We start from the raw sequence: 144,179 nt of genomic DNA on the forward strand, positions 1-144,179 counted from the left end.
CCCGGCAGGTCAGGAAAGGGGGGGGGCGAGCCAGCGCCCCCCCCCCCTCCTGAACCATACCAGGCCACATGCCATCAACATGGGGGGTGCTTTGGGGCAGGGGGGGCTCCCCCCCAAAGCACCTTGTCCCCATGTTGATGGGGACAAGGGCCTCTTCCCCACAACCCTGGCCAGTGGTTGTAGGGGTCTGTGGGCGGGGGGCTTATCAGAATCTGGAAGCCCCCTTTAACAAGGGGGCCCCCAGATCCTGGCCCCCCCCCTACGTGAATGAGTCTGCTGTACATGGTCCCGCTACTCATTCACAAAAAAAACAGTGTTGTGTAAAAAAAAACACAGTACAGGGTCTTTGACAAGTCCTTTATTAAAACAATGTCCCCCAAAGTAGATTCACCGTCAATCATGGTGTCACGCACCGGCGACCCAGAAAAAAGAAAAAAAATGAAAACCCGTTCCGCACTCGACGAGGTTTACTAGCCTTATGCGGTGAGTCGCTCGCTGACAGCTCTTAAATAGGTAAGGGGCGGGGCCAGCCGGGGACATCAAGCATGTGATCCTACCCCATGGGACATCAACAATGTCACATGGGGCGGGGTCACTCGGATGATGTCCCCGGCTGGCCACGCCCCTTACCTATTTAAGAGCTGTCAGCGAGCGACTCACCGCATAAGGCTAGTAAGCCTCGTCGAGTGTAGAACAGGTTTTCGGCTTTACTTTTTGCGCTATAAATAAAAAAAGTGCAAAAAATGTGAAAAAAAAAAGTTTCTTTGTTTCTATTATAAAATTTTTCAAACAGGTATTTTTTCTCCTTCACTGATGTGCGTTGATGAGGCAGCACTGATAGGCGGCACTGATAGGCAGCACTAAAGGGCACTGATAGGCAGTACTAATGAGGTGGCACGGATAGGCGGCACTAATATGCAGCACTGATAGGTGACACTGATGATGGGTACTGATAGACGGCACTGACTGGCATCACTGCTGGGCACTGACTGGTGGCACTGACTGGCACAAACCCTGGGCACTGATTGGTGGCACTGACTGGCAGCACTGGTGGGCTGCACTGGTGGGTGGCACTGGTGGGCAGCACTGGTGGGTGGGCACAGGTGGGTGGCACTGGTGGGCACAGGTGGGTGGGCACAGGTGGGTGGCACTTCTGGGCACAGGTAGGTGGCACTTCTGGGCACAGGTGGGTGCACTGCAGAGTGGCACAGGTGGGTGCACTGCAGAGTGGCACAGGTGGGTGCACTGCTGGGCACAGGTGGGCGGAGCTAGTGGGCGCACTGCTGGGCACAGGTGGGCGGAACTTGCGGGTGGCACTGCTGGGCACCGATCATCAGGGCACTGATCATCAGTGCCCTGATGATCGGTGCCGATCCCCGCTCTGACAACTGCCGGTTCTCGGCAGTACTTTCCTCACGATCTGACAGCGTGAGGAAAGTGCAGCCGAGAACCGGCACTTGCATTTCCCTCTGATCAGCGTGTCATTGGACACCGCTGATCACGTGGTAAAAGGCTGCTGTGATTGTCCTTTTACCACATCATGTGATCAGCTGTGTCCACAGGACACAGCGATCACGGAGATCGCCGGGTGCGCGCCCCCTGGGGCGCGCAGGAGAGCGCGTTCTGGGAGGACGTCATATGACGTCCACTCAGAACTGGCCGGCCGCAGTGCAGCCGTCATTCGGCTATCTGCGGACAGCAACTAGTTAAAAGATACAAAGTTTTCTGTAACTTCGGGAAAAGTGACTTCTAAGCTTGTGAACTATAGTGAAGAAAAAAAAAAGGCTGGCATTTGCATTTGAAAATCAGCGCCGACATACACTTTGTATTGCGAATAAAGTTATTAACAATTGTGTAAACCGAAGCATTATTTTCAATGGATTTTCATTCGTAAACCGAAAATTACGTTAACCGAGGCGTTGCTAAACCGAGGTACGCCTGTATTAGTATTGCAATCCTTTGTATTGAGATACATAGAACCAACATACATCTGAATTGGCAACATAGCACAACATTTGTGTCACATTTGAGATATCTGGCTAGTTGCACTGACCTTGCCCAGGGACCTAGGATTGATTCACACCACAGAAATACAGACAGGATTAGTGTTCAACAGCTCTGTAGATTAGTGGTTAGCACTACTGCCTCACAACGCTAGGGTTGTTGGTTTGAATCCCAACCACAGCAATTAATTTGCATGATCTCTGTGTAACTACCCTAACATACATGTGCTGGTGGCAGCATCTTTGCTTTCTGTTTAAATGATCCCTAGAATGTGAATTAGAATGAGGCCTTGTCTGTTCAAACACCTTTAAAGTAGCACCTTATGTGAATGTCAAACGATGGGATGAGATCAGGGCCTGGACTAATGATTAATTGGATAATGCTGGTTTGCACTCCACCTCCTTTTGGGAAAGTTTGTCAAACCATGAGAAGAGTGAGCAAGAAAAAGAAAAGGATTAAAAAAAAAATAAATAAATAATGGCATGGAGTCCCCCCCTTAAATCCATAACAGACCCTTATCTGAGCATGCAGATACTGCACGCCTGCAAAGATGTATTTCCTTTGTTAAATTGCCTGCTTGGTTCACACTAGATGTGAATTAAAATTGTGCTTTTTGTTGGCAATTTCACTGTGTTTTCTGTAGATTTATCAATGAGTTATTGCGTTTTCAATTGTGTTCTGCATTGCGATTTCTATTGTAGTCTATATGTGAAATCACTACAAAATGCTGAAAAAGTTAGACAAGAACTACTTTTGAAATTGTGCTGTAGCAAATCGCTTACGTTAAGACACTCACATCCACATTCAATAGATCGGATATCAGGTACAATTTCAATTCCCAAATCGCACCTGAAATCGTGCACCCTGGATGCGACTTGGCATGCGATTTGCATGGCATGCGACTTGCAAATCGTATGCCAAGTCGCACCCTATTGTCTGCTATTAGAGCAGTCACATGGGTGCGTTTCTGACACTGATTTCTAAAGTAATACATATACTACTTTTGTGACGATTTGCATAGATATCTGTGTCAAATGTCTTGCAAATCGTAAGGAAATCAGCATCTTCACTGTACGTCGCACAATTTCTAAATCTGCTTTGATGTGACCACGGTGTAAGGCTTTTTTATGTTTGATTTCCTGAGTGTTTTTCCGGTTTATGGAAAATGCCGCATACTAGCAAAAGTGAATTGACATTTTCAGTATTGCATGTGAGATGTGGTCATGTGACTGCCTTAACTCATGCAATAATCTGGTGTGAATTGTGCCCGTAGGGCCAAGAAATATTGCCAATAGGGTTCCCTTTCACATCCCTGTTCAATGTTCTGTTGTATGCTGCACAGGTACACTTCACTGTGGCTTTCTTTCTGACTCTGATTTGTGGGGCCTGTATACCAAGGGTTAACGCAGGTGGGAAGAGGATTAATCAGGTGCAAACACTTTCTCTGACCAAATGAATGACAGTGGTGGGTGTGGCCTACCTTTTATAAAGAGATGCAGTAGTGGCTGATTTTTTGCCTTATTATTTCTGCAAGTCCTTGTCTGTGGTGGTTTGGGGAGGAAGAGATATTGTGGTGAATTGCCCCAGGCCACACTCACGCTGTGTTTTGATGTGGGCTGTAAATGTTTTGCATGTTCTTCCTTCTAAGGTGTGTTTGTGTGTAATTGTACAATGATTGTGTTTATTATCTTTGCATTGTAATCCTAACACATGTCCATTGCTCTGCTCTTCCAAGTTTGCTTTATTTAGAATGAAATGCAGTTTTCAAACAAACATGGTGAGAAATGTATGAGTGGGGGATTTGGGGAGGTGGGAGGTGTTTTTATTTTGGCATGTATGTATTTTTATATTGATATTTCGATCTGCAGCTTGTTTTGTGAATAAGCCCAAGTGATTCATATTAACCGTTTGTTTCCTGCTGTAACCTGTGAAAGCACAGTTCATTATAAGTATAATCTTTTAGATTGTAAGCTCTTATGAGCAGGACTGTTCTATTTTAGCAACATCAATCCTGTTTTTTTTTTCCCACCAAGATATTGAATGTAGCTTTTTGTTGCTGTCCAAATAAATGTGGAATGTGTATTTGATCAATAAACATTTGTACTATGTATTTTTTGGGGGGATTATTTCATGTTCTAGTTGAATGTTGCACAGTGGCTAAATTGTTAGCACTTCCACCTGGCAGTACTAGTTGGTTCGAATCCCAGCCACGGCACCTCCTGCCTGGAGTTTGCATGTTCTCCCTGTGCCTGTGTTTCCTCCGGGTACTCCTGTTTCCTCCCACACTCTAAAGACATGCTGGTAGGTTAATTGGATCCTGTCAAAATTGGCTTTAGTATACAGTCATGGCCGAAATTGTTGGCACCCTTGATATTTCTCCAGGAAATCATGTATTTCTCACGAAACGTATTGCATTAACACATGTTTTGCTATACACATGTTTATTCCCTTTGTGTGTATTGGGACAAAACAAAAAAAGGGAGGAAAGAAAGCAAATTCGACATAATGTCACACAAACCTCCAAAAATGGGCTGGACAAAAGTATTGGCACCCTTTCACAACTGCGGATAAATAAGAATGTTACAAGCATGTGATGCTCCTGTAAACTCACCTGGGGCAAGTAACAGGTGTGGGCAATATAGAAATCACACCTGAAAGCAGATAAAAAGGAGAGACGTTCACTTAACCTTTGCATTGTGTGTCTGTCTGTGCCACACTAAGCATGGACAACAGAAAGAGGAGACGAGAACTGTCTGAGGACCTGAGAACCAAAATTGTGGCAAAATATCAACAATCTCAAGGTTACAAGTCCATCTCCAGAGAACTAGATTTGCCTTTGTCCACAGTGCGCAACATTATCAAGAAGTTTGCAACCCATGGCACTGTAGCTAATCTCCCTGGTCGTGGACGGATGAGGAAAATTGATGAAAGATTGCAACGCAGAATAGTCCGGATGGTGGATAAGCAGCCCCAAACATGTTCCAAAGACATTCAAGCTGTCCTGCAGGCTCAGGGAGCATCAGTGTCAGCGCGAACTATCCGTCGACATTTAAATGAAATGAAACGCTATGGCAGGAGACCCAGGAGGACCCCACTGCTGACACAGAGACATAAAAAAGCAAGACTACAGTTTGCCAAAATGTACTTGAGTAAGCCAAAAGCCTTCTGGGAAAACGTCTTGTGGACAGATGAGACCAAGATAGAGCTTTTCGGTAAAGCACATCATTCTACTGTTTACCGAAAACGGAATGAGGCCTACAAAGAACAAAACACAGTACCTACGGTAAAATATGGTGGAGGTTCAATGATGTTTTGGGGTTGTTTTGCTGCCTCTGGCACTGGGTGCCTTGACTGTGTGCAAGGCATCATGAAATCTGAGGATTACCAAAGGATTTTGGGTCGCACTGTAGGGCCCAGTGTCAGAAAGCTGGGTTTGCGTCCAAGATCCTGGGTCTTCCAGCAGGACAATGACCCCAAACATACGTCAAAAAGCACTCAGAAATGGATGGCAAAGAAGCGCTGGAGAGTTCTGAAGTGGCCAGCAATGAGCCCAGATCTAAATCCCATTGAACACCTGTGGAGAGATCTTAAAATTGCTGTTGGGAAAAGGTGTCCTTCCAATAAGAGAGACCTGGAGCTGTTTGCAAAGGAAGAGTGGTCCAAAATTCCGGGTGAGAGGTGTCAGAAGCTTATTGATGGTTATAGGAAGCGACTGATTTCAGTTATGTTTTCCAAAGGGTGTGCAACCAAATATTAAGTTAAGGGTGCCAATACTTTTGTCCAGCCCATTTTTGGGGTTTTGTGTGACATTATGTCATATTTGCTTTTCTGCCTCTGTTTTATATTTGTTCCAATACATACAAAGGGAATAAACATGTGTATAGCAAAACATGTGTTAATGCAATACCTTTTTTGTGTGAAATACTTGATTTTCAGGAAAAATATCAAGGGTGCCAACAATTTCGGCCATGACTGTATGTATGAATGTAAGTTAGGGCTCTTAGTATGCCCCTTGAGGGTTAGGGACTGATGTGAATTTACCACATCTATATGTAAAGTGCTGCGTAAATTGACAGCACTATATAAGTATCTGAAATGTACTAGCACCCCTAACACTTATTTTTGCTAGCTATATAATATGCCCAAATCTTCCTTGTTAGAGCGCACATGTGCAAGTATGTCCAAAATAACAAACCAAAAGCCCCCTATTGCACCACAAGACCATGTTATGTACCAATGAATAGGTCGTGTTCAATGTGCAGCTAGCTATTCTTTTTCTACAATCCTCTTAACAGTAATAAATTGGGCCCCCAATTTATGTTGACTTTGGGCCTTTCCTGGCAAATATATATTTGCCAATGTCATATACACAGTATAGCTGCAAGCATACATTCACCAATGCCAAATCCACAATAGAACTGCAAACATATATTTGCGAATGTCATATACACAATGGAGCCGCATGTAAAATTGCTATGGTGCACAAATAAACGCCAAGACGGCTGTTGGAGGAGGCGCTAGAGCAGCTGTCATACCGGAAATACGTCATGATGTTGGCGGAAGGATGTTTGCACACACCTGGAAGTGGAAGTGGGGAGTGTGAGTGGATGGGAGTGTAGTTAGGAGAGTTTAGTGGTAATTTGCAAGTCTATTTTTTAGTTTTGTGAATTGTTCTTTTGTGGAATTCCAAACCACATCTGGACATGGCGAGATCGCTGTTCTCCACCGAGGAGCTGATCCTCATTTGCTGGGGAAACATTACTAATAATTGTATTTTCAGTTGAAAACATGTCCAATTTCTAGATCCATTGAGGTACATAGCAGAGGTTCAAGGTTCTTCCTAACTATACAGGTGGCACAGACACAAGCATACACCCAGGGCCACTGTTAGATATCATGGGGCCCCGTACAGCATACCTGACAGCCCCCCACCACCAGAGAAAATATCCAAATTATATTTATGGTAAAAATACACTAAAAACATTATTAATGGACATAATCCCAACCATATTCCTGTGAAATCTAAATGATAAAACTGTACTGAGTTCATAAATAAATCTGTGTGTGTAATTGAGGTGTAATTGAGGTTTTGGGGCTCATGGGTGCTGTGGCCTGTAGAGTGGGAATCAGTGGTTTGTTTTTGTGGCTATCGCCGTTTGCAGGCAACCTATGTTACACTATGGAATTGCTGCAGGTCATAATTTGACAAGCATATGGGTGCAGGTGTACAGCCCTGAACACAGACAGTGATCATTCAGGGTCACTTCCCCACGCCTTCACACCTGTCAGATTAAAACCTGTGTTCATACAACTGCTGTGTCCCCATAGTGTACCAGGTGGCTCTAGCCACATAAACAACCCACTCATTCATGCTGTACAGGCCAGAGGACCTGTGTGAATGGGGCATTTTTTACTTTTTTTTTTTTTTTCCTCAGCTCGTTAATTTCAATGGCCTGCCTAATGTGTAGGAACATGCAAAAATACTGCAGGCATATTATTTTAAAAGTGTTTTGCACCTAACCGTGCAGGTCTGCAAAGGGCATTGCATTTCTTTGCTGTGCTGGAAAATGTGTGTTCTTGCATGCGTTACTGCACCACCAATGGTGTGAACAAGTCCTAAGGGCCAGTTCACACTATAGAAACAGTCTAGATGTGTTCCTGATGCGTTTTTGCATGCTCTTTTGGCATGCATGTTTAGTGTGTTCCAGTACATTTTGGATGCGTTTTGGACATGTTGCATTGCATTTTTGTATCCCTTCCAGTTAGTTTTTTCTACTTTCTTTTTATTCAATTTAATCATGGACATGTGCGTTTTAGTACATTCAAGGACGTTTCAATGTGTTCCAGTACAGTTCTGTGCAGAAACAATGCAGCGTGGTCAACTTTGTTTACAGCATCTGCAATGCACTGAAAATGCAAGCGCTGATGTGAACTATGACATTGACAACCATATAACCTTCTTTCTGTGCGTTTGTGATGCCGAAAAAGCAACTGAAACACGTGTAGTGTGAACTGGCCTCAAAGGTTATTAGAGGTAAGGGAACGGGACTGACCAGGGATTGTGAATTCAATCAGACTAGTGGTGATATACAATCAGCAATCGTATAATAATGTGAGATCTGAGCTATAGCTGATAGAAAATGAGACACATTCACTTGATAAGTAAATAGTTAAAAAGAGTGGGGCGGTGATCCATAGATTTGCATATGGGACAGGTGATGATGGGGTGGGGGAGGGGGTCAAGTTGTAATAAGGAGACAGATTTAAAAGAAGAGAAAAAAGTTACAATGAAATATACACAGCATGAAACTTGCCCATTTCCTAATTGGCAGAAGAACAGGATGCAGGTAACATTCATCCACTTTCTAGTAATTAGGCAAAATCATAATTGATTGATCAATATTCCTGGCACTGACACAACCCAGAAAATTGATCTCCATTTTCTTAACGTTCATAAATGTCAAGGAGCTTATAATCTAAGGGCAGAAACCCAGCCATGTAACTAGGTCCAATGAACCTAACAGCATGTCTTTTGAGTGTTGGCAGAAACACATCCATACAGGGAAAGCATGCAAACTGGGATGCAGCCATGACTGGGATTAGAACCCATGACCCAAGTGCTGTAAGTTCTGAGCTCTAACCACTAAACCACTGTGTGAGACACAGTTTGAGCTACAATGTAGAATAGTTACATTGTTTAAAAATGATAAAGCGAGCGCTGGTAAAATTATATAGACTACTAAAATGGTATTACACAAGATAAATATAACCACGTACAGTAGTGCATGAACTCGTGAAAGGTCATCTACCCTTGTGACAGTGTACTACACTATTAAGCACCTTTCTGGCTCCTGTGGCTGAGCTAATTCCTCCCCAGGACCATTTGTACACCCACCCTGATGGATGGATGGATGGCTGGAGCTGGATGACTAACCCATAGCTGCCAGCATACCGCTGCACCCCCAGATGTGTGATGTGTATAACCCATGAGCATTAATACTTTTGTTCTTGTGAGTGTAGACCAGTCCCAAGGGTGGTTTATCTTTCACGAGTTCATGCACTACTGTCCGTCACGGAGAAACCACACGTGCCATTCATAGGCACTCTCTGAGTTGGTACTCTGACACGAAGGACATTCCATTATTCAGGAATGATTATATGAACTTATTTTAGCACCATTTACCACTTTACATCATTATTGCAATTATTTGCACTTTTTGGTTTTTACATGCGTTCATTATTGATCACATGCATTTATAGCGCTGCGCTTGACTTTAACATAGAATAGTTACGTGATTAAAGAGAATGAAGATATATCATTATATTGGGAAATTAGAACTAGGCATTCCAAATTATTTTAGATATAAGTGTGAAAATGTTTAACATTTGAAAATAGAATGTATGACATTCATTAGTAAATGCATTAGTTGTCTGATCATTTTGGAGAAACAGCAAAAAAAAACAAAAAAACTATTCTAATATAGGTGTACTATTTGTTACATTCTAAGTATTCTCTTATGCTAACACAAAAACGCCAACACTACAAAACCCGACCTTGTGCGCCATCTAGCGGACATATCCGGTATTGCACCTAAAAATGTGCCAGACGCGATTCCACATTTACTAATAGCAAAGTAGATGTTCGTCAATGAGATTGCTAGACGCCGCTCAGAAGACTGACAGGTCTTGATTGATTTAACTGAGTCTGCCTGAATGTTCAGAGTCTGCTGGTAGACTCAAGTCTTAGTAAATCAGGTCCCATGTGTCTGGCAGACTTTGAATCCCATTACGGTTGTCTATGGCAAGCAAAAGGAAGATGGCAAGCAAAAGGAAGGCCCTACCAAGCCACCCTACCAAGGACTTGGAAATCTCATAGATGAAGTGAGGGCACAGCTGTCAAATGCAGAGATCATTGTTATTGACGAGGTGTCAATGATTTCAAAGCCCCTGTTTGCCTACATCAACTGGAGATTACAGCAAATCAAAGGCAGTAAGAAACCTTTTGGTGGTATGTCAGTACTAGCAGTAGGAGACTTTTACCAGGTCCCCCTGCTGGGAAAAAGTAAGCCACTCTGCGTGTTTGAGGAAAATACCAATGACATGTGGAAAGACTACTTTCAGATGATCACGCTGACAGAGATCATGTGACAGAAGGATGACATTTCATTTGCTGAGCTTTTGAATAGAAGCAGAGTGAAGCAGAAGACTGGCACCTTAAGCAATGATGACAAAGCTCTGCTTGCTCAGGCATTGACAGATCACACCCACTGCCCTAATGACGTGCTGCACATCTTTGCCACCAACAAAGAGGTTCACAAACATAATGCCGCAACTGTGTCTGTTCTCCATTCAAACGTCACCAACATATATGCCGACGATTACAAAAAAGACCCTAAAACAGGAGTGATGCAGAGGCAACACCAACCTTTCAAAGGACACAAAGACAATCTGATTGACACACTGCAAGCAGCTGAAGGTGCCCGTATCATGATCACAAGAAACATTGATGTTGAAGACGAGCTTGTTAACGGGACATTTGGCAAGATTGCAAGAATAATCATCCAGACTGAGAATGGTGCTACTACGGTAAACAAGCTTGGGCTTGTGCTGGACAATCCAAATGCAGGACAGAGATACCGTAACAAGTCGTCTGGTGATGCTGACAACTTGGTGTACTTAGAAAGGGTAGAGGAAAACCTGAGACAGAAAGGAGTTGTTCGCAGGCAGTTCCCCCTGAAGTTGGCTTTTGCATGTACGATTCATAAGTGTCAGGGGATGCCGATACAGTCGGCAGTGGTCTCATTGAAACGGGTCTTCCAACCGGGAATGTCCTATGTTGCTCTGAGTAGAACGACTACACTGCAAGGACTGCACATAACCGACTTTGATGAGAAGAAGATCTTTGCTGATCCTGAAATCACAGCCTCCCTGGACTCAATGAAGAATGCATCACTGGAAAGTGTTATGCCCCTCTTAAAGTTTCTACAGACAACAGACAAACAGCAAACATTAACAATTATCCATCACAACATGGAAGGATTACCAGCTCACATTGAAGATATCAAATCTCACCACGAGTTGATACTTGGGGATGTTTTATGTTTCACTGAAACTCATCTCTCAGGCTCTTCTGTTGCTAAAAGTCTCCAGCTGGAGGGCTACAACCTGTTCAAATGCAACAGACACCTCTCGTACACGGACGTTCCTGACATTGCAAGTAAAAGTGGCGGAGGTGTCGCCTTGTATGTCAGAAACCATTTCAAGGCCTTTGAAAAGCAGTATCATCACAATGTGACTGACTTGGGAGTTCTTGGTTGTCACACTGGAGTCCCCTGTACAAGCTTTGATTGCTGTTGTTTACAGGCCACCGGATTACAGTATTGGCCAATTCCTTACTAACCTGCTGGGCCTCTTGGAATCTTTGGAAAGAATGGATTGCCAACCTATAATACTCTGTGGAAATTTCAATGAAGATTTTCTGTCCAGAGCAAAGAAGCCAATATCTGACCTTCACTCAAGAGGATATACCCAACTGGTCTGGGCAGCCACCACAGAAAAAAACACACTGTTGGATCACATTTACATCTCCAGGGTGCAGCACTGTCTCCAGTCAGGAGTACTGTACAGTTATTACAGCTATCATGATCCTGTGTATTGTGTTTTGAGCAGTGGTTGTGAACACGCTTAGAGCCTGCAAAAATAGGGTATGTGTTGGGAATGCAACAGCATGTACTATAATGTACTATATACAGTATTCTGTGGTAATATCACTTGACCAGTAGATGGCACTGTACGCTAAAGGTTACTAGTTGTGTATGTGTAAAACTTGCTGCTTCTTTCTTCTTCTCTATCATCTTCAGGAAGTAATGTGTCTGTAACATGTCTGCTGTTATACAGTCTGCTGAAATGTGCTCTGTATGTTTGTAACTTAAGCCACACAAGTAAAGCCTGAATTCTGCTATCACTACCAGTGTCTTCTATAACAAATAACCAACAGTATGAGCGTTGCCTGGAAACAGTGGTTGTGAATACTGATTATCATCAAACAGATAGCACACCTTCACCTCCATTCTACGTCAAGATGCTGAGACCCCCCAAATGCATGTGGTCATACCTTCATCTGCTAGGCTTGATAATGCTGCTAATGTTTTTATAAATGTATGTTTTAATGTAACTGTGAAGCACTTTGGGCAACAACATTGCAATTAAATGTGCTATATAAATAATTAAAAGTTGAAATACATTTCTCTGTTCTGTCCTCCTTATGTGTGAAGGTACATAGCTTGACAGACAGCTAAACCTTTCTCGGCAATGAGTTGACAAAGAAGCAACGTCCAACTTTGTCTTTATTGCAAAGATATAAGAGGTGAAACTGAGGAACAGAAAATAAGGCGCTTAGTAACACTGTCTGCCATGTGACAAAGCATATTATACATTACAGTAAGGCAATGCACATATAAACACATGTAAGACATGTAGGTTACATAAAACACAGATGCATAAGATATAGACATGTGTGTAGACGTACCGACGATGCTATTGTGAGCCTGAATGTGAGGGTTGGATCCTACCAGCAGCGTGGTTACCACAGGAATGGAGTCTGTGATGAGGAAATGGCTGCTATGAGCAGGGCTGATGATGTAATCAGAGTTCATAGGCTACAAGCCATGGAAGCTGAAATGGGTCAAACTTCTACTGTGAAAATATGCAGTGTATACAAACAGCCACTAGATGGAGCAGTTACACAATGAACAGAGAATTACAAACTGATAAGGCATACTAATAATACCTAATTAACAAAGAACAAATTGCTGAAGGCATGACACTCCCCGTCTGGTATCTAAAGGATACCACATTAAATCACCCCTGGAGAGAGCAACAAAACCAGTTCAGTAACGGGTCTGAGAAAGAGTTTGGGCTCCTGTTGTCTGCAGACCTTGACCTCCACTTTTCTGACTTTTCCATCTTCACTTGGGAACACCTTGGTTATCAGTCCCAAAGGCCAGTCATTTCTTCTTGACTGAGAGTCTTTGACAAGAACAACATTACCAACCTCCATGTTGGGTTTGCTGGTTTGCCATTTATTCCGGACATGTAGAGTAGAGATGTATTGTTTTCTCCATTTATCCCAGAAGGTATCTGCTAGAGTTTGCACTCGTCTCCACTGACACTTGTACAAGTCTTTAGCACTAAGTTCGCCAGGAGGAGCCGATGCTGTACCGACTTTTTGGGTGAGAAGAGTGGAAGGGGTGAGCAAGAAGGGATCTTCTGGATCACTGGATATTGAAGTCAAAGGTCTGGCGTTCATGATCGCCACTACTTCGGCCATGAAGGTTGAGAGGGTTTCATGGGTGAGCCTCGAAGTTCCCAGCTGTAGAAAGACAGAATCAAGGATCCGGCGAGCTATGCCAATCATACGCTCCCAAGAGCCTCCCATGTGAGACGCATGTGGGGGGTTGAATGTCCATTTACAGTCTTGGGCGGCAAGATATCTCTCTACATGGTCACTGTCAATGTTTGAGGGGATATGCAGTTCTTTGCAGGCCCCAACGAAGTTGGTACCTCTATCAGAGTGGATTAGTTTAACTGGGCCTCTGATGGAGATGAAACGTCTGAGAGCATTTATAAAGCTGGATGTGTCTAAAGACTCGATAACTTCTATATGCACAGCCCTGATACTCATGCATTTAAATATGACTGCCCAGCGTTTGCTGTTTGCCTGGCCTCCTCTAGTGTGCCGTGTGGTGACAGACCAGGGACCAAACACGTCAAGACCAACATTAGTAAAGGGAGGTTCTATACTGAGTCGGTCCGCAGGGAGGTTAGCCATCTTCTGTGACTGAAACATACCACGTAGTTTTTTGCAAGTGACACATTTGAAAATAAGACAACTCACAAGTCTTTTCGCTCCCACTACCCAAAATCCAGCTGTACGTAAAGCTCCTTCAGTGAACAAACGTCCCTGATGTTTAGTCTTCTCATGGTAGTGTTGCACAAGTAAAGATGCAATGTGATTGCTTGGAAGTATTATGGGATTACATTCTTTACTCTCGAACTTTGCATTTGAAATACGTCCCCCAACTCTCAACAGTCCATTAGCATCTATGAAAGGGTCAAGCCTCTTGAGGGAACTGTCTTTAGGAACACTCTTTTGATTTTGGATGAGTTCAAATTCTTGAGTATAAACCTCTTGTTGGATACAACGGATGATAACGTCTCTGGCCTGTGTGAGCTCATCCACTGTATGGGCCTTGTGACAGTAATGCCAACCTTTGCAGTGATCTGATCCTGTAGGTGTGGCTCTAAAGGATCTGGCTATGTGGATCAAGCCGGCTATAGCTCTGTTCAGTGATTTCCACGTAGAAAACTTGTTGAATCGTTTGGATCCAAGCTCTTTGTGAGAAACTCTTGTGGTGAGTACAGAAATATGAGGACGAATCTCTGCATCAGCATTTGGTTCTAATAGCTGAAATGAGTATTTCTCCAGGGTGTCAAGTACAGGTTTGTAGAGGAATGGTGGCCCTGTGAACCACGTAGTATCTTTAAGGTGAGCTGCTGGAACAGCTCTTGTAGCATGGTCTGCTGGGTTGAGGTCAGTTGGTACATAGCACCACTGGGTAGGCTGTGTTGACCTCCTAATTCTTTGAACTCTGTTATGAACATAGACATAGAATCTCCTAGTCTCATTGTAAATGTAGCCCAATACTACTTTGCTGTCTGTATGAAACATTGTACTGACAAGTTTTATATCTATTTCTGACACAATGAGATCTGCCAGCTCTACTGCCAGAACAGCGGCACAAAGTTCCAGTCTTGGTATGGTAATCTCAGGGCTTGGTGCCAGTTTTGCCTTGCCCATTACAAAGCCAATTTGGACTTGACCTTTAATGTTTATAGTTTTAAGGTAAGCGACTGCAGCGATTGCTTTTACCGAAGCATCACAAAATATGCACAGCTGCCTAGACTGAACTTCTGCAGGGGAGAAGTGGGCATATGGCCTATAGATATGTAAGTTAGATAATGCCTGTAGAGAGTTTCTCCATGCTATCCATAGTGCTTCTTTCTCTGAGGGAAGTGGCGAATCCCAATCACACATATCTGTGGTTAACTCTCTGAGCAGAGTCTTACCTTGGATGATCACAGGAGCTGCAAATCCAAGTGGATCATATAGACTGTTAATGGTAGATAACACTCCACGTCGTGTGAAAGGCTTTTGCTCTTGGTCGACCTGAAAGGTAAAGGTGTCAGATTTGAGGTCCCAGCTGAGCCCTAGGCTGCGCTGCATGGGTATCGGGTCTGTCGCTAAGTCTAGATCTTTCAAATCACTGGCATGATCTTGAGTAGAGAAGGCTTCCATAACAACTTTGCTGTTTGAAGCTATCTTATGAAGTCTGAGGTTTGAACAGGAAAGCATTCTCTGGGTCCTTTTGAGTAGACTGATTGTAGCCTCTGGTGAGGGAAGCGACTTTAAGCCATCATCTACATAGAAGTCTCTTTCAACAAACTTCTTAACATCTTTCCCATAGTCTTTTTCACCTTCTTGAGCAGAGAGTCTGAGTCCATAAATAGCGACAGCTGGAGATGGGCTGTTGCCAAAAACATGCACCTTCATGCGATATTCTATGATGTCTTGAGTAGGGTCATTGTCCTTGAACCAAAGAAATCTCAAGAAGTTCCTGTGCTCTTCTTTTACTAGGAAACAATAGAATATTTGTTGTATGTCGGCAACTATAGCGATGGGTTCTTTACGGAATCTGATGAGGACACCGAGAAGTGTGTTATTGAGGTCTGGTCCTGTCAAAAGGACATCATTGAGAGAGACTCCCTCATACTGTGAACTGGAGTCAAATACCACTCGGATTCGTCCTGGCTTCTTAGGGTGGTAAACGCCGAAGATTGGTAGATACCAGCATTCTTCTTTTTCTTTTAGGGGTGGAGCTACTTCTGCATGATTGTTCTCAAACATCTTTTTCATGAATAAGAAGAAATGTTCCATCATCTCTGGTCTTTTCTGAAAGTTGCGTCTAAGTGAACAGAAGCGTTTTAAGGCTTGATTCCTGTTGTTAGGAAGATGACGTCTCTGTGTTTTGAAAGGTAGTGGTGCAACCCAGGTGTTTGTTTTATCCTTGAAGAATCCTTGTTCCATTATGCCCAAGAAGGCCTCATCTTCAATAGAGGGAGCTATCTTGTGGTCTTCCTTTGTCCTCTGGAACACCGTGCACCCCAAGTGATCTTGGTCTTCACTGCAAGAGTGGTTCTCGGTTTCTGTAAAGTCAGGATATAGCACACTTGCCGGCTTCTCTCTTAGAAGGAATCTGTTAGGACAAGGCTGAAAGAGGGATGGACGTCCATTCTCCAAGGTATTTGTGTAAAGAGAATTCACAGTGTTTGGCTTGTGAACATTTCCTAGGCAAACATCACCTATGATGACCCACCCCAGGTCAAGCTTCTGAGCATATGGAGAACTATGAGGACCATTTATTTGTTTTCTTACCTTGTGGACTCTTATGATATCTCTCCCAAGGAGAAGTACTATTTGGGCCTTTGGGTCAAGTGCAGGTATGAGATGCGCTATGGTCTTTAAATGTTCATGATGTAATGCTGCCTCAGGTGTAGGAATCTCTTCTCTATTGTTTGGGATCTGATTGCATTCAATCAAGGTAGGTAGTTGCAGGGATGCTTCACTATTTATGGATTCGACTTGGAAACCAGTAGCTCTTCTGCCTTTTTCTTCACTCACACCAGCGCAAGTTTTAAGTGAATATGAAGAGCAGTGTCCTTTAAGACTGAAGATATCAAAGAAGGCTGAGTTTGCAAGAGATCTATTGCTTTGGTCATCAAGGATGGCATACAACCTTACCGCTTTCTCTTTATGACCGATGGGGTAAACTGTAACAAGACAAATCTTGGAGCAAGATTTGTTACTAAGACCCTCTCCACAGACTTGGGTGCACTGGGGTGTCACTTCAGGAGGTACTGTGTCTCCCTCCTCCCCGCCGTGCTCTACAGCCTGGTCTGGGGGTGTGAGAGTCCATGGGGCTGGCCCAGGGTGTAAAGCTGTATTGTGCGCTTCACTGTTGCATTCCGAGCATTTGATGTTCGCTGTGCAGTCCTTTGCAAGATGAGAGGTTGAGGCACAACACCTGTAGCAAATGTGGTTTTCCTTGAGGAAAGTTCTGCGATCCCTGAGAAGTTTTCCTCTAAATCCTCTGCATTTCAACAATGAGTGTGGTTTCTTATGTAGAGGACATTCTCTGCATGGGTCCTTTGTGGAGATCGTCTCAGACTCTGTAGTACTGTAGGTTTTGTTTGAGGAGTCTTTAAGAGACGCACTGGTTTTGTGTACTGCAACCGGTGTACCTTTCATGTTACGAAGTGAGATAGGTTTACCTGATTTGGGGTAAGCGGTGTCAAACATCCAGAAGTTAAAGCTGGGATCATTCCTAGTTTTTGCTTGTTGGTGCACGAAGTCCATAAAGAAAGAGAATGGAGGGAACGAGACATCGTACTGTTGCTTGTACCTGGAGCCTTGAGCAATCCACTTCTCTTGCAGGTTGTACGGTAATTTTTGTACTATGGGGTTTACACCACGTGCAGTATCTAAGAATGCCAGACCTTGTAAGTCTCCTTCAATTTTGGCAACTTGTAGCTCTGTTAACAGATCACTCAGTTCTCTTAGCTTCTGGGAATCTTTGTTTTGGATCTTAGGGAAATCCTCAATTCTTTTGAAAAATGCGTTCTCTATCACTTCTGGTGAGCCGTAACACTCCTCAAGTCTCTCCCATATCATGTTTAACCCTCTGATTGGGTAGTTAATATTAATGTCTCTAATCCGCCTTGCATGCTCTGTCGACTCATTTCCTAGCCACTTGACAAGAAGATCTACTTCTTCACATGCAGACAGATCCAGATCTCTGATATTATTCCTGAATGATGATCGCCATGACCTATAGCTTTCAGGTCTGTCATTAAACTTGGAGAGTCCCTTGGTTATTAACTCACGTCGGGCAAAGAATTTTAGAAAATCTGACATACCTGTATCTCTCTTTGACAGATTGTTGCTGTAATAGGCACCATCTACTTGTTCTTCCTTAAAGGGTTTGACCATACTGCGATCATTTGTGGGTTTGAATGCAGGTTGCATTGAGGGTTGATGTCCTATGGAACCGTCGACTTGTTCCATGCAGGGTCTTTGGTTAACTGAGGTCGCTTGTTGTATGACTGGAGTCTGTTGGAGCTCCTTAGCAGGGGTTGATGTCGCTCTTGGACCTGGATTTAGGCCGTCTTCTGACTTAGCATGTTGCAGTACGTAATCTGAAGTGCGTTGCGAGTTATTGTGAAGACTGGGTTCGGGCCTACTTATGTAGCTGAGTCTATCGCTTGTGAAGTTTGCTGCTTCCTCTAAAGCCTCTGCTTCTGCTACAGCAGCTGCAGCTTCTTTTTCCACAGTTAGCTTTTCTAGAGCTGCTTCCGTGCATGCTTTCTCTATTTTTAATTGTCTTTCTTGTTCGGCAAATGTCGCGCGGGTTTTGGCGGCCTCGGCCTTCGCGCGGGCAATGGCGACGGTGGAGCTGCTCAAAGATCTCCCTGAGCCTCTGGAGTTAACTGAGATGCGAGACCTTGTCTCGAACTGTTCGGATTCCCTTGCTGACATGATGATGCTGTGAACGGGTTAGCACACTTGCAACCGCTGCGGGTGGCGATGCTGCGTAGTTCCTCCTATCCAGCTTGTGAGAAGCCACCGTTTCGCTGCAGTCAGGACTTCAGGAGTCGCAGTCCTCGTATCCAGCTTGTAAGAAGCCGTCGTTTCACTGCAGTCAGGACTTCAGGAGTCGCAGTCCTCGTATCCAGCTTGTAAGAAGCCGTCGTTTCACTGCAGTCAGGACTTCAGGAGTCGCAGTCCTCGTATCCAGCTTGTAAGAAGCCGTCGTTTCACTGTTCTGTCCTCCTTATGTGTGAAGGTACATAGCTTGACAGACAGCTAAACCTTTCTCGGCAATGAGTTGACAAAGAAGCAACGTCCAACTTTGTCTTTATTGCAAAGATATAAGAGGTGAAACTGAGGAACAGAAAATAAGGCGCTTAGTAACACTGTCTGCCATGTGACAAAGCATATTATACATTACAGTAAGGCAATGCACATATAAACACATGTAAGACATGTAGGTTACATAAAACACAGATGCATAAGATATAGACATGTGTGTAGACGTACCGACGATGCTATTGTGAGCCTGAATGTGAGGGTTGGATCCTACCAGCAGCGTGGTTACCACAGGAATGGAGTCTGTGATGAGGAAATGGCTGCTATGAGCAGGGCTGATGATGTAATCAGAGTTCATAGGCTACAAGCCATGGAAGCTGAAATGGGTCAAACTTCTACTGTGAAAAGATGCAGTGTATACAAACAGCCACTAGATGGAGCAGTTACACAATGAACAGAGAATTACAAACTGATAAGGCATACTAATAATACCTAATTAACAAAGAACAAATTGCTGAAGGCATGACATTCTCATTCTATCAAGCTTGCCATTTGCACTTTTTAAATTTGATCAATCAATTGGTTAATGTAATGTTTACTATCTTTACTCACTCCAAACACTCCACACAGTTACTCTGCCCACTCCATAAAGTTACTCTGCCCAGTCCAACCTTTTCACAGTTACTCCAGCCACTCCAACCACACAACAGTTACTCAAGCCACTCCACTCAGTTACTCCGCCCACTCCAGTTGTAGACTACTGGTGGAGGCAAGAACACTTCACACAATTTCCCCAGAAATTTTTTCTTAAAATTGTACATTTTCTCAGATTAACCCCTTCGCGCCTGCGCCTCCTGGCCCTTTAACGGTTTCAGAAACCAGGAGGCGGGGGTGGGGTTTAGGGTCATGTGACCGCTGGCCACATGATCGGGAAAGGTCCCGATCGAAAGAGGAGATCGGGACCTTTCCGTGAGTACCGGACATGTGTGCTGGGAGCGCGCAGGGCACGCACTCTCAGCACATACAGTGAGGAACAGAAGTATTTGAACCCCCTGCGATTTTGCAAGTTCTCCCACTTAAAAATCATGGAGGGGTCTGAATTTCAGATTGTAGGTGCATTCCCACTCTGAGAGACAGAATTAAAAAAAAAATGAGGAAATCACATTGTATGATTTTTAAAGAATTTATTTGTCTTGCACTGCTGAACATAATTATTTGAACACCTGAGAAAATCAGTGTTAATATTTGGTACAGAAGCCTTTGTTTGCAATTACAGAGGCCAAATGTTTCCTGTAGTTCTTGACCAGGATTGCACACACTACAGCAGGGACTTTGGCCCCCTCCTCCACACAGATCTCCTCTAGATCTGTCAGGTTTCGGGGCTGTCGCTGAGCAACATGGAGTTTCAGCTCCCTCCAAAGATGTTCTATTGGATTTAGGTCTGGAGACTGGCTAGGCCACTCCAGAACCTTGATATGCTTCTTACGGAGCCACTCCTTGGTTATCCTGGCTGTGTGCTTTGGGTCATTGTCATGTTGGAAGACCCAGCCAGGACCCATCTTCAATGCTCTGACTGAGGGAAGGAGGATGTTGCTCAAAATCTCACAATAAATGGCTCCATTCATCCTCTACTTAATACAGTGCAGTTGTCCTGTCCCCTTCGCAGAAAAGCACCCCAAAGCATGATGTTACCACCCCCATGCTTCACAGTAGGGATGGTGTTCTTGGGATGCAACTCATCCTTCCTTTTCCTCCAAACACGACGAGTGAAGTTTAGACCAAAAAGTTCTACTTTGGTCTCATCTGACCACATGACTTTCTCCCATGCCTCCTCTGGATCATCCAGATGGTCATTGGCAAACTTTAGACGGGCCTGGACATGTGATGACTTGAGCAGGGGATTCTTCCGTGCAATGCATAATTTGAAACCATGACGGCGTAGTGTTCTACTAACAGTGACCTTTGAAACTGTGGCCCCAGCTCTCTTCATGTCATTGACCAGCTCCTCCCTAGTAGTTCTGGGCTGATTCCTCACCTTTCTTATCAGTGATACCCCATGAGGTGAGATTTTGCATGGAGCCCCAGTCCGAGGGAGACTGACAGTCGTCTTTAGCCTCTTCCATTTCTCCAACAGTTGATCTATTTTCACCAAGCTGCTTGGCAATTGCCCCGTAGCCCTTTCCAGCCTTGTGGAGGTCCACAATTTTGTCTCTGGTGTCTTTTGACAGCTCTTTAGTCTTGCCCATGGTAGTAGTTGGCGTCTGACTGACTGTGGGGTGGACAGGTGTCTTTAAAGAGCTCAGACAGGTGCTACTAAGTTAGATTAATGAGTGGAGTAGAGGTGGACTTTTTAAAGGCACAGTAACAGGTCTTTGAGAGCCAGAATTCTTGCTGTTTCTTAGGTGTTCAAATACTTATGTTCAGCAGTGCAAGACAAATAAATTCTTTAAAAATTATACAATGTGATTTCCTGAATTTTTTTTTTTAATTCTGTTTCTCAGAGTGGGAATGCGCCTACAATGTGAATTTCAGACCCCTCAATGATTTCTAAGTGGGAGAACTTGCAAAATCACAGGGTGTTCAAATACTTCTGTTCCTCACTGTATGTTCTTTTTTAATAGAACGCAAATATGCGGCCGCTCAGCATCTAGGCCCAGATGCTGGGAGGCCGCACATTTGTGTTTGGCCGGCGTGAAGAGGTTAACCACTCTCTCTCTCTCTCTCTCTCTCTCTCTCTCTCTCCTGGGTAGGGGGCACGTACACCCTACCCATGCCACCATTCTTGGCCTCGGCTGTCAATCACGGGGTCTCGGCCAATGATCGCCGAGTATCTCCGATGGGGGAGAGACCTGTATGAAAACAATACAGATCTCTCTCCTGTCAGCTCTGCACATTGCTTTGTATGGCTCTGCATAGCCGAGCCATACAAAGCAGCGTGCTTACAGTGATATGCAATCACAGCCAACATCGTGAAACAGCACACAGTTTGATCACCCCAAATGTTAACCCCTTCCTGCCCAGTGCCATTAGTACAGTGTCAGTGCTTTTTATTAGAACTGATCACTGTATCGGTGTAAATGGGGATGTCAGTGACACCAAGTCAGTTCCCCCCAGTGTCAGAATGCCCACCGCAGTCTCGCTATTGATTGTCGATGATTGCCGCCATTACTAGTAAGAAAAAAAAAAATTCCAGTACATATACCTCCATTTATAAACGCTATAACGTTCACGTAAACCAATTAATTTGCATGTATTGGGATTTTTTTTTAGCAAAGACATGTAGCAGAATACATTTTAGCCTAAATGTATGATGAAATTTGATTTTAATTTTTTTTTACTGGACATGTTTAACTAGTAGCCGACCGCAGATAGCCGAATGACGGCTGCACTGCGGCCGGCCAGTTCTGGGTGGACGTCATATGACGTCCCCCCAGAACGCGCTCTCCTGCGCGCCCCAGGGGGCGCGCACCCGGCGATCTCCGTGATCGCTGTGTCCTACGGACACAGCTGATCACGTGATGTGGTACAAGGCCAATCACAGCGGCCTTTTACCACCTGATCAGCGGTGTCCAATGACACGCTGATCAGAGGGAAATGCAAGTGCCGGTCCTCGGCTGCACTTTCCTCACGCTGTCAGATCGTGAGGAAAGTACTGCCGAGAACCGGCAGTTGTCAGAGCGAGGATCGGCACCGATCATCAGGGCACTGATGATCAGTGCCCTGATGATCGGTGCCCAGCAGTGACACCCGCAAGTTCCGCCCACCTGTGCCCAGCAGTGCGCCCACTAACTCCGCCCACCTGTGCCCAGCAGATCACCCACCTGTGCCCAGCAGTGCACCCACCTGTGCCAAGCAGTGCATCCACCTGTGCCACTCTGCAGTGTCACACAACTGTGCCCACCAGTGCCACCCACCTGTGCCCAGCAGTGCCACCCACCTGTGCCCACCCACCTGTGCCCACCAGTGCCACCCACCTGTGCCCACCCACCAGTGCCATCCACCAGTGCAGCTTAGCAGTGCTGCCAGTCAGTGCCACCAGTCAGTGCCCAGCAGTTGTGCCAGTCAGTGCTGCCAGTCAGTGCCCAGCAGTGATGCCAGTCAGTGCCGTCTATCAGTACCCATCATCAGTGTCACCTATCAGTGCTGCATATTAGTGCCGCCTATCCGTGACACCTCATTAGTGCTGTCTATCAGTGCCGCCTATCCGTGCCACCTCATTAGTACTGCCTATCAGTGCCCTTTAGTGCTGCCTATCAGTGCCCATCAGTGCCGCCTATCAGTGCCCATCAGTGCTGCCTCATCAACGCACATCAGTGAAGGAGAAAAAATACCTGTTTGAAAAATTTTATAATAGAAACAAAGAAACTTTTTTTTTCAAATTTTTTGCACTTTTTTTTATTTATAGCGCAAAAAGTAAAGCACCCAGTGGCGATTAAATACCATCAAAAGAAAGCTCTATTTGTGAGAAAAAAATGTTCAAAATTTCATATGGGTACAATGTTGCATGACCGCGCAATTGTCAATCAAAGTGCGGCAGCGCTGAAAGCTGAAAATTGGCCTGGTAAATAAGGGGGTATAAGTGCCCGGTAGGCAAGTGGTTAATAGCAAAAAGTCAAAAATATTGTTTTTTTTCTCAAAATTGTTTTTTTTTTTTTTAGTTTATAGCGCAAAAAATAAAAACGCACAGGCGATCAAGTACCACCAAAAGCTGAATTCTTGGGAAAAAAGGACGCAAATTTCATTTGGGTGCAGCGTTGCATGACCGTGCAATTCTGTTAAATAATGCGACATATTGTAAAAAAAATTGCCTGGTCATGAAGGGGAAGTAAATCCTCTGGAGGGCAAGTGGTTAAAGATTTGATATGTTTTTTTATTTTCTATTGTGAATAAATGATGGGTTTCTGAGGTTAGTGTTACTGCATTGTTTTTATGTAGATTTTACACAGCGTCACACCTTTTTTGAAATTGGGGTTGTGGAAGAGGTGTATGGGCACCTCAATAAGATAAATGTCGACGTCCCTCAGACTGCCTCTCCTTTATTTCATTGAGACGGAAGCTAAGAGAGGTCTAGCTAACACAGGTCTCCTTCATTGAGGAAGATGTTACCATGTATGACAGTCCTCCTTCCCCCCCACACCTCCTCTCTCCTTAGCGCCTCCTCTCTCCTCCTTCCCACTCTTAGCTCCCCGTCTCCTGCTTTCCTTCGTCATTTCCAGCATGTTGTCATATCCGGAAGTCACATGAAGAAAACAGACATCCCTGGCACTCCTTCGGCTGCGCATTCTTCTTACTTCTCGTCCATTGGCAGATAACGAAGAGCTGACAGGTCAGTAAACTGTATGTTTATCTGTCTTTGTGTTCTTTGTTCCCATGAATACCCTGTACTCCAACCCATATACATTTATGTAGCATAGTCTGCAGTGTCAGGTTGACATAAGATCCTTGTTTAGCCAGTGACAGCATTAAGAAAGATCTGCTTTATAAATAGGTGAATTGGTAGACTGCCACATAGCTGCATTATATCTGACCTGTGGAAATTGTTGACATAGAAATTGCACTTTTATGGGAGCTCTGGCAGTTCTTACAAAGGTTCGGGGCCCATTTACGCCCATCTGTGTGCGCTGACATATGTTAAAACCTAACAAGGGCTCGCTCACACTATGTGAGGTGATCTGTGGTTTTCCGCTCTGGATAACAGCAGCTCACCAATTGGGTACATACAAAACAATTATTTTCAATGTGTCCTGTTCACACTGGAACGCTGCTGTGATGTGCGCACGTGGAACCACACAGCAGCGCAACTCACAATGCTGCTGTGCAATGGCATGAATGAAGTGTCACTATATGACACCTTAAATACAGTTGGAAAAAAAAAGTGATGTGCTGAAGCTATGCCAGAGCCAACACTGCACAGTAAAATGGTGCATTTTAATATGCAGACTAATGTGAATCTGGCCTTAAATCACATGATGGCAAAACTGGGAGCGCAGGGAGTAAGGGCCAATTCCCAGAGGCTTTCCGATCAGGTTTCCATATAGGTTTTTCAGCCAAACCTGATCAGAGGCTTCATGGAGCTCTGTGGCCATTTACATCCACCTATTTCCAAGTTACATAGTTAGTCTGGCTGAAGAAAGACAGAAGTCCATCCAGTTCAAGCATAAAAAAAAAGTTATAATTCTATACCCACAGTTGATCCAGAGGAAGGCAAAAAACCCAGCAAAGCATGATTCAGTTTGCTCCTGAGGGGAAAAAAATTCCTTCCTGATCCCCTGAGAGGCAATCAGATATTCCCTGGATCAACCTTACCTATAAATGTTAGTATCCAGTTATATTCTGTGTATTTAAGAAACAATCCAGGCCTTTTTTTGAAGCAATCAACTGAGCTGGACAGAACCAACTCTTGAGGGAGTCTATTCCACATTTTCACAGCTCTCACTGTAAAGAATCCTTTCCGTGTTTGGAGATTACATTTCTTTTCCTCCAGACGTAAAGAGTGCCCCCTTGTCCTCTGTGATGACCTCAGGGTGAATAGCTCTACACCGAGTTCACTATATGAACCACTGATGTATTTATACATGTTGATCATATCCCCCCTTAATCTCCTCTTCTCAAGAGAGAATTAATTCAATTCCTCTAATCTTTCCTCATAGCTCATCTCCTCCATGCCTCTTATCAGTTTGGTTCCCTTTTCTGCACTTTCTCCAGTTCCCCAATGTTCTTTTTGTGAATTGGTCCCCAGAATTGAACTTTATATAAGTCTGTCTAGGTCGAGAAAAACCCCCCAAAAAGGACTGCGTTCTTTTCCATTCTTTTGGACTGTGACAGATTGGGGGTAGCCTGATGTAAATGGCACAAGTCCATAGAGCCATCATGTGTCCACCATTGTCCGCTGTATAAATGCGGACACAACCTGAATAGAACAGATATTAAAAATCTGACAGCTGTCCTATCCAGCTTTGAATCAGCGGGGGATCTATTCACAGATCCCCTGCTAAAGGGAGCCACTCCTTGTGAAGGAGTCTTTAAAGTAGTTGTAAACCCTTACCTATACCCCATGAAGTGACTGGCCTCAGGTGATGCACAGAGGTGAAACAAATCCTCCTACAGAAGTTGTACCTGCTTTTCTGCAGTCTTCTATACATTCATTCAAAGTCCAGAATTTATAAAGCTTGTCTGAGATTTCAGAAAACGGGAGTGGAAAGCTGAAATTACACACTGCAGAGCTCAATGAGGAGAGTTCTGAGATCTGATTGGAGGGGACATCCCCCTCCATTCACACAGGTCACAGGAACAGAGCTTAGGCTGTCAATCATAGGGGAGGTACCTCCAGCACGCAGGCTATCACCTTTCGTTTCTTGGTGTGTGGAAAACTTGTCAGAAATGACTTATGCAGATAGCAGAGGAACGAAGTAGCAGACCGAAATGACACTTAGGGGTTTATTTACTAAAACTGGTTCACTCCGAATCCCGTGCACTTCTGCATGGAAACCAGTCAGCTTCCAGGTTGTATTGCCAAAGCGTAACTAAACAAGCTGGGGTTAAAAGCTGGCTACCATGCGCAGATACACCAGATTTTAAGTGAAACGGCTTTAGTAAATCTCCCCCTTAGTGCCTTGGATTGAGACAACCACACACTATAGAGGAATATGCTTTGTTTATATTTCATGTCTGAAGTTTACAACCACTTTAAAGCGGAGTTCCAGCTGTAAAAAAAAAAATAAGTCAGCAGCTACAAAAACTGTAACTGCTGACTTTTAAAATACAGACACTTACCTGTCCCTTGGTTCAGCAGTGTCTTCACCACCACTGGTTTCACCGGCCGTCTTCTTTGCCTGGCGCTGGCATCTTCAGTGTGGGCACCCGGCTGTGATAGCATACGCGAGAAGCACTGTGCTTTGTGAATGGCCCCTTAGTCTTCTGGGAGGGGGGGGAGGACAACATCTGCTTCCAATCGCCTAGGTGATCACAGCAGAAGTGGGAGCGGGTACCTGTCAAATTTGGGCATTAAGCCTTTTGGGTGGAACTCCGCTTTAAGGTAAACATAGATGGATCAAAATGTTGTCGTTTCAGTAAGGGCTGGCCAAATTTCGATCCATGTGTGGCCACTGCAGTTGAACAGACTACTATCAGAATACAATAGTGCAGCAGGCAGGATTCCCCACATCCACACAAACCAGTAGTGGCCAGCTTTTAGAAGTGCTTCACAACAACTGTGAGTTTCTGTAACATCACCCATAGGCTCCCATGGCCCATTCGTTGTCAGCGCTTCCTTCTCTCCACTGCAGCAGCCAGAGCTGCTGAATCACCAGACCGGACCAGATTAAAAATAGGTAAGTACACAGATCATGTTGTAGAGGTTAAGCAGGATTGGGAATGTTTTTAAGAATAGTTATTGTTGCCCTTATCTTCCACTTTTATGAAGATTTTTACAAAGCTGCACAGTTTTTTCATACCTACAGGAGCCCCTTGACTGCATAGGCTATTTTGTAAAATGGTGAATTCCTTTTCAAAGTGAATCAGATGCAAATTTGCAGTGCCTGAAGAAACACAGGTGAATGCACATGGAGAGGTGTAAATGGCACCTCCTTTGAAAACAGAGGAACTCCATCAAAGTGAAACTCCCAGATCTTACAAGAAGATGCTCCAGCACTATACAGGGGAATCTTTTCATAAGATTTGGGAGCCTCAGCTTTTCAAGGATCTCATAATGTCCTTGTCTAGGCGTCATAGACATTTGGTCTTTTTTTTCTTTCTAGAGCTCCTTTTTATAAGGGCCCATTTATACCAGAATGAATGTGCAGTGACGCACTTGCTTTTTTATTTACATTGTGTTGGGCAGCCCAAAATGAATAGGCTGTAAACGTACCTTCAACGCACATAAAAAAAAAAAATCCTGCTGCATTCTTTTGCAGCTCGTCCTACATCATGGTAGTGTGCAGCAATGTGCTGTAATGCAGCTGGCTTCTATAAATGCTCTTGGGTACCATTCAGTAGAAATATTACTCAAAATACTCATCTGCAAGCCATACTAGTCTTGATGTCAGATATTGGGTTCTGAATGGTATGGTGAATCCTAGATATAGTCTATATCCTCAGCACACCATTATATTCAGAAAGCATAGTGAAAAATCACAAATAAATGCTATGTGTTGGACATAGTCTATATTTATTGAAAACGAATGATACATTGGCACACTAAACTGTGCATGGTGCATTATCACACACGTTTTGCGTTATTGCAGTGCAGTAGTGTGGATGAGCCTTAAGGTTATTAAATATACATACATACATACGTTAACGTGTGCTGGTTTAGGTCGGTTCATTAATTTGACCTCAAAAGACCAAAAATGCATGCAGCATTTTATGTCAGTACGTGGCAGGCAACCCGCAATGTGCATTGTCCTACAACTCAAGTGTATTGAGGTTTACCACAACTAGTGCTATTCTAATGTTGTCATGTTTTGTTTTTTATTTGTAATTAGTGATTTTAGTAAAATCAATGTAAAACTACCAAGCCTTTCTTGTTTCCAAACTTGACAATTTTTAGTAGAATCATTTTTATATAGTATAATTATTTGTAAAGTGGAACTTCACTCTCTCAATCAATGTTGACTATTTTGAATCCTTATGCTGCTAGCATTAGTAAATAGATAGGAACATATTTCATATTTACTTGTTTTAAACTAATTTTTACAATTCTTTAGTCACTTCCTAGTCACCTTCTTTGCCTAGGCAAATGATGTCCTACATTCCAGGAGTCATTCATACATTCCACGAGAAGGGGTTTTGTCAGCTAACCGCACCCTCCTGCCTGTATGCCTGAGCTAAGGGCAGATGGATTACAGGAAGTAATTGCTACATAAATCGTCTGCCCCTACTCAAGATGGCCACGGCCAGATATGCTAAGGTGGTGTTTTTCTAAGTGATTTCTCGGCAAAAAAAAGCATGGACACATGGATAGATGGGGGAGTTTGCTTTGAATATTAAAAATGAACTAAATAGCTCTTTTGGTTTTTGGTACTCAGATACAGATAATGTGGTTCCACTTTACGTTTCAGCAAATCTCTCACAATTCCATTTTAACATATTACATATTACGTCAATTCAACACTCATTGTATACCTATTCACTTTGTACATTATTAAATTGTATGCCGTCTTACCAAGACACCATGCAATAATATTACTACAGACCACGATACATTCCATAGAGGAGAAAAAGAAGGAAATAATATTTTTTTCACACAAAGTAACACCCCCACCGCACCATATCATCACTTAAGCTGCTAAATCTTATGACAGGAAACCCCTTTTAACAGAAAATATCTAAATTTAGAAGTTGCACAGAAATATCTCCAAAGTTACCGCACTTCCGAAAATTTTACATATGTAATGTAATATGTAGGATGGCAGTTAATTCTTCCATCCTTTCCAAATGCTGCATTTCATCTACTTATTCCCTCATGTTTAATGGCGAAGAAGACATCCAGTGTTTTGGAAGAATCGATCTAGCAGCCATCAGAGAAAAACATAAGATGCCCCTTTTAGTCTCTTTTATAGAACCAGGAAAAATAGACTATATTGTCTAGACTAAAGATATATTTGACACTGATAATGTGTCAAATATATGGTCATACAGTTGCAAGAAAAAGTATGTGAACCCCTTGGGATTACGTGGAGTTTTGCATGAATTGGGCATAAAATGTGCTCTGAACGTCATCTAAGTCACAACAATAGAAGAACACAGTCTGCTGAACATAATACTACACAAACATTAGATGTTGCCATGGTTTAATTGCACATAACATGTAAACATTCACAGTGCAGGGAGGAAAAAGTATGTGAGGCCCTAGCTTAATGACTTCTCCCAGAGCCAATTGGAGCCAGGAGTGAGCCAACCTTGACTCCAATCAGTGTGATGATATTGGATGTGTTGCTGACAGCTGTCCTGCCCTTAAAAAACACACACCTGTTTTGGGTTTACTGGTCTCAAGAAGCACTGTCTGATGTGAACCATGCCTCGCAGAAAAGAGCTCTCAGAAGACCTACGATCAAGAATTGTTGACTTGCATGAAGCTGGAAAGGGTTACAAAAGTATCTCCAAAAGCCTTGATGTTCATGTGTCCACGGTAAGACAGACTGTCTATAAATGGAGAAAGTTTAGCACTGTTGCTACTCTCCCTAGGCGTGGTCGTCCTGTAAAAATGACTGCAAGAGCACAGCGCAGAATGCTGCATGAGGTAAAGAAGAATCCCTGAGTGTCAGCTAAAGACCTACAGAAATCTCTGGCACATGCTAACATTTTTGTTGACACATCTACAATAAGGAAAACATTAAACAAGAATGGAGTACATGGGAGGACACCACGGAGGAAGCCATTGCTGTCCAAAAAGAATATTGCAGCACGTTTGAAGTTTGCAAAAGAGCACCTGGATGTTCCACAGCACTACTGGCAAAATATACTGTGGACAGATGAAACCAAGATTGAGTTGTTTGGGAAGAACACACAACACTATGTGTGGAGAAAAAAAGGCAAAGCACACCAACATCAAAACCTCATCCCCACTGTAAAACATGGCGGAGGGAGCATCATGGTTTGGGGCTGCTTTGCTGCCTCAGGGCCTGGACGGATTGTTGTCATTGATGGGAAAATGAATTCCAGAGTTTATCAAGACAATTATGCAGGAAAACGTACGACCATCTGTCCGCCAACTGAAGCTCTGCAGAGGATGGGTGATGCAACAGGACAATGACCCAAAGCATACAAGTAATTCAACAAAACAATGGCTGCAACAGCACAGAATACGCCTTCTGGAGTGGCCCAGTCAGAGTCCTGACCTCAACCCGATTGAAATGCTGTGGCATGACCTTAAGAGAGCGATTCACACCAGACATCCCAAGAATATTGCTACACTGAAACAGTTTTGTGAAGAGGAGTGGTCCAAAATGACTCCAGATCGTTGTGAAGGTCTGATCTGCAACTACAGGAAACGTTTGGTTGAGGTTATTGCTGCCAAAGGAGGGTCAAGCAGTTATTAAGTCCAAAGGTTCACATACTTTTTCCTCCCTGCACTGTGAATGTTTACATGTTATGTGCAATTAAACCATGGCAACATCTAATGTTTGTGTAGTATTATGTTCAGCAGACTGTGTTCTTCTATTGTTGTGACTTAGATGACGTTCAGAGCACATTTTATGCCCAATTCATGCAAAACTCCACGTAATCCCAAGGGGTTCATATACTTTTTCTTGCAACTGTATATGTCAAATATAGGGTCATATATGTCAAATATAGCTGATCAAAATGGTGTAATATTTGGGTAAGACCACCATAAATTAAGCAACGAACTTGGATGACAGACACATGACGGAATATATTATGTAATCTAACCAGATATCGGCACCACTTAGATCAGTGGACTCCAAACTGGGGCCCATGGGCTGGATGCGGCCCTTTGCTTGCCCTTATCCGACCTTTGAGACACTATTCCTCCCTCTGACATCAACAATGGGATATTATTCCTCCTATTGACACCAGTCATGGAGCATAATTTCTTCGACTGACACCAAAGATGGGGCACTATTCCCTCCACTGACACCAATGATGGGCCACTATTCTTCCCACTTACGCCAATGATGGGGCATTATTCCTCCCACTGATAGCAATGATGGGGTACGATCCCTCTCACTGATAGCAATGATGGGGTACTATTCCTCCCACCAATACCAATGATTGGACACCATTTCTTTTCCTCCTGACCACAGGGGTGCTATGTAATTTTTTTTCTTTACTCCCACTGACTACCAAGGCTGAGTCATTACCTACTCCCACTGTCCACAGCCTGGCCCCCCTAAAGCCTGAAGGACAATAAACTGGCCCTTTGCTTAGAAAGTTTGGAACCCTCTGATAATAACTTAAAGTTCCTCTCCTGTATCCTACTGGCAATGGACATCTTATAAGTTAGCATAAAAGCCTTGGTGTCTTCTTCTTGAGATATAGTACACTGCAGTTCTCTTTCCCATTCAGCTTAGTAGTAGAAAATTATGATCTAAAGTTAGGTTTGCTATGGGTGTGTGTGGCTCTGATGTTTTTAAAGTGTCATTAAGCATGATTTTTTTTTTAAATTAAAATCATAAACATGTTATACTCAACTGCTCTGTACAATGGCATTGAGCAGAGCGACCCTGAACCTCCTCTTTTGGGGTCCCCTGCCAGCGATCTGGGCTCCTCCTTTTCTTTGTGTGCAACTATAGCAAGCCTATTTCTATGGGGGCACATGTGCATGCTCACTCTTGAGCTGTGTGTGTCTATGGCAGTGGTCTCCAAACTGCGGCATGGGGGCTGGAAGCAGCCCTTTGCTTGCCTTTATCCGGCCCTTGAGGCACTTTTCCTCCCACTGATACAAGACACTATTCCTCCCACTGACACCAGCAATGGTGCATAATTCCCACTACTGACATCAGCAATGGGGTCCATTGACACCAACAATGGGGCCCTATTTCTCCCACTGACACCAACAACAGGGCATTACTCCTCCCACTGACACCAATGATGAGGCACTCAAACTGACACCAACAATAGGGCACTATTCCTCCTCCTAATACCAAAGATGCATTGTTTACTCCCACTGATACCAGGACAATTTCTACTCCCAATGGCCACAGACTGTCCCCCCTGAAGTCTGAAGGATAGTAAACTGGCTGTTTGTTTAGAAAGTTTGGAGACCCCTGGTCTATGGAGTCACGCTCTATAGACACACATAGCGGGGCTTGGCCCTGGCCCTGCTTCCTCCTCACATCATTTGATTGACAGCAGCAGGAGCCAGTGGAAGTCCCTGTCTCCTGTGGAAGAGCAGGAGAGGGGAGATGAGATGGGACTGTGAACAATGCTGGATCTCTTCTCCCCTATCTTCCTCTTCCCACAAGGAAGGGGGATGACAGAAGGCTATAAAACATTTTTTACAGTAATGCAAAGAATGCATTAAGGTAAAAAAAAAACATTTTGGCTTTAGAACTATAAAGTGGAGCTAAAGACAAATCCTTTTTCTTCCATATTGGATAGAATAAGGGAGAGTATAACCCTTGTCAGGTTTATCTTTCATTTGCGTCCCAATGGGGAGATTTCCCTTCACTTCCTGTCTGTAGCCAAAACCGGAAGTAAGAAGAAATTACTTCAATGTGAGGAAAACCTGGTTGTCACCAGGGTCACCAGAACCAGTGTCTCCATTGGAAGATTTCCCCTTCTTCTGGTAACCACTCAATGTGGGATTTTCTTTTATTCTCAATGATCATACATAGAACAAATTCAGAAGGTGAATCTCTTAATGGGGTCACAGCAATAAAAGCTTGACAGGTGTTATAATCCTTCTCCACTCTATTTTTACCTAAAACTAAAGTTTGCATTTAGTTATACTTTAAGTTTGGATGTGTTTTGCAATAGATGTAAACTAAAAATTCATTATTTTATGTACATTTTCCTAGACGTGGGTGCAGAAGACTATCTGAGAACCTGTAAGCAACTGATAACCAGCCTGCACAGCAGAGGACTACTCGACCCAGAGCAAGGAACATTCACGTATAAAGGAAGGCTGGGGATGCCTTTTCATGTAACACAAGCACCTGGAGGTACACAAACGGCCAGAGACATCCTGGAGGTGCACATGAAGGGAATGTCTCCAGTAAGTGCTAATCAGTGACCATTGCACTTCCTTTTGACATTCCGTTCTGTCATATGAACAGAGGACAACCCAGATTTTGCCCTGACTGAAGCCATGTAGAACAACCACACACGGACTGCAATACTCACTACCCTTTGACTCTGCAGCACTCGGTTTTCTTGTTCCTCTGGAAAGGGCATAGAATCATAAATAACACAAGGACAGCTTAATCATCTTGTTACTGGAAGTGTTTTTCTTCAGGATTAAGAGACCCGAAAGTATTTTTCCTTGCTTTATAGCTGCAGTCTGCATAGTGAATCTGTTCAGTAGACACTTTGACTTACAGATTTTTGTTTGAATTCACCTTTTATTACCATTTAACTTCAAGGCATTTTGAATGTGTGCTGAAGCTAAAAAAAATTGTTTCGAGAGATATGCACACAGACACTTATGTTACTTTTGCTGATCAATTATATTTATTTTGTGAAAATGGTTCGAGCAGGCTGTGATCTAAATTTTTGCATGAAGTTGTCTTACTTTGGATTAGATTTTTTATGATATGGTGTTATGATCAATGCCTATTTTAACTGAAGAGCAAAAAGAAATTTTAGTTTTTAACTAGTTATTTTAACTGCTGTGCTTTTCTTCCTGTGAGATGAACGGGTTTTCCATTAAGGAGTTGTGCTGCCTCTTTTGTTGTCCACCATGTCCGGGCAGGATTGCTGCAAAACTGGCATTCTTGCCCCCAATACCAACCTATGCGGTGTTACCAGAACAAGATCCCTCCGTAAGGGTTGGAAATGGAAGAGGAGGAACAGGTTTCATGGGACGATGGAAACTTCACCTTACAGATCGTGCAGACTTTCAGTACAGTCAACGTGAGCTGGATACCATAGAAGTTTTCATGACCAAGAGTAGCCGTGGCAACAGAATTGCTTGCATGTATATCCGCTGTTCTCCTGGTGCAAGGTATTTTTGCCATTTTTTTTCTTTCAGCCAAACTGAAAATATATTATTTTACAGTCATGTATTAGATGTTTAGGTCTGCTGAATATAATGAATATTGCATATAAATTCATAGTGTGTATTATGTAAAAATATACACTATAAAGAATATAAAATTGGCCCAAACCATAAGGGATCATTCACACTTATGAGTTGCAGTAGCCCACGTTAAATGCTGTGTGTAGCTCTGCCATTCATTACCACCAGCATCCCATCTCACTGCACAGTGGCTGCCAGTGCATAGAAGCACACCACAAGGAAACACCACTAGCATTAGCCAAAAAGGTGCTAATCTGTTAATTTTTCCATTGAGGTGCATTGGAAGCCCATTCACAATGAACATAAATTGGAAATGGGCCATAATAAATTCCCTTTAAAGGAGGAGATATTACTGGGTGTAAAAACAGATGAAAAGTCATGTCATGTTTCAGCTGTGTCACAGGACTGTAACTGATCATGCTTTGAATTTTGCTAACTTGAAGGGCAACATTCATATATCTTCTGTGGCTCCAGAAATGAAGAGACACAAGTCAGATGACAGAATGAAATGAGACGCCCAGAACTATTATCATTAAAGTATATGTAAAACCATAACTTTTTTATTTGTTCAGGTAGAGTGGGGAAGGGATCATTGTCCAGAAGTACAGAAAGTTTTCGGAAATCCAAAATTTCATATTTTTCACCTGAACAAAAATCAAGGTGAAATATTCCAATCTGATGCCTTTTCTGGTGACAACATTCAAGAGCCCATTCACACTATGTGTTCTGTTAATACAACACATTTCCTCAGTTAAGGCAACCCATTCATATTGAATCTTACAGATTTCTTCTTACTCCGCTGTGTTTCTGGGACAGCAGGTAAAGGGAAATCTCCTAAATGGGAGACAGAAAGTCAAACGAAACAGGATTCTTAATTGTTCTCTACTCTATCCAATAAGAAGAGTTTTTGCTTTACATTAACTTTAAAGAATTATGCATGTAGTTACACAGGGAGAAGATTGGCTCCTCCATTTACAGGAAACAGAGGCAAAACTGTGAAAAACCCTTCCTATCCACCTCGTTCTTCAGTTTAGATTGTGTTTAATACAACCAAAAAGCAGCGCACAACATTTTGTTGTTTTATCCTCACTGGTTGACCTTTGGGTTAGCAGTCCCCGTCCTGATGCAGATCCACCTGGTAAATCTTGCCTTGACTCTTTGCTTTGGTCAAAGGGCTCCCCTTTTTTTTTCATTTCAAGATCTTGACCCCTATTTATTAGGGGGTGGGGGTGACTCTTGAAGCCCCTAGATTGTAAGCCCTGTCTTCTACTTTCCCCTCTGGGGGGGTTTTGAGAATGGCCTCTAGTGTGCTCTGGGATGTCTGAGACTATGTGGAGTCATGTGCTCTAGCGGGTATGTGCTCTCTAAGCCTCAGTTTCTGGTAGCATGATGGCCTGGGATGATGCGCTTCCGTTTTTACCAGTACTAGAATGCCAAGGCTGGACAGTATGGGGGATCACTGCTACCATTCAGAATGGAGAGCAACAGGATGGTAAGTGGCCCTGACTACTGCATCCTAAGAAAGACCTGTGCTGACCAGGCCTTCCCTGCAGGGGTTTGATGAATTGGGCTGCAGTATCACTTTGCTGGTGGGTAAGGGTTACAGTGTGTGCGTGATCACTTTCCCTCCCTAGGGTTTGCATTTGGCTTTTGTGACTGCCTGCTTTTTTTTGTTCAGGGATGCTTTGTCTGACATGGCATGCTTTCTAATTCCCACATATCCACCTACTTCCTCAGGCTTGGGTAAGTAAGGCTGCGATGGTTGTAAACCTATGTTATTTTCCTTGCATGCAAAACTGTCTAAGCTGTCTGCCTGTGAAGCTTCTGCTTTATTGTAGAAATTTCTTAACAGTATAGGTTAACCTTCCACATTTGAATTGGTACCTACAGATTTTGGATCACCTGATTACAGGTCATGCTGCCAGGATTTAGTTGGACTATGCCATGGAAGCGACTTATATGATCCATTAGGGAGAAAACTGTCATGCAAGCGTAGCCAGGCACTTTCTGCCTTGGACAAAACTTCATGATCCAGCTGTGTCTGCCAGACTTGGAAATATGGTGGGTGTTTTTTCCCACACTTGACAGCATCTAGCCTCAGGAGTATGGTCTCAGACTATCTCTTGGGTAGGAAATGCCGGACATGGACTTCTGGTTTCCATGCTCCACTACAGACTGACCAAGTTTGTCTCCAGGTATCCTCTGTAAATCGCAGCATATCCTCTGATGACTCTGGTATCTGCTTAATTTGATCTATGCCTTTCCTCCTTAGAAATTTCTTCCTTCTTAAGGATGGGGCTGTTCTCTTTTTTTTTTGTTTTGTTTTTTCGTTTTTGTTTGGTTATCCCTAAGCTTTTGTAAGTTAGTTGACTTGCACAGTCTACCATTGTACCTGGAAATCGTATTTTTCATGGTGCAAGGCAAGGAAATCCCATCCCAGGAAGTTCTTAATACAACAAATCTGGTCTTTTCACAAGTCTTGACTTGTGAAAGTCAGAGTGCCTTGCTCTGGGTACCTTCAAGGACCATGCTTGGCCTTAGCAGTTCTCTTTTAATACTGCTTACCCTTACTCTTGCTTCAGAATTGCTGCCTTTATTGGCACAGTTGGAAATCCACCTCTCCCATGGTCTTCCTTCTTGCCTGGTAGGCAAAGTTATCATAAGTCAAGGCAAGGAATTCAAGATAATATTCTTGAGCTCTAAAACTTTGGGCATCTTTTTTTTTTTTTTTTTTTCCAGACTGAAAGGCAGACCCCATGTATTTATCAAAGGTACTTTGTTTTGCAGGATCTGGGAGATTTTTTCCTACCTGCCTTCTCCAGTGACCCTAAATATCTTGGAGAAGAGAATGCTTCTATTTATTAAATGTTTTTGGATGCCTCATCAGCTATTTAGGTACTACTAGAGATTCCAAAAGTTTTTTTATACCATTTTGTTTGCTTCATTTAGTGGTCCCAGAAGGGCTTTTAGCCCTCCCCCCCCCCACTCCCCAAGGGGGTCAAAGGTTCCAGGTGAATTAAACAAATAAAATTTTTACTTCTAAAAACTGAATACATCCTCTTTTAAAGGCACATCCTACCAAATGCTACATCATGCATGGGAAAGGCAGGAACTTCAGTGGAACATATCTGTTGGGAGGCTGTTTGGTCTAGTATGCATAACTTCTTCTTGCTATGGTTGAAAGTACGTTTGTACCAAGACCTGGTGTTTGGCTGAAAAGTGGTCCCACAGGGGTTGACTTGTTTTATTACTTGTACTCCCTCTCGGGTCGCTATCTTGGAAGATAATTGTGGAAATTCCCTGTTAGTCTTACCGGTAACTGAATTCCCAGGAATCTTCCAGGACAATAAGCCTACTTGCCACTTATATTATTGTGGTAATATTATAATTTTTTTTTTCCCTCATGTACTGGTGGAGGTAGTCTACTTTTATCTCAACTGAAGGATGAGGGGGGTGGGAGGGGTTTTTCACTTTTTTTTTCTCTATTCACTTTACCTCCTGCTTTGGTATCGATTTGTAAAATTTCAGATTTCCCATCACTTTCTGTCTCCGTGACCAGTGAAAAGGTTTGCCTAGAAAAATTTAAGCATTTGTAATTGTTAGAAATCTAATATTGATTAGAAGCAAACTATCTGTTCTCAATGTAGAGCTGTCCGTTGCAGTGCTTTTCCACCACTAGGCGTTCTCACCCTAGGTTCACATCTGTGCAGGTGGTGTCTGCACCACCCGCACAGAGAAATGCGGATTTGCGGGCGGGTGCCATTTAGTTCTAATGGCACGCCGCCTGAACTGGAAAACGCAACCTTACTGGGAACCGAGGTTCCCGTGTGGGCTGCATTTTCCAAAGAAGTGCAGGGACTTCTTCCCTGCGAGTCATGGGCATGGGAGTCCATTCAAATGGACCCACTTCCTCTAAGTCGCATTGCGAACATTCGTAGATGCGAACAAAGCACACGGAAGTAACTCACGTGTCTGCCAGACATTGTCACAGCTGCGCTGCTGTGTGCTTACTGTACAGTACAGTGTGATGGCGTACTGTTCAGAGTCCAGGATGTCCGGAAGCAAGAGGAAAAGCAGTGGTGATGTGGAGGGGACTGCTAGGAAGCACAAAGCAATAACCATGGCAACAAAAGTGAAAATAATTGAGAAATTGGACCGAGGCAAAAAGATGGTAGACATAGCTCATTCTTATAACATGAATCGTTCAACCATTGGCACAATTCTAAAGAACACGGCCAAGATCATGGAACATGTGAAGTATGCTGTGCCTATGAAGTCAACAATAATATCCAAAAAGTGTGGTGCAGTGATAGAGGAAATGGAGAAACTTCTCAGTGTGTGGATGCAGGATCAGCATCAGTGTCGAGTCCCACTCAGCTTAATGCTTATTCAAGAAAAAGCTAAAAGCATGTTTTAAGACTTCAAGAAAAAAAACAGGGTTAACGGCGTGCCTCTTTTACTGCCAGCCATGGATAGTTTAACATCCCAACGTCAAAGTAGTGCACCTGCCACCAAATACTATGGCGCTCATCCAACCTATGGACCCAAGGAGTTATTGTGATTTTCAAGAAATATTATTTATGTCACACTTTTTGTCAGGCAGTGAAGGCTATTGATGAAACAGGAACAACCTTGTGACAATTTTGGAAGGACTATAACATCTACAAGGCCATAAAAAACATCAACTTTGCTTGGCATGAGGTTTTGGCTGTCCTCATGAATGGGGTTTGGAAGAACCTTTGCCCGCAGTTTGTTCATGAAGTTCATGGACTTGAGAAGATGGGTAAGGAGTCCGAAGAGGTCTTCAGCAACTTAGAGGACAACTTAATTGAACTCCTTGCTGTGCAACATGAGGAGCTTACTAATGAGGACCTGATGAAATTAGAGGACAAGCAAAAAGACAAAGCGAGCCAAGAGGAAGATGTAACTGAAGAACACAGGAAATGGCAAGGGGATTTTCTTTACTTGAAGAGGCACTGTTACTTTTTGAGGCACAGGACCTCAACATAGAACAATACACAAACGTTGCAGCAGCCATTCAGAATGCCATCCAGTGCTACAGCGTTATCTATGATGAGAAAAAAAGCACTATTACTCAGACTTCACTGGATCATTTTTTCCAGAGGGTAGACAGAATTCAATCCATCAAAAAACCTGTGTCATCAACATCAGGTGTGAGTGAAATTCCATCTTGCCCTCCAACTCCTATTGCTGATGATCCTTCAGCTCCACAATCTCCCACCTTCAGTTAGTAACTCTCTTCCACTATATGCCAGTTGTGGTACTGTACTGTACCACCATTTTAAGGTACGGTAACTGTAAACGTAAAAAAAAAAATTATAGTTGTACTGTACCACCATTTTAAGGAAACTGTAAAAGTAAAAATAGTTTATTTACAGTATTTTTGTGTGTATTTGTTTTTTTTTTATGCTTTACATTCTATATTTGTATCAAAGGTGTATAAGACTCACACCTCACAATGGTGTCAGACTTATGAACTAATCCGTTTTACGAGCGTTCTCCCGGAACGGAACTCGTTCTTAAGTCGGGGACTTACTGTATTACATATCCATATCTGTTCTCACAAGAATTAACTTGGCTAAAAACAAATACAAGTACTTCCTCCCTGCTCTCATCTGGCTTTTGTTTATCTTTTAATTGGGCATAGTGACACAATTCTTTCTCCACTACTGGGAGTATATATGTTTTTGGATTTATCAAAGTATAGTTAACTATTATTTCCTTTTTCTTCCATCTACAGGTTCACCCTCCTCTTCTCTCATGGCAATGCAGTGGATCTGGGACAGATGAGCAGCTTTTACTTGGGTCTAGGGACACGTATCAATTGTAACATCTTCTCATATGATTATTCCGGGTATGGGGCTAGCTCAGGTCGTCCATCTGAAAAAAACCTGTATGCAGACATTGATGCTGCTTGGCAAGCTTTACGTACAAGGTGAGTTATTGGCATAGTTATATTATCTTCATATAAGCTTATTAATTCTAGTGAAAATATAGTATATCAATTGTTGCTTAGTTTAGATGAACTAAAGTTTGATACAAACATTTCCATTCATATAATCCTGAACTGGCATGCCTGTTTACTTCTCTTTTAAAAAACACATTTACGTTTTACTAATGGTCAACACACATTTGTCTTTTTTCAATAACCCTTTCCTGATCTCCTACTGTAAATAGCCTTCCAGCAAGTTTCGCACACCAGGAGGGATTTGAATAAAGTCCTTGCTGCTGCACAGCTCTATACTATAAAGATCGCTCTGATCTCCAGGGTAAACCTACATGGTGGTGCTGATGAGGCCAGTGGCTTGATTGGTAATCACTCAGGTGATCCATAGGTTTAACGCTTTCATTGCTCTTACTGCAGGGAATGAAAGGAGGGTAAAAAAACACTGATGCACACCAAGGTTAACCTTTTACAACTGCTGCTGCTTTTTTTACACTACTGTAAATTTGTGAGGCTAGTAATCGACTTTCTAGAAAAAAATATTGCATCCTTAGCTTCTTGTAATTCTATTGTCATTATTTGCAAGAAAATCATTCAATCGGTTTTTTGTTATTTGGCATTACTACCTTATATAGTATAACATTTTGTTTGCAGTAGTATAGCAGAACGTAAGGATTTGTCAGACTTTTATTCCCATCTGTAATTCTACTGAGGAGATTTTACTTCACTTCCCATCTCCATGATGCCTGAAAGAAATATGGGTTTTGAATTCACTAGCGCAGAGAGCAACACAATTTGTATCAAGATTTCTAACCCTTCCTCACTCCACTAAAATATGTTTTTTCTGGGTACTCATAGGAGGGATTAATCATGACAGAATGTGAGAAGAAAACTCCCCAACAGGGACACAGTCCGCAAATAAAACCAGACATATACTCTAACTATTCTCCACTGTATCCAAAACAAAATAAAAGCTTTTGTACGCATGTAAGCAACTATTTAGGTCTTTGGGCATACTGATTAACATGTTGCTTTCACTAAAGGCAAGTTTTACCTATGTTGTTTCTCACCATGTTGTTGTTTCTCTCATGTTGTATGAATTTTGTACGGCATTTAAGGTTGCAGAGTTGTCCACATGGATATAAATGCAAAGTTCTGGACACTCATTTAAACTGAGGAAGTCATTCAAATGCATGGTAAAATATTTTCAGCAGTACTAAATACAATAAGTCGAATGCGAGATTTACTGCTATATTTGCCATCGCCTATAATAGGTTCATAGACGTTTTATTAAAAACTAGCAACATGGGGATCAAGCCAACACATTTCGGGGGAATAAAAAAAAAAAAGAGTATGCTTTGTCATCCATTTTGGTATGTTGGCATGAATGGGCTGCCTTAATGCGATGCATAATGCATGCACCTCAACGGAACGCTTAAGTATGAATGGGCCTGAATAAATTTTTCAGACACTGATGTGCAATAAAGACAAAGTGAGCTCTGTAAGCTTTGGCCTAAAAGTGGCAGACGGAGAGCAAAGGATTTGTCACCAGTATTGTTTGTGGACTGCTTGCAATTAAAGTAAAAATAAGGCAAAACTTTTTTTTTTTTCTTCATGTTGGATAGAGTAAGGAAGGGTTTTAATCCCTGTCAGTTTTTTTTTTTCCCCACGAATGTCCCATTGGGGAGATTTACCACCTTCACTTTCTGTTCCATAGCCAAAACAGGAAGTGAGATGAAATCCCTGCAAATGGAGGAATTCCTTGCCCTGCCCCCAGGTTGCCTGAATTAGTGTCACTATTGGAAGATTTACCCTGTTAAATTACTGTTCTAGGGACAAACCAAAATTCTGGATTTTCTGTTACTTTCACTGTCAGTGATAATGGTAATCAGGACAAATAGGGTTAATCTCCCTTTATGAGGTAGCGTAAATAACAGATTTTCTAATCCCTCTCCACTCTATCCAAAATTTAATAAAAAAAATTTAAAAAAGCTTACATTTAATTATACTTTAATATTTTCTCCATTAGCAACTCACCATGCCTTGTACTGCACTGTATCTGCATTTGGGGCAACCATATTGATACAGGCAGGGTTTTTGCTTTCTCATGTCACAACCTCCAGCAAGAACACAAACAATGTATGTGCGCAATATCCTTCTCTAGCTGAGTGCACTGTGTATGGCCAGTATTTGAGTGGCTTGTCATGGCTTATGTTAAGGTTAGCTGGAGCCAGGAGAAGACACACTGAGCACCCAAACAGTTTGGCTTGGCTTAGTGGCTAGGATGGTGCAATATAGTGAAATTCAGCTCATATTGAAAATGGCAGGATGGAGAAGCATGGGGGGCCAGCACTTTTTTTCTGGAGAAGACTTGAAATAGCTGGAAAAGGAGGACCATCACCATTTTCAGCAGGAGCCATGGTGAGCACTATTCATTAGATGTAAAATTGCATAGGGGTTTTTTCTGAAAGTCTTCCCGAAAAGTGAATACACGTGACCCCTGGTTGCAGAACTCATAGATTCACGTGTGAAGGGAGATAACAGGGCTTTCTCTGAATGGCATTCGCACCTGTGTGTTTTTTCCAAAAGGGTCCTATGTGTGTTTGGTGCGATGCAGTGCATTTTTGAGCCCCATTGACTTGAATGGAAATAGCAATGAAAACGCATAGGTGTTCAAATGAAATGTGATTTCAGTGTGAGATACACCAATGTCACAGAATTAGCCAAAACAGAAATTGCAGCAGTGTAAAATTGCAGCAGAATCGCACCGCCACTACTCCTGAAATTGCACTTGAAAACGCATAGAAATCACACTGCACCAGTGTGAACCAGGACTTACTCTTACACAGCACATTTACAACTATAAGGCTGTAGGCACAGGAGTGTCTAACCATTTTCACTTGCCAAGACTTGCTTACACTGCACTCGCTAGTTTTCAGGAGGAATTCCAGACAACAATTACATTTGTACTGCTTACTATACATTTGTCCTGCTTTAACACAATTAACATTTATAATTTTTCACTAAAACATAGGAAATCACTTGTTTAGCTCATTTCCATTTTAAAATCAGATCACATCTAGTAGCCATGCTTTAAAAAAATCCAGATAATGCAGACAAATTCTGTGAAATGAAAACTTTTCTCAGCCAGGTCCAAAGCTTTCTTCCATCAAAGTTAGTTTCTCAGCATGTCAGTAAGCTGCTGCAGCCAGTGAGTGTGTTAGTGATAGTTTCCTGGCTGTGCCCGTAAAAGAAAAAAAAAAAAGACCTAAAACTACATACTGATTTTAAAAAAGGCTAAAGGGAGTGTTTCTTGTAAACCTGTTTTGCTTTAATTTCTTGTAACTGTATACATTGAAACTGGCCTCTGACCCTATATTTTCCCTATGCTTTCATCAAGCAAAAAACGTCTCCTGATACTACAGCAGTCTTTTGTGAACCATTTTACCCTACTGGAGCCCTTAAAGTAGTTGCTAAAAATTAAAAATTAGTATACCTATATCTTACAGTAGGTTAGCATGATCACTAACAGGAACAGAAACTAGAAGTAGAAAATGTATATTGTGGTGTCCACTAACATTGGTGCTCAATGTATAAGTGACCCCTTACATTAGTGGTCAATGTAGGTGGGAGATCAACTGACCACTGTATACTGCTCAGGGAACCCCTAGCAACCTCAGGAGGAACCCTAGGGTTCCACTGAACCCAGGATGATTTATGTTAATAGTTTGAAAATTAACTTAACAGGAAGTCACCTGTTTGGGGAATGTAGCCTCCCACTATAGTTTCTATAACCCAAATTACAAAAAAGTTTGGAGGCTACATACAATCTAACTACAAACAGAATTCAACGAATTGCAAGTCTCATAAACCCATATTTTATTCACAATAGAATGCATACCAAATGTTTAAACTGAGAAAATGTACCATTTTAAGAAAAAAGTTAGGTAATTTTGAAATTGATGGCAGCAACACATCTCAAAATGTGGGACAGGGCAACAAAATGCTGTCAAAGTAAGTGGTACCAACAAGGAAGACCTGGTAGAATATTTTGCAACTGAAAAGGTTAATTGGCAGCAGGTCAGTAACATGATTGGGTATAAAAAGACATCTTAGAGAATCAGATTGTCTCAGAAGCAAGAATGGGCAGAGGTTCACCAATCTGTAAAAATTGTTGAACAATTTCAGAATAATGTTCCTCAATGTAAAATTGCAAAGACTTTAAATATATCATCACCTACAGTACATAATATCAAATGATTCAGAGAATCTGGAGAAATCTCTGTGAGCAAGGGAAAGGTCGAAACGCAATATTGAATGCCCATTTGTGACCACTCTCATCTGCGCCCTGCACAAAGATTTTCCAGCTTGCGGGACAACAATCTATGTGCTAACCACCTGAGAGCGATTGTTACTGGGTCAGGTTAATTATGCAATTAACCCTTCACACTGCCACCACCACCTTTTTAGAGAGAAGGAGGAAACTCACAAATATTAGCAGTAACGCTATGATATTAGTATAAGCGTCTGTAATACACACTGTCACCACAGACAGATGAATTTAGAGTATTATCACATACAGTAGCACTCTTCAGAGACAGGGATTCTTTAGTTTTCTATTAAAAGCTTTAGAGACCGTTCAACACTTTTCAGAAAATAGGATTTATTACTAAAAGATCAAAATGGTGCAATTAAAAATATTTACAGGAAAAGATGTAACAAATATATATAAAGAGAGCAATAAATCAACAGAGAAATTAAAACAAAGAAGTTTCAGAAGGCAGAATACTTGCAAAAGTCCTTGGTTGAGCAGAGTCCAAGTGTCCGAACAAAAGGCTGCCTTTCCTCTCAAGATGGTTCCTGATCGATGTTAAAAGGAGAGCTACTTTTTCTCCAGGCTGTCAGTCTTTTTCTATTATCTCATTCCTTTGGGGATAGGCGTTAGGCGGTGACCAAGGTTAGGACCAAATCCCTTACAAGTTCATACTATGGTCAATAACCTTCAATAGGTACAGGTAGCATCCTAGCAACTGGCAGATCAATATTTAGAATTATGTTCCGAAACGCACAGATACTAAGCTTTAGCATATCGTGCCACTCCGGATAAAAGAAATTGCTTTCTACCCTCTTGTAGGCGCTACATAGGGATGTTAGGTGTCATGTGACTCATATTAAAATGACCTATCCGAATATATACTTCAGATCAATGTGCCCAGTTCCTGCTGAAGTTTATGAATTCGTATGAAAAATGACTCATGTGGAATGTACGTTTTATGGGACACTCTAGTGCTTAACAGGTCATGGCCGACTGAATTATTGTTTTACGACCGGGCAGAGGAAAGCGGTTTTCAAGCAGACCTTCTGGAACCAGGCTAATTAGGGGTTTACAACTATGGAGCTCATCCAGCTGTGCGATATGCACTGATGAACTCAGTTCACTTACAGACTCACATTCCATTCAAAAGGGAGGAGGGAAAACAGGCGAAACAAAATGGCTGAGACTGTGCGCACAATTGTCACAGCTACATCTGATCATGCTCTAGAAACGCCACCATCTTCTCTGGGTCAAAGCTCATTTAACCACTTGCCTACCAGGCACTTATACCCCCTTCCTGTCCAGGCCAATTTTCAGCTTTCAGCGCTGTCACACTTTGAATGAAAACTGCGCAGTCATGCAACACTGTACCCATATGACATTTTTATCATTTTTTTCACACAAATAGAGCTTTCTTTTGTTGGTATTTAATCACCGCTGGGTGTTTTATTTTTGCGCTATAAACAAAAAAGGGCAAAAAATGTGAAAAAAAAAAAGATTTTCTTTGTTTCTAGTATAACATTTTGCAAGCAGGTAACTTTTCTCCATCACTGATGTGCGTTGATGAGGCTGCACTGATAGGCGGCACTGATGAGGTGGCATGGATAGGCGGTACTGATGATGCACTGATGGGTGGCACTGATGGGCACAGGTGGGTGGCACTACTAGGCACTGATGGGAACAGGTGGGTGGCACTGCTGGGCGCTGATCATCAGTGCCCTGATGATCGGTGCCGATCTGTCCTCTGACAATTGTCGGTTATCGGCAGTACTTTCTTCACGCTGTGACAGCGTGAGAAAAGTGCAGCCGATAACCGACAACTGCATTTACCGGTGATCTGCTGTGTCATTGGACACAGCTGATCACGTGGTAAAAGGCCACTGTGATTGACCTTTTACCACATCGCATGATCACCTGTGTCCTTAAGACACAGCATTCACGGAGATCGCCAGGTGACGCCCTCCCAGAAATGGACAACCGCGCTGTAGCCGTCATTCGCCTATAGCGCGGTTGCCAAGTGGTTAAAATTTTCTGTTGCAATGCAGAAACTGTTCAGTGGCCAGACGAATTGAAATTTGACATTCTTCTTGGCAACCATGGGCATCACGTCCTCCGGACTAAAGAGAAGAGGGACCTTCTGTCTTGTTATCAGCGCTGTTTTTCTGTCCCAACCTATTTAGAATTGGGGTTGTATATTATTTTGCCCCCTTATTTTCTTTTACACTTGTAAAAATACTAGTTGGTCATACAATGCTTAATTTGTGTAGTTTGTTGTTCACCTTTAACTAGGAGATCAACATTTCTCTCATACTTTATATATTTCAACTGCATCTGAGTACTTTTATTTACTTTTTAGAAATGTCTGACATTGCTAGGTACTTGTTTCTACTTGCTATCTAACCAGAGTCAAGAAAGTAAAATTCCATCAAGTTTACAAATGAATATTCCCCTATTACAGTAAGCATGTTTTTTTTCTTCACAGAGAGAACCATTTTTTATGCAGGACTTAGATAATTATTTTTAGAGAGTCCATCATGAGAAATAGACAAAAGCTGGCATTACAGACCTCCCCATCTAAAACACCAGTTATCTGGCTGCCATGTAGATTCTTTTGTTTCAGTGAACTGAGTAACTGACCCAGATTTAAAAATGATTGAAGCCATAGATTGCCTGGTAAATTGCATTTATCCCACTGCTCATTGGGGGACACGGTTTTCTACACTTATATGCTCCTGTATATGCTCCTGCCTTTAGGAGTTTGGAAAAAAGCACAGCCCAACTAGTGGCTGTATCCCTGCATTATACTGAACCAGCCCAGTTTGGGTTCCTGTCATTAGGAAGGAGGACTTCTCTCTCCAGCTCTCTTCTCTTCAGCCAGATCAAGACTTAAAGCTGAAAATTCTTCTATCAACTGCAGCTGGCAGTATCATACTGGATATTCATTCCAGCACCCATTGCTCTGATCCCAGTGTGGACAGCACAGTGATCATTTGCCCCAGCAGTGTCATACTCAAGCTTTTAAGGAGACACAAGACAGGCTACAGTGCAAGGGATAAAATATGTTTGATTGGGTGGAAAGTCCTTAATTGGGAAAATGTCAAGTGACCCCTCCAATATAAATCCATGTTCAATCATGTCACCCAGTGATGTAGATTGATCATCAGTCTTGATGACGTGACACCTGATGTTGTTGCTCCGCTGCATTACTGTTGCCAATTGACTGATCCCTGGCACTACTAGAATGTAAACAGACCTAGTAAACCCAGGTTAAGTAATCCACTTTAAAATAATGGGGACCCCAGTGATCCACCCCCTCCTCCTCATCCCAAGTGAATGAGTAAGAGGTACAGTGGGGCAAAAAAGTATTTAGTCAGCCACCAATTGTGCATGTTTTCCCACTTAAAAAGATGAGAGGCCTGTAATTGGCATCATAGGTAGACCTCAACTATGAGAGACAAAATGAGAAAAAAAATCCAGACAATCACATTGGCTGATTTGGAAAGAATTTATTTGCAAATTATGGTGGAAAATAAGTATTTGGTCACCTACAAACAAGCAAGATTTCTGGCTCTCACAGACCTGTACCTTCTTCTTTAAGAGCCTCCTCTGTCCTGCACTCATTACCTGTATCAATGGCACCTGTTTGAGGTTGTGGACAGGTGTCTTTTATACTGATAACAAGTTCAAACAGTCACACTCCCAACTCCACTATGGTGAAGACCAAAGAGCTGTTGAAGGACACCAGAAACAAAATTGTACACCTGCACCAGGCTGGGAAGACTGAATCTGCAATAGCCAAGCAGCTTGGTGTGAACAAATCAACTGTGGGAGCAATAATTAGAAAATGGAAGACATACAAGACCACTGATAATCTCCCTCGATCTGGGGCTCCACGCAAGATCTCACCCCGTGGGGTCAAAATGATCACAAGAACGGTGAGCAAAAATCCCAGGACCACACGGGGGGACCTAGTGAATGACCTGCAGAGAGCTGGGACCAACGTAACAAAGGCTACCATCAGTAACACACTACGCCGCCAGGGACTCAGATCCTGCAGTGCCAGACGTGTCCCCCTGCTTAAGCCAGTACATGTCTGGGCCCGTCTGAAGTTTACCAGAGAGCATTTGGATGATCCAGAAGAGGATTGGGAGAATGTCATATGGTCAGACGAAACCAAAATAGAACTGTTTGGTAGAAACACAACTCGTCGTGTTTGGAGGAGAGAGAATGCTGAGTTGCATCCAAAGAACACCATACCTACTGTGCTGCATGGGGGTGGCAACATCATGCTTTGGGGCTGTTTCTCCGCAAAGGGACCAGGACGACTGATCCATGTACAGGACAGAATGAATGGGGCCATGTATCGTGAGATTTTGAGTGCAAACCTCCTTCCATCAGCAAGGGTATTGAAGATGAAACATGGCTGGGTCTTCCAACATGACAATGATCCTAAACATACCGCCCGGGGAACGAAGGAGTGACTTCGTTAGAAGCATTTCAAGGTCATGGAGTGGCCTAGCCAGTCTCCAGATCTCAACCCCATAGAAAACCTTTGGAGGGAGTTGAAAGTCTGTGTTGCCCAGCGACAGCCCCAAAACATCACTGCTCTAGAGGAGATCTGCATGGAGGAATGGGCCAACATACCAGCAACAGTGGGTGCCAACCTTGTGAAGACTTACAGGAAACGTTTGACCTCTGTCATTGCCAACAAAGGATATATAACAAAGTATTGAGATGAACTTTTGATATTGACATTTTGCCAGGCTTGGTTGTTTTTGTTCGTAAGAAAAGTTTCCGTATTGCCACTCTACCCTATAGCCCAGACATATGAAGAATACAGGAGATTGTTGTCACATGTACCACACAGCCAGTACTTCCCAGATATTACTGCAGCTCCTTTAATGTTGCTTGTAGGCCTCTTGGCAGCCTCCCAGACCTCTCTGTTACAACCAAAAACGTAAATGTGTTTTACTGGGATTTTATGTGATAGACTAACACAAAGTGGAAGTTGAACCTCCACACCAGTCTCAAGTCTTTTGCTTCTAAGATTGCCCTGTATTTGTGTATTTGGCTCCATTCATCTTCCCATCAACTCTGATCAGCTTCCTTGTCCCTGCTGAAGAAAAGTATCCCCACAATATGATGCTGCCACCACCATGTTTCACGGTGGGGATGGTGTGTTCAGGGTGATGTGCAGTGTTAGTTTTCCACCAGACATAGCATTTCAATTTTGATCTCATCTGACCAGAGCACCTTCTTCTACATGTTTTCTATGTCCCCCACATAGCTTTTTGCAAACTGCAAACAGGACTTCTTATGGCTTTCTTCTTGCCACTCTTCCATAAAGGCCAGATTTGTGGAGTGCATGACTAATAGTTGGCCTGTGGACAGATTGCCCCACATGAGCTGTGGATCTCCAGAGTTACCCTGGGCCTCTTTGCTGCTTCTCTGGTTAATGCTCTCCTTGCCCGGCCTGTCCGTTTAGGTGGATGGCCATGTCTTGGTAGGTTTGCAGTTATGCCATACTCTTTCCATTTTCAGATGATGGATTGAACAGTGCTATGTGGGATATTCAAAGCTTGGGATATATTTTTTATAAACTAACCCTGCTTTAAACTCCTCCACAACTTTTTCCCTGACCTGTCTGTTGTGTTCCTTGGCCTTCATGGTGCTTTTTGTTCACCAATGTTCTCTAACATACTTCTGAAGACTTTATAGAACAGCTGTATTTATACTGAGATTAAATTACACACAGGTGGACTCTATTTACTAATTAGGTGCCTTCTGAAGGCAATTGGTTCCACTAGATTTTAGTTAGGGGTATGAGAATAAAGGGGGCTGAATACAAATACATGTCACACTTTTCAGATATTTATTTGTAAAAAAAACTTTGAAACCATTTGTCATTTTCCATATTTTTTCAAGGCACTGTATAAATACATAAGTGGCCCATATAGTGAACTTGGTGTTTTTCACTTTAAGGTCATCACAGAGGACAAGATGGCACTCTTTACATCTGGAGGAAAATACATTTTAACTCCAAATATGGAGTAAGAACTGTAAAAATGTGGAATAGACTCTCTCAAGAGGTGGTACTGTCCAGCTTAGTAGATTGTTTTAAAATAAGGACTGGGTTCTTTCTTAAATGTACATAATATAACTAGATACTAATATTTATAGGTAAAATTGATCCAGGGAACATTTGTTTGCCTTTTGGGGGATCAGGAAGGATTTTTTTCTCTGCTGGAGCAAATTGGATCATGCTTTATTGGGGGGGGGGGGGGTTTTCCACCTTCCTCTGGATCAACTGTGGGTATAGGATTGTGTATATAGGCTTGTATTTTTTTTTTCTTTTCCCTTTTATTGGTTGAACTAGATTGACCTGTGTCTTTCTTCAAGCAGACTAACTATGCAACTATGTAACATTGATGCTGTGCAAAAAATCAAATCTTATACTTAAGTTTATTCATCCACGTTGAACACACACGCAAAGGCTAAAACGAATATACACATTTATGTTGTTTGTAGAATGTAGTAAAGGTCACATCATTTGCCAGTTAAAATGTAAAATGTGATTTTCCTCATAGTTTTTGGGTCTATCTAAGTGCATTTATTGCATTTATTATTATGCTCTGATCCTTATGTCCATGCTTAGAAGTTCAGGAAGGAGTCTGTGAACAAAATTCCATATGCTGGTGCATGCAATACAGATTTCAATGATAAAAATTTGTACTAACACTCTTAGGAATAGGAGGCATAAAAGAAACATTATTTGAATGTTTGAAGTCCACAGTGTTTAAAGAATGCTACAATACAAATTGAAAATCAGTGTATGATTAGCTAGATATAATGTCCAAGATCAATTCATATACGATCAAGATTTATCCCTGTGCGCCTTTATTTTATGTAGTAAATCAGCCTTATAATCTTGTTCCTGTAGTAAGCATTAGGCTGGCCATACAATTTTCTTGTACAAATTTCCTTTAGGTTTACCAAAACCATATAATATGAGGTCAAACCTAAACACTTTCAATTTGTATGCCATGAGGCATGCCCTTGCAATACATTGTAAATGTACAAGGTATATCTAAATGAATCTGGCCATACATTATACAATTTTTTGCACAGTTTACAAATTGGATTTTGTGGAATGATAAATAGTGCAGTGAAGAGCAACTAAATTATTAAGAGAAATGAAGGACCACAGTCCTGATGAAAGCTTAACGTACTATTTCTTAAAAAGAGGAAATAAAAGGATTAGCACACTTTAGAACACAGATGTCAAACACAAGGCCTCAGGGCCAAATCCGGCCCTCCAGGCCATTTCGTGTGGCCTTAAGCTGTGGCACCCCGCTAATCTTCGCAATCAGCAGAAGAGAGGAGTACAGAACTCCTCCCCCAGATCCTGCGCTTCTCCATGCAGCCACGAATAGGCTCATCTCTGCAACCCCCCACCCCTGGCCTCAGCAGTTGGCAGCAGAGGGGAGGACAGAAATCCTTCTACAGAACTTGCACCTCTTTGCAGCTGCAGCACCCCCTTGTCTGCAGCTCGCCTGGTCTTCACATTCAGCTGGCTCCAGTCCTTGTCTGGTCCTCATCCAGACCCTGCACGTTCTGCTTCCCAGCTCTGCCTTCAGCAGGTAACGGGAGGTGTGCTGTTATGTAAGGGAGGATGGGTGCTCTGGACATCTAGTCTTACAGATACAACCGGCCCTTTGAGGGCAACCATAATACTGATGTGGCTCGCCATGAAATTGAGTTTGACACCCCTGCTTTAGAATGACACGCAGTTATTCCTTTTGTCCTTTTTCCCTAACCTAACCCACCCTACCTCTTCTCAGATGTATTCATGCTTTGATGCATCAGCTACGGCCTCTGGTGTTTGTTTACATCCAGCACTGCAAGTATTACTGTCCCACCCACCCATGTGTAGTACAGCCCCATGAACTTCTGTAAGGCTGTGTTCCAAGGCCAGAAACCTATGGACATATAGAAGTCTATGGGGCTGTAATGCGCAGGACTGGTCAGGTCTTTGAGACTACAGCTGGATGTAAATAAACACTGGAGGCTGCATCCATCAGTTTGAGGTTAGTATGCATCTGTGCAGGGAGAGGAGGGTGGGTTAGGTTAGGTCAGGAGAAAGTGGCAAAAAGTTTATATACACTTATCCATTACTTGGGGATATAATCCCCTTGTACAAATTGATACGTGGTCCATATTATTAAAGCTGGTCCATATTGTTAAAACTGAAGTTCATTCTGGTTATAGTTTTGCCTTCCCCCATTCCTCCTTTCACCCCCTCATCATCATGCTAATTTAATTTTTTAAGCAAAAAATTTCTGTTTTCATTACATACCTTATATCAGACCCAGTGCTGTCATCATTGGGCCTCTTTGCATCTTTATGCAATGCAGACAGGCCATGGCTTGTAGGAGGGGGCAAGTACAGTGCTCCTCAGCTTCCCAAAAACATCAAAGCACCCAGCCTTCGTATTCTTCCTAAGAGCCCTCAGCCTTGATGCAGTAAGTGGACTGACTCTCAGAAATTGTGATGCAAATATTAATGCTTACATGTGTTGCTGAGCTTCCTTGATTGAAAGTATTGAAATACAGTGAAAGAAAAGGCCTACCTGAACTGAACCCAAGCTTGTGGGATTCCCCCTTACTCCAACTCCTGCCTCTTCCCTTCTAATGTTTCCCTCATGCATTACCAGGCCCTAACCTCCCCCTTCCCTCTTTTATCATCATATCTCTCCACCTTCTGAAATCACTCTGCTCATCAATAATCAGTATCACTCGATATTTGCTACCTCTTATCTAGCGTCTTAGAGTTTACATCATTCTGTTATTTCTGCTATATCTGACCCAGCTTTAATGTTTGCTGATGTCAAAGCCCCTCCATGGGCATAACAATTGTTACAACCACCTTGTCTTTTCCTGAAAATCTTTGAATGAGAAAAGGGTGAGACAGGGACAGTTAGACTGGGGACAAAAGCGCTAGGTGATGGATGTGCTCCAGCCAGGAAATGAGGCGACAGTATCTTTAGCTTCTAACGCACACTTTTTGAAGCTCTTGCTTAAAGCCTATCACTGGGCAAAAATGTTTTCTCGTGCAATAGGGCTGTGCTGTGTTGTATGTGTTGTGCAACCTGAACTAATAGCTTCCTTATAATGAAGAGGGTTTTTTTTTTGTTGTTTTTTTTAACTTGGAATGTCACACAGTGACATTCTGTTCATCTTTATACACCGCAGTGTGTTACCATGTCGTGTAATGCCTTGCATTCACACTGTCCTGAATAAAAGTAGTGTATGTCCTACTTTTTTCAGCTGACACCACTGCAGTGAGGCCGTGTGAACTGAAGACATAAGACTCCAGATAGATTGCCTTGTCTGTGTGTCAGGACTGCATTGGGCTGGAGTGTCCAGCTCAACTCCTTGCATATCGTGTGATTGGGCCCTAAATGCTACCTTGTTATGAAAGACTTAAAGCGGTAGTAGACCTCAAAAAAAAAAAATGGACCCCTGCAGGTTTAGGTCATAATGTACTAGTATGCGCCGCATACTAGTACATTATGACAGATTTACCTGTACACAGAGCCCTCCAGCACAGCGCTGTCACAGATCCCCAGCACTACCATCTTAACCTGGTCTTCCTTCCAGGTTTGCATGCTCCAGCCATATGAATGGCCGGGGCCGTGAGGACGTCACTCCTGTGCGTGCATGCATGCATGAGCCTTCGGCTATGGCACGGAGCTCTGAAAGTCCGACACAATATGCCGTCCCTTCAGAGCACATGTGCCAGTGACGTCACGGCTGCATGGTTTGTGAATATCTCCTAAACAGTGCACGTTTAGGAGATATTCACTGTACCTGCAGGTAAGCCTTAATATAGGCTTACCAGTAGGTACAAGTTCTAAAGCGGACTTTACTTCCACTTTATTGTGGACCACATATATGTGAGAGATTTAATACTGAAGGATTTTCATTGGGTTTGAATAATTGACAATCTTGCAAACTATTATACTGTATGATGCTAAGATGGCAAAAAGTGGATAATAGGATGTTCCTTAGTATGCCTACAGCAATGTGACAATTCACATGGCTTCCAGCTGTTTGCGACTAAAGCAAGAGTGACATTTTTCACAGCTTCCTGCTAAAACAGAATTTGTACTTAAGCATACATATGCCACCTTTGCAAATCCATCTTGCCCTCATCTTCTCTATGCTGCAGAGGACATTCTACTTGTGTGCCAACATAGCCATCATGTTTTCTCCCCAAATTCACTGGATGATACAGGATCTCTTTTTCTTGGGATGAGTATTCTAGCCACCTCTAGGAGGTTTAAACTGACATGAGCTCTGAAGTCCTCTGCTTAGTGTTGAAGACCTGAGGATGTAGCAAACATGTTCTGCTGCAATAAAACTAAATTTGAGGACTCTTCTATGAAGAAGCTGCTGGCCGTGTTGTACTGGACCAGTAGAAGTATATAATCTGGTATCCACACATCATGTTCCCTGTACAAGCAATTTTTTAATGATTACTTACAGGTGATGTTTCAGAGCATCAATTAGACTTCTTCATCAACCAAAGGTGATGATAGACACAACGCTATCCATCACAGTTTGTCCAGCACCCTTTTATTTGAAGAGCTTTCTCAGTTTATTAAAATACGAAACCACCAGATCCTGGATCAAGAGCCACCAGTTTGCAGTATCTTCTGAAACCCTGAAATTCAGTATGTCAAGGAATTGGCCCTGGCATTTTGTGACTCAATCACTGTAGCGGCTACACCACACTCTGTGTTTACATGCACTGTTCAACCTTGCTGCCTCTGTGATGTGACGCTAGACCCCCAACTCACAGGCTGACACTGAAGACTCTTCAGAGACTGTTTACTGAGTTATTACAGCAGCATTCCCTGGGCATTTTATTATGCCACAATATTGGTAAGGACAGGCGGCCTTCACCTCAGGACTTTTTTTGTTTATGTAATGTAGCACTGGGCTTGGCTCTTTAAATGTTTGCCCAGCAGTCCTGACATAAGAACAGAAAGGACTTTTTTTTTTTCTCTCTTCTCTCCTATGATGGATAGCTGCAGGGAGAGGGGGGGCTGGGCTGTGCCCTGACTGGCTGTTGCTACAGCAAAAAGGGACCTGCGCCTAATAACCCTGGGGAAGAAGGACTTCTGATTGGCTGCCTGAGCCAGGCTGGCTACCGAATGGCTGTGGAATGTTTTTAGCCTCAACACCACTGGGAAATGCAGTGCTCTTGCTCAGTCCAAAATGTTAATAATATTCAAACCTGAATATATTTAAGAAAGTAAAAATGAGGTGTTGGCTTTCTTGGGAGAATATTTATGTGTGCACAGTTATTGGGCAACTGTTTGGCTCCATGCACACTAGTGTCTTTTTTAAGCTCATAAAACACTGGATAAAAAAAAAAAATGCTGGTAATAGCGGTATTTTCATAGCGTTTAGGAGCGTTAGCATTTTATTAGCGTTTTTACAGTACATGTAGAAAAGAGCTAGAGAAAAACGGTTAGGCGCGTTTTAGTAGCAATTTGTGTTTTTTTTTTTTCTGCTGGAAAAATGCTGCAAAAAACTCTACAAAAGCAATTTTTTGTTCCTGCTTCTAGACACTGAAGCTCAAAAAACGCTAATAGCCTAAAGCAGGGTGCATGAACACATAGGATTTGCGGGCCATGTAATTTAAGGCCTTTACTAGCTAGCCATACAGTGGAGTACTTGGATACATGTGATGGAACATTGTCCTGCATAAATATCATGGTCTTCTTGAAAGATGCAGACTTTTTCCTGTACCACTGCTTGAAGAAAGTGTCTTCTAAAACCTGATAGTAGTTTTCAGAGTTGATTTTGAGTCCATCTTCAACCGGAAAAAGGTTCAACTAGCTCATCTTTAATAATACCAGCCAATACCAGTACTCCACCTCCACCTTGCTGGCGTCTGAGATGAAATGAAGCTCTGTGCCTGTTACTGATCCAGCCAAAGGCCCATCCATCTAGTCCGCCAAGAGTCGCTCTCATATCATCAGTCCATAAAACCTTTGATAAACTCTTCAGATATTTCTTGGCCCAGTCTTGACATTTCAACCTATGTCTTGTTCAGCGGTGGTCGCATTTGAGCCTCCCTTACATTGGCCATCTCTCTGAACACTGAACATCTTGTACTTCTAGGCACTCCAATTAGGGTAATGGGTTCCTGGTATCTTCACGTTTGATTCTTCTCAAGTCTTTGGCAGTTAATTTGCGTGCGTTTTTTTTCTCAACATGTTTCTTGCAACCCTGCTGACTATTTGCAACAAAACGTTTGATGGTTCTGTGTTGGCTCCCCAATATCTTAGCAATTTCAAGAGTGCTGCATTCCTCTGAAAGACTTTTTACAATTTTTTACTTTTCAGAGTCAGTTAAATCTCCTTTTTGGCCCTATTTGTCTGAGGAAAAGAAGCTGCCTAATAATTATGCATACCTTGATATAGGGTGTTGATCTCCTTAGGCCACACCCTTCCTCATTGCACAAATACACATCACCTGATATGCCTAAATCCAATAAGAATTAAAGTTTATACAGCTTGGAGTTGGACAATATGCATAAAAATCATGATTTGGTCAAAATACCCACTTGCCTATTCATTGTGCACACAGTGTATGTGTGTATATATACAATATTGCCAAACGTATTGGAACACCCCTCCAAATCAGTCAGGCATTCCAATCACCTCCGTGGCCAGAGGTGTATAAAATCAAGCACCCTGGCATGCAGACTGCTTCTACAAACATTTGTGAAAGAATGGGTCGCTCTTAGGAGCTCAGTGAATTCAAGTGTGGTACTGTGATAGGTTGCCACCTGGACAATAATTCTATCCTTGAAATTTCCTTGCTATTAAATATTCCACAGTCAACTGTTAGTGGTATTATAACGTAGTGGAAGCGACTGGGAGCAACAGTAACTCAGCCATGAAGTGGTAGGCCACGTAAAATGACAGAGCAGGATCAGAGCATGCTGAAGAACACAGTACGCAGAAGTTGCCAACTGTCTGCAGAGTCAACATCTAAAGACCTCCAAACTTTGTGTGTCCTTCAGATTAGCACAACAACAGTGCATAGAGCACTTCATGGAATGGGTTCCTATGGCTGAGCAGCTGCATCCAAGCCTTGCATCACCAGGTGCAATGCAAAGTGTCAGATGCAGTGGTGTAAAGCACACCACCACTGGATTCTAGAGTAGTGGAGACCTGCTGTCTGGAGTGATGAATCACGCTTCTGTCTGGCAATCTGATGGACGTATCTGGGTTTAGCGGTTGCCAGGAGAACGGTACTTGCCTGGCTGCATTGTGCCAAGTGTAAAGTTTGGTGGAGGGGGAATTATGGTATGGGGTTGTTTTTCAAGGGTTGGGCTTGGCCCCTTAGTTCCAGTGAAGGGAGCTCTTAAGGCGTCAGCATACCAAGTTATTTTAGACAATTTCATGCTCCCGACTTTGTGGGAACATTTTGGGGATGGCCCCTTCCTGTTTTAACAAGACTGCGCACCAGTGTAAAAAGCAAGGTCCATAAAGACATGGATGAGGTAGTTTGGGATGGATGAACTTGACTGGTCTGAGTCCTGACCTCAACCTGATAGAACACCTTTGGGATGAATTGGACGAGAAGGCCTGGCTCGCAGTCTCCGCTCTGACATCAGTGTCTGACCTCACAAATGCGCTTCTGGAAGAATTATCAAACCTTCCTATAGACACATTCCTAAACCTTGTGGACAGCCTTGCCAGAAGAGTTGAAGATGTCATAGCTGCAAAGGGTGGGCCAACTCAACATTGAACCCTACACGTGTGTGTATGTATATATAATAGAGAACAGATAAGTAAAAAAAAAAAAACTATTTACGCTGTTTTTTCGGGGACATGGGATCCATTCTACATGTAGGACACCTTAAAATAGTCCCAAAAAAGTGCCTACTGGAAACGCCTATAGTGTTTTTTTTTTTTTTAATAAATTGCAAAGATTTCAAAAAGAACTTTTCACGTTGTCATTATGGGGTATTGTTTGTAGAATGTTGAGGAAAAAAGTTAATTTACTCCATTTAGGGATAAGGCTGTAACATAACATGTGGAAAAAGTTAAACGCTGTGAATACTTTCTGGATGTGCTGTGTTTGTGTGTGTGTGCTTGTGTGTGTATGTGTGCTGCAACTGCATCACATGCAAAACTGTGTGCAGGGACAAGGCTTTGGGCTACTGCTGTGCTGAGCATTACTATCTGCAGTGAGGGAAGAGCACCTGTACCTCCATTCCAGTTTGTTCCAGTTGCTCACAGTGACCACATGTTCTAGCTACCTGACAAAGCTAGTCCATGTTTTTTTGTACCAGTTGTTTTCTAGACAGATGTGGTGAATGAACAGTGATGCCCTGTGAATTCTGTCACTTTACAAGGTGCCTACCTTGCTGTATTGTAAACTGCTATCCTTTTCTTTCCTTGCTGTTAAATAAAGCCCATTTGAACCTTCAAGGTCTGTGTCAGTGTTCTCAGGTCCAGGAAAGGGGCAGGTCATCACAAGTGCAGGGCAGAAGTGAGCCAGTACAATTCAGCAGCCCCTTCAGGGTGAGTGCTACAGGTGTTTCCAGCAGGCACATTTTGGGACTATTTTAAGGTTTCCTACATGTAGAATGGATCCCATGTCCCCCAATAAACACTGGCAGAAAATAGTATTTTTTTTTTTTACTTATCTTTTCTCTATTATTTCTTTGGGGGAAATAGCTCCTTGTGTGTTTATCCTTATGACTGTTTGCCTTTTGCCAAAGTTGTTCTTGGAAATAATTCATTATGTTACTACAGTTTTATCAGTGCTAGCTAACTCTGCGCTTGTAAAGCCACTAAGGTGGTGGCGGCTATAAATACACAGGAGAATGGATCCTTTGTCCTGCAATGAACTAGTAGAGAGATTTTTCTAAAGTCCAGGGGCTACCTTGTAGACTTTAGAGGGAAAACATGTATGCATTAATGTATGCAAGAACCTATATGATATGATAAAGGCAGAAATAATCGTTTGGCTGTGCTGCCTTGCTCATTTAACAGTGCTTCTAGTAATACCATTACTTGCAATACCAAGTAAATAAGTATAACCCTTTATTCTTATGTTCCTAAGGTATGGAATATGCCCTGAAAATATACTGCTTTATGGACAGAGTATTGGCACTGTACCAACAGTGGACTTGGCATCTCGTTATGAATGTGCAGCTGTCATCTTACACTCCCCGCTGACCTCTGGGATGAGAGTCGCATTTCCAGACACTAAGAAAACGTACTGTTTTGATGCATTTCCCAAGTAAGTGTCTCACAAAGTCATCTTAATGATATGGTTTATAGTCCTCTTAAGGTGGAGCAATGGCAAAATAAAATATAAGATGCAGTCTGTCAAAAGCATTAAAACAGCAATCATTGTTTTTCTGAGTCCCCCAGTAACCTAGCTGTGTTACCTGTTGGTCCTGTCAGTGAAACTGACCATACATGGATTCCTCCACCCACACAATATAGCTGTCCCCATCAGTCTCGGCTGAATCTGATTAGATGCAGTTGCTGTTCATAGGAACATTTTCCAGTAAGCTCTTCGACTAAAGTTGATCAAATTATCAACTTTTGACAAAGGAAGCATGGCCACATGTTGAGCCAATTTCAGCCAGTTTCTAAGGAATTGTCAGAGATTCGCACAGTGTATGGCAAAGAGCAAAGAGCACCGGCAGTGGACCTGAGAAGTGGAGGATCAGGGCTGCTTTGTGTAAAACCATTGCACAGAGCAGGTATGTATACCATGTTTGTTATTTTAAAAAAATTCCTTTACAATAGCTTTAAGCCTGTTATTTTTCAACTTACGCTGGGGTGCGTACAAAGGTCAGATTTTACTCATTTAGCTAAAACCTTTATCCCAAAAGGAAATAAAATGTTTCTGTAACTACTTAAAGTATTACCTGGGCTTTATTTTGTTTGTCACCTATGTAAGTCCATCTAAAACTACTAGTCCTTCTAACATTACCTTCTTGATAGGTTAATAATGCTGTTGGTCAAAAATGGCTACATTGCTCCTTCCACACTAAAGCAGGTAGAATATTACTGGTTGAGTCTCCAGGTGAAAATAAAGGTTCCCCACCCTCAAAAGAATAATGCAGCCAATTTAAGGATTATTAAACTGCAATATATTTTGTAATATTTTAGTCGTACAATACAGGACACAGTCTGGCGTATTCATAGACCCAAGTCTTCACTAATTCTTCTTCCCAATGAAGGGGCACCCTCACACCTAAGACTGGAGGGATGTCTTGTTAGAATTTGCTTCTCTCTGGGTCACAGACATCCCAGACCTGTGAGTTCAGTCAGCAGTTTCAAAGGGATATGAAGTATCAAAACTCCATCTCCTCACCGCTTTCTTCTCTCAATTTAACCAAACTCTACCCAAGGATAGTCAGATTTTCAGAAAGCCCCAAACTACCTTGTCCAAGAAGTTGGTGTGGCAGATTCTATGCAAGGCAGGTTCAAAGGATTCTATTCAAATCTAATTCCAAAATTTCACATTGAATCTGCAAGGTCAGATATTGCCTTTCTAAAACTTGGGGGATATTTGGTGTCCTTAGACATCCATGATGCCTATCTGCATATTCCTATATATCCACCTCTATGCTTTGTAGTAGGAGACAATCACTTCCAGTTTGTTGCACTACCATTTGGCCTAACCACTGCCTCCAAACAAGTTACCTCTGTTTTTGCCCAGGACCAAGGATCCTTTAGCACTGGCACTGGATGCCATGCTGATTCCATGGCTTCAGTTCAGGCTAATCTATGCTTTCCATCTATTGCAAATTCTACCTGCCCTGCTCCACAAAACACAAAATAAGAAGCTGGTGATTCTCATTGCACCAAACTGGCCCAGAAGAACCTGGTAACACAGACATACTCTTCGAGATGACCCCTCACCTCTCCTCAACATGCTAAACCTGTTGTCTCAGGACCATCTATCCCATTCTGGTTTTTAGTCACGAGCTTTAATGGCTTGGCTGTTGAAGACCAGGTCTTAAGGGACAGAGGGGTCTCTGATTCTGTCATTTCTAATTTGCTAAAAGCAAGAAAAGCCACTTCCAGAAAGTTTTATTTGGGTGTATTTCTATGCCTGGTATGAGCAGGTTGTATTCATTCCTACAATCAGACTAGAACTTGGCCTTATGCACTCTGAAAGGGCAGGTTTTGACCTTGTTCATTCTTTTTCAAAAGCCTGTGGCCTCGCTGTCCCTTGTCATAACCATTAATCAAGGTGTAGCTCCAATCAGTCTCCCTTACAGTACCTCGTGCTTCCTAGGGACCTCAATCTGGTTCTCTCTGCCCTCCAGAAACTGTCCCTTGAACCCTTCAGGGAAATCCCCTTAGATGATCTCTCTGGCAAAGTGGCCTAGCTGGTTGCTATTATGACTATCAGACATGTCTCTAAATCAGCATCTCTCTCTTCTAAGGAGCCTTTCCTTATTCTTCGCAAAGACAACGTAGTCTTAAATTAATATATCAGTCAACCACACCACAGGGATTTATAATCAGCGCAGCAGCTGTCTTAAAAGAAAGTATGTGAAACTCTGTTACCCTAAACGACTAACAATAGTAGCACTAGCTCTGATTATCTCCTAACCAATTATATAAATTATTGTGTGGAAGTGTCAAAAAAGTAATATACTCAAGACCATCTTTACTTCCTAAAGTGGTATCAGTCTTCCACCTCAAAGAAAACATAGTCTTGGCTTCCTGGTGCCCTGCTTCCAAGCACCAAAGGAAATTGCTGTTCACTGCCTAGGCGTAGTCTGAGCTATCAGTCTAACTTCAAGCAACAGCTTCTATCAAGAAGATGTACCCTCTGTTCTTCCTATCCTTAGAACCATATAAGGGACATCCTACTTCCAAGTTCACCACCGCTAGATGGATAAGACAGAGCTTATGCTATAAAGGAAAAAGCTACTTTTGCCCTTTTACTGCTCATGCCAACAGGTTGGTGGGTGTTTCTTGGGCATTCCCGCGCCAGACCTCTGTTGCCCAGCTTTGTAAGGTAGATGTCCAATCGTCTGTGAATGAAGCATTCAGCCGCAAGGTTCTTGCTGCAGCACTCTGAAGTTGGGTCGGTTGGTTTACCCATTTTTGTTGTTGGCACAGTTCTGTTTGCCTAGTTGTTGCCCACCCTTCTCATTCATTGCTTGGGGTATCCCACGGTCTATGGATACTCAGCCTGTGTCCTGTACTATGTAATTAAGGTAAGGAGTTTTGACTTGTCTGTAAATTCCATATCTTGAAGTAAAGTACAGGCCACCCTCTCTTCTATTCTTGAGTTACTTTACATTGCTTGATACAGAACTGAGGACTTACAGAGTAGAGTGGGGTTATAAGAGGGACGACCAGGGGGAATGTCCTTTAAAAGCTTTAAAGTGTCCAATCACCACAACTTAACATCCTCTAACCCAGGGTCTATGAATACTCGGGGTATCCCTTCCACAATGTATTTGTGTTCTGACAACGGAGAGCGCTGGAGCCTTCCCTGCTGGCAGAACACAATGATTAGTGTTGTCAGTTATAGTTGGTGGCAATAAAGCGGTAGTAAACCACAGCTTGAAGAACTTACCTTAAAACAAAACCCTCCAGCGACGCACTGTCCTCGCTACAGAGGCTTCCATCTTCACCCAGTCTTCCTTCCGAGGCTCACGAGTTTCAGCCGTTTGGCCAGGCCGCAATGATGTCACTCTCGTGCTTGCGCACTGGAGTCTCGGGCCACGGCACAGTGCTCTGAAGGAACAACATGGGTATACATTCCTTCAGAGCGCAAATGCGCCAGCTGTCAAAAAGCGCAAATATCTCCTAAACGGTGCAGGAGATATTCATTTGTACAGATATAAAAGTGGGTTTACTTCCACTTGTGTTCAACCATGGTGCCCATACATGTATCGAAATTATGAACCAGCCAAATCTTGATCAATGGCCAGCTTAATCCATTTATGTATCTCATGAAGCCTGACTGTAAAACTCCCAGGATGCTGCTAAGGACATTGCTAAGAGAGGCTCAGCTCCTACTGCTCACCTTCACCACTGCAGGAGTTAGCTCTCAACAGTGAGCTCAGAGCTACTGCATCAGAGGAGAGAAAGCATATGTGAGCGGTTTTGAATTGGAGAAAGAGCTCACTTTTGTGATGGAAGTGGTGAGCAGCAATGACTAGGCGTTAATAGCAACATCCTGGGGGTTTTCCAGTTAGGCTTCATGTAAACAAAGGATGTGCCAAGAGCGCATGCCCTGCATGCTTCTGTCCCATTTACAGGCACGGTAGGGAGCTTTCCAATCGTGACAGCCAATCAAAGCAATCACCTGACCCTAAACCCCACCCCACTTCCCAGTGTCAGACACATGGCCAGGAGGCGAAGGGGTTAACAGAATGCATAGAAAATCAGGTTGTTTTTTTTTGGGGGGGGGGGGAGGGTTCATAGTCTGACACAATCCAGCATGGTGATGCTGATGTGGTTGTATGAGGGTCTGTAAAACTATTCTATAGTGGCCCAGAAGTTATCACTTAACTTGTGTGATCATTATTAGTGAGGGTAAGTGCATACTGGGTTCTCTTTTACCATTAATCACAATTTGGCTCGATTATAGAGTGTGATATTCAAACTGTTGTCCTGGCGATGTCCCCTGGCAATAGGTTGCATGTCCTTACCGCTCTAAAAGTAAAGAACCTCTTAAGCAATGTAGGATTAAACTGCTTTTCTTTTACAAAGAATTTTATTATAGAATAGGTGACAGCAGAGAATCAGTCGAAAACAGATGCATTAACCTACAGGAATAAAACATACAAGGTATTCGATGAGTGAATATGTACTGATGCAAAGACATGAGAATAAACTGCGTACAGAGGTGCCAGACATATATAAAAAAAACAATAAGTTGCAAAAATGGTAGACATTTAGAGATCAATGACATAATAAACTCTAAGGAAAAATTGTCAGTATATCAGCATACAGAAGGCATGGAAGATGGGAGATGGAGCCTCTCTGAATGCGGATACATACTCCACATGCAGGGCTCTTGAAGGAGTCCAGCATATGGATATAGTACTGCTGGTACGGCACTCAAAGCAAAAATCACAATCAGCACAAATAGCATAAAAACAGACTAAACAAAAGGAAAGAGAGGAACGAAGAGAAAGAAGACAAGACAAAAAAAAGGGCTCCAGGGGGACCGCAGTAGAAAAAAAAAAGAAAAATAAACTGATATGTAAATTTTATATCGACAAAAGGGACTGGTCGAATCTCGACGGTTGAGCTATATCAAGCCAGGGACGCCATGTCTGCAGAAATTTTGTGTGGGTGTCTAACAGTATAGCTGTCAGCTTTTCGTTAACCATTATAAAGTTCATCCGGTTTTTGACAGCCTCGCAGCTGAGGAGGGGAGTCTTCCAAGCCCTTGCGATCGTCAGCTTGGTGGCCATGAATAGGTGCGATGCCAGCTGCCGTTCAGGACGAAGTAGGCCCACTAATGGTTTAAATAAAAGCGCTTCATACGGGTTGTGCTTAATGTCTGTGTGAAGAGAAGGGCATAAACTCTGATCCACAGTCTGCACACCTTGGGGCAAGTCCACCAAATATAGACCATAGTGCCCATTTGATGACAACCCTGAAAGCAAGTCGAGGAGTATGTGGGGATAAAACGAGCCAGACAAGCAGGCGTGTAGTACCATCTATAAAGAACCTTATAGACATTTTCTAGAATAATAACATTCCTAGAACATTTAGATAATGCTTGGGTCATGGTCCGCCAATCCTGCTGATCTAGAGTGCCCCCGAGTTCCGACTGCCAACACTGATGATAAGAACGGACCAGAGGAGTTCTATAAGAAATATTGGAGGAGTAGACCAGGGAGATTAAGCCCAGAGCATGGGGTCTATGTCTACATTAACCTTCAAAGGGGGTCAACCTGTAGGGACCCGAATGTGCCTGTATTAATGTATTGATAAAGTGGCGAAGTTGAAGGTAGCCAAAATGTTCCTGCAATGGGATATCGTAAGAAGAGCGCAGAGTTTCAAAGGTGAATATCCGAGTGGGAGAGAGCATGGAATGTACATCATGGAAACCATTTGCTTGCCACCAAGTAAACTGTCCAGGATTGTCACGACCTGGGGGGAATAATGGGTTATGCAGCAGACGTAGTAACAGTAAATGGGCAGAAATGAGGACAGCGGAATATTTAATAGAATACCAAAGACGAAGCGTTAGCGTCAGCGTCTGACTAAGGGATGAAGGTTGATGAGTAGAAGGAAGCCACGGCAAAGAAGAGAGTGGTATCGGGTGGGAGTCCATCAAATCTACAGTAGCCCACAAGGGAAAATGGTGAGATGCATGGAGATGAGCTAAGGGGGCAATATTGGCCGCCAGGTAGTAGGACTGAAGATTTGGGACAGACAATCCACCCTTGGTCTTACGAGCAAATAAGATTTGTTTACTGATTCTGGGTCAAGAGGATCTCCAAATGAAAGACAGGAGTTTTTGCTGATGAATATGCAATATATGTGAGGGAACAGGGACTGGTAAAACTCGAAACACGTACAATAATTTAGGCAGATAAGTCATGCGGATCGCATTGATTCTACCAAACCACGAAAGCAGATAGTGAGACCAGGAGGACAACATCTCTGTCAAATCATTAAAGACAGCAGGGAAATTAGCCTGGTAAAGTCCGTCGTAAGTCAGAGTGAGCTTGATTCCTAAATACGGCAGGGCCGAGAGCCATTGAAAAGGGAACGAATGTTTCAGAGTCGCCAAGAGTGATGGTGAGAGGGTAATTGACATAGCCTTGGATTTGGCAGGGTTGACATGGAGGCCTGAGAGAACTGCAAAGGAATCCAAAACCGCAGGTAAGTTTGGCAAAGTAACCCCCGGGTTCGTAACCGACAGCGAACAGAGATAACTTATGTTGGGAACCAGCTACATCTATTCCCTTAATATCAGGATGTGCTTCTGCCAAAGGTCCCAAAGCCAAGATAAATAGTATGGGAGAAAGTGGGCAACCTTGTCTAGTTCCCCGCCAATCGGGAACGTTAAGGACTCAAAACCATAATATTTGAGTTTGGCTTGAGGTGACATATATAGCGAAGAAATCCAACGCAAGAACGAGGGACCAAAGCCAAAACGGTGAAGAACCGACATGAGATAAGGCCAGGACAGCGTGTCAAAGGCCTTGTTGATATCTAGAGATAGAAGCATCATATCAATTTTGCGAGTATAGGCCAAATGTTGTAACTGTAAAATACGTCTGATGGCATCTCAGGCTTGTTTGTGGGGGAAGAAACCCACCTGGTCCTTCTTAATCAGACGAGAAAGGAAATAATTCAGATGAGTGGCTAACATCTTGGTGAGGTTTTTCATGTCAATGTTAATAAGAGAAATTGGCCTGTAATTTGCCCAAGAGGAATGATCTCGATCCGGTTTTGGGATCATAACCACATTAGCAGTCAGAGAGTCAAGGGAAAAGTTCGAACCTCCCTTCACCGCATTGAACATAGCGGCAAGGTGAGGGGCAAGCACATCAGCCAATTTCTTGTAATATAAAGCTGTGTATCCAACTGGACCTGGACGTTTGCACATCTTCAGATCTGCAATGCATTGCAGAACTTCCGATATTTGAATATCACGATCCATCAGGTCCTTATGAGCCTGAGTCAAAGTAGGCAAGGACAAGTGGGACAAAAAGTCAGAGATAGACTGGGGATCAGCCCATTTAGGATCCGTATAAAGTCTGGCAAGTCGATGCCGGAACTCCCCCAATACTGCTACAGGATTACTTGTAAGAACATTCTGACGAGTGCGTAGAGAAATCGGTTTTGGGAGATGCGCGAAAGAGCTCAATCTACGTGCTAACATGGAATCTGGTTTATTTGCTTTACTATACCACTTCTGGCGTGTCCAGCGCGGATGCAGAGGTTTGTCTCTGCAGGCTCTATTCTCAGCATCTTCCAATTTATCTTTTAAAGTGTCCAGCTCAGCATGCAGATCATCCACCCCCTGTTCATGACCCTCCAAGACTGTAGTCGCTAGATCCATACGTTGTTCTAGTTGATGGGCACGGTGACCCAATTCTTTTAGGCCTTTTACCAGATCAGAAGATAATTTACGAGAGGCAACTGTAATCTCTTCACGCACTATGACGCAGAATTTGTGTAACAAGGCTTCAGGGTTTTGTTCAATGGGGACGGTCAGTCCCGGTGGGAATTGCTGCTATCGCCATCCGACTGTGGATCCCCTGTAAGCTGCGTGATGTCATCAGGCTCTGGGGGGCTGGGCATTATCTTGCCAGTGTGGCTATGCGGAGGAGATTGCTGCTGGGCCCGGTGTTTGGGTTTGTTGCGTGGGGTACGATGTATTTTTAGGTAAAGCCCAGGTATTTCACAAGCACCTTCAACCGGTTGAAATTATACGCCCGATTGCCGAGGTATGTGTTCCAGTGGCACGGCGCAGGGAGATCAAATGGTCATCTTCCCTTGTGACGCGTGCGTGCCCCCCAACGAGGTTGCTTTTACATAAGATCCATTGCTGCGGAACACTTCGTGCGTCCCGCCATAACCATTTAATTGTAGCAAAGATTATCACAATGGAGAGGGAGGAGTAGATATAGGCTGCAGTTGTAGCTGTAACAATACCTTCCTTAGGGTGATGAAGACCCAGGCAGAGCAGTCATAAGCCTCAGAAATACAGCGACAGGTGGAGCGCGTGGGTCCACGAAAGGTCAGGCGGACGGTGGTGATGAAGACCCGCAAGAGAGGACATGGGCTTCTGGTTCACTCCTTACGGAAAGGAGACTGATGGGGTAGGCTTCCAGACCTGTCGGGGGCATCTCTTCCACTTCAGAGGGCTTCCAGGCCCTATTGGAAAATGTGCAGGCCTGATGCGGTCCCTGGAACCGATATAGAGGTCAAGGATTCACACATAGACCGCCCCAGCAGCCGACCTGATAGCAGGGGCGGCGGCCCGTTCTGGCCGTGAAAGCAGGAAAGACCGCAGCTTCACAGGCCGCGTAGGCCGCAATTTTTGGAGCTCCGGAGGGGGGACTAAAACGCCCAGCACCCCTCCTCAGGTGTCAAACAGAGGCCACAGGACCTCCGGTGACTGACTATATCCCGCTGCTGCCCTGATGGCAGCGAATTAAGTTGCAGGGTGCCGGAGCTCGGGATTAAGCATCTGCTCTGATCGCCATCTTGGACACTCCCCCCGATTAAACTGCCTTTCATCCAGCTTCATTGTGTGGCCATGTCTCTTCTTTAAAGACCTAAGATTAAATAGTTTTCTCTCAATGATGCAGTAACCATTTAAAGATTTGTATATTGTGACTTTTGAGCTGCACGTTATATTATTGTATATTGACTACTATTCGCTTCTAACACAATGTATTTCTTGAATATCTATATGTTGGTTTAAGTCCAATGTAATGGTATGGTGCTACTTTGTGAAGTTGAATGGCCTACAGGGCTAAACAATTGGCATATTTGAGTTATTATGTACCACTGTTTTCATTTTTCTGTTATTTTTTTTTAATAAAGTTGTTTTTTTTTTAAAGTGAAAGATTTGTATATTGTGATCATATCCGATCTTAAGCGAGAATAATTTTAATGTTTGTAGTCATTCCTCATAACTGAGGTCCTACAGTCCCCTTATTAGTTTTGTTGCCCTTCTCTGTCCAGTTCAAGGACATCCTTCCTGAGGATCTCTGATCAAAAACTGGATGGAATATTCAAGATGTGGCTAAACCAGTGTTTTGTAAAGTGGTAGAAATAGATTTGTCTTGAGTAAATACTCTTTTTAGGGCATGATGATAGTATGCAAGCAGACTCTGGAGCTTGGCATTTGATTGCAGAATCTGTCAGCTTGTTGGGTCCCAAGTACGTTACTTTACATTTTTCCATATTAAACCTCATTTGCCATGTAGCTGCTTATCCCTCTATTTTAACGAAGACTTCTTGTAAAGTTGCTATATCATGTTGTAAAGTTAATGCCCTGCTTAGCTTTGTATCATCAACAAACACTGAGATTGAACTATCTATTCCATTCTCTCTATCGTTTAAGAATAAGATAAACAGAACTGGTCCCAGGACAGAGCCCTGATGCACAACACTCACAATTCTAGACCATTCAGAAAATATGACATTACTCGCCACCCTCTAGACCAGTTTTCTTTCCCGGTACATACAAGGTCATCAATGCCAAAAGACCTTAATTTGTAAATTAAGTGTGTTTGGGGTACAGTATCAAATTCCTTAGCAAAATATAAATAAACTATGTCCACAGGCTTCTTTTTTCCAAATTACAGCTTACCTCCTCGGAGAATGTTAAAACCTTTATCTGGCAAGAACGGTCTTTCATAAATACATGCTGGTTACTACTAATGAAACTATTGTCATCAGCAAATTCCTGGATATGGACCGTTATCATTCCTTCCAATAGTTTACATAATTTTGATGTTGGGCTTACTGGTCTGAAATTTCCGGGTATATGTGTTGGCCCTTTTTTGAATATTGGTAGCATGTTCGCTTTTCACCAATATTATGGTACCATTACAATCAAACTGTCATTAATAATGAAGCTCCATGCACACTGGGCATTTTAATAACACTGGTAACGTTAGCTGTGTAAAGTCACGTTAAAAATGTTTTTTAGCGTTTTTGTATTCGCTTTTAGCGCCATTTTGCCATGTTTTTTCATGTTTTGCATTTTCACGTTTTTTTTTAGTCCAAAAAAGTCCAAAAACGCTGGTTTGCAGCTATTTACTGCGTTTTACCGCGTTTTGCTGCATTTTTCAGCGTTAGAGCATTTTTACAGCTAAAAAACTCCTGTAGAAACCCATTAGTCCTGGGTTTTTTTCCAGCCAAAAAACGTTCCTCCCAAAAAACGTTGATTACAGTCTATGTGTGCATGGACACATAGGATAAAATGCTGGGGGGTTTACTGGCTATAGAAAAAAATGTCAAAAGCCAAAAACAGCAGCTGTAAAAATGTCCAGTGTGCATGAGGACTTAGGACAGTGGTCTAGCTGTGACGTGGCTAAGTTCTTTGAGATGGGTGTATCTGGTCTGGGTGATTTATTCACATTACATTTCTCTAGTCTTTTTTTTTTTTAACACAGGTCTTCACTAGCCACAGGGTGCATTCAAAATAATGTTATTAGCATTACTGTGTTGTTTGTTATACTGCTGCTTCATTCATCTAAACTGAGAGGAATGTGTTTAATACAGTTGCCTTCTCCCTGTCAATTGTGACCAGCTTCCTCTGATCATCTTTAATGAGCTAATATGTTCTTACCTTACCGATTAATTTAAAAAAATTTTGGATTTTTTTTTTTTTTTTTACTTCAGCAGTGTGTCTTTCGTGATCTATTTTAGCTGTCTCTTGCATTTTATTGCATTCTTTGCAGTTCTGGAATACTGATGCTGGCTCTTATATTTTTAAAATACAGCTTGTTCTCATTTAATATGTCTTTTTACCTTATTATATAGTATGACAGTTCTAGGCCCTGCAACTGGGTGAGTATAGAGAAACTCGAAACTGTTCACACTAATGCCGAGCGTGGCGTGGCTCAGGAGTGTTGTGATTGAGAGTAGAAAACTTTGTATTCTGCTTTCTCTGGGTTTTGTAATCCTGCATCAGAATCTGAAGCTTGAAAGCTTCAAAAAATCTAGGTTGGGGCGAAGCCTTCAATCTTGTGTCTAGGTTGTGTGAAGATGTAGATGTGCACACTTATTATAAGCAAGGTCTGTCCATAGCTCAATGCTCCAGCAATGAGGGAGGTGGGCACCGTCAGGAGACAGTTGTGTGCTCCCATTTTGAAAGAGAAGAGGTGATCTACTAAGGAGACAGTACTCTGTGTTGGAGAGATTCCTTGCCCACAATACTGGGGAGTCAGCACAGCTGAGTGAGTTTGGGAGACTGGGAAAGCTAAGATGACTAGGCGAGGCCAGGGGACTGAGGGAATCTGTGAATCTTGTTTGATTGAGAGAGCCAGGAGATCCCATATTGAGAGGCCAGGGAGTGGGCCTATGTACTTGGATGCTGTAACTGTAGGCATGTGAATGAGTGAGCCAGGAGAGCTGGAGATAAGGTCTGAGGGACCAATGAGCAAAGCAGCGGAGCTGCTGAAGAGTGAGGCAGGTGGGTTCGAATTTTCTTTACTTGCTGATGAAAATCCCCCACGTCGGTAACATGATGCAAGAAATTTACTTTTTCAAACAAAATGGGCTGGCATGATTCACTAAAAGCACATCTACCACTGAGCTAAACATCCTGCATATCACATTAGCTACCCAGGTTTAACTTTTGTTATTTTATATTTGTTGCCCTGTGGAATGCACTAACAAATGTCTTTGTTTTAAATTACCTTAAAGCATTCCCACTTTTCTTCAGTGTTCCTTGTTGCAAGAATGTTATCCCATTTCATATACTGTAGCATGGAACACAGCTTAGTAATGTTGGCCCTTTTGAAATTTAGTGTACCTCTACTTTCCTCCTGCCTCCCTTTCTATAATTTATGGTTTATGTGTGCCTATTGTGTCAAAGCATGCATGTCAACACATTTTATCGCAACTCATTCCAGTGTGGTCAAAACCATCTATCCTTCTGTGTAAACACAATGCGCAGTAATGCATTTAATGCACATTTAATCTATGGGAATTTTAAAGCAAAGCAATACCTTGTTCCCTGCTTTTCCCTGCTACTGGTATGTGGATGGACCATCAATGTTTTGTATAATGCTTACAGCCACAAGACCGGCAAAGAGGGGGGCTTTGTGGGACTAGTTGTACAGTAGGTTGGAAGCCTGCAGAAGTGAAGAATAAGGTAAGTTGACAGGTTTTGTTAACTTTCCACATTCTTTCCAAAATGAAGTAAAAAAAGTTTTTGGCAATATATACACTTTGGGAAACATATGACACAAGTATGTAGACTTTTTAATGCTCTGTACAAAATTATTTGATAGTTTCACTTTTACTAATTTACATTCTGTTTTCTTTTTTTTTTTTCTGGTAGCATTGAAAAGGTTTCCAAGATAACATCACCAGTGTTGATAATTCATGGAACAGAAGATGAAGTGATTGATTTCTCTCATGGTCTGGCCCTTTATGAACGCTGTCCCAAAACCGTTGAACCTCTTTGGGTAGAGGGTGCTGGGCATAACGACATTGAGCTGTACAGCCAATATTTGGAACGTCTGAAACGATTCATCTCTCAAGAGCTGACTTCACAAAACAGTAACTGACAATGAGCAAAGTAGTCTATACTCATCTTCCACTTATCTTAGAAACTTCAAAAATAGAAAGGATATACCTGTTTTTACATTTTGCAAATGACTCATGGCCAATGATGTTTCCATTTTTTAAGTTTATATGAAAATTTTTGCTATTTTGTGGCACAACTGACTGTAAGCATATTTGTTCTGTGTTGACTGCAAAGTAAAAAAAAAATGTAGCAGGTTAGTCAGAAAATTCCATAAAAAGAAAAGCAGTTTAGATTTATAGTTACAAATTATGTAAAATATGTAATGATTTATGATAGCTCCTTCTGGCTAAGGAGAATCTTTTGAAAACAAAATATATACTCCTCTATATTAACTGTATCTAAAAGAACTGACTTGCGTACAAATATAAGATGAAAATACAGAGGTGCATTTTTCTTACAAAAAAATGCTTGGGTGGGGAGCAGGAATTATAAAGGCTCATACTGGAGGGAATTCAGTAAAGCCTTTGCAACAGTTTTTGGTATGGACCCTTTAAAAGGGCCTGTGCCATTATCAGGAAAGCCTTGCAACAGTTTTGGTAATTTTACCAACACCTGCACAAGATTCAGGTATTTTTTGGTAGCGGTGCTTTAAGAAATTCTTAAAGTGGAACTAATATCGCCTATAGTTTACAGCCAAGGAAGCTGCCATTTTAGCCTCTGTTTTATCTGCAGCTGCCATGGTGCTGCACGTGTGATCAGTTATGGCACCAGCAATTTGATGGCTTGACAGTTCAGTTGAAAACACAAGAACTGTGACAGTTATCATTCATGGCATGCCTTGAATGTAACTGTATAGAAACCGTTAAATCGATGGGTTTAGTTCTTCTTTAAGGAATTAACTCCAATTTGCAAATTCGCAAACTGGGGTATTTAAAACCAACTCTGAGCTGGTGTATAGAGGTAGACTAGTTGTCAGAGTGAGGCATTTTGTGCTGGGAAGCTGTCATGAGCATGACCACTTCTTGCACAGGGCTACCTTATTATGAAGCTGCGGTGTCTGTCAGCATCATAGCAACCAATGACTCATCCCCAGCCCCACTCAATTGCTGGCTGGGCAATTCCCCTGCTGACAACTAAAAGTAAAGAAATGGGTGTCGATCCAAAAAAGTAAAAATCAAACACAAAATGATAATTCAGCACTTTTACAATGTTCCCTGTGCCCAGAGTGGATTATTCCCACACTCATTCTTTTCTCATATGGGGCTGTGACATCTGAGCAGTAGTGAGGTACTAATTACTGCTCAGCATCCAAGCTTTCCTGGGAGACGGCAGGTACAATGTTACGGCTAAGTGGGGAGAAGCCACACTGAGCACAGAGAACACTGCCGTATCATGATTAAAGTGATCTAGACAGGGCTGGCAGAGAAAAGGAGTACTCAATTATCACTTTATGTTTCATTATTATTTTATTTGGATCATCATTCCTTATTTTATTTTCAGCTGTCAGACAGGGAATCTCCCACCCAGCAGCTGAATGGGGCCAGGGTTGAGCCATTGGTTGTTATGTATGGTTGACTGCACAGCCCACAGCGTCTCAGCAACCAATGCTGCTAAACTCTGGGGTGGGGTCAGTCCAGTATAGACACTCTGGCCTCAGTGCCACTCCCTCCATGCAACAAATTAATGTACCCATTTCTGACAGGTACCTGAATTGGTCACAGGCACTGACATTTGTTGTTTGGAGACACGACCGAATTTTAAAGAGTGTCTAAGACACTCTTTATGAATCCCTAGGACTGTCTGTAATTGCATAGCTACAACCCTTTAAAGGAAATTTCCTGCCTATATAATGCTATCAAAGTACTAGAGATACCACATTTAGTGTTTGTGTAATTGTATGGACATGGCATTATAGCTTTCAGCTGCATTCAGAACTTGACATCTTACCTTAACTGTATCTGAGCCCCAAACACATTTTTAATTTTTCATAGCACATTCACCCATGTCTCCATGCTTTATTTTGTTGAGAAATCACTTAAAAAAACAGCCCCTAGCATTTCTAGTCACGGCCATCTTGAGTGGGGACAAATGATTAGCATTTACTTCTTGGTCTCCATCTGCTTTTAGCTCAGGCATGCAGTCAGGAGAGTGGGATTAGTTGAGAAAACCCCTCTTCCAGATGAGATGTATGGCATCATTTTGGCCTAGGTCAGAAACTAGGAAGCAGCTGTAAAAAAAAAAAAAAAAAAAAAAGTTTAAAACCAGTAAATATACTATATCTTCCTGTCTATTTACTAAGGCTAGTTGTATAAGGATTAAAAATAGTTGATACTAATTGAAAGAGTTCCACTTTAACACCAATGTTTTCTAAAGCCATAAAAATCATTCCCTGGAAACAACAAAAACTACCATTATACACGGCATCCCATGCTTGAGCTGCCTGCCCATCATTCTGAAGTAGAATCTTAAAGTATATGCAAATCCTAACTGCACGACATTCAGTTGGGCAATTTGATTCTAAATACTTACACCTTTTTTTCATCTTTTGTTGCATCTCAGTGCTGCTGATATCCTTCAGCCTTTTTGTAACCACTTCTGTCTATATGCATGTCCCTAATAGATGGCTGCATGGCAGGGTAGGTCTCCTGATGGTAGGAAGAACAGACCTTGGTGTTTTTGGTGTGGTGCAATTTAAAAAAAAAATGGTCAGAGATGACTTTCACTGAATTTCTGTGAGTAAGGTAGCCCACTGAAATGAATTGGCTGCCCTACACACAGCAACACAGATGTGAACCAATGGCTTGTTCACCTGTGAGGTTGGAGGGTGGTAGAACCATGCAATTGAGCTGCTTTTGCCACCTACAACAGCTCCCCCTTTAGCTGAAGAAGCAGCTGGGGGTATATGCATGCTGTTGCCGCAGCTGGAAGTATACCTCCAGGTGAATGGGGTTGAACTACAACCACCCCGCAACTGTGTGTGCATTGCACGCGATTGTGGTTTGGTGATGCTGCTTTTTATGGGGTTAAAACAGGTGGTGAGGAGGCAACATATTGCCTCTTTACCACCTGTCAAATACCTCTGCAAAGTGATCTGAGCATGGATTGCTTTTCAGAGGAGCAGCAGTCCTTGCTGCTATTACGATCAAATTCTAAAAAAGGAGTTCTGAAAGGACAGAAATAGGGGTCAAGATTAAACGTAACATACATACACACACGCACACACGCACGCACATAAAAACAAACATACAAATGCATGTACACACACAGATACATGTACATACATAGACACGTGTTTACACACATACAGTCAGGTCCATAAATATTGGGACATCGACACAATTCTAACATTTTTGGCTCTATACACCACCACAGTGGATTTGAAATGAAACGAACAAGATGTGCTTTAACTGCAGACTGTCAGCTTTAATTTGAGGGTATCTATATCCAAATCAGGTGAACGGTGTAGGAATTACAACAGTTTGCATATGTGCCTCCCACTTGTTAAGAGACCAAAAGTAATGGGACAGAATAATAATCATAAATCAAACTTTCACATTTTAATACTTGGTTGCAAATACTTTGCAGTCAATTACAGCCTGAAGTCTGGAACGCATAGACATCACCAGACGCTGGGTTTCATCCCTGGTGATGCTCTGCCAGGCCTCTACTGCAACTGTCTTCTGTTCCTGCTTGTTCTTGGGGCATTTTCCCTTCAGTTTTGTCTTCAGCAAGTGAAATGCATGCTCAATCGGATTCAGGTCAGGTGATTAACTTGGCCATTGCATAACATTCCACTTCTTTCCCTTAAAAAACTCTTTGGTTGCTTTTGCAGTATGCTTTGGATCATTGTCCATCTGCACTGTGAAGTGGCGTCCAATGAGTTGTGAAGCATTTGGCTGAATATGAGCAGATAATATTGCCCGAAACACTTCAGAATTCATCCTGCTGCTTTTGTCAGCAGTCACATCATCAATAAATGCAAGAGAACCAGTTCCATTGGCAGCCATACATGCCCACCCCATGACACTACCACCACCATGCTTCACTGATGGAGTGGTATGCTTAGGATCATGAGCAGTTCTTTTCCTTCTCCATATTCTTTTCTTCCCATCGCTCTGGTACAAGTTGATCTTGGTCTCATCTGTCCATAGAATGTTGTTCCAGAACTGTGAAGGCTTTTTTAGATGACGTTTGGCAAACTCTAATCTGGCCTTCCTGTTTTTGAGGCTCACCAATGGTTTACATCTTGTCGTGAACCCTCTGTATTCACTCTGGTGAAGTCTTCTCTTGATTGTTGACTTTGACACACATACACCTACCTCCTGGAGAGTGTTCTTTATCTGGCCAACTGTTGTGAAGGGTGTTTTCTTCACCAGGGAAAGAATTCTTCGTCATCCACCACAGTTCTTTTCCATGGTCTTCCGGGTCTTTTGGTGTTGCTGAGCTCACCGGTGCGTTCCTTCTTTTTAAGAATGTTCCAAACAGTTGTTTTGGCCACGCCTAATGTTTTTGCTATCTCTCTGATGGGTTTGTTTTGTTTTTTCAGCCTAATGATGGCTTGCTTCACTGATAGTGAAAGCTCTTTGGATCTCATCTTGAGAGTTGACAGCAACAGATTCCAAATGCAAATAGCACACTTGAAATGAACTCTGTACCTTTTATCTGCTCATTGTAATTGGGATAATGAGGGAATAACACACACCTGGCCATGGAACAGCTGAGAAGCCAATTGTCCCATTACTTTTGGTCCCTTAACAAGTGGGAGGCACATATGCAAACTGTTGTAATTCCTACACAGTTCACCTGATTTGGATGTAAATACCCTCAAATTAAAGCTGACACTCTGCAGTTAAAGCACATCTTGTTCGTTTCATTTGAAATCCATTGTGGTGGTGTATAGAGCCAAAAATTTTAGAATTTTGCCGATGTCCCAATATTTATGGACCTGACTGTACGTGTATACACACACACTACAGTACCTTATAGCTTCCATCACACAGCCAGGTACTGCATTTTCGGGGGAGGTAAAGAGCACAGAAGACACTCCCTCTCCCTTTGCTTTCACTCTGCTCAGCGGTCTGACAGATCCCAGTGCCAATGTACAGTGTGGTTGGGGATCGGGAGCTCAGGCTCAACTGACAACCTTTCTCTGCCAGTACACCACGGCACGAAGACCTCTGGAGAACCCCGGTTGAGAAAGGCTGTAATAGACTATGCCTGTGTAATGTTTGCTGTAATAGACATGGAATGAGTGACAATGCAGGATGAGGTTTGGAAAAAGGGGGCAAGATGTTACCAACCTGTAACAGAAAAGGCAAACAAGAACCTTAAAGGTAGGGTCACCAGGTATTATTTTAATGAAAGCTGCAAATTTAAAAATATTGAAAAATTACTTTTGTAATGAACATGTTAACACTTATTTGAGATTTTCGTGATTGGGTTTACATACAGTATATTTAATTATCAAGTCTTCCAGTGTCATTTATATTTGGGAACCTTGTAGCTGTAAAAAGAGTACATCATTACCGAGACATTTTTGATGAGATAAATCTAAGGTTAAAATAGCAAAACCCCCTTAATGAGAGATCACAAGTCTGAAGTTAGGTCTTGCTGTCTGTATTCGGATAGTGGTGGAAATGCAATTACAGTTACAATGTACTTTGGGTAGTTCATATTTAAATCAAAAGTGCTCACCTGCTGATCTTCTTATCTACACATCAGCTTTTTTTTTTTTTTTAAACAGCCCAGACTGGTGATTTTTCTTTTCTCTTAATCTGGATTCATTTTTCATTCTTTGGTTTACTTCATATCCAATCCTATGGTCACAGGTTAATACACTTTTGTTTTTGATGTTTTTTTTTCTTAAAAATTGCTGAGGACTGTTGAGCAAGGACTATGCCTGGTCAATAAAAGATAAAACCTGAAGAGCAATAAATAAAGGAGTGTCTGTGTTTATTATCCTAGGGGAAACTATTATGGTTTTGGGTCAATGTCGGTTAACTTCTTTTCTTCATAAAATTTAAACTGATGCTTTAATATATTTTTAATATCTATATAGTATAACCGGTCCTGTGACTGGGAATGGGTCGAAGCCTGTACGTACAGTACATGTGGTCATGCTTCTGCATCAAGAAAGAAAAATTACCATTTTTTTAGGTATACAATTCTCCATTTTGCTTACATCCACTGCTTCCACCTCTGGAAAGCTCACTCTTGCAGGATTCAACTGCTATTCATGACCTTAGAGGTTACTGTCAGGTTGATGATCGATAGGCTAGTTCTGAAGGCAATGTAAGCTAATTCATATTAAAATCTGTGTTTAAGTGCCACATTCCTAATGTTTTAAATGTGTATATATACCTGAAAAAGGGGACTTTAGAGGGACAACATAGACCTATAAACAAGATTTTTTTTTGTATCAAAATCCAATGTATAAAACAACATTCTGTTTCACATCAATAGTACTAAAGCGTGTAGAAAATGAACAGTTTACAATATCAAGGAACAGCAAATCTCTTCCCATGTGATCCAAATTCTTTGTAGACTTTAGGCTCATTCTTATCGGTTTGGGCTCAACACATTTCATGGACTTAATCCACTTCTTCAGTAGCCATCACCATATAGACATTTGACTACTAATATAAGAACAAATACAATCAAAAAACATATTTTTTCATTCTGGCACAGTAGAGCATCATATTGCAGGTGCTCCGGGGAGGGAAAGAGAGAACAAAAGGAGGAAAGGGGAAGAACCCCCTTGAAGCATAAAGGGGGGGGAGGGATACAAGCCATATAATATACACATAATCAAGACCTCTGAATGAAAAATTACCTCCAAAAATAGGTGGCTTCAGATATGCTGAGTGAACGGTATAGACAAATTATACCATGAACTTATACTGGCCTCTATTCAAATACTTCTTGTACCGCAAAAAATTTCCTCCTAAATGGTAAATATAATATTTAAAGTCAACCATTATATTAATGGCGTATGGGGGGCTGGGCAACATAGACAATGTATCCAACACCCACCTCTACACCTGTATCCACTTCATGGCAAAACGCTTAACGGCAGCTTCTCAGAACAGATTGTATGCCCACAGCTGGCTTATGAGCAAAACTAAAAGCTTCCTGTATGATAGTAATAAGATGTGACTTTTGGGGGTGGGGGGACCCCTGGATCACCTTCCCAAATTCTTATGTTTAACCCACCCTGTGCCTGTTAAGGGGTACAGGGTGTGAATGGGAATGTATATTGGTGTGTTGTCCTTTGTCCCCTGCCACTTGGTTGTCCATTGTCCTCTGCCATGTGCTGCATCCCATTGTTCTGTATCTTGGTTGGGTGGGGGGTGTTTCCTGTAGCCCTTCCCACTGATGGGGTGGGCTGATGATGTGTTTCCTGTTCTTGGTTGTGTTTCCCCGCCCTGTGTATATATCTTGTGTTTGTGTAAAAATAAAGGAGTTGACTTCCTGTCTTAAGAAGAGTCGGGTGCTGTCTATTTCCTGCATGATCAGCGGGTGGTGTCCATGGATTTGTGTTCGGACAAGGAAGCTGGAGTATAACGGAAAATACCCAAGTGCAGTCTGGGTCAGGTTCCGTTACATTGGTGGCAAGCAGTGGGATTGTGCTTCCAAGCTGTAAACACATTCAAACCACCACCGGGATTCAAGATCAGGAAAAGAGACGCCAGCCACCCCAGTGGAGGTATGAACCTGGCATCAGAGTTCCCAGGGCTGCTGCAGACTGTTCTTGCAACATACCCCAGGACTGTGTCTACGGATCAGTACCTGGAGATCAGGCAGCGGATTTGGAAGGCCCTTTGGAGAGGAGCCCTCCAGGCTGCTGGTATGGAGAAAGGCAAGTGTTATCCAACCCCAGGGGAAAGGGCCAGGGACCATCGGAAGTTACGAATGCCGTTCCTGGGAGAGCGACCCCAGGAGCAATGGGTGACTGAGTTGGACAGGCTGGTCCAGCAGGAGATACAACTGGACAACGGGTATCGGGCTCTGCAATGGTACGCAGAGCAGGAATATTTAGGAGTGTCAACGGAGTGCTCTCCTGAGGGACATGACTTTGGTGGGCCTGGATTGCTGTGGGAGAGCCTTACAGATCATTTTGTGTTTGGCGATGAAGGAGAACCTACCCTGGAGGAGTTGCGAGAAGGCAGAGAGGCTATGTTCCGTATCAGAGGGGTCTCAGAGCTTGAGCCAGATGTGCAATACCTGCTGAAGATAGAACTGCATCTGGAAAGGGCATACAGGCAGCTGCTAAGACATGTTCAGCAGCATGCCCAAGAATCAGCAGTGGAAATTTTAGAGACAGGGGATCTGATAGACTTCTCTGCTGAGGAGGAACCAGCAGAAGAGCTGGCAACAGGGCCAAACATTAGTGAACTCTGCCCAACACTGGTAATGTCTTCTGAGTTCCACGGACAGGAGATGGTGAACCCCTATCCCCAGTTCCAGAGGCTGGGGATTTAATTGACTTTTCTGCTGAGGAGGAACCAGCCAGCACATCTCCCGCAGAAGAGCTGGCACCAGGGCATGGCGTTGTTGACCTCTGTCCACAACAACCAGCACCACAGGAGCTACAGGAAGGGGATGCAATCGGCATCTCACAACAGCAGTTTGAGCTGATGTCCGTGGAGGAGACTACAGCCACCACCTGGATACCCCAGGGATGCTGGGCAGTCGGCCCAGATCCCCCACCGCATGATGGAGTCGGCCCAGCCACCCTGTCATCTCTCCAGCGGCTGAGAGGATTTCAGGGAGAAGGACCAGTCCGTACTTCTCCCCAGCGGCGGGTATGTTCTACGGGAGAGGCAGAGGTTGGCTGGGTGAGTAACGCTTGGTGTGGGACAATTTGCATGGGGTACTGTGTGGGTGCTGGCATTGAGGGACTAGAGGTACAGACTAACTTTAGAGTACATCCGTCTGGGATCTACTCCTGCGTTAGTCTTCTGTCGAAAGGGGAGATATGTGACGGGAGTGACTTTTGGGGGTGGGGGGACCCCTGTATCACCTTCCCAAATTCTTATGTTTAACCCACCCTGTGCCTGTTAAGGGGTACAGGGTGTGAATGGGAATGTATATTGTGTATTGGTGTGTTGTCCTTTGTTCCCTGCCATGTGGTTGTCCATTGTCCTCTGCCATGTGCTGCATCCCATTGTTCTGTGTCTTGGTTGGGTGGGGAGTGTTTCCTGTAGCACTTCCCACTGATGGGGCGGGCTGATGATGTGTTTCCTGTTCCTGGTTGTGTTTCCCCGCCCTGTGTATATATCTTGTGTTTGTGTAAAAATAAAGGAGTTGACTTCCTGTCTTAAGAAGAGTCGGGTGCTGTCTATTTCCTGCATGATCACCGGGTGGTGTCCGTGGATTTGTGTTCGGACAAGGAAGCTGGAGTATAACGGAAAATATCCAAGTGCAGTCTGGGTCCGGTTCCGTTACAAGTAATAACACATGGTAAAAAAACTTTATTACATTTCTCCATCCTTAACACAAAAAACATTTTTGCCTAAGACAGGATACACCATAGGAATTACTTTCATCTGCCAAGAACACTAGTCTCAGTGCCGAAGGGACCCCAAAGAGACTTTACAAGCACAGCTGAACATTGCAGTAGATTTTCAAATTTGTTGGATCTCCACAGTGGACTCACAAGAGGAACTGAGCGTCTCCTATAGAGTAGAAATAATGTAAATAACAGTCCCCATATAGACCCACACTACAGTATCTCACAGAAGTGAGTACACCCCTCACATTTTGTAAATATTTTATTATATCTTTTCATGTGACAACACTGAAGAAATGACACTTTGCTACAATGTAAAGTAGTGAGTGTACAGCTTGTATAAAAGTGTAAATTTGCTGTCCCCTCAAAATAACTCAACACACAACCATTAATGTCTAAACCGCTGGGAACAAAAGTGAGTGCATCCCTAAGTGAAAATGTCAAAATTGGGCCCAAAGTGTGAATATTTTGTGTAGACACCATTATTTTCCAGCACTGCCTTAACCCCTTTGGGCATGGAGTGAACCAGAGCTTCACAGGTTGCCACTGGAGTCCTCTTCCACTCCTCCATGATGACATCACGGAGCTGGTGTTGCCAGCGGTTAAGACTGGTTAATGGTTGTGTGTTGAGTTATTTTGAGGGGGACAGCAAATTTACACTGTTATATAAGCTGTACACTCACCACTTTACATTGTAGCAAAGTGTCATTTCTTCAGTGTTGTCACATGAAAAGATAGAATCAAATATTTACAAAAGAGTGAGAGGTGTACTCACTTCTGTGAGATACTGTATATGCCCAGCAAAAAAACAATTACTAACAGTGAACTACACTGTTATATTACATTAGTATGCCTAGGTTGCTGGCTTCATGGCCAAAGTACAAGCGTAGTCACACAATATGGCAGAGTAAGATACAACATGTGTTTCACACAGCAAGGAAGCATCAGCACAGCCGAATACCAGCCTCCACCCCTCTTAAAAAGGCCTCCTAATGGGTCAAAGATGGACAATCAAGACTGCTTTGTGCAGTCTGTCAGGTCCCAAAATGGCCACTGGCCCAGCAGGTGAAGACCGCGGCGCACATGCCCAGACAGACAGCGCCTACCCCACCGAAAAAATGTCGTCCAACACCAAAGGCTGACATAGGAATGCGAGCACAGGGCCCACCCCAAAACGCCAGAGGCCTAAAGTGACCCCTGGGCGCTGGAGGTGAAGCATGTAAACGTTTACAGCACCACAAGGAAGTGTGGTGCCCTACTACCCCCAGTTAGGGGGACTTCGGCTCTGGCGCAATGGGGGCACTCCCCCAGTATCCACCAAAGCACCTGTCCCCCACATCGGGGCACCCCAAGAGACGCTCAGAAAAAGCAAAACTACAACTGTGCACAAGTTTATCCCTAAGAGATGTATTACGCCTATACACTATCTCCAGATAGGGTTTAACATATTTGCCTATAGTGTCATCTGTACTTAATAAACACCAAAATTTAGGCAGAGTTTCACTGATTTGGAAATGATGGTAATTATAAGTTGTTACAAATTTGACAGTATCAAAAGAGTGTAGCAGGGTGTTTGTTACCTGTAAGTAACAGTTCCGAATGGGGCCTTCCATGTTTTCTGATAAGCTTTTTAAGACTTTTTTTACTATCTCCCCTTAAGAGTAAACGGTCTCTCAAAGCAGCAGCTTTTTTCTAAGTCCTGATCATTAGAGCAGTTACGTTTAATTTGCAAATATTGTCCATAGGGGATACTATTTACTAGTGCCCGTGCCAGAGTTAAATATGGTACAGGTACATTGATAAGTCCTCCCTGGCAAAAATTTTCCGCTCCCACCCCCCCAGGTTCAGGTTAGCGTACGATGGGGCACAACAGGTCCCCATTGCAGCGCCCTGCACCTGGAGGAAGTGGGAGCCATATACAAAAACATTACTCAGCAGGATATGTTCCAGCAGCCCCAGAATGAACTCATTCCATCTTGAAGGGAAAAAGTTTGAGTACTCCCAATCCTTGGGAATGAGATATACTAGAATAAAGTGCCTCAACATCAATAGCAATTAAAGATGCTTCCTGAGGGAGCACAACACCCTCCAATGTACCTAAGAGATCAGGGTTATCCTTAATGTATTAGGGCAAACTCATGGCATGAAGGAGAAAAAAAATCAATGAACTGACTAGCCAGTTCTGAATAAGCACCAATACCTGAGATAATGGGGCAACCTGGAGTATCTTTTGCGTTTTTGTATACCTTTTGCAAGGCATAAAAAGTGGGTATTTTAAGATGCTTCACCAGAAGATATTCATATGTATTTTTATCAATAGCCCCACTACTGTATGCCTGTGCCAATAGCCCTTCAAATTGGACTTTAAAAGTTAAAAAAGTGTCTTCACTGCAGACTGGGACAAGCGGCCGAACTGACACGGATCCCGGTCCCCTTGAGCTCTGCAAACCCCCCCCCCCAGCCTTAACATAAGCGGCATCCCCGAGACCCGGCATAATGGTTCAGGGAGCCACGAAGCACCAGGGCCAAGTGAGACCCATTAAGGAAGCCCTGGCTCGGGCCTCCACAAAGATGGCCGCCGGCTCCACTGTACAAGGGAAGCAGGCATGCTCCCTATCCATGTCTTTTACAGCACTGCAGCCAGACCCAGACCACAGCAGCTCCGAGGGTGAGTCTGATAACAGCACAGTTAAAGGGACAGTAAACCCATTACCTATAACAGACCCCTCTAGCCCTAGTCCTGACCCAGTGCAACATGACCTACTTAAACAGTTTGAAGAAATGCTGCACAGAGCTTTAAAGCAGACCTCTGACCACATTACTGGCAAACTTTCTAAAGAAATTTGTGACGTGGATGTCTGCACAGCTGAGCTAGAACACAGGGTTGACAATCTGGACGCAGAAGTTCATACTTACTCACACGAACTCGCAGTGATGCATGACGAAAACCAACACTTCAGTCCCGCGTTGAGGGTTTCGAAAACAGGGCCCGCCGTTCTAACATCCTAATCTGTGGACTCCCTGAAACCATCACCGATCACTTCTCTATGACAACCGCCTTGCTACAAGAGCTCAATCCCGATTGAACGTCTGGAGCTGGACAGGGTTCATCGCGCTCTAGCCCCACGCAGACCAAACGGCCCGCCCCGAGACATTATTGCAAAATTCCATTATTTCCGCACCAAAGAACAGATTCTCCAAGCGGCTTGGAATGCCGACACCCTCACCTTCCAAGGCCATACCTACCAATTGTTTCATGTCCTCTGTCCAGCCACCATCGCTAAACACAGAGCCATGAAGCCACACCTGGGACTCCTCCACCAGCACGGCATCACCTATCGCTGGAGCTTTCCTTTTGCGGTGCGCTTTTCCTACCAGTCCTGTGACTATATCTGCAGATCCTCTGAGGAACTACTTGACACACTCCACCATCTTCAACTCCATCCTCCCCCAGAGGCTCCAGAAGGATTGTGCAGAAGGTCTGCCTCCTGCTCACCCCAGAAAGCCCACCACTCCGTTTCAGCAACAGGTCAACCTGTCACGCATAAAAAGCGGGCGCTTCATCTCTCCAGTACCCGCTCCTCAAGACACCATGGACTGAACCCTGTTCTAGCCATATTTATCTCCTCAGTCTAGTTCATGCACCTGAAAGTTTCTGGGACTCGACCCTCTTGATTTTCCACCCGCACCCCATTGTGCACACCAGTTCCCTCCTTTAACCATCACCAGCTGATCATACTTTTGACTCTCCCCACAAAGAGACCTCGTCTTCACCTATCCCCTTACTGCTTGACCCTTCCCTTCCTTTAATACCAATTGGCTTGGTGGTCTTCCTTTCCATCCCACCGACCCACACCGGCTCCTCCCCCTAATCCTGTGCTCCTAATGTTACGCATATGACCGCACGGGTCGTTTTGTTTCCTAAATCCCATGTTACCTTTGTTAAGTTGTAAATTGTTTGTTAACCTTACTACTTCCCTTAGGTCACCTAAGCTGATGACTATGTTTGTGGAAGTCTCCCATTACTGTTTAGGGGATCTGGACTCTAACCATGCCCGCCTTCTAGTCCTATCATTGTACTACCTCCTTTTTTTTGGTGCATTTTTCTCTGGCACTGTTGTCTGTCTAGACCCTCCCTTTACTGTCCTGGGAGCCCCAGATATCATTTTCTAAATTTGGTACCTGTTCGTTTGTATTTTTTTAATCATGTGCTGCTTGTCCTCTCTGCCTTTCACTGCATACTCCCCTCAGCTTATGTGGTACATTTTTTTTGTACCATCTGGGCTGTTCCTGACCCCTCGGACTGTCCAAATTGTTTTAGTCCTGGGGGCCAGATTGTTGTCCTCAGCTACTCCTCTTTCTCTTTCCCTTTACTTATTCTATTGTTTCTACTTTTCTTTTTTCCTTACATGTGACTCCCTCCCTTCCCCTGTCCCCATGCCCCTCTCCCTGGGCCCACCTCCCCAGCGCTCCACTTTGGTTCCAACGTCCTTTAGCAGTTTCCCTATTTTCGCAGTGGGACCCCTAAACATTCTTACCCTGAACGTTCAGGGTTTTAATATCCCTCAAAAGCCAAGCAAAGCCTTCCAATTCTTTGCTTCCCAGAAACCACACATCATATGCCTACAGGAAACCCACTTCCACACCTAAATATTTTGGTCCTCTCTACCCGCAAACCTTCACCGCCTCCGCGAAAACTAAGTGTAGGGGGGTCCTCATTGCCTTCCATCGCACAGCCCCCTTCATACTGCACACTCAACTTGAAGATCCGGAAGGTCGTTAACTTATCCTATCTAGTTTGCTCCTTGATACCTTAGTTACAATTGACGCCTACAATCAAGATCCCCTCCTGTTCCTCTCCCACCTGTGGACTACCATAGATCATTACAAGCGCGGTACTTTACTTATCTGTGGGAACTCCAATCTCACTGTATATCCATTTCTGGACAAATCTCCTCAGCCACCCCTCCCTCCAGCCACCTCACTTTCTTCTTAATCGCCATTCCTTGATAGATTCCTGGAGAGAACTCCACCCTTTAAAACGTAGATACACCCACTATTCCTACCCTCATAAATAGTTCTCGCGCATTGACCATATATTTGTAACAGTCAGCACCTCCTCCAGGCTTTTAACCTCTGATATTCTCCCCGTCCCTTGGTCCGATCATTGTGCAGTCGTTACGTCCCTTTCTTCCCTATCCTCTCCAAACTCTAATAGTACATGGGTGATCAATGACAACTTACTTTCCCATCCTCAACATTGTCTTGACCTTGAGAATGCTCTCAAGGAATATTTAGTTCTAACCTCTACCCCAGATATCTCCCCTCTTCTTTTATGGGAAGCGCATAAGCCCGTTCTCTGTGGGCTTTGCGTTAGCAAATCGTCTTTCCTCCACAAAGAAAAACAAACTCTTTTATGCCTTGAGGCGGCCTATAATCAGTCTCACCTTTTATTTCAGACCAACCCTTCCCCTTCTCACCGCAAAACATTGGAACAAGCCCGCGTCGAACTTGACCTCTTCCTGACTGACCAAGCTGAACTTTCTCTACGCAGGGCACGCCACAAATATTATACTAAGGCTAATAAACCAGATACTTTCTTGGCTCTTTCTCTTCGTAGATTAGACCATACACCAAACCCATTCGTCTTAAGCTCTCCAGCGGAGTTTATACTAGCAACCCTGTCCACATACTCTGTATTTTCCATAAACACTTAGCCGCACTGTACTCCCAGACTGAGCACTTCGACCAATCTCGAGCCGACAATCTTCTCGCCCACCTTCCCTTTCTGACCTTGGCTGCCCAGTACCTCGAAATGCTAGAGAAACCGATCTCCGATTTCGAGGTTTTGTCCGCAATTAAGGAACTCAAGCTCAGAAAGCGTCCATGCCCAGACGCCTTTTCAGCCTCTTATTACAAGAAGTTCGCTCATCTACTTTCTCCTGTCCTTACTAAAGCCTTTAACGCCATCCTCTCAGGCCATTCATTTACCCGAGACAGTATCTGCTATCATCTCGATGATACCAAAACCGTACTCCGATTACTCTGGTCTAATTTCAGACCGATCTCCCTTTGCAATATTGACGTCAAACTCCTTGCCAAAATTCTCTCTACTTGTTTAAACCCCATTATAGGCTCCCTAATCCATAACGATCAGACTGGCTTTATTCCCTTTTGACAAGCAGGGGACAATATACGACGCGCAGCTCTTCTCTCCCACCTTGCACGCACATGGAACATCCCTTCCTGCTTCCTATCCCTAGATATTAACCACTTCCCGACTGGCCATTGTATATAAACAGCCAGACAGTGGCACTGCAAAGTCGCGTGGCTGTTTATAAACGGCCTCCCCGCACCCCGCTTGTGCGCGCTCCCTGGAAGCGCACAGCACCACGATCCTCCGGACACAGTGAAACACCGATCATCGGACGGGACCTCTGTACGAGGTCCCGATCATGTGATCACCGATTGGCCAATGTCACTTCTGACATTGCTTACTACGTGTGAAATCTGTGAATGATCACAGAGGTCACATGGTACAAGGCTATTCACAACAGCCTTGTACCATGTGACAAGCTGTGACCAATCACAGCTCACTCAGTAGTTCTCAGTGGCTGTAAGAATGCAGACAAAAAGAGAAATGATTGCTTTTACACCCTATATGGGTGTAAAAGCAATCAGTGCAAAAAAATAAATAAATCTTCACCCCCCCAAAAGTAGTACAGTGTCACCATGGTGACACTGTACTGCTAGGGTGACAGTATGTAAAAAAAATAATATAAAAAAAAAATAAAAATGTAAAAATAAAATGTTTAAAAATTATAATTTTTGGTTATAAACTAATTTGGTTATTTTTTTTTTATTAAAAAGATAACGGAATAAATTTTGGCCAAGATTTATGATGAAATATTTATTTGCAAAATTTTATAAGAAAAACACTTTTTTTCAAAATTTTTTTACATACCAAAAAAATTAAAATCCCAGCAGTGATTAAATACCACCAAAATAAAGTTTTATCTGTCTAAAAAAAATGGTAAAAAATTCATATGGGTTTAGTGTTGCATGACCGCGCAATTGTCATTTAAAGTGTGATAGCGCTGAAAATTGCCCTGGTCAGGAAGGGGGTAAAAGTGTCCTGACTGGAAGTGGTTAAAAAAGCCTTTGATACCGTTTCCTGGCCTTTTCTCCACTATATCCTACGCCGATGGGGCTTTGGCCCTCATTTGCTGACCTGGATCTCCTCACTCTACTGTAACCCTTCTGCCCAAGTTCGATTATATGGGTCACAAATCAGCCTCTTTCCCAATCGCATGTGTTACTCGTCAGGGATGTCTGCTCTCGCCACTCCTCTTCGCCCTAGTAATCGAACCCTTAGCCCTTTTGATTCGAGCAGACCCTGATATTCGTGGCCTGGAGGCTGGCGGGTCCCATCACAAACTCTGTTTATTCGCAGACGATGTACTACTCTTCTGGACCTCCCCTTTCACTTTGGCTCCGCCACTACTTCGGCTCCTCCATGACATTGGCGCTATTTCTGGTTTCCAAGTTGATCCCCAAAAATCTACAGTTGTGAACATTTCACTTTCCCCCCAAGATTCCCTCCATCTCCAGCAAGTTCTCCCCTTCTCATGGTCCCACCACACTATTCCTTATTTAGGTATCAAGTTGACGGCATCTCTGTCTGATCTATACTCCGCTAACTACCTCCCAATGCTCGCCCTCCACACTAGTTTAATGCGTAACTGGTCCTCTCTTCCGCTAGCTACGCTAGGTAAGATAACAGTGGTTAAAATGTCTATGCTACCCAGGATCCTCTATCTCTTCCGAGTTCTCCCCATACCTGTCCCGGCACACTTTCTCCACACACTTCAACGTCGAGCTAACTCTTACATTTGGGGCTCAATTCGTCCCCGAGTCCCCCACTCCACTATCCATCTACCAAAATTGAAAGGAGGTCTAGGACACCCGAATTTCGCAAAATATTATTAAGCGGCCCACCTAGCACAATTGCCAAAGTATCATGCATCCTATGAAATCCCTCAATGGGTAATCTTGGAGTCAATTGATATTGATCCCCTCTCTTTAGCTAACCTACTTTGGCTTCACCCTTTCGATCGTCGCGGGATCCGGAATCCAATAACCTCCCATTTTGTAGCACTCTGGGACAAACTCAAATCCCAATATCCCCTCCACAACCCTCTTCTATCTCATCTTCGCAACCCAGCTTTCCCCCCAGCTTGGTCCACTCCACGCTCCTTTCATCTCTGGTCTTCTGCTAATCTCTTAAGAGCCCACCATTTCTTGACTAACTCCGGGTTTTTTTCCTTCTCATCCCTCCGTGAATCTCACTCTCTCCTTGCGTCAGAAATTTTTCGCTACCTCCAATTGAAGCATTTCTATTCCCCTCTCTCCACTACTGCATGCTCAGTTAGATCAATGACCCCCTTTGAAAGTGCATGTAAAAAAGATCCTCATAGACGTGGCCTTATCTCTATTCTTTATGCTCAACTCTCGACCCCCATACCTTCCTCTCGCCCCTCATATGTCACCAGGTGGGAGAGGGACCTAGCCTCACAGCTGAGCCCTGAAGACAAACTATAAGGTCTTATCCCGATGGTATTTGGTTCCGGCTAGGGTCGCTAAATTTGCACCTGGGTACTCCCTCGACTGTTTTCGTGGCTGTGCGGTGAAAGACACATACCTCCACATTTGGCAGTCTTGCCCGATAGCCCATTCTTTCTGGAAAGATTCTTTCCGCATGTTATCCACCCTTTTTCAAAAGCCTTTTGTGCCAACTCAAGAACTCTCCCTCCTCAATGTTCGCCCCCCATCTATTTCTAAAACCCAGTTTAAGCTTTTTTTGCAAATTACAACCTCCGCTAAGCAAATCATAGTGAAATCCTGGAAGACCCCCCCCCCCCCCGGGTACAGGCGGTCCGAAACAAGGTGACGCACTAATGTAGAGGCCACCGTCACATACACAATCTTTAAATTCTTATTGACCTGGTCCCCCTGGGTTGACCACTTCCTTCCTCAGGGATTTGATGAGTCTCTACTCCTCCCTTAATGCATCCCTTCCTCGATAGATGCTTCAGAGCACTGGTCTGGTCCCGCTCCCCCCCATCATGGCAGTCACACGCCCTATCCGTCCCCCTTTCTCTCCCCTCCTTTCTACTTTTCTCTACTCCTTTCTCTTCCTTCTTTATTTCTTCCCTTCCCCTCTCTTTGGATACCTTATTCAGTACATACAGTTGTTGTAATCATACAGTTGCTCAAAGGCCCTGAGCCTCATATTTACCTACTCGTTACATATGGTACTACTTGTAGTACTTCACTGTATTTAATTTATCTCTGTAACCCAATAAAACGCTTGAACAAGAAAAGAGTGTCTTCAGAAATTAGCCTATACCAATTTTTGTTTTGCAATAAGGCCTGACACATTGGCCCTGATTTACTGAGAATTGAGGCTACCAGCAGACGCTGAACATTCAGGCAGACTCAATTCAAACAATCTAGACCTGTCAGTCTTCTGAAAGGTGTCTAGCAAACTCATTGAAAAGCGTCTGCATTGAAGACTCTTTCCTGTTAGTAAATGCAGAATCCCGCCTGGCACATTTTTAGGTGCAATACCGGATATGTTCGCTAGGTGGCGCACAACCGTGGGCTTTGTCCCCTTGGCGTTTTTCTGTTTGCATATGAGAATACTTAGAATGTAAAATAAAAAGTACACCTTTATTATAATTTTTTTTTTTTTTTTTGGTTGCGGTTTCTCCAAAACGATCAGACAACTAATGCATTTCCTAATGAATGTCATACATTCTATTTTCAAATGTCAAACATTTTCACACTTATATCTCAAATAATTGGGAATGTCTACTTCTAATTTCCCAATATAATGATATATCTTCCTTCTCTTTAATCATGTAACTATTCTATGTTAAAGTAATAGTGCAGCGCTATAAATGCATGTTATCAATCATAAACGCATGTAAAATTAAAAAAGTGCAATAATTATGTAAACTGGTAAATGGTGCTAAAAAAAGTTCATATAATCATTCCTGAATAATAGAATGTCCTTCGTGTGAGAGTACCAACTCAGAGAGTGCCTATGAATGGCACGTGTGGTTTATCCGTGACAGACAGTAGTGCAGACGGTTTATCCGTGACAGACAGTATGGCGGACGCTCCTTAATGGTGGTGGCGCGGTGTCAGCAATAGGGCTCCACTCAATGCATTTCGTGTACCAACACGTCCTCGGGCACACCAATATTTTGGTTTTCGTACGGCATTTTTACTTCTGTCCTTTGCAGAGAGCTCGCTATTATATTTTACATGAAAAGTCTTGCTGTTGCAACAATGTATCCATTTGTATCCATTTCGGATACAGATGGTTTTATTCAGATACAAATAGATACATTGTTGCAACCGCAAGACTTTTCATGTAAAATATAATAGTGGACTGGAATTCTTATTCTTCTTTTTCTTCTTCTTCTTCTTGCAGGTCACGGCCCATGCGCAGATTTTTTCGGTAAAACGATCGGCCGATTTGCCCATCATTGCTGGGAAAATCAGCTGATCATCAAAATCGGCCGCGAATTTTCCAACTTTACCGAAAAAAAAAAAATGTGCCAAAACCTCAAAAAACTGCCGACCAATTAACCCACTAATGGTGCAAAAATTGGCCACTTTTTTTCGTACAAATAATCGGCCGATTTTTGACCCACCTATGGCCTGCATTAGATTGTAAGCTCCTTGACATTTATGAATGCCCAAAATATGGAGATCAATTTCCAGGGTTCTGTCAGTGCCAGGAATATTGATCAATCAAGATTTTGGCTACTGACAAGAAAGTGGAAAGGGAGTAAAACAGTCAAGTATGAACGAGCCCTAAGAGATGAAGAGCAATTTACCATGTTTGAATCAAGTACAGCTTCACTCTAAGGGCTCGTTTATGCTTGCTTCAAAATGTGGCATTGGACACGCTTTTTAAAGCACTCTGAATGCCAATCAAAGCCCCTGTAAATAAAACGGTAAGCTTTGCTTTGCTTCGTTTAAAATAATGATACCCCATGTCGCTTTCTTGGTCGTTCAAAGCATCTCCAAGGCCCCCATAGAATATGACAAAGCTCGCTAACAACACCTGCAGCTTTTGAGTGGCTTTTAATCAGTTTTAGCTTTGTTTTGTTTTGTAGGTATTGCAGGTATGAGATTTCCCAAGATGCACAAGCGAACTGGAAAGACATCATCAGCAGTCACTTCTGGTTCATATGCATATATTCTGGGAGTCTCTGGTGTAGACATTACATCTGATGTGGTGCAGCAGGAAGGTGAGCGGGGACTGGAGTGGAGCAACAAGTAGACAGCACACTATAGTGGAAGGTGGGTGAGGACCAGAGAGAGGACTGGACGACAGAGGCTCAGCAGAGCTGGGGGACCAGAGCAGGATAAACTAGCAATGTCACAATGCAATATATTGGGAGGTAAGCAGGGACCAGAGAGAGAAGATAACCAAACCAGAGTTGAGGGTATACTGCTAAGTAGGGGATAAGCAGAGCTGGGGGTAACTGCTGAGCTGGGGATCGGCAGACCTGGGGGTTACTGCTGAGCGGGGGATCAGCAGAGGTGGGGGTTACTACTGAGTGGGGGATCGGCAGAGCTGGGGGTTACTGCTGAGCGGGGGATCGGCAGAGCTGGGGGTTACTGCTGAGCGGGGGATTGGCAGAGCTGGTGGTTACTGCTGAGCGGGGGATCGGCAGAGCTGGGGGTTACTGCTGAGCGGGGGATCGGCAGAGCTGGGGGTTACTGCTGAGCGGGAGATCGGCAGAGCTTGGGGTTACTGCTGAGCTGGGGATCGGCAGAGCTGGGGGTTACTGCTGAGCGGGGGATCGGCAGAGCTGGGGGTTACTGCTGAGCGGGGGATCGGCAGAGCTGGGGGTTACTGCTGAGCGGGGGATCGGCAGAGCTGGGGGTCTGCTGAACGAGGGTACTTATAAGCTGGGAATCTGCTGAACAAGGGTACCATTGGGCCGGGGATCTGCTGAATGGTGGTACTACTGAGCTAGGGTTCTATTGGACCCCATTAAAACAAATCGAATGTTAACACTTACACATGGCATTTGCCAAGCTTCATTAAAGCTTCAAAAATGCATCACAGAGACATTAAAAACACACCAAAAAGCATGTTGAAGCAGAGTGCTTAAAGGGGAAGTGATGCAGAGAAAATGATCTAATTTGAGGTTTGGTTGGGTTTTGTGTGATAGCAGACATTTTTGTGAATTTTCTGTAAAATGGATTAGTATACTCGGATCTCTTTGACACTAGGCTTGGTTTAGCTGATGCAAAAAGCTTTGTTACCGGCAATAAAGCACAGTGCCTCTGCTCCTCCCTGGCACTGTCTGTATTGCTGGCTGGATGCTTTTGTCTGCACACAGAACAAAATGGTGTTGCCATATGGCTGCTCTTTACACCAGGAAGAGACTTGAGCTGCTCTGTCCCAATTCTTTATTATTTCCTAGTGCATTCTGGGATACCGGAGCCTCCACTGTCTATCCCCCAAAGCCCAGTTAACACTTCACAAGTATAGCATCATCAATGAAATCAATGGAGGTGGTTAAAAAGCATTGATGCCTCATGAAAGTGACAAGCTGCTTAATTTTTAACATAACACGACACAACACTACCACTCCTGTGTGAACAGAGCTGTGTGGTGCCATTGTAATAATGATGGCAGGCATTGAAGGGCAGTTATGAGGCTTTAAAAATGCTGAATAAATGCCACATAAACACATGGTATTGACTCACGTGTGAACGAGCCCTAACTTCCACTTTTTTTGGACAGTATGGTCTGTTAAAAGAATTTGAAAAATATACTTACTGGCTGGATCACCAGGTGAATATTTAAAAAAATGAATGCAGCCACCACATTTAAAGATTGGTAAGCTGCAATATATTACATTTTTGCTCTTGGGTTTAGATACTCTTTAACCACTTGAGCTCCAGAAGGTTTTACCCCCTTCATAAGTAGAACATTCAATTCAATATTCAGCACTGTGCTATGTTAGCTGGCAATTGTTGCAATGTTCATGCAACACTGTCCCCAAATTAAATATTTTTTTTCACACAAATAGTTTTTTTGGGTGGTATTTGATCACCACTGGGTTTTTGTTATTTTTGCGATGTAAACAAAAAGAGACTGAAAATTGTGAAAACAAACAGTATTTTCTACTGTTTTCTACTTTCTGTTTTAAAACATATCCAAAAAAGAAAAAAAAATCAAATGTCTTCAAACATTTAGGCCAAAATGTATTCTGATACATGTCTTTGGTTAACCACTTGAGCTCCTGAGGATTTACCCCCCTTAATGACCAGGCCTCTTTTTGCTACTTGGCGCTGCACTAATTCAACTGATAATTGCACGGTCATGCAATGCTGCACCCAAACGAAATTTACGTCCTTTTTTTCACACAAATAGAGCTTTCTTTCGGTGGTATTTGATCATCTGTGCGCTTTTTATTTTTCACGCTATAAACAAAAAAAGGCCAAAAATATTGAAGAAAAACAATATTTTTTATTTTCAGCTATAAAAAATATATAGTAAACTCAAAGTTGGTTATAAATTTAGGCCAAAATGTATTCTGCTACATGTTTTTGGTAAAAAAAAATCCCAATAAGTGTATATTGATTGCTTTTTGTGGAAGTTATAGCGTCTACAAACTATGGTATAAATACTGCAATTTACGCCATTTTTCTGCTATACAGCGCTGCGCTAGTTTAATGGACAATTGCGCGGTCATGCAATATGGTAGATAAATGAAACATCCTTTTTTTCCCCACAAATTGAGCTTTTGTTTTGGTGGTATTTGATCGCCTGTGCGGTTTTTATTTTTTGCGCTATAAAAAAAAAGGCTGACAATTTTGAGGGAAAAAAACAATATTTTGGACTTTTTGCTATAAAACATGTCCAGTAAAAAAAAAATGCAAAAATCAAATTTAGTCATAAATTTCTGCCAAAATGTATTCTGCGACATGTCTTTGCTAAAAAAAAAACCAATACGTGTAAATTAATTGGTTTACGTGAAATTTATAGCGTTTACAAATGGCGGGAAAGATACTGGGATTTTTAGGGTTTTTTTTATACTGATAATGGCGGCGATCAGCGAATTATGGCGGCGATCAGGGACTTATGGCAGCGACTTATGGCGGGACTGCGGCGGACATTTTGACATTGGGGGGTACTGACTTGGGGTCACTGACATCCCCAAAAACACTAATACAGTGATCAGTGCAAAAAAAAAAAAAAGACACTGTACTAATGGCAATGGGGAGGAAGGGGTTAACTTTATTTAGCAGGGAAGGGTTATAGGAGTGAGGGGAGTGTTTTACTAGGGGGCGGGGGTGTGTACTGGGCGGGACAAGGCTGATCGAGAAAGAAAAACTGTTCTTTTTCGATCAGCTCATCCTCGAGCTGTCAGGGAAGTGACAGACAGCACAGCTACTGCAGCTGTGCTCTCTGTCACTGTTTGCCGCTGATCGCTGGGACATAGCCGCTAAGGAGCGGCTGTGAACCGGCGACTCACATCTGCGGCAGAGAACCGCGGGACAAATAGGGTGGCGGCGCGCCTCGCGCGCGCCCCCTATTTGTTTACAACACACGTCTTAAAACGTGGTTTTGCCTGTGAGTGCCGCCCGGCCGCCGTATATGTACAGTGGCTGGGCGGCATGCGGTTAAAAAAAAAAGTCCCAATAGATGTACAGTATATTAACCACTTGACTACCGGGCACTTTTACCCCCTTTGTGCCCAGGCCAATTTTCAGCTTTCAGCGCTCTCACACATTGAATGACAATTGTGCGGTCTACAACATTATACCCATATGACATTTTTATAATTTTAGAGATTCCTTTTGGTGGTATTTAATCGCCGCTGGGTGTTTTATTTTTTACACTATGAACAAAGAAAAGAGCAAAAAAAAAGGGTTTTTTTTGTTTCTATTATAATATTTTGCAAGCAGATAATTTTTCTCCTTCACTGATATGTGTTGATGAGGCAGCAGTGATGGGCAATGATGAGGCGGCACTGGTTGGCATTGATGAGAAGGCACGGATGATGCTGCACTGATGGGCAGTACTGATGGGCACTAATAGGCAGCACTGATGGGCAGCACAGCTAGGCAGCATTGATGGGCACTGGTGGGTGGCACTTCTGGGCAATGATCATCAGGGCATTGATGATCAGTGCAGATGTCCTCTGTGACAGTTGCCGGTTATGTGTGACAGTGTGAGAAAAGTGCAGCCAATAACCGGCTGAGTGATTACTCTGTGATCTGCTGTGTCATTGAACACAGCTGATCGAGTGGTAAAAGGCTGCTGTGTTTGGCCTTTTACATCATCATGTGATTAGCTGTGTCCATAGGACACAGTGATTACGGACAGCGCTGGGTGTGTGCTGCTGGGTGCACACAGGAGGGCATGTTCTGGGAGGACATCATATGACGCCCATCCCAGAACTGGACAACTACGCTGTAGCTGTCATTCGGCTATAGCACAGTAAGCAAATGGTTAATTGGTTTGTGCAAAAGTTATAGTGTCTGCAAACTATCGTATATACTGTATACTGGAATTTACGCAGCTATGACACTAGTAATGGAGGTGTTGAGTGACTTATAGTGGGACTATGATAGTGTAGTGGGCAATATGAGGCTAACTGATGGTGGCTGGGAGGTACGCTAACTAACAGACACTAAGTTAGTTGCTCATTTTACTTACCTGAAGATTCTGTCATGTGAAAATCCTTCTCTCTTCCTTTTACTTCCAGAGGGCCTTCTGCTGATGTCTTCAGCATTGCCTGCACAGTGAGCACATCTCTATTTGGTGGAGACAACAGTTCCAGCAGCCAGGTCCTCTCTGATAGCCTTCAGAGGCAGGAGAACAAGAAAACAAGCAGGGAAAAATACCTGATCCTCAGAGCAGCATATTAGCCTGACTCATATTGGAAACTTTGACTTTGATCCTTTACAGTGCAGGATGGCTTAGGAAGTGTTTGGAATCAAGACTGAGGAACAAGGTAGGTCATACACAATGCACTGTTTAAATTTAATTTTTGCCTGGATTTGGGGCTTTAATTGTGTTATGTTTGTAAACCAGGTATAAACCAGAAGAAAATTCAATTATTCCAAGACATGCAACAAAATCATGGTCCAACTGACATAACAATGGCAGCCATGTGCTCACATTAAATGGCAAAAAACAAAGTGCAACATTGTAAAAATATGTAGATAGTATTTGTATGTGAAAGAACAAAATCATTTATTTCATTTAACTATTCAGAATATTATAGTAGACAATAAGGCTTTGTTCAGATGAGCAATGATACCCATCCTAATTGCACCCTGCCTTTGTTATTGTGCCCAAAGGTTTCCCAGGCTGTGTGCAGGCATCCTTTATAGGTTGATGCAGAGGCATGACATGCAGTCAGGAGCGGGTTCACACTGTCTGTTCAGATCTTTGCACCCGCCCCTGCCCACATGTCAAAATGTGACTGTGTCTGTACACCTTCTGCGCCTATGTCCACATCTATATTCTGTCAACACACAGCCTGGGGCGCATATAGGTGCAATAACAAAGGAAGCCTGCATGCAGGAAGGGTGTCCCTGCCCATGTGAATTAAGTCTTAGGAGAATTGTCTCCTTTTTTGATAAGGAAGTGTTGTTTTTACACAGCAACTACAACAGCTGCTTTTATAAATTATCACTAAAACGTTAGTTACCAAAGAAATGTTCCAATAAATACAACACTTCTATTATACCAACATCATTGCGCCAATAAACTTTTATAAACTGCAGCATTTGTTTTTAATAAAGAACATAATTTCTATTTTAACCACCTTCCGCCCGCCCTATAGTATGACGGGCGCAAGGTGGTTCTCTTGCTCTGATAGGACATCGTATGACGTCCTACCATTCTCACTGCGCATGCACGGCTCAGGGAGCGCACAGCGCGGCGATCGCCGGTGCGCTGTGTCCCTCGGACACAGCGGATCATGGAAAGAGCCGAAGATGTCGGCTCGGTCATGTGATCAGCTGTGGCCAATCACAGCTGATCACATGTAAACACAGAAATGCCGGTCATCGGCATTTCTCTCCTCTCGAGCTGTCACGTTGACAGCTCGAGAGTAGAGGAGAGCCAGTAATTGGCTTTCCGTGGAGGGGACATGCACACTGATCATCAGAGCACTGATGATCAGTGTGCCATGATGATCAGTGTGGCCCCAGAAGTGCCACCTGTCAGTGCCACATCAATGCCACATATCAGTGCATACCAGTGCACATCAATGCCACATATCAGTGCCCATCTGAGCTGCCTTTCAATGTCACCCATAAGTGCCAGTCAGTGCCACCTATCAGTGCTGCCAATCAGTGCCACCTATCGGTGCCAGTCAGTGTCGCCTATCAGTGCGCATCAGTGCCAGTCAGTGCTGCCTATCAGTACCGCCTATCAGTGTCATGTATCAGTGCTGCCTTTCAGTGCCCATCAGTGATGCCTGTCAATGCCCATCTGTGCAACCTACTAGTGCCTCCTCATCAGTGTCCATCAGTGCAGCCTATCAATGCCCATCACTGCAGCCTCATTAGCGCACATCAGTGAAGGAGAAAAATCACTTATTTACAAAATTGTATAACAAAAACTAAGAAAAAACTTTTTTTTTCAAAATTTTCAGTGGTTTTTGGTTTGTTTAAGAAAAAATAAAAATCCCAGAGGTGAATAAATACCACCAAAAGAAAGCTCTATTTGTCTCAAAAAAATGCAAAAAAATTCATATGGGTACAGTGTTGCATGACCGCACAATTGTCATTCAAAGTGTGACAGCGCTGAAAGCTGGAAATTGTCCCGGGCAGGAAGGGGGTATAAGTGCCCTGTAGGCTAGTGGTTAAAGTCCCCAGTCCTGACAATAACTGAACAGAGGTTCCACTAGCACATAACTACATACTTGCTAATATCTATGTCTGAGGTGAGATTGCCAGGTGCCTGCTGCGCATGCGCGAGTAGTGCTACGCTTTGTGAATGGTCCTGTCACGTGTCCCAGAAGACTACGGGGGGGGGGGACAACGTCTGCTTCCAATCACCTAGGTGATCGCAGTGGAAGTGGGAGCGGGTACCTGTCAATTTAAGGTACCCGCTCCCCAAAGGGGCCAATCCTTAACAGGGAGTGGGGGACTTACAGTGGAACTTCCCCTTTTGAGTGGGGCTCCGCTTTAAGCTGATCAATTAATTATTCCTGGGATTCTCTGCCAAAGTCACTTACAAACACCATTAATAACAGTGGAATTGAGATTGTGACACAGACGCTAAGATTTTATTCCCAATGAATTCCTAAATCTATAACATAGGTATACTATATTATATCAAGTAATTAGTTCCCTCTTGTAGATACCTTAACTAATTGTACTACTAGGTACAGCTAAGTCCGTTAACCCGCTGCAGCCGATTTAAAGGGTAGAGTCCATCTGTAAATTATGCCAGTACAGCTACAATATAATAATCTAATCACCAGGGTATCGTGAGGGGGATTTTAAATACCATGGTAAAATTATTGCAACCCTAAAACAAACAAAAATCATCAATGAAATAATATAGTTACCCTTAGAAACAAATAGAGTAGATTGCTAGGGATGGATTGCCTTAAGATGGCTGGCAACCAAACCCTCAAAATGGCATCCAGTGGGTGGAGATGGGCCTAGCTTAACCGCTTTACCTCCACCCTATAGCAGGATTATTGTTACAGGGCGGACTTCCTGCGCAAAATCCCATATATATACGTGATCCGCCTCCCGCCGTGATTGTGCCCGCTGACCCGGCGGTGCTGTGATTCGGTGCTGCACCAAGATCATCCTTTTTGAGCATCTAAGCTCAATAATATAGCAGGGATGGAGGATCGGTTAACCAAGTCAACCAGATTAATAGATCTCCTGGTGTTATCTGCAGCATGCCTGGCAGGTACAAAGCCTACTTGATCCCTATGTATGAGCTTGTAGATAATTCCGGACAGTCGGTTGGCCAGGATTTTAGTGAAAATCTTGTAGTCTGAGTTTAGTAGGGCAATGGAGCGATAGTTGTCTATAATAGAGTGGTCTTTGTTGGGTTTGGGGATAACCGAAATATATGCAAGGGAAAACTCAGTGTGGGGTGTGACACCCTTGAAAAGGTCTCGATAAAAAGAGAGGAGATGGGGGGCCAGGATACCAATGAAGGATTTATAATATGGAGAGGGTGTCTAATCCGCCAAGCGTCAAAGAGACGATGCTCCCTTATCAGTCTGCGGAAGGATTTTGAAGAGGAGCATTGCCGCTTTTAGGGTGTGGACTCAAAAACAACTTTCCTGTCTTTATGGGGGGAAAAAATCAAATTAAAATCACCCCCAACAATCACATGCAAAGTGGAAATGGAATCTAAGTTGGCGAGTGTTTGGGAAAGGAATTGCAATTTACCCATATTCGGGGCATATAAATTCAACAAAACAAGGGGTGTGTTACCAAGCATACATTCCAAAATAATGAAACAACCTCGTTGGTCGACTTTGGAGGAAACAACCCAAAGGGAGCAGTGTGTCCTAATCAAATTTGCCACCCCAGCCTTCACTGAAGGATCAAAGGCCGAATAGGCTTGGGAAAAAAATCTTGAGGCAAAACAAAAGGAGCCAGTTGATTTGAAATGGGTCTCCAGGACAAAAATAATGTCTGCTCCTGAGGATCGAAATTCCCTCAAAGCCATCCACCGTTTTTGAATGGAGTTGAGGCCCTTGACATTATGGCCCTGATTTACTAAGAATTGAGTCTACCAGCAGATGCTGAACATTCAGGCAGACTCAATTCAAACACTCTAGACCTGTCAGTCTTCTAAAAGGCGTCTAGCAAATTCATTGAAAGCGTCTACTTTATAGACTCTTTCCTGTTAGTAAATGCGGAATCGCGTCTGGCACATCTTTAGGTGCAATGCCGGATATGTTCCCTAGGTGACGCACAATCGCAGGCTTTGTCTCGTTGGCGTTTTTCTGTTTGAATATGAGAATACTTATAATTTAAAGTAAAAAGTACACCTATATTTTTTTTTGGGGTTGCTGTTTCTCCAAAAGGATCAGACAACTAATGCATTTACTAATGAATGTCATACATTCTATTTTCAAATGTTAAACATTTTCACACTTATATCTCAAATAATTTGGAATGTCTAGTTCTTAGTTCCCAATATAATGATATATCTTCATTCTCTTTAATCATGTAACTATTCTATGTTAAAATAATAGTGCAACGCTATAAATGCATGTTGTCAATCATGAACGCATGTAAAATCCAAAAAGTGCAAATAATTGCAATAATGATGTAAACTGGTAAATGGTGCTAAAAAAAAGTTTATATAATCATTCCTGAATAATGGAATGAGAGTACCAACTCAGAGCCTATGAATGGCACGTGTGGTTTATCCGTGACGGACAGTAGTACATGAACTCGTGAAAGGTAATACACCCTTGGGACGGGTGTACACTCACCAGAACAAAAGTATTAATGTGCATGGGTTATACACATCACACATCTGGGGGTGCAGCGGTATGCTAGCAGCTATGGGTTAGTCATCCAGCTCCATCCATCCATCAGGGTGGGTGCCAAAATGGTCCTGGGGAGGAATTAGCTCAGCCACAGGAGCCAGAAAGGTGCTTAATAGTGTAGTACACTTCTCCCAAGGGTGGATTACCTTTCACGAGTTCATGTACTACTGTTCGTCACGGATAAACCACACGTGTCATTCTTAGGCACTCTCTGAATTGGTACTCTCACACGAAGGACATTCCATTATTCAGGAATGATTAGCTGAACTTTTTAGCACCATTTACCAGTTTACATCTTTCTGCACTTATTTGCACTTTTCGGATTTTACATGCGTTTATGATTGATAACATGCATTCATAGCGCTGCACTATTACTTTAACATATTTCTATTCTGGGACTGTTGCCAATACCCTGAGTGCTAGCTGCTACCTTCATATCTATACCTAGATTTATATTTATCTTGGATAATACCATTTTAGTAGTCTATATAATTTGACCAGTGCTCGCTTTATCATTTTTAAAAAATGTAACTATTCTACATTGAGGCTTAAACTGTCTCCCACAGTGGCGTAGTGGTAAGAACTCAGAATTTACAACACTTGGGTCATGGGTTCTAATCCCAGTCATGGCTGCATCCCAGTTTGCATGCTTTCCCTGTATGGATGTGTTTCTGCCAACACTCCAAAGACATGCTGTTAGGTTAATTGGGCCTAGTACATGGCTGAGTTTCTGCCCTTCGGTTATAAGCTCCTTGACATTTATGAATGTGTCAGTGCCAAGAATATTGATCAATCACTTAAGATTTTGCCTAATGACTAGAAAGTGGAAAGGGGGTGTGTATCTTACCTGCGTCTTGTTCTTCTGACAAGTTGGAAATGTGCAAGTTTCATGCTGTGTATATTTCATTGTAACTTTTTTTATCTTCTTTTAAACCTGTCTCCTTATACAACTTGACCCCTCTCCCCCACCCCATCATCACCTGTTTCATGTGCAAATCTATGGATCATGCCCCACTCTTTTTAACTATTTATTTACTGATCAAGTGAATGTGTCTCATTTTCTATCAGCTATAGCTCAGATCTCACATTGTTATACGATTGCTGATTGTATCTCACCACTAATCTGATTGAATTCACAATTCCTGGTCAGTCCCGTTCCCTTACCTCTAATAACCTTTAGGGCCAGTTCACACTACATGTGTTTCAGTTAATTTTTTGGCATCACAAACGCACAGACAGAAGGTTACATGGTTGTCAATGTCATAGTTCACATCAGCGCTTGCATTTTCAGTGCATTGCAGGTGCTGTAAACAAAGTTGACCACGCTGCATTGTTTCTCCACAGAACTGTACTGGAACACATTGAAACACCCTTGAATGTACTAAAACGCACATGTCCCTAATTAAATTGAATAAAAAGAAAGTAGAAAAAACTAACTGGAAGGGATACAAAAATGCAATGCAATGAGTCCAAAATGCATCCAAAATGTACTGGAACACACTAAACATGCATGCCAAAAGGGCATGAAAAAACGTATCAGGAACACATCTAGACTGTTTCTATAGTGTGAACTGGCCCTTAGAACTTGTTCACACCATTTGTGGTGCAGAAACGCATGCAAGAACACACATTTTCCAGCACAGCAAAGAAATGTAATGCCCTCTGCAGATGTGCGCAGGTACCTTGATGAAAACGTAATTGCACCTACACACGTCTATTAAAAACAGACTCATTCACAGCCACAAAAATGCATGGCACCACACTACTGTGCGGTTAGGTGCAACACACTTTGAAAATAATATGCCTGCAGTACTTTGTCATGTTCCCACACGTTAGGCAGCCCATTGAATTTAATGGGCTGAGGAAAAATAAAAAAACACAAAATGCCACATTCACACAGATCTTCTGTCCTGTACAGCATGAATGAGTGGGTTGTTCATGTGGCTGGAGCCACCTGTTACACTATGGGGACACAGCAGCTGTATGAACTTAGTTTTTAATCTGACAGGTGTGCAGGCATGGGGAAGTGGCCCTGAATGCTCACTGTCTGTGTTCAGGGCTGTACACCTGCACCCATATGCTTGTCAAATTAGGATCTGCAGCATTCCCATAGTGTAACATAGGTTGCCTGCAAATGGCGGCAGTCACAAAAACCAACCACTGATTCACACTCTACAGACCACAGCACCCATGTGAATGAGCCCCAAGACCTCAATTACACACAGCTTGATTTATTAACTCAGTACAGTTCTATTGTTTTAATTGAAGAGGAATTTGTTTGGGATTGTGTCCATTAAGAAAATGTTGAGTGTATTTTTACCATAAATATAATTTGGATATTTTCTCTGGTGGTGAGGGCCTGTCAGATATGCTGTACGGGGCCCCGTGATATCCAACAGTGGCCCTGGGTGTATGCTTGTGTGTGTGTCACCTGTATAGTTAGGAAGAACAATAACTTCTTCTATGGAATATCTTGAACCTCTGCTATGTACCTCAATGCATCTAGGGATCGGACACGTTTTCCTATGAAAAAATCCAAAATTCTTCGTAATGTTTCCCCTGAAGCAAGCATGAACTAACCCCTTCATATTATAAAGCATACCGAATTCTCATTTTCCCCAATGTACCCAATTATGCATAGGCCAGATCTGTGTGCCCAGATAGGACCTCCCTGTGGCTATTCTATGGACAAGGTCCACTTTTCTGTATGCCTGATCTATATTGAGCTGCAATAGTCAATACGTTGCAATGGGCAGAAATATTTGGACACAAACCGCATGAGCTCAAGTATCCAAACGTGAATGTTCCTTCATAGCAAGCCTGCATGATGTACTGTATGGGCCTGGCCCACTCCAAATGAATGCATTGTTCTGATAGGTCCTCCTATTACAGACTTTAGCTACATGTGGAGGAAATTGCACTGACTTTTCATCACATTGCATATTATCTGGCCATCTTAAGTCTCGGGAATAGAATCCAGAGGATCTGACACTTTAAGGAAACAAAAAGTAGTCTTTAATTGAGCAAACAGAAAAATAAGCCAACATGGCTAAAACATATCTTGAAAATATGGGGACTCTGATATCCGGCGACAGTTCGTTCACGAATGAGAAGCAATTCTGCACCCCTAAAACCACCATAGAGGAAAGGGATGGTCAAATTGCTGTGATGCTTCCAAACCACCTCTGGCATGCCAGGGTCTTTATTCAGCTCCTTGATGCAAGTTCTTGCCTGGTGCCACAAAATATCCACTGGCCACAAATGAAGGTGAGTGGAGGACATGAAGGTGGCTTTCTCCCAGCTTCAACCGCCAGCAGTACCACTCCTGAAAAATGAGAGCAAATAATAATTGACACGTCATCATTACAGTCAATTCTCAGTGCAGGCTATCTAGAGTGTCTTTTTCCTTTTTAACCATTTCAAGAGTTGAAGTAAACATTCTTGGAGCATTTACTGTGTTTGGAAAGGCACAAGGTTCCCCCCTCCCCCAGGCACACTAATGCTTACTTGAAGTGGTGCCCCATCCTGATTTCATGATGTGCTTGAAAAGCTTGCCTCTCTGGTCTACGTGGCTCATGAAGGAGTCTTCTTGGGCTCACACCAGAACAAGGTGCTTGTTCTGGGGGCAATGGACAGGAGAGAGGGGCCAAGGAATGCTGGCATGGGAGCAGCTAAATGAATGATCTTGGCTGCTCTGTGGCAAACGGCTGTTCAGAGCAGATAAAGCAGTCCTTAGACGGGTCGAACATCGGCTGATCTTAAAAAAAAGAAAAAAAAAATCAGTCATTCGATCGGCCGACGTTACCACCAACGTTATAAAAATTGTCCAATTTTCAACCTGTCTATGGCCGGCATTAGTCTTAAATGTTTATCGTAGTTTGGAACAATTGTTAAGATCACTTTTCAAAACCCACCTGTGATGTCAGACAGGGAATTCCAACAGGCTTCCCAGGGTCTCCATCTGCCTTGTCCTCCAGCAGTTAATCAGCTGAAAGAAAAATAAAAACATTTAGATACATAGCATAGGTTTTTTTCTTCAGAAATCTACAGGTGGCACAGACATTAGGCCAAACTGGCCAGCTGTTCTACTCCATCTTCACTCTCTTGCCCAAAGCCACGGCATTTATTCATGTAATGTTTGATTGGCCAGGACAACTTGTTGTCATGTTGACTACACACTAGCTAAAATGGCAACCAATGCTTGGCACCCACCCTCTACCCAATATCCTCCTACAGGGCGTCATGGGTGCACGCACCTTGGCCGTGTTGCCTTTTTTTCCTCGGCTGACAATCCCTGGGTCCTTGCTGCCGATTACTCGGCTGTGCCCGCTGATTCATCTCTGATGGGGAGGATAACTGCATATAAACAAGACCGTTCTCCTCCCTGTCAGCTTGTGCATACTGCTTTGGATGGATGTGCCCAGCACAGCCATCCTAAGCAGTGTCCTTACAGTGAAGCACACAGCACAGAGTAAAACAGCACACAGGTAACCCTTGCCTCGCCCCACATGTTAACCCTGTCAGGGTTCCAGGTATGACCAGAGATGTGTGGACTGACACAGGGAAACGCAGGCTTCAAGTATGGTGTAAAAGTAATATAATTTATTTAAGGTACACAATACACAGAGCACACAGTGCAAAACCAAACCAAACCTTAAGCTAGTCTTAATATGTGCTGGAACACAAGCGTAGTCAGGCAGGCCGGATCGGTAACTATCAGGCAGGTAGGTACAGTAGGAGCAGGCGGGGAGTAGTCAGGTCACGAGCCAGGTTCAGCAACTAACGGGCAGGTAGGTACAGGAGGAGCAGGCAGAGAGTAGTTAGGTAAAGAGCCAGGGGTCAGTGCAGGAGACAGTCATCAGGATCAAAGCAGGGTCGGCAACAAAGGGTACTTCACAGAACAGAGGATCAGGCACAGGTAACAAGATACAGGGGCTCATGGGAAACAAACACCAAGGCACTGATCACAGGCCTGGTCCTGCTTAAATACACCTCCTGCAATCAGCCTCAGGTGATGGCTTAATTGCAAGAGCGAGATTCTGGCTGCTGAGAGCACCCGCTGGCCAGCCTTGGTACTGCAGCCCACAAGGCAGGTGAGTCCCACCACCATTGGCGAGTCCATTCCTGACAAACCCCTTCCTGCCCAGTGCCATTAGTACAGTGCCAGTGGTTTTTGGTCAGCAGTAATCACTGTATTGGTGTCACTGGGGATGTCAGGGACACCAAGTTAATTCCCCCAGTGGCAAGAATGTCCGCCGCAGTCCTGCTATACATTGCTGTTCCCCACCATTACTAATACAAATAACCCAATTAAAACAGGATATATTCTGCCATTTGTAGACGCTCAAACGTTCACATCAACAAAATAATTTACACGTATTGTGATTTTAGGAAGCAAAGACATGGAGCAGAATACATTTTGCACTACAGAAATGGACATGTTTAATCCCAAAAAGGGAGAAATATTGCTTGGGTCACAAAAGTGAATGGCTTGGGTGATCTAGCGCAAGTAATTAAAAAAACACACAGGTGACAAAATAACTCCAAAAGAAAGCTCAAATTCTGGGATACAAAGCATTTACATTTCATTTGGTGGCAGCGTTGCATGACCACACAATTGTCAGTTAAATTAATGCATCGCTTTAATGCTATAAATGGCCTGGTCAGGAAGGGGTGAAATCCTTAGGAGGGCATGTGGTTAACATCTGTGTCCGTGGGAGGGAGAGTCCGCAAACTTGCCATTTATTGCTGTTGCAAGGCAACAAGCAAATCAGTTGATACAGCAGGGTGTTTGCTACAAGGGGTGACTAATGGTAAGTTATCTCACAAAGGATGTTCTCGCATAGGTCACCCCTGTGATTTATGGAGGGCAAAGAGCAGGAGCCCAGACTCGAGTGGTGTGAATGTGCAAAATGGCTGATTTCCTGCCAGCAAAAGGGTGGCCCATGTGGGCTGTGATGCTGCCCTGGGACATGAAGATTCCTGCCAATAGAGTGGGCTCCCCTGGTGGAGCCAATGACTTACTTCTTGGAGGGTTCAGGGTAGCACAGGACTTCCTGGGGTTTGGAAGTGATGCCCCCTTCTAATTTCCAAATTGAAACTTCTTGGCCAGAGAATAATATGGGCTGGTTCATGAGCATTGAATGGGTGTTGGTTTTCGAGTAGTATAAATCTCATTGGCAGATTTGGCCCCTCTTACCATTTTCGAGCCAGTGACAGAAAAGACACTGCAAGCTGAGCTCCACCCAAAAGGGGAATTTTAACTTTAATGCATGTCCCCCGCTCCTGGTTAAGGATTGTCACCTTTATGGATAGAGTCTTTGAATGGGACAGGTACCTGCTCCCACTTGCGCTGCGATTGGAAAGTGCCCTACTCCCCCCACCATAGTTTTCTTGGACGTGTCTGGTCCCTGAAGACTATGGGACCATTCCCAAAGTGCAGCGCTACTCAAGCATGTGTAGTGGGCACCTGCCTGTGAAGCCAAAAGCTGTCACAGCCAGGGGCACACATTGAAGATGGTGGTGCCAGGGCGAGAAGATGGCTGATAAAACCAGTCATGGTATGGACCCTGCTGGATGGAGGGACCGTTGAGTGTCTGTATTTGACAAGTCAGCAGCTACATTTTTGGTATCTGCTGAGTTTGATTGTTTAACAAATAAAATGGGAAACCTCTAACCTGGAGGACGAACTTACATTAGGTCTAATCTTTGCTCTCCAATTTCTATATGCTCTGTCAAACTGTTACTTTCTTGTTCAATAAATAAGACCTGGATTTGGGCATCCTTGTGTGGATTATTCTTGGTAATATTGTAGTCTGTTACTAACATTAATATTGTCCCACCTCAGATATACTAGCCAATTCTATGGATCGAAAAGATATAACTTAATTTAAGATAACGATTGGTCAAGATCAAAACAAGGACCCAATTGATTGCAACTGCAACAAATTTAATCTCTACCTACGGTAGAATACGTACATGTGAAGTAGCGGGTGATAAGGTCAGCGCGTATGGCCATCCCGTCCACAGTATTCTGCCTTCGGGACACCTGCAGCTGATGGACTTCAGGCTCCCTCTCCTCAGTCGTCTCCCAGGAATCATTCCTCGCCTGGCAGATGTTGTGTAGGAGGCAACAGGTGAGGATGATCCTGGAAGACTTCTGAGGAGAGTATAATAACTCACCCCCAGGCCTGGCCAAACACAGAAATCTGGACTTTAGGGGCCCCACAGTCTGCTCCACAATGGCTCTTGATTTTGTCTGAGTCTTATTATAGTTCTGTTCAGCCAGGCTCTGGGGGTACCTGACTGGAGCCATCAGCTGTGGATAGGCGGCATCCCCTGTGAAAAAAAGAACAAATGTGGTCAAGTCATTGCATTAGTATGGTTATATATTATATAGACGTTCAAACCGTACATTATTTCTAAGGTTGGTTTCTACCTAGACACAATTGATGGCCTGTCTCCATTTTACAGTGACCATGTTTTGTACAATGTGAATGTCAAAGCACTTTAGAGCATGAAGTCAGTGTTGGAATACATGGACCTTACTTATCTCTTTTCCACATTATTTGCTGATTGGTGCATATATGCATCCTCTTGTTTTTGTTTTAGGGCCTAGAGTCCACATCTATGTGGCGTAAGGTGAATCTTTTGCTGTGTTGAGAGGGTGTTTCCAGCACAGTCCTCAGTGGGGCCAGAGAATGGGCTGGATGTATGCGTGCAAAGGTTAGCTTTATGATCATGTTATTGCTGTGATTGGCAAGCACAATGACCTCCTAACCGCAGGGCCTGGGCCTATGTCATCTATGGTAACATGCATGCAATATTATAGTTCATGTGTAGCCACAAACACACACAATACTTTACCAAGAAGCCAGCCGCCTGGCATTTGGCCACTCTGGAATTTGCGGTATACACCCGACTGCTGGAGGATAAAAGCATAATGGCACAACCCTGGAAAACCTGTGTTGACACTCATAATACGCTGTCTGGCGTCACAGACAAGTTGGACGTTGAGTGAGTGGTACTGCTTGCGGTTGCGAAAGCTCACTTCTTCTCTCCTGGGTGCTCTGACTGCTACATGGGTGCAATCTATTGCACCCAGTATTTGCCGCATTTGTGCCCGCTGGTAAAAAGCCACCTTCACGCCATTCCACTCATCTTCATTTTGTGGCCAGTGAATAAATTGGGGCACCAGGTCAAGAATGGCATCTATGACCTGCATAAAAACCCTGGACACGGTTGACTTATTCCAACCACAAGTCCAGAGGTGGTTTGGAAGCTGCCCCGACCCAAAATATAGAGGGTCGTCAGCAATTTGACCATCCCGGGTATAGCATGACTGCGCCGTGTTGTGGGTGCAATCTTTTCCTCTATGAGGTGATAGAGGTCCCGCAAATTATCAAGATATGCGGTTTCCAAAAAAAGCCTTGGTTACTGCAGCATGCAAACACTCCTCATATGCATCACTTGCATTACCGTTCCACCCCACATCTGTCATCTCTACAACCCACAAAGACTGGACTGCTTTCACGCATATGTATGCGCATTGCGGTAATGGCGCACAAATATGCGTCATCGGCGACCGACTATAAATGAGAGCACATGGAAAGTCAGCGTTCTCATACAGTAGATGTGGCCTGAGAGTATTTCTAAGGTAAGCTTACAATGTTGTTAAAGAGTACAATTTTACTGACATTTGTTACTAGAAACACCAAAAAATATGCTATACAACACTATTATGTGTAAACAAATGTATCCTTCTCTACTTAATTTACACATTTTTTGGATTGTATCTGTGCTTTTCATTTAGCTCATTTTCAGCTGTTTGTAGCACCTGTAATGTGCCAGTGCCAACACATTTACTTATCTTATAATGTGTTGTTTGTCTGGCCAAACATAGTATTTTTTTAAAGACTTTTGCCCTTATGTCCTTTTTCTCTTTGCAGAATTTGGACGGTAACAGGGGCAAATTTATCTTTGGTAAGTGTGGTCCCCACTAGGGCATGTGGTGTTGTTGGAGGCCAGAGCCCTGACTTTGGCCCATCTGTCTTTTTTCTCTTGGCAGTTTGGGGATGTATTTTCACCCCCCCACCCCCGGAGAGGGGCAAGTTTATCTTTGGTAAGTGTGGTCCCCACTAGGGCATGTGGTGTTGGAAGCCAGAGCCCTGACTTTGGCCCTTCTCTCTTTTTTCTCTTTGCAGTTTGTGGAAATATTTTCACCCCCGGAGAGGGGCAAGTTTATCTTTGGTAAGTGTGTTCCCCACTAGGGCATGTGGTGTTGTTGGAGACGAGAGCCCTGACTTTGGCCCTTCTGTCTTTTTTCTCTTGGCAGTTCTCTGACGCATCCACCCCCTGGCCAGCGGCAAAAGAATTCATTTTATTTATTTGGTAAGTGTGGCCCTTCCTCCAGGGCATGTGCTATCTTTTGAGGCCAGACAACTAATCCTTGCCCTTATGTCACTTTTTGTGTTTCAGATTTCTACACTTGTCCGGCATCCCTGTTGCTGGTGCTGCTGCAAACAGCACCCAGCCAGACCCTCTGCCCACTTGTCCTCCCATGGTGGGCTGAAGAGCCCATGGACCCAGGGGGGCCGTGGTGTCTGGCGGGGCACTGGGCCTTCCCCTGGGCCAGTTGGCAGGGGGGCCCAGGAGGGTGTTAGGGCCAGGGGGGGCATGGAGGGCCGGGAGTCTGGCTCTGGTGTGAGGGGGCACCAAGCTGGTGGCAGAAGGGGCCAGGCTTCCCTCCGAGAAGAGGCAGACGCTGCGGCTGCTGCCTCCCCTTCTAGCCCTGAAGAAGGGACATCAAGGGGAGGCAGGCGGGCCCGGGCCCATGCCCCGACCAAGCCATAGCTTCTGCCCTTCTCCCGCAATGAAACCTGGGCCCTTGTGTCTGCTTTTATGCAAAGAGCAGACCAAATTTTGGGGCCCAGGTCCTCCCGCAGCAGTCAGGCGGCCAAGGACTGTCTGTGAGAGGAAATCGCGGTGGCCGTGAATGCAGTGGGCAGGTTGGCACGCCGGAGCCTCCCAAACCTCAAGAAGCGTATGCATGATCTGAGATGGAATTTAAAGTCTAAGTTGGCTGAGTGGGCTGAGCAGGGGCATGTTACCATCCGAGGTGTGGATCGAGAACATCTCCAGTGCCTGATTCAGATAGAACAAGAACTGCCACTCATCAGCATGTCCACGATTTTGGGGGTGACGGCTCGTGCAGATACTGATGATTGTCAGAGTGGTAAGTACACTACACATGTCCATATTGTCTTTAAAGTTGTGTTATCTTTTTGTAAAGTAAAGTGTGTGAAATAGTGTATAACTTTACATTTGTTGTTCATTTTGTCTTGTGTTGTAGCCCGTCCCGAGCCAGATGCTGCCCCTGCCAGCCACTCAGACGACTCAGATCAGGCATACATTCCAGAGGTGTTCCCTCCTGGTAAGCACTCATTGGGAATGCACCCCGTAATGTTGAACAGGCTGCTAGAACATCAAACATCATCTCGCCTGTCAATGTCCTATTCGCAGCACATCATCAGCAGGAGGAGGAGAGGCTACCCCCACTGCAGTCAGGCCAGGAGGAAGATCTGGGTACGTATTAATGTGCTTGCCTAGAACAATCATAATCACTCATGATAAGCCTATGAGCTTCCTTTTAGGAATGCAAAACAAACCAACGCTAAACTCTGTGTGAACACAAAAATATCTCCACAACACGCTGTATTTCTTTGGGGCTCCTCACTGTATTGCACACAAACCCCTAGAGAAATCAATGTGAAAAACTGTTACCACACAGAATAAAGTGTCTAATCCCTGCCAAATGTCGTGGGCCCAGTTTACCCAGGCCAATACAAGCAGGTAACCCCACCAAACCAAATGGGGGAACTGACTGATGAGAGCAATAAAGTTCCAAACATCACTAACTAGCTGACATCTCCTGAGCGTTCAAAATCAGACTCTCCCTCGCAACTTCAGAACTTCTCTCAGACAACTAAAACATTCCATGCATGTAAACACATACACGTAATCTGACCAACGTCAAAATGCTCAACTCTGACAGTCCCAGAATATCCAATGTGTTTGGTGTTTAGTGACTTGCATATATCATGCCTGCTCCATATACAAGAAATGATGTGATCCACTACAGGGACCCATCACCTCCTAATCATGTCGCTCACCTTCAGGTTTGAGCCACACAAAGGGAAGGTCAAACACACTTTGGTCAACACTATGGTTGGCAGAACTGGCAACATTCCTCAAATTCTCTTGGAATCAGTAAGTATCATTTTAAGGCCGCAGGTCTCCAGGCAAATCCTTGTTAAAAGTAAAGCCCAAAAGAGCTCATGCTTGTTCACATTTCCACTCAATGAGTTTATTTGCCCCCCCTTAAGGATGCAGATTTTAGGAGTAGTGTTTAAAACACTTGTCACCCCACTGTAGTTATCATTTGTCTACAGTCCGGGGAGGGCATCGAACGATCTCTGTGGCCTTTTACCACGTGATCACGGCAGATCAACGGTCAATGCAATTGCCAGTTATCGGCTGTACTTTCCTCATGCTGTCAGTGTGAGGAATGTACTTCAGATAACCGGCAATTTGCAGAGGATGGCTTGCCAACGATCATCAGGGCACTGATGATCATTGGCCTGATGATCAATGCCCAGCAGGGCCACCAGTCAGTGCCGCCTATCAGTGGCCATCATTGGTGCAGATCAGTGCTGCCTATCCGTGCCACCTCATCAGTGCAGTCTCATCAACAGCTCAGTGAAGGTGAAAAGTTACCTGTTTGAAGAAAATGATAAGAGAAAAAAGGAGAAACAGTTTATTTTCATATTGTTAGGTGGTTGTGTATTTTTAGGGCAAGCAAAAAAAAAAAACACCCAGCAGCCATTAAATATCCCCCAAAGCAACCACTATTTGTGTGAAAACAATATCATATGAGTACAGTGCTGCATGACCACAATTGTCTTTCAAAGTGCAACAGCACTGAAAGGTGAAAAATGGACAGCCCAGGAAGGGATTTTAACTGGCTAGTAGGCAAGTGGTTAAAAAAGCTGTGCTGACACGTCTGCCAGTGATATCTATTGGGGCCCTCTCTCCTGACTTGTTTCATGTGATCTGGGACTTAAGCCTAGTAAAACTTTAGAGGTCAACATCAAGAAATGTAGCTACTCACCCAGTTGTCAAGTTCAAAGTGACGGCGTCCATTTTACCATAGCTCAAAATGCAGAGGCAAAATCAAATACATACCAAGACTGAGTATTTTTGGAGCCATTTTCACAAAGCCAAAAAACCCAGCCAGATCACAATTAAAAGCACACACAAATGTCAATTTTCTAAGTCACGAAAAAAGGAATCTCCAGGGGCAAATCATTTTACAGTGCTGCCCCCCCCCCCTCCAAAACAAAGTAAATGAAATAATGTTTTTGGCCTCTCATGTAAACATGGGGCCAATAATTAGACTGCTTGAGTTTGGCACATCACATGACTAGCAGGAAGATCTATCTATCAGGAAGATTGCCAGACCTATCCACCCAGATCCTCTGCTTTGAAGTCGCCTAAAGCCCAAAAGGCATCATAAAGACTAATCTATTGTTCATTGACAAATACACTATATTGGCAACACTGTTGGGATGCCTTCCTTTCCACACACATGAACTTGAATGGCATCCCAGTCTTAGTCCGTATGGTTCAATATTGAGTAGTCCCGCCGTTTGTAGCTCAAACAGCTTCAAATTGTCTGGAAAGGCTGTGTAATCTTTTTGGATATTCTTAGACTGGCACATGAGATAATAATTTTCTTTTTCACATTGAGTTGTCATGAGACCTGCGTTTTAAAAGTGATTAAAGGAGTTTTGGATACATTGGTCTTGATCTCTTCAGATCCACAGTTATATCAACAATTCTTTGGGATGCATTTACATGCGTTGTGCTTTGTAAATATTTTGGGGCACATTTATATTTGATTGGAGCATTTTGGGTTGGCATTTAAGCCTTTTTGGAATGTTGCCTTAACAACAAATGTTATATCTTTTGGATTAAATGTTTGAATCCCAAGGTCTAAAAGCCTGCAGTAGCTTATAGGCATATTGTAGCCATCCTAACACATCTGCCTCCTTGTTTGGCAAGAAAGGTGGCCACTGATTCTTGTGGCCCCTGCTCCTGAGCCTTACCATGCCTCTTTCTACTCTCAAACAGTCTCGTGGCCTGTGGCTGCCAGTGTCCTATTTCGCTGGATACACTGTTGTGAAAAACATAACAATGAGCAATCCCTCAAACCCTGGTCAAAAATGTCAGATAATACATACAGCCTAACTTGTATCTGTTGCTAATCATCTTGAAATCTATTTTCAGATCTTTTGGACCTGGATGCCCCAGCTGATAGAGTGGGAGAACAGTCTGCATCTGATGTTGGGGTATGGGAACTGCTGTAACGGGGTGGGGATGTTCAAATGCATGTTGCATGTGTATTTGGGAAATGGAATGCATTTTGTTTGTTTTTGTGGTGCAGGGAATTTCAGACACTCCTGTATTCCATCAAAGTCCGTCACCTACACCTGAGTGGGCTGAACCTCCGGTAAGAGATGCTAAAGATGTTATCCATAACGAGTTAGGATTTGGCACTGTGACTTACCTTTTTGGGATCATTTGCTTAGTCATAAGCTGGAGAGAGTGATGTGCATGTGACAATTCGGAATTTTAGCTTTTCACTTTGTCTAAATCCAAATCCAATCACATTTCAGAGCAGGAAGGTATCAGTCTAGGTAAAGATGCCAAATCATTCATTTCGGTGAAATGTTCATCCAGTGTAATGTGTCATAGAAAGGCATTTGCCAATACCTGGTCCTAGGGGTGGGACAAGAACACGAGCTAGTGTTTGGTGTCAGATGAGCCTCCTGTCCTACTGTATGCTTGTGCTGTGTGTTAAACACTCTTTAATATATTTTTTTTTGTTTGTTTCTCCTTGCAGCCAACATTGGATGCAGCTGGATCGGCACCGCATCCATCTGGACCCAACCCCCTTCTAAATCTTGGGGAAAGGCTGTTGTTCCATATGGATAGATTATGGGAACAAAGGAGGCTTTCTAATGCACCACCTAATTTAGAAGGTTTACTGGAGCTCCAACAGAACGCCCTGATTGAACTTGTCACTGCAGTTCTGATGGATATCCGGGCTCACACTGCAGTGCTGATGGATATCCAGGCTCACACTGCAGTGCTGCAGGAAAACACTGCAGTGCTGCATGATATCTGGGCCTTGTGTCAAGCAGGGCTTGATCAAAACGCACCTTCAACCAGAGGCTCACAACCCCTGTGCAGTAGTTGTTTGGAGCCAATGCCAAGGGTGCCACACAGTTCCCCTACTGAAAGTGGTGGGGAACCAGCAGGGGAACAATCTTTTGAGGTGTCGGTTCAGGAACCATTCACTCTGGAGCAGCCCCCTCAAGAAACCCCACCCCAGCCCCCCCAAACCCAAGTTCATTATGTCTCCTTACCCATGCCTCACACTTCTGCCCCTGCCTCACACTCCACTTTGCCCCTTGACCACACCCCCACTTTCACAGCCCATCCCCTTCTTTCTACACACACCTCCTCTCAGTCCCGTTTCCACCCTTACTTTCCATATCCAGCAAATGTCCATCCACACTCCAATGCCCCTCCCAACATTATCCCTACCCACATACCCCTCTTCACCACACATTTAACACCTTCTTCAGCACTCCCTCCCTATCACTCTTTCCCAGCCCCGCAACAAATGTACTCTGCCTTACATCCCCACATTTCTTTCACCCCTTCACCAGCCGTCTATCCCTCATACCACCCCCCCAGCAGCAGCACCTCCTGCTGCAGGCGCCGCAGCCGCCAGGGCCACATCCTCCTCCTCCTCATCCCCCCCATTAATTTAATTTATTTATTTCAGGTGCTTATATAGCGCCATCAATTTACGCAGCGCTTTACATATATATATTGTACATTCTCATCAGTCCCTAACCCTCAAGGGGTGTACAATCTAAGGTCCCTAACTCACATTCATACATACACATACTAGGGCCAATTTAGACAGGATCCAATTCACCTACCAGCATGTCTTTGGAGTGTGGGAGGAAACTGGAGTACCTGGGGAAAACACATGCAGGCACAGGGAGAACATGCAAACTCCAGGCAGGAGGTACCTTGGCTGGGATTTGAACCAACGACCCTAGTACTGCCAGGCGGAAGTGCTAACCATTTAGCCACTAAATGTTTATTTTCTATATTTATTTTTATTAATGTTAATAAAAATTTTTTTTTTTTAAAGTGGTTGAACGTGTCTTGCATATTGTCAAATGTGTTTGGGCTAATAATGTGGAGTTGGTCATATAGGGAATACAACACAGGTTTTTTGGGGGAGTGTTGCTACCAGTAATTCTAAATAGTTAATGGGACGATTCCAGCGTCAGACCCCAGCCCTTCTCAACAAACTCGTGACCGAAGGACTAGCCAATCTAAAACAGCGCTGTCAAGTGCGTAACAATGCCACGCCCAGCTGCACCCTGCACAAAGCTTTTCCAGCTAATGGACCACAACCTGTGTTCCGACAGCCTGGGAGCGATTGTTACTGGGTCAGGTTAATTATGCAATTAACCCTTCACACTGCCACCACCTCCTTTTTGCACAGAGAAAGAGGAAAGTCGGCAATATCAGCAATACCACTATGATGTTTACATAAGCGTCGGTATACCACTGTCACCGCAGGCAACGATATACTGAAGTTTAAAACACACACACAGTAGCGCTCTTTAGAGGCAGGGGTGCTTAGTTTGCATTAAAGAGCTTTACAAACAGTTCAAAAAGATGTAGCCGATAGATATATATATATTTATATATATATATAACAATAGCACAGCAAAGAGAACAGAAGTTTAGAGGGATAAAGTACTTGCCGTCAGTCTTAGGTTAAGCAGATCAGGTTTCAGAGCCAAAAGGGTCTTATCTCCCAAAATTAGTTCCGATGTTAAAAGGGAGATTATTCAAATTTCTCTCAAGTCAGCTTAGCTTAACTTCAAGCATCACAGCCTTTATCTAGGAACTCAGCAGGGTGTCTCCCTGAAGCAGAGAACCAATCGCCTCATTTGGGCAGGTGTGGCAGGCGGAGACCCAAGCTATGACCAAATCACTCATTGCTTATATTATGGTTCATAACTTACCCTGGATATATATAACATTCTATCCACGAGAAGATTAATATGCAGAATCTTCTACTAAACGTCTACATATGAGATACCTGCTTGGATGGTTAAGGAGATATAATTTTCTGCTCTGCTGTATATGCCAGCTAGAGTGTGTAATATACCAGGCAACTTGTCTTAAAGTGAGCCATCCGAATATGTGCTCCATGTTTGTGTAATTATTTCCTATTTTGAGATATAAAATTATATGGAAAACTGGGTTTTAAAATGTAAGTCTGTTTTACGATTCCCTGGAATGTCTTTTGAAGCTCAGTGAAGGCTCGATTTATGGCTTTTTAACCCCTTCTCCAGCAAGAGTCTTGCAAACAGAGGGGCGCCAGCTAGTAAGGTTTATAGCCATGATGCCCTCCCAGTGAGTTTGCTGCCTGTGATCTCTGTCATCATCCAGACCACATGTCACTCAACAGAGAGAGGGGGATATCGGAGGAATCTGATTTGGGAGAGAGACAGACAATATGGAGGGGTTTGGAGCAAAATGGATGACCGCGTCCATCTCTGTGGGCACGATTGCTACAGTTAAAAAAACAGTACATACTAAATAACATTGAAAGTTGTCACTTCCCAGGGCATTGGTGGTTATACTCTTTGGCCTTTCTGCTGTTTTGACCTGGTGGTGTGTCCTTCAAAGAGTTCTAGCTGTTCCACATCAAACAAGTTCTCTGGCACATGTAGCAGTTGGCAATTATCTGCTATCAATTTGGCTGACTCAATTGAGCTTAGAATTATCAGTGAACTCTGTGGGCAAGGCTAACTTTCCCAAATATGGGAAAAAACAATATTGCTGCTTGTTTGCAAATTGTTGGATACCTTTGCTCTTTGTGGGATACTGATTTTGAAGAAGACTCCTACATCAAACACTTGCCTCCCCAGAGACTGACACTGCTGTCCAAATATGTTCCCTGGGCTACTTCATTGACACACACTATAAAAGAAGTGTGTCAATAGCCAGGCCACCAGGTGCAAAACCAAGCCACAACTTACAAACATTAAGCCTGCCAAGGAAAGCTAGAAACACCTAAAAGTTGTGAGAATAAGAAAAAGGACTTCTGTTGTTTGGACTATCATTATGCTTGACTAACTTGACCCAGACTAAGTTTGCTTTACACACCGTGTTACATCTTGCCCCGAGATTGGTTGGGGAGCATAGAATCTTATGCTGCCTGATTCTAGACGTGTGTGCCTATGGAATTTATGTGCCCAGTGGACACTTGTTCCTCACTTCATTCCCTTCCCACCTCCTGTTGACAAAACACTGATATGTGAATGAGCAACAAGTTGGATCCAAGTGGTATGTGGTGAGCAGATAGTCAATTTGGCCATTAGGGCCTCTTCTTTGCTGCGGGACATTGCATGTAAGTGGTCTCATCCATAACTGATAGTCCTTTCAAGAGCAGCTTTCAAGTCATGTGGCTTCTGTGTAATGCCAATCCCAAATAGAAATGAGGTGAGAAGAAACATCTTGACAGAGTTGTCCACAGGATCCACCTACACATTATCTACTTGGTTGCACCTCCCCTTTTGCCAGTCTCCACAACTACACTCCACCAAGCTACATTGAAGTCCTTGGATGGACTGAAGAGCTACTCCAAATGTAAACAACATAACGTGAACGGAGTGTTCGGCATTTCACAAGCAGCAGCAAACTAAGATTGGGAGTAGCTGCAGACAGCAAGCAGACAACTTCAATCTTTATATATCCGAGTTTAGTATTGAAGGAGCTGGTTTACCTCTTTGAAACATGCAATCCTAAAGCTGGACTTGCCAGAAAAGACTTTGTTTGGATATTAACAAAAATTCAAGGTAAGCAAGACTGGCCACTGCAGCTGGGAGGAGGGACATGCAGATCAGCTCCAACTGCAATGAAGAAGATTGCCTACCTGCAAAGGCTAAAGAAGGCCACAACACAGTGCACTGTCAAATATAAATAACATTTATAAAAAATATTAAAAATAATTAAAATTGTTGCCGGAAATACGCCACTATGTCCAGCTGGTTCTCGGCTGGCCCCACCTCCAATGCCTGTTCCAGTGTTCTAATCCTTTCACAGACCCAGCTCATCAGGCCTCTTATGGCTGGGTGGTTGAACACTGTAGAAAAAGTCAGAAAAAATTTATTAGCTGCAATTAAAAAAGAAGACACTTGCTTCCAAAACAAACAACAACAGCATGCAATACTTGCTTACTTTGTCCATTATCCTGAAAGCACTCTATGCTGTTGTCAACTCATAATTGGAACACAGAGTTTACATTTCTTGCCTGGGAGGATTTCATGGACCATGGAGTGAGCTTGGAATCCTTAGGCCTAGATTAAAGATCACTGACTACAAACATATCTGTGGGTGAAAAGGGCAATCTCATCAGTTGGCATTTAAGTCACTAGAGGGCGTTTTTGCATGAATGTCTATGAGACGCCATTTGGCATTTAAGTCACTAGAGGGCGAATTTCCATGAATGTTTATGAGATGCCATTTGGCATTGAAATCACTAGAGGGCGTATTTTCATGAATGTTTATGAGATGCCATTTTGCATTGAATTCACTAGAAGGCGTTTCTGCATGAATGTCTATGAGACGCCATTTGGCATTTAAGTCACGAGAGGGCATATTTCCATGAATGTTTGAGATGCCATTTGGCATTGAAATCACTAGAGGGCGTATTTGCATGAATGTCTTTGATAAGCCATTTGGCATTTTTTGTCACTAGAGGGCGTATTTACATGAATGTTTATGAGATGCCATTTTGCATTGAATACACTAGAAGGTGATTTTGCATGAATGTCTATGAGACGCCATTTGGCATTTAAGTCAATAGAGGGTGTATTTCCATGAATGATTATGAGATGCCATTTGGCATTGAAATCACTAGAGGGCGTAATAGTATGAATGCCTTTGAGATGCCATTTGGCATTGAAGTCACTAGAGTGCGTATTTCCATGAATGTCTATGAGACACCATTTGGCATTTAAGTCACTGGAGAGCGAATTTCCATGAATGTTTATGAGATGCCATTTGGCATTGAAATCACTAGAAGGCATATTTGCATGAATGCCTTTGAGACGCCATTTGACATTTCAGTCTCTAGAGGGCGTTTATGCATGAATGTCTATGAGACTCCATTTGGCATTTAAGTCACTAGAGGGCGAATTTACATGAATGTTTATGAGATGCCATATGGCATTGAAATCACTAGAAGGCGTATTTGCATGAATGCCTTTGAGACATCATTTGGCATTTCAGTCACTAGAAGGCTTTTTTCCATGAATGTCTATGAGTCGCCATTTGGCATTTAAATCACTAGAGGGCGTATTTCGATGAATGTCTATGAGACGCCATTTGACATTTAATTGACTAGAGGGCGTATTTGCATGAATGTTTATGAGATGCGATTTTGCTTTGAATTCACTAGAAGGCGTTTTTGCATGAATGTCTATGAGACGTCATTTTGCATTTAAGTCACTAGAGGGCATATTTCCATGAATGTTTATGAGATGCCAATTTGCATTGAAATCTCTAGAAGGCGAACTTGCATGAATGTCTTTTGAGAAGCGATTTGGCATTGAAGTCACTAGAGGGCCTATATGCATGAATGTTTATGAGATGCCATATGGCTTTGAATTCACTAAAAGGCATTTTTGCATGAATGTCTATGAGACGCCATTTGGCATTTAACTCACTAGAGGTTGTATTTGCATGAATGTTTATTAGATGCCATGTGGCATTGAAATCACTAGAGGTCGTATTTGCATGAATTTCATAGAGAAGCCATTTGGCATTTAAGTCACTAGAGGGCATATTTCCATGATTGTTTATGAGATGCCATTTGGCATTTCAGTCACTAGAGGGCGTATTTGCATGAATTTTTTTGAGATGGGATTTTGCTTTGAATTCACTAGAAGGCGTTTTTGCATGAATGTCTATGAGACAGTATTTGGCATTTTAGTCACTAGAGGGCATATTTCCATGAATGTTTGAGATGCCATTTGGCATTGAAATCACGAGAGGGCGTATTTGTATGAATGTCTTTGAGAAGTCATTTGGCATTTTTTTGTTATTAGAGGGCGTATATACATGAATGTTTATGAGATGCCATATGGCATTGAAATCACTAGAGGGCATATTTGCATGAATGTTTATGGGATGCCATTTTGCATTGAATACGCTAGAAGGCGATTTTGCATGAATGTCTATGAGACGCCATTTGGCACTGAAATCACTAGAGGGCGTAATTGCATGAATGCCTTTGAGATGCCATTTGGCATTGAAGTCACTAGAAGGCGTATTTCCATGAATGTTTATGAGATGCCATTTGGCATTTAAGTCACTAGAGGGCGTATTTGCATCAATGTTTATGAGATGCCATTATGCTTTGAATTCACTAGAATGCTTTTTTCCGTGAATGTCTATGAGACGCCATTTGGCATTTAAATCACTAGAGGGCATATTTCCATGAATGTTTATGAGATGCCAATTGACACTGAAATCTCTAGAAGGCGAATTTGCATGAATGTCTTTGAGAAGCGATTTGGCATTGAAGTCACTAGAGAGCGTTTTTGCATGAATGTCTATGATACGCCATTTGGCTTTTAAGTCACTAGAGGGCGTATTTCCATGAATGATTATGAGATGCCATGTGGCATTGAAAGCACTAGAGGTGGTATTTGCATGAATTTCTTTGAGAAGCCATTTGGCATTTGTCACTAGAGGGCGTGTTTCCATGAATGTTTATGAGATTCCATTTGGCATTAAAGTCACTAGAGGGCATATTTCCATGATTGTTTATGAGATGTCATTTGGCATCGAAATCACTAGAGGGCGTATTTGCATTAACATCTTTGAGAAGCCATTTGGCATGTAAGTCACTAGAGGGCGTATTTCCACGAATGTCTATGAGAAGCCATTTGGCATTTAATTGACTAGAGGGCGTATTTACATGAATGTTTATGAGATGTCATTTTGCATTGAAACCACTAGGGGGCGTATTTGCATGAATGTCTGAGACGCCATTTGGCATTTAAGTCACTAGAGGGCATATTTCCATGAATGTGTATGAGATGCCATTTGGCATTGAAATCACTAGAGGGCGTATTTGCATGAATGTCTGAGACGCCATTTGGCATTTAAGTCACTAGAGGGCATATTTCCATGAATGTGTATGAGATGCCATTTGGCATTGAAATCACTAGAGGGCGTATTTGCATGAATGTCTTTAAGAAGCTATTTGGCATTTTTTTTTACTAGAGGGCGTATTTACATGAATGTTTATGAGATGCCATATGGCATTGAAATCACCAGAGGGCGTAATTGCATGAATGTTTATGAGATGCCATTTTGCATTGAATACACTAGAACAGTGATGGCGAACCTTTTTGAGCCCGAGTGCCCAAACTGCAACCCAAAACCAACTTATTTCTTTCAAAGTGCCAACACTGCAATGAAACCTGAATATCGAGCTTTTGGTTTAGAAAAAACAACTCGTACAGTAGTGCAAACTAATTAACAGTACAGGGATGACCAGAGACTGCGGACAGTACAGGGATGACCAGAGACTGCGGACACAGTACAGGGATGACCAGAGACTGCAGACACGGTACAGGGATGACCAGAGACTGCAGACACGGTACAGGGATGACCAGAGACTGCAGACACGGTACAGGGATGACCAGAGACTGCGGACACGGTACAGGGATGACCAGAGACTGCGGACACGGTACAGGGATGACCGGAGACTGCGGACACAGTACAGGAGATGACCAGAGACTGCGGACACGGTACAGGAGATGACCAGAGACTGCGGACACGGTACAGGAGATGACCAGAGACTGCGGACACGGTACAGGAGATGACCAGAGACTGCGGACACGGTACAGGAGATGACCAGAGACTGCGGACACAGTACAGGGATGACCAGAGACTGCGGACACAGTACAGGGATGACCAGAGACTGCGGACACAGTACAGGGATGACCAGAGACTGCGGACACAGTACAGGGATGACCAGAGACTGCGGACACAGTACAGGGATGACCAGAGACTGCGGACACAGTACAGGAGATGACCAGAGACTGCGGACACAGTACAGGAGATGACCAGAGACTGCGGACACAGTACAGGAGATGACCAGAGACTGCGGACACAGTACAGGAGATGACCAGAGACTGCGGACACAGTACAGGAGATGACCAGAGACTGCAGACACAGTACAGGAGATGACCAGAGACTGCGGACAGTACAGGGGATGACCAGAGACTGCGGACACAGTACAGGAGATGACCAGAGACTGCAGACACAGTACAGGAGATGACCAGAGACTGCGGACAGTACAGGGGATGACCAGAGACTGCGGACAGTACAGGGATGACCAGAGACTGCGGACACAGTACAGGGATGACCAGAGACTGCGGAAAGCACAGGGATGACCAGAGACTGCGGACAGTACAGATGACTGCTGACCTTTGGGGAGGGAGGGGGAGCGGGTACCTGAATTTGACAGGTACCCGCTCTTCCGCAGAGTTTTTTTTTTATCTTACCTGTTCCTTTATCCAGGAGGTTAAGTGGAAGAGACGGGCTGTGTCCGGGTTGTCGAGGTTGACAGGGATGTTGAAATCCCCAAGGATGATAGTGGGTAGCTCAGAGGAGAGGAAGAAGGGTAAACATGCATGTAAATTCGACCTCTAGTGACTTAAATGCCAAATGGCATCTCATAAACATTCATGGAAATACGCCCTCTAGTGACTTTAATGCAAAATGGCATCTCATAAACATGCATGTAAATTCGACCTCTAGTGACTTAAATGCTAAATCACATATCATAAACATTCATGGAAATATGCCCTCTAGTGACATCAATGCCAAATGGCATCTCATGAACATTAAGGGAAATATACCCTCTAGTGACTTCAATGCCAAATGGCATCTCAAAGACATTCATGCAAATACGCTTTCTAGTGATTTCAATTCCAAATGGCATATCATAAACATTCATGGAAATAAGCCCTCTAGTGACTTAAATGCAAAATTGCATGTCATAGACATTCATGTAAATACGCCCTCTAGTGAGTTAAATGCCAAATGGCGTCTCATAGACATTCATGCAAATACACCTTCTAGAGATTTCAATGCCAAATGGCATATCATAAACATTCATAGAAATACACCCTCTAGTGACTTAAATGCCAAATGGCGTCTCATAGACAGACATTCATGCAAAAATGCTCGCTAGTGACTTAAATGCCAAATGGCTTCTCAAAGACATTCATGCAATACGCCCTCTAGTGAGTTCAATTCCAAATGGCATCTCAAAGACATTCATGCAAATACGTCCTCTAGAGATTTCAATGCCAAATGGCATCTCATAAATTTTCATGGAAATACGCTCTTTAGTGACTTAAATGCCAAATGGCATCTCAAACATTCATGGAAATACGCCCTCTAGTGACTTCAATGCCAAATGGCGTCTTATAGACATTCATGCAAAAACGCTCTCTAGAGATTTCAATGCCAAATGGCATCTCATAAATTTTCATGGAAATAAACCCTTTAGTAACTTAAATGCCAAATGGCGTCTCATAGACATTCATGCAAAAGAACCCTCTAGTGACTTAAATGCCGTCTCATAGACATTCATGCAAATACGCCCTCTAGTGATTTCAATTCCAAATGGCATCTTATAAACATTCATGGAAATACGCCCTCTAGTGACTTAAATACCAAATGACTTCTCATAGACATTCATGCAAATACGCCCTCTAGTGATTTCAATACCAAATGGCATCTAATAAACATTCATGCAAATACAAACTCTAGTGAGTTAAATGCCAAATGGCGTCTCATAGACATTCATGCAAATACACCTTCTAGAGATTTCAATGCCAAATGGCATATCATAAACATTCATAGAAATACACCCTCTAGTGACTTAAATGCCAAATGGCGTCTCATAGACATTAATGCAAAAACGCTCGCTAGTGACTTAAATGCCAAATGGCGTCTCATAGACATTTATGCAAATGCTCCCTTTAGTGTTTTCAATGCCAAATGGCATCTACTAAACATTCATGCAAATAGGCCCTCTAGTGACTTAAATGCCAAATGACGTCTCATAATCATTCATGGAAAAACGCCTTCTAGTGAATTCAAAGCAAAATGGCATCTCATAGACATTCATGCAAAAACACCCTCTAGTGATTTCAATGCCAAATGGCATCTCATAAACATGCATGTAAATTCGACCTCTAGTGACTTAAATGCCAAATGGCATCTCATAAACATTCATGGAAATACGCCCTCTAGTGACTTCAATGCCAAATGGCATCTTATAGACATTCATGCAAAAACGCTCTCTAGAGATTTCAATGCCAAATGGCATCTCATAAATTTTCATGGAAATAAACCCTTTAGTAACTTAAATGCCAAATGGCGTCTCATAGACATTCATGCAAAAGAGCCCTCTAGTGAATTCAAAGCAAAATGGCATCTCATAGACATTCATGCAAAAACGCCCTCTAGTGATTTCAATGCCAAATGGCATCTAATAAACATTCATGCAAATACAAACTCTAGTGAGTTAAATGCCAAATGGCGTCTCATAGACATTCATGCAAATACACCTTCTAGAGATTTCAATGCCAAATGGCATATCATAAACATTCATAGAAATACACCCTCTAGTGACTTAAATGCCAAATGGCGTCTCATAGACATTAATGCAAAAACGCTCGCTAGTGACTTAAATGCCAAATGGCATCTCATAAATTTTCATGGAAATAAACCCTTTAGTAACTTAAATGCCAAATGGCGTCTCATAGACATTCATGCAAAAGAGCCCTCTAGTGAATTCAAAGCAAAATGGCATCTCATAGACATTCATGCAAAAACGCCCTCTAGCGATTGCAATGCCAAATGGCATCTCATAAACATGCATGTAAATTCGACCTCTAGTGACTTAAATGCCAAATGGCATCTCATAAACATTCATGGAAATACGCCCTCTAGTGACTTCAAGGCAAAATGGCATCTCATAAACATGCATGTAAATTAGACCTCTAGTGTCTTAAATGCTAAATCGCATATCATAAACATTCATGGAAATATGCCCTCTAGTGACATCAATGCCAAATGGCATCTCATTAACATTAAGGGAAATATACCCTCTAGTGACTTCAATGCCAAATGGCATCTCAAAGACATTCATGCAAATACGCTTTCTAGTGATTTCAATTCCAAATGGCATATCATAAACATTCATGGAAATAAGCCCTCTAGTGACTTAAATGCAAAATTGCATGTCATAGACATTCATTGAAATACGCCCTCTAGTGACTTAACTGCCAAATGGGGTCTCATAGACATTAATGCAAAAACGCCTTTTAGAGAATTCAAAGCAAAATGGCATCTCATAGACATTCATGGAAATACGCCCTCTAGTGAGTTAAATGCCAAATGGCGTCTCATAGACATTCATGCAAATACACCTTCTAGAGATTTCAATGCCAAATGGCATATCATAAACATTCATAGAAATACACCCTCTAGTGACTTAAATGCCAAATGGCGTCTCATAGACATTCATGGAAATATGCCCTCTAGTGACTTCAATGCAAAATGGCATCTCATAAACATGCATGTAAATTCGACCTCTAGTGACTTAAATGCTAAATCGCATATCATAAACATTCATGGAAATACGCCCTATAGTGACTTCAATGCCAAATGGCTCAAAGACATTCATGTAAATACGCCCTCTAGTGAGTTAAATGCCAAATGGCGTCTCATAGACATTCATGCAAATACACCTTCTAGAGATTTCAATGCCAAATGGCATATCATAAACATTCATAGAAATACACCCTCTAGTGACTTAAATGCCAAATGGCGTCTCATAGACATTCATGCAAAAACACTCGCTAGTGACTTAAATGCCAAATGGCTTCTCAAAGACATTCATGCAAATACGCCCTCTAGTGATTTCAATTCCAAATGGCATCTCAAAGACATTCATACAAATACGTCCTCTAGAGATTTCAATGCCAAATGGCATCTCATAAATTTTCATGGAAATACGCTCTTTAGTGACTTAAATGCCAAATGGCATCTCAAACATTCATGCAAATACGCCCTCTAGTGATTTCAATACCAAATGGCATCTAATAAACATTCATGCAAATACAAACTCTAGTGAGTTAAATGCCAAATGGTGTCTCATAGACATTCATGCAAAATCGCCTTTTAGAGAATTCAAAGCAAAATGCCATCTCATAAACATTCATGAAAATACGCCCTCTAGTGACTTAAATGCTACATGGCGTCTTATAGACATTCATGCAAAAACGCTCTCTAGTGACTTCAATGCCAAATGGCTTCTCAAAGACATTCATGCAAATACGCCCTCTAGTGCTTTCAATGGCAAATGGCGTCTAATAAACATTCATGGAAATACACCTTCTAGTGACTTAAATGCCAAATGGCGTCTCATAGACATTCATGGAAAAACGCCTTCTAGTGAATTTAAAGCAAAATGGCATCTCATATACATTCATGCAAAAACGCCCTCTAGTGATTTCAATGCCAAATGGCATCTCATAAACATGCATGTAAATTTGACCTCTAGTGACTGAAATGCCAAATGGCATCTCATAATCATTCATGGAAATACGCCCTCTAGTGATTTCAATGCCAAATGGCATCTAATAAACATTCATAGTAATACGCCCTCTAGTGACTTAAATGCCAAATTTCGTCTCATAGACATTCATGCAAAAACGCCCTCTAGTAACTTAAATGCCAAATGGCATCTCATAAACATTCATGGAAATACTCCCTCTAGTGACTTCAATGCCAAATGGCGTCTCATAAACATTCATGGAAATATGCCCTCTAGTGACTTAAATGCCAAATGGTGTCTCATAGACCGTCATGCAAAAACACCCTCTAGTGACTTAAATGCCAAATGACATATCATAAACATTCATGGAAATACGCCCTCTACTGAATTAAATGCCAAATGGCTTCTCAAAGACATTCATGCAAATTCGCCCTCTAGTGATTTCAATGTCAAATGTCATCTAATAAACATTCATGCAAATACGCCCTGTCAGGTATGGACTCAGCACTGGTGGTGGGACTCACCTGCCGTGTGGGCTGCAGTACCAGGGCTGACCAGCGGGTGCTCTCAGCAGCCAGAAGCTCACTCCTGCAGTCAGCCAACACCTGAAGCTGATTGCAGGAAGTGTATTTAAGGAATTACCAGGCCTGTGATCAGGGCCTTGGTGTATGTTTCCCATGAGCCCCTGTACCTGGTATCCTGTGTTCCTGCCCTGTTGCTGACCCTGCTTAGATCCTGAACTCTGCTGACCGTCTCCTGTTGAACCCCTGGCTTTCCTGACCATCCTTCTGCCTGATCCTCGGTACCGCGCTGCTCGCTACCTGCTGAACCTGGCTTGTGACCCTGACCATTCTCTGCTCTCTCCTCCTGTACCACGCTGCCCGCACGCTACCGACCCGGCCTGTCTGACTACGCTTACTTCACGCGACGATCCATCCATCCCGCACGGATCACCTTTAGTAAGTCTACCTGCCTCTTCCCATCAGACTCCGTTCCTGCACTCCCCTGCCAGTACTCTCTACCACAGCCGGACGCACTCAGGGGTCGCGACCTGGTTCCAGTCTGCACCAAGTCCATCCCCACCATCAGGGGCCCTGGTGAATAGCAGGCTGGGACTTAGACCCCACGCCCTGAGGAAATCTGTACTGTGGGCTGCTAAAGACACTGCCAGGCGGCACCTGACAGTACTTTACGGCCTGCCTGACCATTCCACTTCTCCAGCCTGACTATGCCTGTGTTCCTGAAGCCTGCTACTTCCCTGTGTCAGTCCACACATTTCTGGTCATACCCAGATCCCTAACACGCCCTCTAGTGACTTAAATGCCAAATGGCGTCTCATAAACATTCATGGAAATTCACCCTCTAGTAACTTAAATGCCAAATGGCATCTCATAAACATTCAGGGAAATACGCCCTCTAGTGACTTCAATGCCAAATGGCATCTCAAATACATTCATGCAAATACGCCCGCTAGTGATTTCAATGCCAAATGGTATCTCATATGCATTCATGGAAATACTCCCTCTAGTGACTTCAATGCCAAATGGCGTCTCAAAGACATTCATGCAAATTCGCCCTCTAGTGATTTCAATGTCAAATGTCATCTAATAAACATTCATGCAAATACGCCCTCTAGTGACTTAAATGCCAAATGGGGTCTCATAGACATTCATGCAAAAACGCCTTCTAGTGAAGTCAAAGCAAAACGGCATCTCATAAACATTCATGCAAATACGCCCTGTCAGGTATGGACTCAGCACTGGTGGTGGGACTCACCTGCCGTGTGGGCTGCAGTACCAGGGCTGACCAGCGGGTGCTCTCAGCAGCCAGAAGCTCACTCCTGCAGTCAGCCAACACCTGAAGCTGATTGCAGGAAGTGTATTTAAGGAATTACCAGGCCTGTGATCAGGGCCTTGGTGTATGTTTCCCATGAGCCCCTGTACCTGGTATCCTGTGTTCCTGCCCTGTTGCTGACCCTGCTTAGATCCTGACCTCTGCTGACCGTCTCCTGTTGAACCCCTGGCTTTCCTGACCATCCTTCTGCCTGATCCTCGGTACCGCGCTGCTCGCTACCTGCTGAACCTGGCTTGTGACCCCGACCATTCTCTGCTCTCTCCTCCTGTACCACGCTGCCCGCACGATACCGACCCGGCCTGTCTGACTACGCTTACTTCACCCGACGATCCATCCATCCCGCACGGATCACCTTTAGTAAGTCTGCCTGCCTCTTCCCATCAGACTCCGTTCCTGCACTCCCCTGCCAGTACTCTCTACCACAGCCGGACGCACTCAGGGGTCGCGACCTGGTTCCAGTCTGCACCAAGTCCATCCCCACCATCAGGGGCCCTGGTGAATAGCAGGCTGGGACTTAGACCCCGCGCCCTGAGGAAATCTGTACTGTGGGCTGCTAAAGACACTGCCAGGCGGCACCTGACAGTACTTTACGGCCTGCCTGACCATTCCACTTCTCCAGCTTGACTATGCCTGTGTTCCTGAAGCCTGCTACTTCCCTGTGTCAGTCCACACATTTCTGGTCATACCCAGATCTCTAACATGCCCTCTAGTGATTTCAATGCCAAATGGCATCTCATAAAAATTCATGGAAATACGCCCTCTGGTGACTTAAATGCCAAATGGCTTCTCAAAGAAATTAATGCAAATACGTCCTCTAGTGATTTCAATGCCAACTGGCATCTAATAAACATTCATGCAAATACGCCCTCTAGTGACTTAAATGCCAAATGGCGTCTCAAAGACATTCATGCAAAAATGCCTTTTTGGGAATTCAAAGCAAAATGGCATCTCATAAACATTCATGCAAATAAGCCCTCTAGTGACTTAAATGCCAAATGGCGTGTCATAGACATTCATGCAAAAATGCTCTCTGGTGACTTAAATGCCAAATCGCATCTCATAAACATTCATGCAAATACGCGCTCTAGTGATTTCAATGCCAAATGGCATCTAATAAACATTCATGCAAATATGCCCTTTAGTGAATTCAATGCCAAATGGCATCTCATAGACATTCATGCAAAAACGCTTTCTAGTGAAATCAAAGCGAAATGGCTTCTCAAAGACTTTCATGCAAATACACCATTTAGTGCTTTCAATGGCAAATGGCATATCATAAACATTCATGCAAATATGCCCTCTAGTAACTTAAATGCCAAATGGCGTCTCATAGACATTCATACAAAAACGCTCTCTAGTGAATTAAATGCCAAATGGCTTCTCAAAGACATTCATGCAAATACGCCCTCTAGTGACTTAAATGCCAAATGGCGTCTCATAGACATTCATGCAAAAACGCCTTGTAGGGAATTCAATGCCAAATGGCATCTCAGAAACATTCATGGAAATACGCCCTCTAGTGACTTCAATGCCAAATGGCATCTCAAATACATTCATGCAAATACGCCCGCTAGTGATTTCAATGCCAAATGGTATCTCATATGCATTCATGGAAATACTCCCTCTAGTGACTTCAATGCCAAATGGCGTCTCATAGACATTCATGCAAATACGCCCTCTAGTGATTTCAATGCCACATGGCATCTAATAAACATTCCTGCAAATACGCCCTCTAGTGACTTAAATGCCAAATGGCATCTCAAAAACATTCATGGAAATACGCCCTCTAGTGAATTAAATGCCAAATGGCGTCTCATAGACATTCATGTGAAAATGCTCTCAAATGACTTCAATGCCAAATGACTTCTCTAAGACATTCATGCAAATACGCCCACTAGTGATTTCAATGCCACATGGCATCTAATAAACATTCATGCAAATTCGCCCTCTAGTGTCTTAAATGCCAAATGGCGTCTCATAAACATTCATGCAAAAAAGCCTTTTAGGGAATTCAAAGTAAAATGGCATCTCATAAACATTCAAGCAAATATGCCCTCTAGTGATTTCAATGCCAAATGGCATCTCATATTCATTCATGGAAATAGGCCCTCTAGTGACTTAAATGCCAAATGGCATCTCATAAACATTCATGGAAATACGCCCTCTATTGACTTAAATGCCAAATGGCGTCTCTTAGACATTCATGCAAAAACACTCTCTAGTGACTTCAATGCCAAATGGCTTCTCAAAGACATTCATGCAAATACGCCCTCTAGTGATTTCAATGCCAAATGGCGTCTCATAAACATTCATGGAAATTCACCCTCTTGTAACTTAAATGCCAAATGGCATCTCAAAAACATTCAGGGAAATACGCCCTCTAGTGACTTCAATGCCAAATGGCATCTCAAAGACATTCATGCAAATACTCCTTCTAGTGACTTAAATGCCAAATGACATCTCATAAACATTCATGGAAATACGCCCTCTATTGACTTAAATGCCAAATGGCGTCTCTTAGACATTCATGCAAAAACGCTCTCTAATGACTTCAATGCCAAATGGCTTCTCAAAGACATTCATGCAAATACGCCCTCTAGTGATTTCAATGCCAAATTTCGTCTCATAGACATTCATGCAAAAATGCCCTCTAGTCACTTAAATGCCAAATGGCGTCTCATAAACATTCATGGAAATTCACCCTCTAGTAACTTAAATGCCAAATGGCATCTCATAAACATTCAGGGAAATACACCCTCTAGTGACTTCAATGCCAAATGGCATCTCAAATACATTCATGCAAATACGCCCGCTAGTGATTTCAATGCCAAATGATATCTCATATGCATTCATGGAAATACTCCCTCTAGTGACTTAAATGCCAAATGGCATCTCATAAACATTCATGGAAATACACCCTCTAGTGACTTCAATGCCAAATGGCGTCTCATAAACATTCATGCAAAAAAGCCTTTTAGGGAATTCAAAGTAAATTGGCATCTCATAAACATTCATGCAAATACGCCCTCTAGTGACTTAAATGCCAAATGGCATCTCATAAACATTCATGCAAAAACGCCCTCTAGTGACTTAAAGGCCAAATGGCGAGTAGTAAAAATTCATGGAAATTCGCCCTCTGGTATCTTCAATGCCAAATGGCATCTCAAAGACATTCATGCAAATATGCCCTCTAGTGATTTCAGTGCCAAATGATATCTCATATGCATTCATGGAAATACTCCCTCTAGTGAATTAAATGCCAAATGGCATCTCAAAAACATTCATGGAAATACGCCCTCTAGTGAATTAAATGCCAAATGGCGTCTCATAGACATTCATGTGAAAATGCTCTCAAATGACTTCAATGCCAAATGACTTCTCTAAGACATTCATGCAAATACGCCCACTAGTGATTTCAATGCCACATGGCATCTAATAAACATTCATGCAAATTCGCCCTCTAGTGTCTTAAATGCCAAATGGCGTCTCATAAACATTCATGTAAAAATGCCCTTTAGGGAATTCAAAGTAAAATGGCATCTCATAAACATTCAAGCAAATACGCCCTCTAGTGATTTCAATGCCAAATGGCATCTCATATTCATTCATGGAAATAGGCCCTCTAGTGACTTAAATGCCAAATGGCATCTCATAAACATTCATGGAAATACGCCCTCTATTGACTTAAATGCCAAATGGCGTCTCTTAGACATTCATGCAAAAACACTCTCTAGTGACTTCAATGCCAAATGGCTTCTCAAAGACATTCATGCAAATACGCCCTCTAGTGATTTCAATGCCAAATGGCGTCTCATAAACATTCATGGAAATTCACCCTCTTGTAACTTAAATGCCAAATGGCATCTCAAAAACATTCAGGGAAATACGCCCTCTAGTGACTTCAATGCCAAATGGCATCTCAAAGACATTCATGCAAATACTCCTTCTAGTGACTTAAATGCCAAATGACATCTCATAAACATTCATGGAAATACGCCCTCTATTGACTTAAATGCCAAATGGCGTCTCTTAGACATTCATGCAAAAACGCTCTCTAATGACTTCAATGCCAAATGGCTTCTCAAAGACATTCATGCAAATACGCCCTCTAGTGATTTCAATGCCAAATTTCGTCTCATAGACATTCATGCAAAAATGCCCTCTAGTCACTTAAATGCCAAATGGCGTCTCATAAACATTCATGGAAATTCACCCTCTAGTAACTTAAATGCCAAATGGCATCTCATAAACATTCAGGGAAATACACCCTCTAGTGACTTCAATGCCAAATGGCATCTCAAATACATTCATGCAAATACGCCCGCTAGTGATTTCAATGCCAAATGATATCTCATATGCATTCATGGAAATACTCCCTCTAGTGACTTAAATGCCAAATGGCATCTCATAAACATTCATGGAAATACACCCTCTAGTGACTTCAATGCCAAATGGCGTCTCATAAACATTCATGCAAAAAAGCCTTTTAGGGAATTCAAAGTAAATTGGCATCTCATAAACATTCATGCAAATACGCCCTCTAGTGACTTAAATGCCAAATGGCATCTCATAAACATTCATGCAAAAACGCCCTCTAGTGACTTAAAGGCCAAATGGCGAGTAGTAAAAATTCATGGAAATTCGCCCTCTGGTATCTTCAATGCCAAATGGCATCTCAAAGACATTCATGCAAATATGCCCTCTAGTGATTTCAGTGCCAAATGGCATCTAATAAACATTCATGGAAATACGCCCTCTAGTGACTTAAATGCCAAATGTCTTCTCAAAGACATTCATGCAAATACGCCCTCTAGTGATTTCAATGCCAAATGGCATCTAATAAACATTTATGCAAATGCGCCCTCTAGTGACTTAAATGCCAAATGGCGTCTCATAGACATTCATGCAAAAACGTCTTCTACTGAATTCAAAGCAAAATGGCATCTCATAAATATTCATGCGAATACGCCCTCTAGTGATTTAAATGCCAAAAGGCATCTCATAAACACTCATGGTAGTTCGCACTCTAGTGACTTCAATGCCAAATGGCATCTCAAAGACCTTCATGCAAATACGCCCTCTAGTGCTTTCATTGCCAAATGGCATCTCATAAACATTCATGTAAATACGCCCTCTATTGACTTAAATGCCAAATGGCGTCTCAGACATTCATGCAAAAAAGGCCTCTAGTGAATTAAATGTCAATTGGCTTCTCAAAGACATTCATGCAAATACGCCCTCTAGTGATTTCAATGCCAAATGGCATCTCATAAACATTCATGGAAATACGCACTCTAGTGACTTAAATACCATATGGCGTCTCATAGACATTCATGGAAAAACGCTCTCGTGATTTCAATGCCAAATGGCATATCATAAACATTCATGCAAATACACCCTCTAGTGACTTAAATGCCAAATGGCGTCTCATAGCTTTTTGTGCAAAAAAGCCCTCTAGTGACTTTAATGCCAAATGGCTTCTCAAGGACATTCATGCAAATACGCCCTCTAGTGACTTAAATTCCAAATGGCGTCTTATAGACATTCATGCAAAAATGCCTTCTAGTGAATTCAAAGAAAAATGGCATCTCTAAAACATTCATGCAAATACGTCCTCTAGTGATTTCAATGCCAAATGGCATCTAATAAACATTCATGCAAATACGCCCTCTAGTGACTTAAATGCCAAATGGCTTCTCAAGAACATTCATTCAAATACGCCCAAATACGGCGGAAAATCCAAAAGGTCTCATTTTTTTAAATGGCTTGGATTTTATTCCCACCTCTCCATTGTGATTCAATTTTATCAATGCCACAAAATTTAAGTAATCTAGGATCACAGTTGTGATAATCCCTAAAATGTCTGTATAAGCAGTGGTCCTTTTTTAATATTCGCCACATGCTCCCTTAATCTCTTGTAAAGGGGTCTTGTGGTTCATCCTACATACTGGAGCCGGCATAGGCACTCCAACAAGTATGTCACATATGCGGTGGAACAGGTAATACATTTTTTTTTTTAAATGTTTTCCTCGTAGTATAGGAAGTAAAATCCTGTACTACGCTTACATTCGTAACGGTAACTTTACAAATGTTACACTTCTTACACAGGTAGAACCCTTTTAAATTGAACATCTGCATCTGTATCTTTTTGGGACGAGAGAATACACTTCTGACCAATGAGTTACAAAGATTTGTTGTTTTACGGTAGATAAATGATGGCTTGTCTGGTATTAGGGGCCCCAAGATCCTGTCCTTTTTCACAATCGGCCAATATTTTTTAAAGATAGACTCTACATCTTTATATTGGCAACAAAACCTAGAGATAGTCATAATCAACTTCTTTCTCTTTTTCTTTGTGATGTTTCTTAATTTTACCTTCCCCCACATAACTCTGGCTGATTTTAAATCTAACTTTCTCCAGTTCATCAGGGTCATAACCTTACTGTATGAACCTTTCTTTAATAACATGCGATTGCTCGATATAATCACTTAATCTTGAGCAATTTCTCATGATCCTGGTAAATTGGCCCTTAGGTATACCCTTAATCCATTGGGGGTGGTGACAACTACAAGTTGGTATATTTTAGAGATACTGACAGAAACGGATATATGTTTTTGTATATAACTTTTCATCTTTCTTTTACAAAGCATTTTATTATAGAATCAGGCAAAAACATATACAATGACCAGCAAGAGGATAACATGCATAGGGTTCGATGGATAATACAGAATATGTACTGGTGGGAAAACATGAAAATTAAAATGCGTACATAAATGCCGTACAGAAAGAAAACATCATAATATGCAGAAACGATAGGCATTTAGAGACCAATAACATAATAAACTCTAGAGAGAAATTGTTATATCAGCATACAAAATGTAAGAATAGGAGAAGGAACCTTCTCTGAATACAGAGAGGTACTTAACACGCAGGGCTCTCAAAGAAGACCAACACATGGATGCAGTATTGCTGGTATAGGGCTCAAAACAGTAATAATCAGCACAAATAGCCTGAAGAAGACAGACTAGACGAGGAAAAAAGGAGTGAAGAGAAAGAAAACAGACGAGGACAAAAAAAAAAAAGAGGGGGGGGGCTCCCGGGGGACCGCTGCGGAGAAAAATATAAAAAATAAACTGGTATGTAAATTTTTATATCGACAAGAGGGACTGGTTGAATCTCGACGGTTGAGCTTATAGCAAGCCAAGGACGCCATGTCTGTAAAAATTTTGTATGGGTGTCTAACAGTATAGCCGTCAACTTTTCGTTGACCATTATAAAGTTCATCCGGTTTTTGACAGCCTCAAAGCTGAGGAGGGGAGTCTTCCAAGCTCTCGCAATCAGCTTGGTGGCCATAAATAAGTGCGATGCCAGCTGCCGTTCGGGATGAAGTAGGCCCACTAATGGTTTAAATAACAGCGCTTCGTATGGGTTATGCTTAATGTCTGTGTGGAACATAGTGCGGAGAAGGGCATACACTCTGATCCACAGTCTGCAAACCTTGGGGCAAGTCCACCAAATATGGACCATGGTTCCCGTTTGTTGACAACCTCAAAAGCAAGTCGGGGAATATGTGGGAATAAAACGAGCCAGATGAGCAGGTGTGTAATACCATCTATAAAAAACCTTATAGGTGTTTTCTAAAATAACATTTCTAGAACATTTGGATAATTGTTGGGTCATGATCCGCCAATCCTGCTGATCTAACGTGCCTCCGAGTTCCGACTGCCAACGCTGATAAGAACGGACTGGAGGAGTTCAATGAGAAATAATGGAAGAGTAAACCAGGGAAATTAAGCCCGGAGCATGGGGTCTATGTCTACATTGACTTTCAAAAGGTGTCAGCCTGTAGGGTCCCGAATGTGTCTGTATTAAAGTACTGATAAAGTGGCGGAGTTGAAGGTATCCAAAATGTTCCCGCAATGGGATATTGTAAGAAGAACGCAGAGTTTCAAAGGTGAGTATCCGAGTGGGAGAGAGCATGGAATGTATATCATGGAAGCCGTTTACTTGCCACCAAGCAAACTGTCCAGGATTGTCACGACCTGGGGGAAATAATGGGTTGTGTAGAAACCGTAGTAGTGGTAGATGGGCAGAAATGATGCCAGCTGAGTATTTAATTGAGTCCCAAAGACAGAGTGTTAGCGTCAGCGTCGGACTAAGGGATGAGGGTCGATGAGTAGAAGGAAGCCATGGTAAAGATGAAAGTGGAATCGGGTGGGAGTCCCATCAAGTCTACAGTAGCCCACAAGGGAAAATGGTGAGATGCATGAAAATGGGCTAGGGGGGCAATATTGGCCGCCAAATAGTATGACGAAGGTTTGGGACAGATAACCCACCCTTGGTCTTACGAGCAAATAAGATTTATTTACTAATTCTGAGTCGAGAGGAACTCCAAATGAAAGACAGGAGTTTTCGCTGATGAATACGCAATATATGCGAGGGGACGGGGACAGGTAGAACTCGAAACACGTACAATAATTTGGGAAGATAAGTCATGCGGACTGCATTGATTCTACCGAACCACGAAAACGGGTAGTGAGACCAGGAGGACAACAACTCCGTCAAGTCATTAAAAACAGTGGGGAAATTAGCCCGGTAAAGTCCTTCGTAAGTCGGAGTAAGCTTGATTCCTAAATACGGCAAGGCAGAAAGCCATTGAAAAGGGAACAAATGTTTCAGAGTCTCCAAAAGTGATGGTGAGAGGGTAATCGACATTGCCTTGGACTTTGCAGGATTAACATGGAGGCCTGAGAGAACTGCAGAGGTATCCAAAACCGCAAGTAAGTTTGGCAAAGTAACCCCCCGGGTTCGTAACCGATAATATGTTGTCGGCGAACATAGATAACTTGTGTTCGGAACTAGCCACATCTATTCCCTTAATATCAGGATGCATACGAATGGTTTCTGCCAACGGTTCCAAAACCAAGATAAATAGTATGGGAGAAAGTGGGCAACCTTGTCTAGTTCCCCTGCCAATTGAAAACGTTGAAGACTCAAAGCCATAATATTTGAGTTTTGCTTGAGGGGATGTATATAGCGAGGAAACCCAACGCAAGAACGAGGGACCAAAGCCAAAATGATGGACTGACATGAGATAAGGCCAGGACAAGGTGTCGAAGGCCTTGTTGATATTTAGAGATATATCATCATATCAATTTTGCAAGTATGGGCTAAATGTTGTAACTGTATAATACGTCTGATGGCATCTCCAGCTTGTCTGTGGGGGACGAAACCCACCTGGTCCTTCTTAATCAAGCGAGAAAGGAAAGAATTCAAACGAGTGGCTAAGATCTTGGTGAGGATTTTCATGTCAATGTTAATAAGAGAAATTGGTCTGTAATTTGCCCAAGAGGAATGATCCCGATCTGGTTTGGGGATCATAACCACATTAGCAGTCAAAGAGTCGGGAAAAGTTTGCACCTCTCTTCACCGCATTGAACATAGCGGCAAGATGAGGAGCAAGCACATCAGCCAATTTTTTGTAATATGAAGCCGTGTATCCATCTGGACCTGGATGCTTGCCCGTCTTCAGATCTGCAATGCATTGCAGAACTTCCGATACTTGAATATCACGGTCCATCAAGTCTTTATGACCCTGAGTCAAAGTAGGTAAGGACAAATGAGATAGAAAATCAGAGATAGATTGGGGATCAGCCTGTGTAGGATCCGCATAAAGTCTGGCTAGTCGATGCCGAAACTCCTCCAATACCGCTACAGGGTTACTGGTGAGAACATTCTGACGAGTGCGTAGAGAAATCGGTTTAGAATGGTGCGCGAAAGAGCGCAGTCTACGTGCTAACATGGAATCTGATTTATTTGCTTTACTATACAACTTCTGGCGTGTCCATCGCAAAGAGCGCTCAGCCTCATCAAACAGATCTAGTTCCAGGCGAGCCTGATCTAACAACCTATGGTTCGATGGGGTAGGTACCTGTTTAAATTGAGCCGACGTAGAAGCTAACTTTGATTCCAGCTGACTCTGTTTATGTTGTCTGTCCCTCTTCCGCCTCGAAGCTATCTGAATAATATGACCCCGTAGAACAGCCTTGTAAGCTTCCCACAACGACACCGAAAAAGAGACCCGAGTTTAGCTGAAAATATTCTTGAGATTTATGCAATAGTTCCGCCTGAATCTCCTTCAGTGAAAGTAGAGAGTCATTCATAATCCAAGAGGAGTAGGATGGCTTACAGAGGAGAGATCGACAGACCACTAAAATGGGGTCATAATCGGACCATGGAACCGTGAGGATAGAAACGGAGCGTACCAAAGGAGGATGTTTTTGCAAAACAAAAGCATGGTCAATTCTTGAATGAGAATGATGAGGGTGAGAGTAGTAAGTATAGTCTCTTCCCCGGGGGTGGAATTCCCGCCATAGATCTACCAGGTCATGGGTGTTTAACGTACAAGTGAAGGATTTGGCCGACGTAGAGTAATTAGAGTTTTCTGCAGGGTATTTATCTAGTGATGGGTTTAATACTAAATTGGAATCCCCTGCCAGCAGCAGAGTACCTCATTGATGGAGAGCGCAGTTATGTGATAGGAAGGGTCCAGGGTTGACATTGGGAGCATAATAGGTCAGTATTGTAACATCAATAATCCTAATTAAAAGGTATGCGTTAATAACAAACTTATACAAAGGTGCATATCATCATCCAAAAAACATTAGTGTTTTAAATAAATAATTATAGTGTCCAAACATAAATTAGTGTCTAAAAAATATATATATATCTTCAGTGACTTGAACCAATTGTGAAAAATCCACCACCAAATGAGATTAAATTAACTCACCAGAGCTAATGGCTGGTCAGATTATAAACCAGCAACAGCGCTTGTGCTCTGGGAGCAATGAACCCGATGTCCAAATAGATATGGTGATGTTTCAGATACTTCCAGATAATAATAATCACAGACAAACAACTTTGCAGCCCAAGCTCTTATGATGAACTTCTCCACTCTTTCTCATACCTCCATGAGAGTATGCAGTACACTCAGGGACAAAAAAGAGAACATAATGGTGCAATACGTTTTTTTCATTTATCTCTTTAATAAAAAAGGTATAAGGAAACTCACAAACACAGTGTCCAACAGACACCAGCTTCAATCGCAAAAAAAAGGGGTGAGATACAGTTAACGCTCACCGCGGATCTCTCCCATACAGCACAGAACAGCAAGGCTCTCTAACGTCCACATCGAGTAGGCCACGCCCAACCGGTTTCATCACACCGACGTCATCAAGGGGCGGTACAGATGGGAAAGTCAGGCAGCTGTTATAAATACCACCCTTCATCTACATAATTTAAACACCCAGCCAATCACTGCGTTCCTAGTCTCCTTAATCACGCTGGCTAGAACAGGTGTTTCCCAATTGAATTATTCATATACACTCTACTACATAAACAAAAAAAGCTAAATATATAAACCCTGCAGGTTTGAATCAGCGCAATACCGCTCTCCTTCAAAAATACCCACAAAAAAAATATAAAAACATAAATATATGCAGAAAAAGATCATTCCAAAAAAACCTAAATTTATTTATAAGAAAAATCGATCTATAAGGATGAAATTAGTGCATAATGTTCTAGATCCACCAAAAGAGGTGGATTTTTTTCCCGATTTGAAGGGATTTGTTCATTGTAACAGGTGTAAAGCATGTAGAACGATAAATAGATCGAATAAAATAAAGAGGAAGAAATTTATTTCAAATATAACTAAGACAGAATATAAGATCGAACAACTTATTTTGTGTAATTCCTCTCATGTGATTTATGTTTTGTAAAAAAATAATAAACAAAAAAACGTGAAAAACCCAACCGGAGCCCCTGATTCACCCTCTATGAAAGGGGGTTGATGGGTGGAGCCTCCACCTTCACCAAGGGCCGTTCATTCACTTTGATGGGCCTCTGGGCCCTGTTGGAACTTATATGGGCCTGGTGCGATCCCCGGGACCGACACAGAGGCCAGGGGGACCCAGACAGGCTGTCCCCGCAACTGACCTTATAGCAGGGGGCCGGGGAGCACAACGGCAGTGTCACGTCCGCGGCAGCGTCCCGGCCGTGGTAGCAGGAAAGGCCACAGCTCCACATGCCACGGTAGGCCGCAGATCTTCCGGAGCTCCGGATTGGCCGAAGGGGGGGGGGCGAAAACACCCGGCACCC

At 43.0% G+C, this 144,179-nt stretch overlaps 1 protein-coding gene across 1 annotated transcript; it reads left to right on the plus strand.

Annotated features, from left to right (window-relative positions):
• The first annotated feature begins 24,207 nt into the window (after positions 1 to 24,207).
• On the plus strand, positions 24,208 to 76,459 carry LOC149454055 (alpha/beta hydrolase domain-containing protein 17A). The gene is made up of 5 exons (XM_089687902.1): positions 24,208 to 24,314; positions 33,469 to 34,613; positions 40,450 to 40,644; positions 60,124 to 60,303; positions 73,051 to 76,459. Exons 2-5 carry the CDS (start codon positions 34,300 to 34,302, stop codon positions 73,277 to 73,279), a joined length of 918 nt encoding a protein of 305 aa, XP_089544028.1. The 5' UTR covers positions 24,208 to 24,314; positions 33,469 to 34,299; the 3' UTR covers positions 73,280 to 76,459.
• Positions 76,460 to 144,179: the final 67,720 nt, after the last annotated feature.

The sequence above is a fragment of the Staurois parvus genome, unplaced genomic scaffold (assembly GCF_062004578.1).
Source record: "Staurois parvus isolate SC_StPar_1 unplaced genomic scaffold, SC_StPar_1.0 ptg000439l, whole genome shotgun sequence".
NCBI lineage: Eukaryota > Metazoa > Chordata > Amphibia > Anura > Ranidae > Staurois > Staurois parvus.

Excerpts from the sequence above, each read along its gene's own strand:
- LOC149454055 (XM_089687902.1), top strand. The coding sequence starts at position 34,300 with ATGAACGGGTTTTCCATTAAGGAGTTGTGCTGCCTCTTTTGTTGTCCA. Across the intron at positions 40,645-60,123 it reads TGGCAAGCTTTACGTACAAG|GTATGGAATATGCCCTGAAA; the intron begins GTGAGTTATTGG and ends TATGTTCCTAAG. Across the intron at positions 60,304-73,050 it reads TGTTTTGATGCATTTCCCAA|CATTGAAAAGGTTTCCAAGA; the intron begins GTAAGTGTCTCA and ends TTTTTCTGGTAG.